This window comes from Arvicanthis niloticus, chromosome 2, assembly GCF_011762505.2.
Source record: "Arvicanthis niloticus isolate mArvNil1 chromosome 2, mArvNil1.pat.X, whole genome shotgun sequence".
NCBI lineage: Eukaryota > Metazoa > Chordata > Mammalia > Rodentia > Muridae > Arvicanthis > Arvicanthis niloticus.
The window spans coordinates 122365335-122478761 of record NC_047659.1 but is presented as its reverse complement, the minus strand read 5'-3'; the positions used below and the strand labels follow the sequence as shown (position 1 = coordinate 122478761).

General features: G+C 47.4%; 4 protein-coding genes across 16 annotated transcripts; 2 read left to right on the top strand and 2 right to left on the bottom strand.

The window, feature by feature from the left end:
* Positions 1-8055: 8055 nt before the first annotated feature.
* Dusp15 (dual specificity phosphatase 15) lies at positions 8056-17263 on the top strand. 2 transcript variants are annotated; one of them, XM_034496793.2, is made up of 7 exons: positions 8056-8417; positions 9083-9116; positions 10611-10693; positions 13656-13705; positions 14487-14561; positions 15666-15837; positions 16682-17263. In XM_034496793.2, exons 1-7 carry the CDS (start codon positions 8397-8399, stop codon positions 16955-16957), a joined length of 711 nt encoding a protein of 236 aa, XP_034352684.1. In that variant the 5' UTR covers positions 8056-8396; the 3' UTR covers positions 16958-17263. The 2 variants fall into 2 exon arrangements, with proteins under 2 accessions (XP_034352684.1, XP_076786113.1); XM_076929998.1 differs by lacking the exon at positions 9083-9116 and having other exon boundaries at positions 8061-8417.
* Positions 17264-30265: 13002 nt separating this feature from the next.
* Positions 30266-31645, top strand: Foxs1 (forkhead box S1). The gene has a single exon (XM_034495469.2). It carries the CDS (start codon positions 30370-30372, stop codon positions 31396-31398), a length of 1029 nt encoding a protein of 342 aa, XP_034351360.1. The 5' UTR covers positions 30266-30369; the 3' UTR covers positions 31399-31645.
* Positions 31646-38923: 7278 nt separating this feature from the next.
* Positions 38924-51799, bottom strand: Mylk2 (myosin light chain kinase 2). 2 transcript variants are annotated; one of them, XM_076929997.1, is made up of 13 exons: positions 51699-51799; positions 51496-51595; positions 50566-51040; positions 49640-49932; positions 48131-48236; positions 47634-47727; positions 45800-45909; positions 45577-45718; positions 43822-43892; positions 43588-43716; positions 42877-43029; positions 42636-42768; positions 38924-41421 (listed from the first exon to the last, which is right to left on the bottom strand). In XM_076929997.1, exons 2-13 carry the CDS (start codon positions 51545-51547, stop codon positions 41341-41343), a joined length of 1839 nt encoding a protein of 612 aa, XP_076786112.1. In that variant the 5' UTR covers positions 51548-51595; positions 51699-51799; the 3' UTR covers positions 38924-41340. The 2 variants fall into 2 exon arrangements, 1 of the variants encoding a protein (XP_076786112.1); XR_013108912.1 differs by lacking the exon at positions 38924-41421 and adding an exon at positions 43143-43236.
* Positions 51800-66875: 15076 nt separating this feature from the next.
* Tpx2 (TPX2 microtubule nucleation factor) lies at positions 66876-108874 on the bottom strand. 11 transcript variants are annotated; one of them, XM_034496961.2, is made up of 18 exons: positions 108742-108874; positions 103010-103118; positions 93915-94088; positions 89708-89830; positions 87424-87550; positions 84697-84828; positions 83687-83812; positions 80920-81041; positions 79975-80126; positions 78408-78576; positions 75803-75941; positions 74396-74612; positions 71626-71721; positions 70581-70757; positions 70180-70326; positions 69301-69412; positions 68540-68727; positions 66876-67304 (listed from the first exon to the last, which is right to left on the bottom strand). In XM_034496961.2, the coding sequence occupies exons 3-18, from the start codon at positions 94018-94020 to the stop codon at positions 67197-67199; spliced, it is 2241 nt and encodes a 746-aa protein (XP_034352852.1). In that variant the 5' UTR covers positions 94021-94088; positions 103010-103118; positions 108742-108874; the 3' UTR covers positions 66876-67196. The 11 variants fall into 11 exon arrangements, with proteins under 11 accessions (XP_034352852.1, XP_076786111.1, XP_034352850.1 ...); XM_076929996.1 differs by having other exon boundaries at positions 68540-68706; XM_034496959.2 differs by having other exon boundaries at positions 103058-103118.
* Positions 108875-113427: the final 4553 nt, after the last annotated feature.

The window sequence follows — 113427 nt, the reverse complement described above, 5'->3', positions numbered from 1 at the left end:
AAAGGTACTCAAACAACTCTCACCCTGGCTTCCACAAAAGAAAAATGTGCAAAAGATAACTCGTTAGTTGTTTTTGCTGCTGTGACTTAGGAAAGGAAGGATTTACTTCCTTTCTGCACTCAGGGCACCATGCTGCACGCTGGAGCAGCGGTGTTGGCAAGAGTGTGAGGTTTCACATGCAGCCCTGGATAACAGTCCATGGAATGGATGGCACCACCTTTTTTTTCAGATGAGTCTTAGTCAATTAACCCAATATAGAAAATTCCTCAAGGGTAACCCTAGTTTGTGTCCCTAGTGGTTCTAGATCCTGTCAAGGAGACAACAGAACACATCAGAGACAGGAACAGGGGATTTCCTACAGAAGAAACTCTAATGTACTGGGGATGGTGCTGTACACTATGGGATCGGATCCTAGCACTTAAGGAGTAGAGACAGGAGGATTATTGCACACTTTAGTACTGCCTGGCTGTACATTGAATTCCAGGCTATCTGGGGCTACATATTGAGACCTGGTCTGGAAAAAAAAATGAGAAAGAGTGGGGAGATAAACAAGAGAGGAGGGAAGGGAGGGCAAAGGAATAGAAGAAGGAAGGAAAGACAAAAAAACTAGAAAATCTAGCTGCAAACGGTCTGGGAATTAACACAATTATGATTTAGGATTTTAAATATATGAGTTACATTTTTAAAAGCAGCTTTGGGTGTTGGCTCCTGAGATAACCCAAACTAAGAAGGAACCACTGTAAACTACTGGTATCGTTTACTGGATCCTGTGCATACTCAAGGTCAAGGCCATTAAGGAAATGTGTCCTTTGGAGATTAACTGAGGCTGCGGTTCTCAGGGACATTTCCGAAGCAAGAGACTTTGGCGCTTTTGTACTGCCAAGTTTTGTGAAGCTGCACTGCATGGCATGCTGCTCACAGGGTGTTCATGAATCTACCTTGTGACGTCCAGAACAACCACATTCCTACCCCAGTTTAGACCTGCTGATGCTGCCCCAACCATCTCCACCACAGCCCACACAAAGAGCTGGATTCTTCTTTTAAAATCTCATTGATTTTTAATTATTCATATATGCAGTGGAAGTATGTGCACAGGTGAATGCAGGTATCCATAAAGTCCAGAAGACGGAGTTGGATCTCCTGGAACTAGAGTTACAAGTGGCAGTGAGGTGCTATGTGGGTGCTGGGGACCAAACCTGGATCCTCTGCAAGATTAGTGAACACTCTTAACTCCTGAGTCATTGCTCCAGCCCCAACAGTTGGATTCTTAAGGACAGAAAAAAAAATCATCTTCTGGGGGAAATTACACATAAAAGATAAAAATAATAAAATCATACCAGTGTCATCGAAAGGCCATGTGTTGGTGAGGCCTGGGGGTGGGAATCTTTGTATGCTGCTGACTGACTTGGACATGTTGAGAGTGACCCAGAAGCTCCCATCAGGAGGGAGATACAATTCATTGGGCTTGGAGAGAAAGGAGCTGAGACAAACTGCCCTTCAAGAGACAGTTTTATTAACAAGGTGGAAGTATGGGGTGTCTTCAGTACCAAACAAAGAGGGTGCCCACACACACTTTAAGGTTTCCAGGGTAAGCAGAAGGTCCCAGGCTGGGAATCAACAGATGTGGTTAGTGAGATGTGGTTAGTAAGTAGTCTATGGTACATGCTTGCCATCAGGTAGCCTGACTGTGCCCCAAGAGCATGGTGGCAGGAGAGACTGTAGGGTCACAGGCCACTCCACCTGCAGCTGTCGTACCTTTGTAGAGAGAGTGAGATAGCAAGGGGGTATGACCTACTTATTCAGGTAAGAAGTGTCTGGAAAATATGGTACTCTAACACCTATGACTTGTCCATGGCTCCATGACAGCGGCCTCAGTGATCTCCTGTGTGCTTTAAATAAGTCATCTCATCTACTCACACTACAAACCTAGAGTCTTTCCCGCCCTCCCATTTGTAGATGAGGAGGATGGAGCTCAGACGTGAAGTAACGTACTCAAGAGCGCAGGAGACGCCACCAGACTGCGGGATGGCTTCTCCTGTTAGCAATAGAGAGTTTCTGATTGCTACTTGTAACTCCCACACACTTGGTAACTTAAAAATCTCAGGGACGTGTTATCTTAAGGTTCTGGGAAGAAGCCTGGAACGGGTCTCACTGGGTGAATTAAGGTGTCCACTTAGCAGATTTCTCTCTGGTAGCTATACATAAAATAATTCTGCTGCCTTAAAGTTTCCACCAGCAACTCCAGAAGTCTCTGGTTTGTGAGCTGAGCAGCCTCCACTCTACGAAAATACATTGAAGAGTGAAACACCTGAGTCCCTCCCAACCACTTCTTCCCTCCTCTTATTAGAGGTTCTCCCTCCCCCACGTGTCACCTTCCAAGCTTAGCTATCTAGACTGGACTATATATCCAAAGACTTCAGCTATCTTTTAAGTGTGTTTTAAATCTTTTGAAAAGATTGAAGGAATCTAGCCCTGACACAGATGCTCTATTGACCACTCACTGTTCCTGTTCACCTTCAAAACTAGAACTCCTATGGCCCCTTACTTCTGTCCTATGTCCCTCTAACTCAGTCACCTTTCATGTCACCTGTGAGAACACTAGACTGGTGATTTCACTGGACACTCAGCATCCTTCCACCTCATGACAGTTGACTAATGCCTTTAATCACCCTACAGCTTTAACCTCCCCCCACATCACCCTACAGCCTTAACACACCCCCCAACCTATGTAACACAACCCACTCAGAGTTGACAGCAATCAGCATGTGGACATCTTTAAAACAAGCATTTTGCTTACCATGGTGAGACATGGACTGGTTTCCAGGGAGACTCGTGTTTTAGCAGAATTTTTGTAAAATAGTCACCTCATAATTTATTTAAGAAAGTTTCGGCCAGGCAGTGGTGGTACATGCCTTTAATCCCAGCACTTGGGAGGCAGAGGCAGATGGATTTCTGAGTTCAAGGCCACCCTGGTCTACAGAGTGAGTTCCAAGACAGCCAGGGCTACACAGAGAAACCCTGTCTCAAAAAACCTGGGCTTTGCGATAGCTAGCCCTTTCGGAGCAAAGAGTTCATAGCTATTAAATGTGTGATGTCTAATTACTTCGTTTTTCTCTTCTGGGCTTTTACCCTGGCAGAGGTCTCTTGCTCCTATGACTTGATCACTCCCTCTAAGTCAGGACACAAAGGGCAACTGGGCTGATTCTTTATAGATGAAATAAGCTAAGAAAATAGGTTCACAGAGTGACTAATTCCTGGGGCTCTGATATGGGACCTTGTCTCCAGGAGACTTTATCAGCTCTCTCACATCCCTGTCCCCTGGGTTGTGTATGGTTGAGACAAGATTTCATATAGTCTAGGCTGGCTCAAGTTCTCAAGGTAGCCAAGACTGAACTTGAACTCCTGATCCTCCTTCATCTGTCTTCTGGATGCTGTGGTTACAGGCGCACACGTTCACACTCCGTTTGATAGCATTTCTTTTCTTTCCCCCATTTATTTGTTTATTCACTTTACAGCAGGATTGAGGCACCTCCTCCCTCCTCTCCTCCCAGTTCTACTCCTAAGCCCCCTCCCCCCACGGGTACCCACCCATCCTGGTACATCAAGTCACAGCAGGACTAAGTGCATCCTGTCCCACTGAGGCCCAACAAGGGAGCCCCACTAAGGGAAAGGGATCCAGAGGCCCATAACAGAGTCAGAGACAGCCCCTGCTCCTATTGTTAGGGGACCCATATGAAGAACAAATTTCATACCTGATGCATATGTGTAAGAGAGCTAGGTCCAGCCCATGCATGCATGCTCTTTGTCTGGTGGCTTAGTCTCTGTGAGCCCCCCCGTGAGCCAGGTTAGTTTACTCTGTAGGTCTTGTGGTGCCTTTGACACTCAGGGTTCCTCATTCCTTCCCCACACTTTTCCACAAGACTCCCTGAGCTCTGCCTTGTTTGGCTGTGGGTCTCTGCATTTGTTTCCATCAGCTGGTGGATGAAGCCTCTCAGAAGGCATTTATACTAGCATAACTGTCTGTAAGCAGAGCAGAGTATCATTAATAGTGTCAGGGGTTGGCCCCCTCCCATGGGATGGGTCTCAATTTTGGCCAGGCATTTGTTGGCCATTCTCTCAATCTCTAACCCATCTTTATCCTTGCACTTCTTGTAGGCAGGACAAATTTTGGGTGGGCGGTTTTGTGGGTAGATTGCTGTTCCCCTCCCTTCACTGGAAGACCCACCTGGCTACAGGAGGTGGACATGGAGCAAGGGAACATTTCTCCATTGCTGGTGGCTATGCAAACTTGTGCAACCACTTTGGAAAGCAACTTGTCAGTTTCTCAGAAAACTGGGAATAGATCTATCTCGAGACCCAGCTATACCACTCCTGGGTATATACACAAATAATGTGGCACGATACTATAAGAACACTTGCTTAACTATGCTCATAGCAGCTTTATTCATAATAGCAGAAACTGGAAACAACCTAGATGTTCCTCAAGAATGGATAAAGAAAACATGGTACATTTACACAGTGGAATACTACTCAGCTATTTAAAAACAGGAACATCATGAAATTTGCAGGCAAATGGATGGAACTAGAAAATATCATTCTGAATGAGGTAACCCAGACTCAGAAAGACACGCATGGTACGTGCTCACTTATAAGTGGATATTAGCCTTAAAGTACAGGGTAACCCTGCTACAATCCACAGACTAAAGCAGCTAAGCAACAAGGAGGGCCTAAGGGAGGATGCTTGAATCTCTCTCAGAGGGGAAATAAAGTAGACATCTGAAGTAGATGGAAGGAGGAAACTGGGTGGGAGGGAGGGCTGAGAAAGAGAACAGAAATCGGTGGCGGGAAGCTCTAAGATGGGAGTGACTCCAGGGAGTCTTTGGAGGTGACCCTAGCTGAGACTCCTAGCAGCAGGCGAAATGGAGCCTGAAGAGAGGATTATTTCTTTTTGCCTTCAGGGACCAGGCCTTCTGAAGACTCAAGTCAACATCAGCGTATCTTTGGTGTAACTTTCCACCTATAACTTGACATCCAATAACCACATGTTGAATTATTGATGTTTTTCTTTCTGAGGCAAAGATAATGATTTTTCAAGTCAGGGAACCTAGGAGTCCGTTCCTTGCCCACCCAGCTCTGTCTGCATAGCCTGCCAGCCGCACTCTTAGATATTCACACACAGCGAGTGCCTCCCCTTCTTTGTCTGCTCCATCCCAAGCTGTCTCCCACCCAACCAGCTGCAGTAGCCTCCTTGATGACTTCAATGGAAGAAGAGAGTGAGGGACTTAAATCCTTAAACCAGATGTCATGGGCCCTTGGTTAAAGTTTCCTTTTGGCTTTCTATCCTATGGAGGAGAAAGCTATGTTAAGCCTGCTTGCGCCATGGAGGGTCCTTTGCACTCTTCAGCCAGTCTCATGCCCCTGCCTCAGCTCCCTGTGCTGCAGCTGTATCTGCTCTGTCCACAGGCCACACTCTCACAGTGCAGGCCTCTGCAGTGCTGGCTTCTGTTCTCCTCCACTCTTACAGTGGCGACCCCAGATCTCAGCTCAACTGTTGCCACGCTGCTCTGTTTTCTTTGTGGCCACCTGTAACCTTTGGTAAATGCCTTGTTTTCCTTGGCCTTCTCGCCCAGATCTGGGATGTGTGTTACGCTAACACTGGGCACTTAAGGCTTCTAGCATCTGACATGTAGATGATCTGAGTTGAGGTGAGTTGGAAGTAGAAGCCAGACAATGTCATAGAAAGATCATAAAACTCATCATTAATAATCTCTAAACACTGACCAAATGCTAAAATGATAGTATCTGAATATTCTGAATTAAATCAAAATATGATCAACAACTAATTTGCATCTCCTGTTTTCATGTGAATACTAGAAAGATTCCATTTAAACAAGCATGCATTCTGTACCTCGTGGGAGGGACTAGGGCAGGGCCTCTTAAATGTCTGTGATCTCCATACTTTTTTGGTTTTGGTTTCTTTGTTTCTGAGACAAGGTTTCTTGTAGCCCAGATTGGCCTCAAGCTTGTTCTTCTGATCCTCCCACCTCTGCCTCCCAAGTGCTAGAGATGACAAGAAGTTACAGAACTGCTGGAGTTCAAACCCCGGGATTCATGCATGTCAGGCAAACACTACCAGCTGAGCTGTATCCAGCCACTCTTCACTTATTTTCAAAATAACCCCTGGATATATATGTGTATAAAATAGATATGCAAATAAGGCATTTACTGATAATAAATCATAAGAGAATTTATTTTAAGATAACTTTTCATCTACATGTAATGTTATCACACCTATAAAGGTTCTAGCAAGTTTGCATCCTAATAAGATGATGTACTTAATTTCTTCATGAAGAACTAAATCTTGGCTGAATATTTGATACCACAGGGCATTTTCAGGGCTGATATTTTAATTTCATAATCATCAGTGCAGAGAATACCACTTTTCTTAGACATATAGCACAAATGTCAGAAGGTGTTGAAAATTCTATCCGAATCCCGACCCCAAGTTTATGTAATAATTTTTAGAAAATTGAACTCAGCAACTCAACAGCATTTAAAACAACAACAGAATACCAAACATTTCAATATAACAAAATTGGAAGATGTTTTACTGAGGAATGAGGGCATGGAAACATTGGCTCTTCCCCACACCCCCATAATTAGAAGTAATTTGTACAGTAAAACACTGCAGTTCGTAACACCAGAGTCTCAAATCTGGGCTAAGGTATCAGGCAGAGTCCATGTGTGGTGTGTACCTGCCAGCATGCTCAGGGCAGAGTGGTGTGCTGGAGATTTAAAGCCAGGAAATGCCCCAGACTCGCTGTGTGTTTAGTTTTGAAATTAGGCATTGCATGTTTAGAGACCTTTTACACACATTTTTGACAACCATCACACAGTCAGTTTGGGCCATGCCCACCGCGGAGGAAGCTGAGTTCCAGCCTGTTAACTAAGGGAGGTAAGAGTCGCCTCTCTCTTACCCTGTGACTGTGTTCCTAGGACCTACTGCTCACTAAATATTTGCTGAATAATTTGGGTTTTGTGAAAACAGAGAGTGTTGAGCCCAACACCCCATATACACTGTGAACTCAAGTAAGGGAGACTTGTGAAGAATGGCTTTCTTTTTCTCCAGTTACAGCTGAAACGGACTCTCTGTCCTGCCTGAGTGGACACTCCCCTGCGATCTCTTGGATAGAAGGATAGGGATGATGGCCACAGGAACAAAGCAGGCCCAGCTGTTTCTATTCAGCTCCCACAGGAGGTGCCTAGGCTCCCTTATTTTAACATGCTTATGCAGACTGTCAGCTGAAGCCACTTGGAGACCTCGGATCATTCAACAAGTCAAATGTGCACATGTGCTTGAACTAGGGACTGTCTTGTTGCAGTTTTCTGAGCCAGGATCCAGGTGCCTGGAACCTTTCTACACCCCACTTTCCCCCACATTTACCCCTGTTTCTTCAGGCTTCTAATGGCAGTTATACCTGGTCCAAGTAGAATTACCCACTTGGTTACATACTCCCTGAGAAGCAGAGTACACGGAAGGATGGATGGGAGGGAGGACGGAGGAGAGATAAGTAGCGTGATGAATGATGGATAGATGAATGGGAGGGAGAGAGGTGAGAGATGGGTGAATGAGTGGACTGACACATAAATGGATTGAAGGAAAGATGGATGGTGGATGGGTGGGAGGTGAACGGATGGGTAAGTGGATAGAACGGGTGAGTAGACACGAATAGTGGGATGAGCTAGGAAGGACGGGATGGCTGCTAGGGTGGTTGCATGGGCTGGGGAGGAGATTTTTCTGTTTTCTTGTTGCAAACAGAAGCCTTTGGCAATGAGTCCAGCTTCTCTCACTAAAGGGACCCAGGCTGGAGAAGCTAGCTGCTTTGCCCCCAGCCTCAGACAGGTGCGAGCATAGCCTCAAGCTGGGTGTCTGCACCCCGCTGGGGGCGACCCACCCGCCCTAAACTCGGCGCCTGACAGTGCCAGGGTGGGGGGAGCGCCCCGCCCCCACCTCCGGAGGTGGCGTCCCACGCGGCCGCAACAAGCTGCCGTTGTCCCGCGGGCCGTGGGCCCCGCACACTGGGGCTTTGTCCGGCCCCCCGCCAGGGCCCACGGGGGAGGGGGCCCCACATGACCGAAGGGGTAGGAGGAGCCTGCGGCGGCGGCGGCGGTGGCGGCGGCAGCGGCTCCCTCCATCACTTCCCTCCGGGGCTGGGGGTCGGCGGGCGGCAGCGGTGGCGACGGCGGCTGGACAGAGCTGAGCAGGGTCGCAGACGCCGGGCCCCTGGTTCCCCATCAGGCTACAGGCTCCGGGCCTGGGCCAGTCCGGCAGCTGTGAACCTAGCGCTTTCCAGGGGCCGAGCTGGGAGTGCGCCTCGCCACCCTCCCTCAGGATCATGGGGAATGGCATGACCAAGGTAAGGGGAACCCCCGCAGTGCCGGACACCGCCCCCCCCCCAGGTCTCTGACCTTCTGCTCCTGCCCCCGAGATACATGCCACTCGCTGTCACTCTGCCCTCCAGACTCTGCATTTGCCTACCTTTCTGTCTCTGCCCGTGCCTGTCCTCTGTGCGGACTCTGACTCTTGCTGCGCCTTTCACTTCTCTCTCTCTCTCTCTCTCTCTCTCTCTCTCTCTCTCTCTCTCTCTCGTGTGTGTGTGTGTGTGTGTGTGTGTGTGTGTGTGTGTGTGTGTCTGTCTGTCTGTCTGTCTGTGTCACTCCTGACTCTGAACCCTCTAGCCCTCCAGCTCTGCTCCCCATGGCCTTCCACCTGTGCCTGCCTCAGTCCACTCAGTCCGGGGGGGGGGGGGGCCCACTCAGTACTCCTCCCTGATCTCTACCTGTGACTTACTACCCATCCCTACTCTTCTTTCCACCTGTCCCCAGGCTGACCTCCCTGGCCCCTCCTGGTCTCGCATCCTTCCCAGAGCCCCAGAGCCCTCACGCAGCACCCAGACCTAACAGGGTGATGTCTTCCTGAGGTCCCAGCACCAATAGAGAAGAGCTGGGAGGGGGCGGGGGCAGCTACCATGGGTGGGAAGGGGTGCAGGCTGCCCCCTGACCCCTACTGTCCTTCCTCCAGGTACTTCCTGGACTCTACCTTGGAAACTTCATTGGTGAGCACTGCCCACTCTGTCCCAAGGCCATGGCATATGTCCCAGGCCTGTGTCCACTATTCATGCGCGGGCCCACACAACTTAGATGCTTTCAAGAATGAAGTGTGGGGGAGGGAGGATGCCAGGCTGGGAGGAGAAAGGATTCTTCATGGAGGATTAGGGGTGCAAGGGTTGGCCATCGGTCCCCAGGCTGGAAAGAGCACTCCCAATCAGCCTTCCTCCTAAGGTTCTCCAACAGGTTAAAGGCCCACACAAAGGAGGGCCTTGGTTCTGAGCTTCACCCACCTCCTCAGCACAAAGCCCAGCAGCCCAGAAGGTTTCTTCCATTAGGTTTTTGTTGAGGTCTACCTAGGGGTATGACTTCCCTCAGTGGGAAGCTGTGGATTCTCTGAAGAGGAGCTGGACCACCAGTTCCTATAAGCAGAATCCTGAGTGGAAGCACCAGGTGGCCTCAAACCAGGGGGTGGCAAGCCTGCAGCTTTCTGCCTTCTCTTTTTTCTCATCTCTTCCTTCCACAGTCTTCCATGGGGGAGGGGGAGCGCCCTCCCATCCCTGCCTGCCCGGGCTTCATGCTGGCGGTAGGGAGCCAGAGTTCAACATAGACCTTTGACTTTGTGGTGGAAAATGTGCTGAGACAGGCTGGCTCAAGGCCTAGGGACCCAAGGTGGAAAAGTCACAGAGAAGACTCAGGTGACTCACCCTACGGCCCCGGCTCCTTCCTCCCTAGGAGCCTCCTCAGCAGCTCCTGCCACATTGATTTCTGAGAGGATCCTGCTAAGTTGTATGTTATTTCCATAAGGACAAGAGCCATGAAGTTGATCCCAGACTCAGAGCCCAGCTGAAGCCTGCACATAGTAGGCACATGTTGGTACATCTCGCTCCCCAGAGATGACCGCTGGCATCCTGAAAAAGTGTTTTCCAGGGTTATGTGTCACATAGTATAGATATGGATGTGATATTTAAAACGAATGGGACCCCACTGTGCATGCTGCTCAGGCAGTGATGTGTCCCGCTTAAAACACACATCAGCTATCTATCGGCTCGTAGCGATCGGTCTCATTGTTGCGCAGGGGTCCAAAGTACAGCTGTACTTATCTCCACCCAGTCCCTTTTTGATGGGCATTAGGTTATCCCAAACATTTAGCCGCTTCTGCATCGAACAGCGCTGCAGAGAACACCAGCCTCCGTGTGCAGCTTTCCATGTGCAGTCACTCTGGCCACATATTCCTAGAAGTACAATTGCTGGGTTGGAGGATGAAGTAGGGATGGGTGTCTGGGATGCGAAGGACAACACAAGGCTGGGGCACACCAGCCTGTGTCTTAAGGGCGCCCCTGAGGTGGGGGGGGGGGGAACACACAAGCCTGCAGAGGGTGGGCCAAGCGGGCAGGGGAGAGGCGAGAATGCAAGCTGGGCACTGGCTTTTGCTGCAGTCGGTCATTAGGAATAAATAAGTCACACCTGCCAACTTGGCTCAAGTGGCCTGTTTCTTTCAGATGCCAAAGACCCGGATCAGCTGGGCCGGAATAAGATCACCCATATCATCTCTATCCACGAGTCACCCCAGCCTCTATTGCAGGTACTCCAAACTCTCCATTCCAGGGCTGGCAGGTGGGAGAGAAGGCTGTTGGTCCAGGACTGTGCTTCACCTCATTCCTACCTCCTAGTACTGGAGGTAGAAGCTAGAGTGTTGAACACCCTAAGCCAATGCTCTATCCCTGAGACACCATCCTTGGACTAGCATCTGGACCCCCAGCTGACGCATCTGTCCTCCTCATTAGGTTGGTTTTTATCACCCCTATTTGGTGACTGAGGCCAAAGAGGTAAATGAACTCACCTAAAGTCATACAGTGAGGAAGCTGGCCAACTGGGATTTGAACATAGGCCATCTAACCCGAGAGGTCTTGTAGCAATCCTTAATATTAGGACTTTAATGCAGGTCTCATATTAATCCTTCTTTGCACCTACGTGGGCATCCTTCCAATTGCCAAGTGTCTGGATGATTGATTCCAAACAGAAGATCCTGGGTTCTGTACAACCTTGGGCTATGACTTCAGCTCTTCGGTGCTTTTGATCCCAACTGCCCCAGAGGGATGTGGGGAGAGTGCAAAGGCCCTGCCAGATGTGGAAGATACTTCTGTATGATGTAAGGCACCGCATAAATAAATGGCTAGTTCTGATTTTGTGGAATCCTAAGAAGAGAAGATGGTTTTAAAACCAAGAGGAAAGAATTAAGAAACTCAAAGCACTAGACAAGAAGACAATTTATTCTCCTTGTGACCTTATGCACAAGACAAGCTGAGCCCCAGTCAGCTATCTACTGAGTGGAAATCTTACAATAGTGCTGACCTCACTGAGTTTCTTTGAGTCATATATAGACGATCAACAAAGATAACTGATAAAAGATAAGTTTTTGTTTTTAAATACTCTTATTCCAGGCAAGGAAGATACCCCAGCATCTAAGAGCAATTTCTACAGATCCCCAATGCCCATGTAAAAGCCAGGCATGCCCATATGTGCCTGTAACCCTGGCGCTGGAGGTAGACAGGGTAGAGGCAGGAGAGAGTCTTTGGGACCAGCTGGCTGCCAACCTGGCTGAAAAACATCTCCAGGTTCTTTGAGAAAGCCTGTCTCAGGGGAATAAGGCAGAGGGTGATGGAGCAAGACACTTGATCTCGGCATGCATGTGCACAAATGTATGTAGGCACCCCTCCTATACATACTGTGCATGTGTAGGCACACACACATACACACACACACACACACACACACACCATTTTCATATATATATGTGTGTGTGTACATACATACATATATATATATATATATATATATATATATATATATATATATATATTTCAATTAAAGAGCCTCATATTAGATTCTGTGTCTGCTACATCTACTGTAGAGGAGGAACAGTAGGTTGAAAAGGCTCAGGAGATCTGAGATTAAAGAAGCAAAACAAATAGGCTCCATGGAGCTGGAGGGATGGCTCAGTGGTTAAGAGCACTTGTTCTTATAAAAGACCCAAACTTGGTTCCCAGGGCCCACTTGGCAGCTCACGCTGTAACTCCAGTTCTAGAGAGACCTGAGGCCCTCTTCTGACCTCCAAGGGCGCCAGGCACACAAATAATGCACACTTACATACCTGCAGGCAGAACACTCATACACTTAAAATCTTTTAAATAAATTTAAAAAAAAAATGACAGAACCCCCCCACACACACACACACACACAGACTTGCTATGATGACCTTGGCAGGTTCCTTCACCCTTTCAGAGTCTTGGGTTTTGTTTTGTTTTGTTTTGTTTTTTGCCTATCAAATTTGATGGTCTCTAAGAGCAGCTGACAATAATCTATGACTTTCATTGTCAATGAAGAAGTTTCCAGGCCAGTGGAGTCTGATTTTGCATTCTAGGGCAGCCTCGTTCTGGAGCACTGGAGTATGTAGTCTGAACAGATTGCACGGGCATGCTTTCCAAGTTATTAATGTGTTTATTAAAGCAATGAGTGCTTAGAGAAACAGCCCTCCCCCAACACCTCCCCGGCAGCCATCCTTCCCATCGGGGAATTCAGCAGGCAGGGTTTTGACGATACCAGGCAAGCCCACATCGAACACACTGCAAAATGAAACTGCAGATCTTGCAAACAACATGGGATTCCATGACCTTGGAAGTGTTAGACAGAGATGGAACAATCCTCCATGGACACAAGAGGACAGGTCCTGTGTCCTTTAAGAGCCACAGCTACAAGCAAGGCACCCGAAAAGGGTTGTGTGGAGTAACAAAGTATTAAGGGGGACACTTGAGAAAGGGCAGTGAGAGGTTTGGGATGTGGGCAAAAATATCTGCGGTACCCTTGTGTGGAGCCTTGGCACAAAGCAAAGCTGCCGGACCAGTTTGTGAAGCTGTTGGTGCTGATGCTGCTGTTGTTACTGATGCTGCTGTTGTTGTTGCTGATGCTGATGCTGTTGTTGCTGGTGCTGATGTTGTTGCTGATGCTGATGTTGTTGCTGATGCTGATGTTGTTGCTGGTGCTGCTGCTGCTGCTGCTGCCGCCACCGCCGGTGGTGGTGATAGTGTGTAGTGTTTATCTGTCTGTCTTTTGAGACAGAGATTTACTATGGTAGCCCAGGTTGGCCTTTAACTCATAATCCCCCTGCCTCAGCCTCCTGAGTGCTAGGATCACAAATGTGATGTGGCTCTGCCTGACTCACACTTTTCTCATAATTTGTACTCTTCAAGACAAATGGGCCCCACCCTTTTCACTGTATAACTTTGCAATCCCTGTTGGAGGAGAGTCCCTTGAAGAAACACCTTCCCAGTGTCCTCCTATCCATGTCACCTGTGGGTGAGGATACCATCTGTACAGACAGAGCTGGCAGGCCCGTACAGCCAGTACCTGCTCTTTGGGGACTGGAAAACACTGGTGATCTAGGGAGGGGAAGGACTGGGCTGGGATCACACTGGCCTTGGCAGTTCAGGCTGGGGGAGGGGTGCAGGCAAGGCCCCACCATCTGAGTGTGCATTTCGTCCTTGCAGGATATCACCTACCTTCGAATCTCAGTGTCTGATGCTCCTGAGGTACCCATGTAAGTTCCCCTGGATGGGCCAACAGCTGACAGAGAGCTGCCCCCTAAGGTGGGAGTGAGGGCAGAGAGTACTGAGGCCAGAAGGCTGTCAGGGAGCAACCTGCATCTGTGCCAACCATGTCCTTGTAGCATGTCCCTAATCAGTTCTCTCCAGAGCCTCAGCCTCCTCCCATATGGCATGGAAAAAAGTGTCCTGTCTCTTGGGACCAGGCGTACAGCAGATTTGAGGGTCAGACTCGACCTGCATCCAGGCTTGTGGTTAAGACACCTGGTTTGCAGCCAGGCGTTGCCATTGACTGCTCTGTGACCTTGGCCAAGTCATTTATCCTCTCTGAGCTTTGGCTACATCAAGACAGGATGTGATGAGTCAAGGATGTTTGCAAAGATGAGGTGACCCGGGTTGAGGATGTGGACAGAACCTGGTGATTGCAGGGACTCTGGAAAACAGGTTTTGTTTGGTTCACTAGCACCGGTACCTGGACTCAGGTTGAAGCCTTGCTCCCAAGCTCCTCTGGTTGCAGACCCCAGAAGAATGGTACCCTCACTCTCCCCACACCCAAATCCTTGGTCCCTGTACCCACTGGAGAGGCATCTACCTAGATGGTGGGACCAGCCTCTCTTCCTGCCTGCTATGGTGCCTGCCCCCTTTCCCAGTAGTGAAACATGCTGGCTGCACTGAGGACCCAGGGTTGTGTATCCCTTGCTGTCTGTAAGTGGGGAGGAGACAACTCCTGAGAGACCTGGCCCCCAGCACTGCCTTCCCTGTTACTTTCTTCTCTAGCAAAAAGCACTTCAAAGAATGCGTCCACTTTATCCACTCTTGCCGCCTCAACGGGGGTAACTGCCTTGTGCACTGGTGAGTCCTCCTGTTGCATGCCTATCCTGTGGGGCAAGTTCCCTCCAGCCTGTCACTGTCACAGGGCTGATGGTCTGTCACTCATCTCAACAGATCACTCAGAGGAGACCCATCACACCTAGCAGCCCAATGGCCATAGCCCAGCAACTGTGTCTCCCTGAAACTCAGTTTCCTTATCTGTAAAGCAGGGGAATAAACATATTGATGGGGCTGTTGAAGGAGCTAGATGAGGTTTCATAGGTAGACCAATCAATCTGGCTTCTGATTTCCTCCCCTGCAGGCCTTCGAGGCATGAGTGCAGGGCTAGGACTGAGTCTTCTCCAGTATTTCTGATCCAAAGATGCCATCCATCCAATGGCATCTCACCAAGGGTTCTGGCTGGGGCCAAAGGAATAGCTCTCTTAAGACTTAGCTCTCCCCATATTTAGCCATCCTAACCTCCCCTTCCTCAAACCCACAGCGTGTCTTTCACCGTGAGATCAGTGTACGTGGTACTTAAGACTATTTTGTCTTGTTTTTCCTGTGGTGTGGGTAACTGAACTCAGATTCATACACAGCAAGCAAGCAAGCAAGCACTCCACAATTTACCTACAGTCCCTGCCCCACAACATTCTGGGTTAAACCTATCTTTCAAAACTCAGCTGGATGTCACTTTCTAGGGATCCTCTCCCTACACCTCCCCCACTCTCACTAAAGAAACCTCTCTACTTATGTGGCCCCAGACTCATCTTGTCTTCGAGCGCTCATCAGTATCTGAAACGGCTACTTTGGTTAGTGGCTGTTTCTCCACATTCTACTGTAAGCTCCCAGGCAGCAGAGACTATGGGTTTTATTCCTTACTCTACCCCAGGACCTGAACAAAAAGATAGTCAGGGGGTGTTTGCTAAATGAGCAAATGACTGTTTCAGCCAGTCCCTTGGTATGGTATTGGTCAGAGGAAAAGGAAATGTCACAAGCCAAATCTTGGAGCTAGGGAGGCAGACTCCCTGTGGTCAGAGCTCAGGGGACAACATGAAGAAGCTCCTGTAAGGCCAGGGCCCTGGCAGGGAGGGGAGATGGAGGGTACTGGGACTTTCCTGAAGCCTGGGGTTGTCCCGGATCTAGCTTTGCAGGTATATCTCGAAGTACCACCATAGTGATCGCCTACGTGATGACAGTGACTGGACTTGGCTGGCAGGAAGTGCTTGACGCCATCAAGGCCTCCCGACCCATCGCCAACCCAAACCCAGGCTTTAGGCAGCAGCTTGAGGAGTTTGGCTGGGCAAACTCCCAGAAGGTAGGGGCTGTGCAGTGCTGGAGCTATGCGAGTCCAGGAAAGCCTGGATCGCTCCTTGATTTTTAGCACCCATTGGATGGGATGTAGCCTGTGCCTCTCCCCTCTCTACACTCTCACTTTGGTAACAAACTCACAGTCGTCCTGCCTCAGACTCCCAAGCACTGGGAATGCACCATAGGTCACACCTGGCCTGGGTTTTCAGGGTTTGTTTTCTTTTTAACCGAGAATTTAGATGATTTTAGACCAGACTGTGGCCAACACAAGTGTCCCTAACACAAGACAATCCTGGGTTAGTCCACTTGCGGTGGGTGGGGGGTGGGGTGTCCTATTCCAACCAGGGTCTTTTTAAGACCAAAGGAGTCCCTTCACTTAGTATTTCTGGGGAGCTGACAATTGAAAATATCAGGTTGAAGCGCTAAAACTGGCAGAGAGAGAGAGAGAGAGAGAGAGAGAGAGAGAGAGAGAGAGAGAGAGAGAGAGAGAGAGACTGGAGGGTTCTCAGAAGGTGGCACAGGGGTTTCCAGGGCTGCTGTAGGTCGGGAGCCGACAAGGAAGAGAGCCGGGGTTTGTGGTGTCTCTGAGTCTAGGGATGGGGACAGAGACTCAAGAAGGCGGTTTAATGCGGTTTGCAGCGGGCCAGTCTGGAAGATGGGAGTGTCATTGGTAGTCGGGTTCCCCAGAGGCTAGGACCTGAGGTGAAGTCGGGCGCCCCCGTGAGGGTTGGAAAGTCTTAGACGGAAGACAGAGGACGCTTAGAGGAGCCAGGTGTGGGGAGAGGACGAGGGGTGGAGGTGGCAAACGAGTGACAGCTAGACGCTCGCCCCGCTCCCCCTCCCCGCCCCAGCTTCGCCGGCAGCTGGAGGAGCGCTTCGGGGAGATCCCGTTCCGCGACGAGGAGGACTTGCGCGCGCTGCTGCCTCTCTGCAGGCGCTGTCGCCAGGGCTCGGCGACGTCGGCAGCGTCGGCCACCACAGCGTCCTCGGCCGCTTCCGAGGGGACCCTGCAGCGCCTGGTGCCGCGATCGCCGCGGGACTCACACCGACCGCTGCCCCTGCTGACGCGCGTCAAGCAGACTTTCTTCTGCCTCCCGCGGTGCCTGTCGCGCAAGGGTGGCAAGTGAGCGCCGCGTCCACCGCTCCGCTGACGCCGCAGCCTCCGGGGGCGGCCGGGGCTTCCCGTGGCTGGGACGCACCCAGAGCCCGTGGGAGCCTCGACCCTGCCCCGTACCCACCACGCTTGTCTGCGTCCGTCCTCAGTGTCCGCTCTGTGAGTCTGTGTTCGGCCGGCCTGCTGCAAGCCACCTGGTGCCTTAGTCCCTGGACTCGGGAGAAGGGTCCTGGGCCTCCACCCCGACAGGCGCGGAGCAGGAGGGAGGGTAAGGTGGGGGCGGACCGGCATGGAGGAGATTAAAGACACACAGAAGTTGCCTGGCCCGGTGCCTCTGGTCATTCCGCAGAGCTTGGGCTCCCGGGAGCCTGCAGGAAACAGAGCAGGGACAACATCCAGGGGCCCTGGGAAGCGCCCTTCTTCACCAGTCTTCAGAGCTGAATTCCAAGACCACTCCCTTCTTTAACACCAGCCCCCCCTCCAGCCCCCATTTCTCCAGAGGCCTGGACTCCTGACACCACCCTTGTGCCCCTTTTCTCTGTACCCTTTACCTCTCCTAAGCCCCTTCCTCTTCGCCAGCTCTCCTTCCTTCTCTGCACAGATAACTAGTTAGTGTGGTCCAATTGGTGGTGTTGCCTTCACATCATCTTTTACTGTCTGAGATGGCTTTATCCTCAGGGAGAACACCCAGGCTCAGAGAGGTCAGGCAGCTGGCCCAAACACACACACACAGCAAGACAGATCATTCCCAGTTGTGACAGTAGGGAGGAAGCAATTCCTAGGGTGGAGGTTTCTGGAGAGAAATACCCAGGAGGTGCAGGGCGTGGCGGGACTCTTTTTTTGTTTAAAGTTACCAAGTCAATAAGACGACAGTAAGTAACCCTATGGGTGAACAGAGGAATGGGTGTCATCAGAGCTGACGACCTGAAAGAGCCCAAGTAGACTCTTGGGGCTCCGTGGCCCATGGGGAGGCAGAGATCTCAGCACTGAGCTGGGCCAATGGTGAAATGACCACACCAGCCTCCAATTCCTCATTCATTCAAGTGTTCACATGGTGTGCCAGGTACTGTGCTGGGCCCTGGGGCTACCATGGTGAGCAAAGCTCTACCTGTATGCTGCTGACATTCTAGTGGAAGACACTAGATAAAAGAAGGGGTAAGAGAGTGGGACCATCTTGCCATCTGGCTGGGACTGGGGGTGGGGGGAGCAGTACATGCAAAGGCCGTGAGTTAGGGCATGATGCAGAGAATGGAGGCTGGACTCTCCCTGAGGGCGGGGAGCCGCCTGCATCCTCCTGATTGGTTGATGGCACCACAGGCCACTGTTTTCTAGTCCTTTGGTAACAAAGGAAACCCTTCGATATATAGTGGTCCAGATCCTCCCAGATGCATCTCTACCCCCATATCACCTCTACACCTTATGGCAACAGTGAGGTCTCTCTATGGAGGACACTGTCACTGGGCTAAACACCGTAGCCCAGATGCTCCTTACTCCACCCTCCCTAAAGCTGCCCCATTTATCAGAGAAGAAAACTGAGGCCTGTGCTTCAGGTTATAAGCAAAAGACAGGACTCAGATGTGAGCTCAGGCAGCCTGGCTGCAGACTCCACTCTTCTTTATTTACCCTTTGTGATCTAGAAATATGAAAGGCTCCTCTGACCCATGGGAGACGGCTGCTTCGAGGGGAAGAACGCCCCAGACTGACTTTCTAAAACCCCTTCCCAGTTGGAGTATAGATGGGAAAGTTATCTACTGACTTTTTTCCTAGTCACTGTTCCCTAAACAATATATCAGGCGCCTGACGTTTGCTTCAGATTCGACTTGAGTATTTTTAGTGGTGGTTCAAGGTATGTAGGCGTATTCTTGCGGGTTCTGTGTAAATAGTCCACCCCTTGGTTTAAAGGATTTGCCATGCATTTCAACATCCAGTGGCGTCCTGGAACCAACCCAACACTAAGGGACAACTAATTATTACTCTTGTTAATCACATGAAATGCTTTGTGCCCGTCTCCCCCTCCTCTACCCTTATCCCCTCCCCCTCCCCTCACCCCCATTTATAGGTCCGAGTGGACTCTGTCTGCAAGACTATCACGGGACAGCTGCTGGCATATGGGACCAAGAGGAGGAATAAGAATGCTCTCCCATGGTTGCTTGTGTCCATGCTGGCTGAACAGCCACTGCACTAGGGGATTTTTTTTTTCTTTCAGAGCCTCAGTTCCATCACATACGCAGCAAGGGCTGGGGCAGCCTGAACTACTCAACATATTTCATAGTGCAAATATTTCTTTATAATAAAAAACACAGACTCTAAAAACAGGTGTGGTGGTGCATGTCTACAATTAACACTCGAGAGGCTATGGCAGAAGGATTTTGATTCAAGACTAGCCTGGGCTAAATACTGAGACCCTGTCTCAACTTCGGTGCTTCCAAAACATACCCACCTCCAAAATTACATCAAAGTGAAAATGTTCAGTAATCTCAGTGGATTATGGACCTCACCAGGAACCTGTAAATGTCACAGTTCTCAGCAAGGGCCACAGACATACAACTTTGAATCCTAGCTGTCCCTGGGGATGCCATAGAGCAGCAATGTAAGTCATTAAAGGTCCTGAGACCCGATGGGGAAGGAGTCGGCCAAGCCAGCACAATGATGAGCAGCTGCACAGTAGGCAATCGCAAATCAGGAGGGCCAAGTGCAGTCCATGGAGTGCCTGCATGGGAGAGAGTGGGGAGCTGGCTAGCATTTCAGTCCCTGGGCTTCTCTGAGGTCAGGCATGGAGGTCACCTGTGTGCTTTTGAAGCCACTCACCATCTCCTGATTATGACAGGAATAGGTTTGAGAAGCACTTTGACTTTCCAAGGTCCACAGTCCAGGTCCTGAGAAAAGTCCACCTGTGTTAGAGTCCCACTATGTAGTGGGTGCTGGGGCTGGAAGATGCTGGAGTCCAGGAATCAGAGGCCAATGTATAACATAGCAGGATAGTCTCAGAAAAGAAAGAAAGGAAGAGAGAAAGAAAGAAAAGAAGAGAAAAGAAAAGAAAAAAAACCTAAACAAAAATAGGCCATTTCCAGGTAGGCTAGGAGAAGCAGAGGATAGATTCCCGGTGGTGCTGCTTGCTGAAGACTTCCTCCTCCCACAAAACCCTGGGCAGAGCACCACCGCTGCCTGGGAGTTCATCCTTGAGAGCTGGCCACCTAGAGCAGTGAAAGGAAAGGGCCTTGGGGTGGAGGAACTGGATAGAAAGTGAAAGTTGACCCATTTTCATCGTGTCTGAGCTCCATGCAGGCACCTGGTGATTCCCTGACCCACAGGTCCTGTGCACTCTCCCTAGCTTGTCACCTAAGGAAGATCATGACCATGAGAACTCTATGGCAGGAACTGGAGATCCTCTGTGTCTCTGGGACTGGTCGGTGGCACAGTTAGAGAGTAGAAGCTAGGAAGGATAGTGCTGGGAGATGGGGCAAGGTCCTTTTCAGCATCTCCTGGGTTAACAACATGACACAGCAGGACGGATCCGGTTTGCTGTAAGGTGCAGCAGAGTCCTAAAAAAGACCGGGCAGAGCAGGGTGTGAGCTCACAAAGACTCAGTGTCCTGCTGCAGCGTAGGCCCATGAGCTGTGATCTTGAGCCATCCATATGGCCTCAAGGCTGAGTGTAGTGTTCCCTGATCTATGTAAGGGCCCTTTCCACACATTCTTAACGTTAGCTAGCATTAGCCTGTGACCTCTCCATCCTCGGGGGGCCCTCTCTTCTCACCTCACAGAGAAACTAGAAAGCACCCCTTCTTGTAATTCTCACCCCCAAACTGGCCAACCTCAGCATCTTGGGAGCCTTCTTTCCGGGGACCTCCTACTGAGGCACTGCTCCCTTGCCCAGGCACCACAAACTTTCTGAATTAGCTGAATGGGGCCTTTAAATTCTCCCCTGAGCAACAAGCAGCCAGCTGCATGTCTGGCCTTTCCCACGGCCAAGACCATCTTCAGCTCCCCTCTTCTGACTCAGTGTCCCCGTTAGCTCCTCCCTCCTAGCCTCTTTAGTTTCCATGTCATCTGACTTCTGTCCCTCTTGGGAATGATGTCACTAGCTGGCAAGTTCAAAGGGCACCCTAGCCTTCACCAGTATGGTCCAGCATGTGGTGAGTCCATCTTACAAATGTTCACAGGCTCTCCAGAGGGTCCTCCCTAGTGATGAGGCGGTCATAACCTGCCTGTCTTCAGAGTCCTCCATGGCTGCCCCAGTGCTGTGGCCCCCTTCGCACCCCGGCCAGAGAGGCCACAGGAATTGCCCTCTCCTACACCTTATTGCTGGCCCTCTCTCCTCTCCAACTTTATTTCTTCCGCTTCTAAATGCTTCCTCTCTCTCATCTCACCATTAGAGTTTCCCACAGGATGTTCCCTCTGCCTGTATTGCTTCCTCCTTCCACCTTCCCCTCCCATCATCCTCTACTTAGTCATCTCCCCTGGAGACGCTTTCCTTGGTGTGCCCATTGACTTAATTCACTTACTAACTTTTATTATTATTATTATTATTATTATTATTATTATTATTCCAAACACTGCCCACTTCCCCATACACACACCCACAGTCTCTACCCCCTCTCCTTCTCCTCTGAGAGGGTGGACCCTTCCTGGGTATCCCAAAGGACCTGAAGGGGATAGGAATCCCACAGGAAAACCAACAGAGTCAACTTACTAACTTCTAACTCACTGCTTTCCCCATGATCCTACAGTGAGTCTGTCATCTCTTCCTGCCCCACTGTGGTCTGCCACTGGGTGACAACACTGAGCTCGGTGCCTTCCCTGCAGCTGGCATTTAGTAAGTGTTGAATGGGTGGTTGCAGAGCCTGTCCCTTAAACTTTGCACACTGCTGTTCACAGCAGTGTTCTGGAAGCATCCTAGGTGTCACCTTGCCCCATCCACCAGGACACACATGACCTTGACTTCAACCTCACTCCCACCCACCACTGCCCCAGCACCCAAGGATAAAGCTTGACTTTGAAGGACACTCAGGATCTGCCTCTACCTCTTCTTAATCTCTCTTCTCCTCTCCCCACCACATGGATTCCATAACTGCACATTTCCCTGCTTCCTATAATGTATCTGTAACCCCAAAACCAACACATGCATTGCAAGCAGAAGGCACAGATATCAGATGGGACCAGGACTGGAGGAGTTGGGAAGGAATTAATGAAGAGAATAGTGTCTAGTGCTGCTGTGGGGGATCAGGGTGATGACAGGCCTACAGAGTGAGTTCCAGGACAACCAGGCTACACAGAGAAGCCCTATTTCAGAAAGAAAGAAAGAAAGAAAGAAAGAAAGAAAGAAAGAAAGAAAGAAAGAAAGAAAGAAAGAAAGAGAAAGAGAGAAAGAAAGAAAGGAGACCTTACTTTAGCTCTCATAGTACAAAGAAGCATGTATTGTAAGGCCACATTTTAAATCAACCTTTCTCTCTCTCTCTCTCTCTCTCTCTCTCTCTCTCTCTCTCTCTCTCTCGGGTGTGTGTGTGTGTGTGTGTGTGTGTGTGTGTGTGTGTGTGTAGTGCTGGCTATAGTTTCTGATACAGGAAAACATATCATACCTCACTGGAAGAATGTCTACTAATTGGCTTTTGCAGGAGTTAACACCAGTTAATGAAGCCACCGTTTATCTGCAGCAGTGTTCTAGAGAGAACAGAGATGGAGTGAATGATGGGGTTGGTGAAAACGGTGTGACCAGAACTCCGAGCTCCACAGGAACCTGACAGACTCTGTACAACCAAATAACCCTGTTAAGAGAACCAGCTATGCACACACCCTCAGACTCACATGCCCAGGTATGCACACACCCTCAGACTCACATGCCCAGCTGGTCCAGGCCCAGGCTGCTTACTGTTCCCTGAATGCACCTCATCCTTCCACAACCAGCAGGACTCTGTCAGGGCTGGTCCAGGAACATCACTGTACCTCACAACCTTCCACACACTCTTGAAGTACAGCTTGGTTTGCCTAACAGATGCTGGCTGAGCACCCTCTGTGTGCCAGGCACTGCCCCATCACTGGGGCCACAGCTGTGGATAACACAAGGGTTACTCTCGTCACCCACCAGCACCCTCTGCCCTGAACCCACAGTGCCTTTGAGACGGGCTGTCCTCCCTACAATGGATGCATATGACAAGCAGGCTGTAGCTCTGTGCCCGTATCTGTGCTGGGTGCTTTATGCATATATGGGGCCCGCTTAAGAAAATTCCCAGCGCTATCGTCTGTGATGATTGGAGCTGGGAGCATCACCTCTGTCCATCCTGGCAATCAGGAGAGATGAAGCCTCGTGGTTCTATATACAACAAAACTCCACCATTTTATATCCCATCATCTTTTTTTAAAGTCAAGAAGTCTTTATTCTCATCCAGAATGGATATGCAAAGCACTGAACAGGACGATCTAGGGATTAGCAGTCACCTGTCTTCAGTTCATCTACACTCAACACCTCATTATTTACTGTTGCACAAGGGGCCCCTTGAGAATAAGGATTGGAGAGATGGCTCAGGGGTTAAGAGCACTGGCTGCTCTTCCAGAGGTCCTGAGTTCGATTCCCAGCAACCACATGGTGGCTCACAACCATCTGTAATGGGATCTGATGTCCTCTTCTGGTGTGTCTGAAGACAGCGACAGTGTACTCATATAAATAAAATAAATAAATAAATCTTGAGAGAAGAGAGAGAGAGAGAGAGAGAGAGAGAGAGAGAGAGAGAGAGAGAGAATGAATATAAGGATTGTTCCATTGTGGGCCGAATCTAATTCCCAGCTCCCAGCTCTGGTTAGAATACAATAAGGGCTGAAAGAATACAGGATGTCAGAAGGGATGGAAGAGAGAAAGGGGAGAGATAGGACATATGATGTCACAGCCCCAGCTCCATTCAGGCCATTCCCCTGAGAGTCTCCTACTCACCTTCAGGCCCTGGCTGTACACGAGGGCAAGCACCTGGAAGTCTAGAGGAACCCTCCATCTGGAAGACCCGGCTCCTCTGTGCCCTCAACCAGAGTATGGACTTCCTGACATTCGCGAGTACAGCCACCCAGACATCACTCAGGTACCCACAGCCCTGCCTTGAACTCGCAATGGGTAAACATTTGAAAAGAAGGAAACTAGGTTTGTCTGAGGACAGGCTGTGGACTGTGGTCACTCTCTCTGGCGTCATATCTTCTCTTGGGACCCATCCTTGCTTGATACAGTTACCGAGCTTCAGGCTCTCTGTGATGAGGAGAGCATTTGCGAGGAGCCCCTGAGGGAAGTGAGCGGGCCAGCCTACAGGACAGACCAGGTCAGCCTGGCCAGCTCAGGCACATCTCAGTCCCGCCTAAGATCAGCCCCGCCCTCTCTAGCATCACCTCACCCCCACCTGCCTCTTGTGCCCTGTGTTCCCGATCTCCTGCCCTGGCCACTTTCATCCTTCCCCCCCCCCCCATCAGCCTCACTCTGTCTGCCTCCATTACCTGTCCTGCCTTCAGTGCCATCATTCTGTCTGCCCCAAGACTCTCATCTCCACACCCACACCTCCCCTGTTGCTCACAGCCCATCCCTCTGCCCCACTTGCCCTTCCATATCTAGCTCTTTCACTGGTCCCCTCCATGCCTGCTTGCCTCCCCTTTCCTGTCTACTTACCTGTTGTCCCTGTGAACGGCTCTCCATCATCTGTGGCTCACTGCCAAGTCCTCATCTCCCATGCCCCTGGTGCTCTCTCAGCATCCAGTCTACCTGTGACCCCAGCTCTGCCATCCTCCAGACCCTTCCCTCCAGTGCTCCTCTCCCCAGCATCGGAATCTATGCCCGCCAACGCCCTCATTGACTCTTACAGGTTCCATTAGCCCTAGCTGGCCCTCCGATTCCCCAGTGCTCTCTCTGCTCAGGTGGAAAGAGCCTGGCAGCTCCTCCTGACCTTGGTCTCCTCTTCCATCTTCATAGTTGGCCCTCTCTGATGCTCAAAATAGCTTGAGATTAGCCACAAAAGAAAAGGGCAAGGAGTGGCCCATCAGGCCAGAAATCTCCTGTATCCCAAGCCCTTTGCCTGACCACCATACGGGCTGGATCTCTTCACCCATTCCTCTCTCCTCTCTGGCCTAGATCTAAGATTTGATGTGCCCAGATGAAGTGGGTTCTGACTGTTTACCCTTCATCCCAGGGAGCAGACACAAAACTCCAGATACTCTTAGAGCCCAGTGACCTCATAGGACTTTAGAAACCCTGGTAAGGACTCTAAAGGCCCTCCCATCTGACCAGCTGTGGAACTGGAGGAGACCCAGGGGTGGGAACAGCTACCCTGCACCTCTTAGCAAAAGCACCCAGTCCTGGAGGCAAAAAGTCACAAAGCTTATGTCGGAGGCCCTGACTGACGGCAAGTGCCCACCTAAGCCTTCTCACAGCTCCTCATGTAAGACACAACGTTATCTCACTTTGCAATCAGACACCTCACACAGTGGTAATCTGTGCTCCTCACCTTGCCTGAGCTCAGCAGCTTGTTACTAGCAGGTGGCCGCTGTCCAGAAGCTGAGGAGGACAGGTTCTGTGAGCCTGGTGCAGGAGCCCAGACCTTAACCTGAACTTTCAGCGCCATTCCTGATAGAAGAGAGCTGCCGAGCTGTTGGCCTTGTGACGGTGTCTGCTACCATTAAAACCTCTGCTGGTGGGGCTGCAGAGATGGCTCCGCCATAGAGAGCACTTTTGGCTCTTCCAAAGGATGGGAGCTTGGTTTCTAACATCCATGTCTGGGGGCTGACTCACACTCACTTGTGACTTTAGTTCCAGGGCATCTAATGGGCTCTTCTGGCCTCCATGGGTACCTGCACAGATTCGACACACACATATGCACTTAAATGAACATAAATCTTTTTTTAAAAACAGCTCTACCTGAAGAAGCAGCTCCCAGACCCAGACCCCAAATCATACACCCCAATGTCCTTGGTACTAAACTAGAGGAGTTTCTTTGGTTTGGTTTTTTTTTTTTTTTTTTTTTAATTTGTTTTGTTTTGGGATAGAGTCTGCTACAGCCCATTCTGGCCTGAACTGGCTATGTAGCAGAATCTTGAACTTCTGATCCTCTTGCCTCTACTCCCCCCACCCCCGCCCCAACCCCCCATGTACTGGAATTACAACTACACACTGTCATGCCTGGTTTTTGTGAAGCTTACTTTGTTGTTTTTAATGATTTTATAGATGTTATAATTACATCATTTCCTCCTTCCCTTTCCTCCCCCCACACCCTCCCCTGTACCCTGCCTCTTACTCTCTCTCTCTCTCAAATTCACGGCCTCTTCCTTCTTTGTTGTTGTTGATGGTGGTGGTAGCGGTGATGGTGTGTGTGTGTTCCTAAACACGTAAGGACAGCCTGTCCAGTCTGTACAGTGTACACTTGTATATATACATTTTCAGGACTTACCATTTGCTGTTGCATAATTACTTTGTGTGATCTTTCCTGAGAAGACTATTTATCCAGCCATCCGTATTCTTTAGCTGCCTGCAGCTTTTGTTAGGAGTTGAAGCCTCACCTGGTTGTATCCGGTGCTGTGGATGGAACCCAGATCCTCATACACACAAGAGGAGCGCTCACACTAGAGTACTGAGTGAGTCCTCAGACTACCAGAGTTTCTACAATGGGATCTATTATTCCTACTACCAGACTTATTTATCAGTGTTGATGATTGAGAGGAGAAAATGGCAAAAAAAATTCCCATGGTGGGACTCAGAGGACCTCTGTGTGCGTGCCACATTGCGTTGAGGGCAAAGGAGAGTGCTGGCATTGTGGATATCGGGAGGGCCTGGGGGGCTGGGGGGCGGAAGGTGCTCCTCCTTCCCCTGTCTCTCCTTCCCTGCAGACTGCTGGCGGCTTGTGCAGCTCCTGCACAGCGCTACGGTGATGCCGTGATGCGTGAAGCCACCTTGTGCTGGGCAGAAAGCTGCAGCGTGAACCTGGGGATGTGCAGGAGCCTCCACTGGTGGCCTGAGCAGCGTGACACCTGCTGTGTGCGCTATCTGGAGCCCAGCTTGCTGCTCTGGGTGGCGCCCAAGGGCGTGTTCACAAAGTGTCTGAGCTGAGTGTCCTGTTGGCACCCAACTGGAGAGCAAGCATACCTGCCAGCTGCTGGACATGCACTGCTTCTTCCAGGATAAGAGCCCACAGTGTGTCCCAGGGGACATGGGTACATCAGCCTGGGTGGGGGAGAGTACACACTTGTGATTGTGAGCCCAGGAGGGTAGCCTCAAAAATGAGCATCTCTTGGAAAGAAGATACCACACACAGGCACCAAAGATGAGAGAGAAAACAAAACAAACATGGTTATCAGGACTGGTGGTAGATTCCTTTTAGGCCCATGGGGGTATAGACAAGAACATCTTTGGTCCTTGGAGGTGAGACAAAAAAAAAAAAAAAAAAAAAAAAAAAAGGCACAGGACTTGGGCACATGTTTAAAGTGGGCCATCAGGGACAGTGGGCACAAGACAAGCATTAATGAATAGCAATGGGCAAGGGATGGGCACAAAGTCACAGAGTGATCACAGGGGGTAGGAGAGAAGGGACATAGGGACATACACACTGGAGCGTGGAGTAGACAGGCCTGGAGTACGCAGGGATAAAGACATGGAAATGGGCGTAGGGCACACTGGATGTGAGCACAAAATGGACACAAGGTGGGATGCAAAGCTCTTGGCCCTTCTCTGTCTCTGTGCCAGTGGAACTGCAGGCTGGCCTAAGAATGGCCACCCTGAGCCCGAGTATCAGTCTGTGCTGTGGTGAGGTGTATCCAGGTCCTCTAGACCAGCCAGAGAAGAGGTTCGCATGGCTCATGTCAATCACTCCCTCTTCTCCAACCCCTTCCAAATGGCCTTTCTCTGATCCTTCCTAGTCCCAGCTCCCCCTAGTCCCAGTTCCCCTCTTTCACAACTATCTGGTCTATGTGGTTCGAAGACAAGCATGTCTCCCACCCAGAATGTGGGAAGAGGGTTGCCTCATTGCCCGATGCTGCCTCAGGTGGAGCCAGTCTTTGCTCACCAGCTCCTCCTGCACTGGGAACTCCTGTACCTTGAGGCCTCACAAGATTCCCAGCCCAGCACCGCCAGCAGCATCCTCACCTTCCGACACAGCAGAATGAGCACCAAGATGGATGCTTCCTCTCTCACATCTACTAAAAGCAGTCCGCCATAGGGTTTAAACTTTATCCTCAACTCTGCCCTCCCTGAGCCACTGGAGATATCTAACCAGGTCACTAACGGGTGAAATCCAGAACAGCCCTGAGGACAGAGCCTTAGAATGCAGGAAGTACTGGAAGCAGGGCTTGGGAGTCAGCTGGAGCTTGACTTGGAGGCCCCTTAAATTTGAGGCAGATATAGGATAAAATCACTTGTCAGTGGGCCAACATGAGGACAGTTCATTCCTCAGAGCCAGCCTTACCTTGTCATAAAGCACTTCCAGTTGGCTTGGAAGCACTGCGTCCCAGTGATTAGACCCTAAGACCTGTTTAGAGGGGAGCCAACCTACAGCTGGGAGCCCTACCACCTGGGTGCTCTGGGTTTCAGGCCCTTTGTCCTACTTCTCACCTCTATTTCAGGGAACCTGGAGGGGGACCCAAAACAGAATCCTGGGCTTTGGGTACCAGCACCAATACCTGGAGGACTCTATCTTTGGAGAAACAAAGACTGCTCTAAGCCAGAGTGCAAGACCAGAGGCTACCTTCTCCCCATGGCCCACTGACCATCACCCACTTCTGAGGACAGAGAGGAGAACCTTCAACAAGCAGCCCATTGTCTCTGTCCTCCCCTTGCCTTGTGAGGAAGGTAACTTTTTTTTTTTCCTTTTCTGGACTTATTTATAGGATTCTTAAAATGCACATCCCTTCCTTCCTTCCTTCCTTCCTTCCTTCCTTCCTTCCTTCCTTCCTTCCTTCCTTCTTTTTTGTGCTGGGAATTAACCTCTCTCTGGGCCTTGTGCATGTTACTACTGAACCCCACCCCCAGCCAACAGACCACTCTATGGGGAGAAAACGGTATAATTTGACAAAGGACTGAATTCCTCCCCCCCCCCCCCCAGTCATTTCTGGAACGTTTATTGGTTTATTGAGTTGCTGCTATGTTCTAGTGCCCAGTGCTGGATATGGGGGACAAAGCAAAACATCGTGGTCTTTATGCTCTTGGGGTTCACAGCTTGTTTCCAGCTGGGGTCCTATGACTGCCCCCACTCCTGGCCCTCACAAATGAAGTGATGTTAAGGAGTTAAAAAATACCCGATTTTAAGACCAGGTTTATCATTCATTAACTGCTCGACCTTGGGAAGTTGTTTAACCTCCCTGAGGCTCAGAACCCTCCTCTGTTCAGAAGAAGCTGTGAAGATCTCTGCGGCAGTCTGGGTCTGAGGTGTGAGTGTGGATGGGGTGCGTGAGCTGGATAAGCCCACAACAGTAGACCACAGACTTGTGGGGGAGGGGCATGGAGAAAACACTTGATCCATTAACGTGGCTGACTTTGTCCTGGCCTCTGCTGTACCCCAGCCCCAGGCTGAGGTTGAGGGAGCATGAGTTCACAGGACTTCCAGCACCACCTCTGTGCTAGGCACAGGGCACCGGCTTCTAAGGGATTCTGTGGCGTCCTCACACCATGATTTCACGATCTTCTGGACATTGACATCTTAGTTCCATTTCAGAGAGGGAAGCTGAGGTCTATGTCCAGTTGGCCGTCCTCCCCACTTCGGTCACTAGAGGGCGCCAGGGTTCAGGGGAACTGGGTGGAACAACATCCTTATCGTACTGGTAGCCCTCCAAAGTCTACAGGCCAGTGCCCAGAGCTGAATGGTGTGTGGCCGGGAGGGCTCCATAGTGCGGGAAGGAGACAGCAGAGGAGGAGAGAAAAAGGCCAAAACCAGAATACTCGGAGAAGCCCCTGTGACTTTTCTCACTCCATAGGGACTCTGCTTAGATTCTCCCCTTCTCTCCCCTGCTCTAACTTGGGTCCTATCTAACTTGGGTCTCCAGTTCCTTCTGTCTGCAGGTTTCTTCATTTTTCCTTTGCTGTGGCTTGCACTCTGTCTGTATGCTAACTGTCTCTACATATCTGGTTCTAGCGTGCGTGTGTGTGTGTGTGTGTGTGTGTGTGTGTGTGTGTCTGTGTCTGTGTCTGTGTCTGTGTCTGTGTCTGTGTCTGTCTGTCTGTCTGCCTGCCTGCCGGCCTGCCTGCTTGCCTGCCCCAGTCTCACTCAGTTTCAGGGCCCATCCCTGCCCTTCCACCTCTTCACCCTGCAGCTGCTCACTGCTGGACTTTCTTACCCGCCTCCTTAGACTTGACAAGGGCGGTGAGAGAGGAGGGAAGGGCAGCGTGGTGGGCCCACCTCTTTTTGCCTTTCTAGGCTGGGAGGCTGGGCCAGTGGGTCCTTTAACAGCCTGGGCAGCCTGTGGAGATCGCCAGCTCTGAATGCTGGCTGGCTGTGCAGTCTCAGCAACAACAGCCAGCATGCAGCAGCAACCATCACCAGAACCCTTGGCTCCTTCTGCAGAGCCGACCAAGCCCCCTTACAGCTACATAGCCCTGATTGCCATGGCTATCCAGAGTTCACCGGGTCAGCGGGCCACCCTCAGTGGCATCTACCGCTACATCATGGGACGCTTTGCCTTTTACCGGCATAACCGGCCGGGCTGGCAAAACAGCATCCGCCATAACCTGTCTCTCAACGAGTGCTTCGTCAAGGTGCCTCGTGATGACCGCAAGCCAGGCAAGGGAAGCTACTGGACCCTGGATCCCGACTGCCACGACATGTTCCAGCATGGTAGCTTCCTCCGTCGCCGCAGACGCTTCACCAAGCGCACAGGTGCCCAGGGCACCAAGGGTCTTGTCAAGGCAGACCACAGACCCCTCAGAGCCACCAGCCCGGACCCAGGAGCCTCTAATACCACAACTGGCAGACTGTGCCCATTCCCACCAGAGGTGCCAAACCCCAAGGGCTTAAGCTTTGGGGGTCTTATGGGGTCTTTGCCAGCCAACATGTGTCAAACAACCAGTGATGGCAGGCCCCAGCTGCCCACTGGACCCAAAGAGATGTGCTCGGCAAAGTCTGGAGACCCAAAGGAGCTCTCTGAAGCCACCTCGCCCTCACCGTGCCCAGCATTTGGCTTTTCGTCTGCCTTTTCTGATGCTGAGAGTCTCGGCAAGGCCCCCACACCCGGTGTGGCTCCTGAGAGCATCGGGAACAGCTACCAGTGCCGGATGCAGACGATGAATTTCTGCATGGGAACTGACCCAGGCCTTGAACACCTCTTGGCCTCTGCAGTCCCCACCCCTGGACCCTCGACTCCTTCAGCCTCTCACCGGGCCCCATTGCCCCTGCCAGCTGACTCCAAGGAACCCTGGGTGGCTGCGAGCTTCCCTGTCCAGGGAGGTTCTGGCTATCCACTGGGATTACCCCCTTGTCTTTACCGGACACCGGGAATGTTCTTCTTCGAGTGATTGCTGGCAGCAGCCCCTTTGTAGGGCTTCTGTCACCTATTCCCTGGAGAGTCCAACTGGCTATACGACCTAGGCTACTCTGCAAGAACCCAGCCCTAGCAGGCCAAGGACTGTGAGGACCGGAAGGCAGAAGTGAGCAGTCAGCCAGGTCCCTGGGGGCCTCCTGACAAACTTGGGATGTGGGGAAATGGAACCCTCAAGATTTTCTCTGTGGTTCTCAAGGCTAATAAAGCCGGTGTGGTGATAAGTGTCTGCTTGCTGAATGGCTGGGGCTAAGGGCCAGGATGTTGGGTTCCGTGTGGGGCACTGTGGTGGAGTAGAGGTATGGGGGTGCAGCAGGAGTGGGGGACCCACCTGGAAAGATCCTGGTTGAGGCTTTCTCCTGCTGGGGACTTTCTTGGGGAGTTTCCCAGAAAGAGAAAGTAGGGCATGAGGGCAGGCAGAGGGAAATGCAGCCAAGATCCAGAGTATGGGAAAGCTGGGCTGGCCTGTGGGGTTGCTTTCCATCCTTAGTTGTAACTGGACACTGTATGGAACCTCAACATGTCCACTGCCATCCCCTCCGGGACTTTGTTTCTGTCATCTTGCCTGGGTTCTATAGAGTATCCACACTATTTACAGTGGTGGGAACTGAGGCTCAGAGGTCACCCAAGCTCCAGGGGTAAAGGAGGGGCAGAGAGTAAACGGTACCCAGGTCTATAAGGCTCTGATGAAAACAGAGAGGAGGCACAAAGTGGAGAGCTGGCCAAGGACAGCGTAGGACGGCCCCAGAGAAAGGAGGGCCTTTCCGATTACCAGAACTGGCAGGACACCCTTCACTCTCATGCAGACAAGGGATCCAAGGTTTAAAGGCAGCACTGGTCTTTATTTGAACTCACCACAGAAACAGGACCTCTCCTGGGTTCCTTGTGCCTGGGTTTCTGTGTCCCTGGGTCCCTGCGATCTCCTGGTGACTTTCTCTAGAATTGTATTACATTCATTTATGAGTGGGGGGGGGGGGGTCAGAGCCACCTTGTGGGAGTTCATGCTTTCCTTCCACCATGAGGGCTCTAGGGGTTGAACTCGGGGGCCTTTACTCATTAAGCTATCTCACCACCCCGCCTGTGACTCTTAAAGAACACATTTCTTTGAGGTTAGGGATAGGACTCATGGCTGCCTTGGGTACTGAGAAGAGACAACTGAGACTTCTCTTGGGTAGAATAGGATGCGTGGCAGTTTGCATAATACCCACCAGAGGAACAGACAGGAACCAGAGACCTCATTGTCGCCCCAGCACTGCAAGGAACAAAAGGAAAAGGCTTCCTGGATCTTAGTCTCATCTTCTGGGTTGTGGGTATGGGATGAGGCAGAGGAATCAGAGTGCTGGTGGACCCCCATTTTAGTCTTCTATCGAGAACCCAGAAGGCCTTATGTCTCATGAGGTGGCACCCAGTGGCTGTCCTTCTTTGGGCAGGTGGCTTAGTCTCCTCCATAAACCCTGGACAGCTTCTCTGACTTCAGCCTCTGTGACTCCCTCCTCCCTTCATAGGTCCCCTGAGGCTTTAGAGGAAGCATGCTGGCTGGCCTGACTGAACTGTCTGGTTCCCACAGACTTCAGAATCGAGGTGGAGGGGGACCTGAGAGCCCAAGCTTGCTGTGGCCAGAAGGCGGTGGGAAAATGCCTGGCCAGCTGGAGGAGGTGGACTCTCCCTCCTCCCCTTACACTTCCCTCTCCTCCTCTCTCATTTCCCCCTTCTTATCCTGCCTGCTGCACCCCAAGCAGCAAAACAGGGAGCTGCTGGGAGGGAATACAGCAGGGTCCTATGTTGTGAGGGATGCAGGTACACAGAGAAAGGGGGACCCTCATGTGATGTGGGGTCAGTATTTGGGTGTAGGAGTATGCTGGGGACAGTTGAGAACAGGACAAGGTCCCTAGTGAGGATTCTTTCTTAGCTGGGTCAGGGAAAGAGGCCTCTCTCTGTTGGGCACTGTTCCTTGCTTTGCATTCCTCTGGAGCCTTGATGACCCCAAGTCTCTTCTCAGCCTGTATCCTAGCTGGTAGGAATATGGGAAACTAGCAGGACTGGGGAAAGCACCCAGCCTCCCAAGGATGTTCAGCTTCTGAGCCCTGTGTCTGTGTCCCAGAAGAAGAACCCGAGGCTCTGCAAGAAAGCCTCTGTTCCTTCTTGTGCTTGGGCTGGGTGGCAAGACTCAGGTTCCTCCATGTCTTTAGTGGGAATTGCCTGGACCACTGCCACTGATTTTCAACCAAGAGAGAGCAGCTAGCTCATAGAGAGATTGTGGTCAGCCAGGTTGAGACCTTGCTTGCTTTGGGCCTTGGGACGCATGAGAAAGAAAGAAAGAACGAAAGAAAGAAAGAAAGAAAGAAAGAAAGAAAGAAAGAAAGAGAGAAAGAGAGAAAGAGAGGAAGAGAGAGAGAAAAAAGAGAGAGAGAGAGAAAGGGAGAAAAAAGGCAGGACGGGAGAGAGAGAGAGAGAGAGAGAGAGAGAGAGAGAGAGAGAGAGCAGTTCCCCTGCCCTCAACCTCCAAGACTTCTTGTTTGTCAAGAAGTGGCAATGGCCCCAGGTAGGATCTTGGTCTAGGCCTACCCCAGATACATTATTCAATCTTGGACCAGGGCACCTGCTCTGGTTTCAGTCTCTTTGTCCAGTGAATAGGAAGTGGGCAATTTGATTCTGTATCTGAGTCTCAGGGGAGTATCTGGCCTGGGGGACAGCCTTAAGGACATCCCATCTCTGGAGGTTCTTGGCCAGGAAGCCTAGACATCATAATCTCATGCCACCCTCTGCTCCGTACCCAGTGGCAGCCTTCCCAGTGGGCATCCTGCCCTCACATTCTCTCTATGGCCAACAGATACTTCCACATGTTGCCTGATTGCCCCTATTGGGGTGTGGGGTGTCGGGCCAATAAGTGCCCTTCATCAGTTCAGACTAGACAGAACATCTTGATACAGATGTCAAGGACAAGGTCACACAGCAAGGACAACAGAACTGTCTCCTCCATCCCCCCATACAATGCTTAGGTCAGGGATGTGGTATCAGACAGCCTCAGGGACGCCTTCAGTGGAGACTCGTCTTTCTCTGGCCCCAGTTCCAGAGACCATTTACTCCTCTTCAGAAAATTAGAGCAGAAAGGGTTCTGAGACGAAATCAAATCCTAAAATGGTAGGCTCAGTATTTAAGAATATTCCAGAGTTCTTAATCACAGCAGCTCAAATTCTTGGAATGCACAGTTGACAGAGTGTCTTCTGACCCTCTTACATTATGTGCGTTCCAGGAAGTAGGAAGGGCGTGCTCTAACAAAGTGCAGTGACCCTGTTAGGCTGTCTTTACCTGCTGGTATCTGGTCTGCCTGCCCAAGGTCAAAGTGCCCACCTGCCATCAGAAGGGCATAGATGGGGTCCCCACCACACCCCAAGGGCCCACCACACAGACTCTTGCACGGGGCTTCTCTCAGGCCTGCCTCCCACCCACTACTTCCTTCCCTGAGGAAGGCATTCCCTTGCCTAAGTTGCATGTTACTCAAGGCTTCCCACACCCCCAGAAAGCATTTGGCTGGGGAGAGACCCTCTCCCCCGGAGGGCGGAGGGCGGCTTCCTGAGGCTGCCACAATGATGAGAAAGCAGGGGGAGTTTATGTAGGCCTGGCACATCTGCCTGTGGGGAGTGCAGCAGTGCAGGAATCCAGGCCTCAGCCCAGCATCCTCCCCTGTCCAAGCTCCCATCACCCATAACCCAGGCTGCCAGAGGCAAGGTTGCCTTCAGTGTTGTCTTAGCTGTGCGGCCTGGGAAAAGTCACTTCCTCTCCCCGTTTTCTTCAGGATGATACTGAAGCGGTGTTTACCCCCATGGGATTGTGTGAGGAATCTCTAAGTTAGCATTTGCAAAGTGCTTCAAGCAGAGCCTAGCATTCAGGATTGCAGTATAAATGACAGTGAAGTGAGGTAAATCCGTACTGGGGGCTGCTACCTCCCTTTACCATGATCGATCCCCTACCAAGGCAGTGCCTAGCTGCTGTGGACAAAGGGGACAGGATGTAGAGAAAGGACTAAGCGATTCTGTGGGCTTAAATTCTATCCTTTCCACTTCCTTTCAGTGTGGATTCACCCATCTGAACCTCAGTTTCCTCCTCCGTAATGGGGATGCTGTTTTTGATGCCCAGGACTGGCATGTGGGAACCCCATCTGCATCCTCATGCATAATTTGGTCAACAGAGATGAAGTTAGATTAAAAACTATCCCCACTGGAAGTCCCCACACTTGGTCCACTTCTCTCTGCCCCATCCTTTAAGCACGTGCAGTGCACACACACACACACACTCACTCATGTGCACACGTGCGCGTGTACACACACAAGGCAAAACCATAAACAAGAGACTCCTCTAAGGTCCCTGATCCTTGGTTCCTACCCTGCTGGTAAATGGTGGGTGACTCAGGAGACAGTCAGTGGGCAGAAGGAAGTGGCTCTGTGGCTAAAAACAGACCAGAAGCTCACTCCGTTAGCCGGGAAGGCTGGGGCTGCCCCAGATCACTGTCCTCCAGGCCAGTACCAAGGTTGCCCAGTGTCACTTAGGTACAAGTCCTTCCTCCCTGCTCAGATGAGCTTCTCTACTTTCAGGGCTCTGTGCTTGCAGCTTGCTCACCCAGGAGTGTCCCCTCTCCACAGGATGGCTTTCTACATATAGTCCCTGTCACTGGCCACCGCCACCCCAAAAGAGCCCCCAAAGCCCGACTCCAGTTAACTGTGCTGCACACTGTCTCCTGCAGCTTCATGCTGGCTTCCCGAGGCCCCATTGTGAGGCGTTCACAGTTGTAGAGCCCATATAACTAAGTATCTTCACCTTAGGACACGGATTTGGGGGAAGGGTCTTGCCCTGTGTTTGCCCTGTTCACTCTTCCTCTTCGTTACCTCAGTAGGGCTGTGGTGAATGCTTACAAGTGAGTCATCCATCATTCACAATGAGCTGTCTCAAAGATCCCCAGGGACGCCCTGCCTCACTCAGCACCATCTAGGGTTTGTGGGTAAGAGCACGCGTTCGAAGTCTCTCCACTCACTGACTCAAAGCAGCTTTTATGCTCACCCTTTCCTCTGTCTGGATAGCCCTTCGCCACTACCCACAGGGCTCTCTTCCTTCTCGCTCCACCTCTGTCAAGCGTCTCGGATGAGTGTTTCCTGACCTCTGCTCCCTTCTCTCCCTGACAGCGCAGGCTAAGGTCACTGTGTTTTGCCCACTAGAAGAAGATCCCTGAGACCAGGGGCTTTGTCTATTCACTGCTGTCCCCTGCAACTGGAACTGTATGTGGAACACAGCAGAGGATCCTGAAATCGCCAAATATGGGCTCAGGAGCCTGCATCAGGCTCTGCCTGGGCATCTCATGTGACTTTGGCACTGATCTTGGGAAGCAGGTGTTGTCATTATCCCATTTTACAGACAGGATCGTGAGAGCAAGTAGGTAGGTTTGCACCTGGAGTCCTGAGACTATTACTTCCCTGTACACTTGAGGTATCTGAGTCCTTCTGATTTGCTGCTCTGTCTCTGCTAAAGCTGCTGGGTACAGCCTCCTCTGCTATCCCTGCCTCCGGTCTCTCCCATTGACTCAGCTGCCAAGCAGCAGTTACCAATCTACAGCCATCCTGTACCATCCTCTTCTGAGTTCAAGACTCTCTGTGGTTCCCTACTACCTTGAGATCCCTTGATTTTTCCCCCAAATTGTCTCCATCAGCATATTCAAAATCTTACTAGAATGGACTCAGGCAAGCTTGCTTTCAGGCCCTGTGTGGTGGTAGTGGTGTGTGTGCATGTTTGTTCTCTCTCTCTCTCTCTCTCTCTCTCTCTCTCTCTCTCTCTCTCTCTCCCACCACACTTTTCCCACTAGCCCAGAATGGCCTGCTCCTTTCGTGCCCTCACCTAAAGTGTTGTCACTCCTAGGAAGACGAGACTTCAAGATGATGAGTCCTTCCTGGTCCTGTGGTTTCCTGAGTTTTCTTCCAGCTTCTCCCAGCCTCCGCCCTACCTCTGGAGTCCCAGAGGCTATGGGCCTCCCCAGACACTGGCCCAGGAAGACTTCCCCCATGCTGCTCATGACACACATCCTAAGTTCACTGGGAAAGCCTGCGCCTCAGTTTCCTTACAATGAAATGCTAGATGGTTAACATGTGGACTTTCTCAAAACAGTGCTGGGGTTCAAGAAGTGCTTCCTCTCAGAGTGGGGAGGAGAAGCAGGTGCAGAGCAGCCCCCCTCCCCCCACCTCCCAGAACAACCCTGGCCTTGCTCCCTCTGGGCAGCCAAGCATGGGCTGCGTCTTTTCCCACCACTGCCTAGTTGGGTTCAAGGTGGCCAGAGGAATTCAAGGCCACTAGACTCAGACAGGAAAAGGCAACGTCACCAGTGCTGGTGTAATCCAAACCAGATGTGGCCTCGGTGGCTTCCAGACCCAGGGGGTGGTCACTGCGGGCCTGGCCCAGGCCCAGAGGCAGGAAATGGCCTTGGAGGAACACTCTCTGGGTTAGGCCCAGCTAGGAGGAGGGTCCACTGGAAGCTCTTAACCCTTCTCGGACCAAAGGGGTGCCCAAGCCCGGCTCCAGGAAGGTGCACATGCTGATAACCAGGAGGCACCCAATGCACCGTTGCTGAGACACACACTGTGCAGGACCAGTCATGCCCCTGAACTGGAAGAAGCAGGATCTACAATTCCTGGAGCCTGGGAAGCTCATAGCCTAGCATCCTGGGGATGGCGGGGTCCCAGGCCCAGCGCTCTGGCCTCAGACTACACTCAGGTCTGGCTCCAACTTGGCAGTCCTCGCTCAGCTGTAGACTGCTGCCTCCCTTAACCTAGATCTAGAGTACAGACTCCTTTCACCCAGCGACTGTCAGGGATAGAACTCTACTGAGAGCCATGGAGCTTGGGTCCCAGTGTCCAGAGAGGCAGATGCAGCTATGCAACAGGGCAAGGGCTTCAGCTCTGAGAGCACGCTGGGCAGGCTTTGAGAGATCAAAATGTCCTTATGAAGCAGGGCAAAGTGGCTCATGCCTTCAGTCTCAGCACTTGGGAGGGAGAGGCAGTCAGATCTCTTTGAGTTCAAAGCCAACCTGGTGAGTTCCAGGATAGCCAGGGCTACATAGTGAACCCCTGTCTTGGAGGGGGTAGAGAGGGGGACATCCCTATAAACCCTCATTCTCCAATCTATATTTCAGGTCTGTATTCTCTGCCCCCAGGGACCTGGGAAGCTCATGCCGACATGTTTCTGGGAGGAGAAGGGCAGCAGGGTAGATCTGGGGTTGCAGGGTGATTATCCCTGCCTATGGTTCTTGAGGGGCTTCTTGCCCAGGACATATTAACTAGCTGTGTGGCCTTGAACCTGTTCCCTCACCAGTGGAGTATGGTAGGTGGGCCTCAACTACCATGATGGCTACAGGAGTTGCAGAAGAAGGAAGAGCTAAAACTGTGATCAAGTTAGAGAGGAGGAAACGAGAGGTGTGGTGGCGCACGCCTTTAATCCCAGCACTCAGGAAGCAGAGGCAGGTAGAGCTCTGAGTTCTATAGAGTGAATTCCAGGACAGCTACGACTACACAGAGAAACCCTGTCTCTAAAAACTAAAAAGAAAAATTAATAAAATATAAAAAGGAAACGAAACGAGCTTGTTCTTGGAGTCAGGGTTCTAGTGCCAACTGTTGAAGTCTTTGGTTGGGAGGGGGTCTTCCCTATTGTGGCCTCAGTTTTCCCAGTTGGATCTGAGCCTTTGAGCCTTGGATCTCTGCTCAGGCTGAATCTCATCTCTTCCCTCTCCTCTCAGGGTGACTCACCCTCATCATCGTGCTGTGTGGCCAGATGCTCAGCCAGGGTGGGGTCAGTGAGGCAGAGAGGACCACTCAGTAGGAACCTAGGTCTGGCTGCTGGAGGTAGCAGTGTGTGACCCGGAGGCCTGCTGCCATTCACAGCCCAAACCCTGTTTTCAGGACTTTCCATTCCCAGTGCTGAGGTCATGCTTAGACACACTCAAGTCCCAAATCCCACACCCCATGTGGTACCTGCTGCTGGCAAGAGCAGAGCAGCAGGCAGGGCTGAGGAGTGAGGTGCCTGGCTCTGCAGTCATGGAGAGCAGGAGAAAGATGCACGTCACTGAGGTCTGAATCTGTGGACACACCTAAGGGTAGCAGGGCGGCAGCCACCACAGAAACAGCCTGATCAGTCTGAGTACTGATCCTGGTTCCCTGCAGCCTCTCAAACCTTCCTGAAATCAGCTTTTCCACCAGACAAAGGGTGCAGGCTGAGGACCTGGTGCTCACCACCTGTCACCGCTTCTGTCTGCCACTCTGGCAGCCCCACGCACGCACCAAGCTGTGTCACTTGGGGCTCAGTCACCTCTCAGTTAGAAAGTCTGCACACTGGTATGACTCGGCTCTACTCTGCTCACCAGGCTGCCCCTCGAGCAGATGGCCCCCGCCTGCATGGGAGGCCTAGATAAGGCCAGTGGGGAGCAGAAAACGGGGCTTATTGTAGCAGGCATCACTGGCCGTGTGATCTTTAGCCTTTCCTGGATGTCCTGTGTTCTGCTCCGACCTTATTCAATATTGAACTCACGGAGAGACTTTCTGAGCCGGTTTCAAGTTCCTTCCTTGCTCTGAGCCTACAGAATGTGGACAAGGACACCCCCAGCCCCATTTCTGCCATCTTACCCCCCCTTATCTCAATCTTACTGATGGTACAGCATCATCCTCTCCTCTCTGTGAAGTAGGTCTCATTCCTGTCTCACCACCTGACTCAGTTTCCCTCTGTGAGATACAAATCATATTCACCTCCTCATGATCCTCCAAAGAATAAGGAGTTAATCCATGTTGAGCCCACGACTAGGGTTCAGCATGGGCCACCCTGCACACTTCTCTTGTGACATCATCCCTCTCCTAGGAGAGGAAACTGAGGGACAGTGAGGAAGCCACTTGAACACAACTCATGTTTGGAAGTCTGGCTCCCAAGCCTACATCTGTGAACACCACACTATGCGTAGATGTGAAAACTCGGTGCCTGGCACATAGTAGGTGCACAATTAATGCAGTAATTTGTGATCTCACACGAGTGTGTGCACGTGCAGAGGGAAGGAGGCTGCCTCCAACCTGTGTATTTATTTACAAGGCAAGCTGAGAGAACAGGTTGAGGTCTGCCCCAATGGCTTCACACTCCTCATGGGCCAGTTCATCCTGTTATTTGGGGGTTGTGAATGCCCCTGGGATGGGCACAGAGTAGCCAGGCTGGGAAGACTCAGTCCTCAAGTAAACTTGGGGGGTGGGGGTTAGTCTCATGCCTCCCAGGCCTCTCCCCACTACCACCACCATCACCACTCCATGCCTGGGCCGGCTTTCTCTCACAGAGTTCCTGTGTGTTGGTGGTCACAAAAACAGAAGGTGGGGGCCAGGAGACCAGATGGCGTGTGCGAGGCTCTATCTGTTGGGAGTGTGAGGCAGGGCACAGAGGTCCTCTCACACAAAGCCTTCTCTGTCTCCCCCGGCAGCTGGACTGCATTCTTATCCTGCTAGAAGCTTCCATCCACCACCACAACCCACCCGCTGGACCCCCAGCTCCCGCTCCAGGCAAGGGCGCCTCAGGTGGGGCAAAGAAGAGGCTACAGGGCAGCAGTTCAAAGCGGGAAGCTAGGGAGAGACTAGGGAATGGCCTGGCTGTCCTTGGAGTCTGGGTGGGGCTGACAGGCCACAGCCCTGCTGAGGAGGCGGTAGCGAGACAAGACGGATTCCAGGCCACACTCCGTGTTCACAGAGGGGAAGCGGTATCTCCTAGACCTGCGGAGCCTCAAGCCTCTGGGCCTGGTGCAGCTTTGTCCTGACCAGCCTGCTCTAGAGATCTGGCCGGCTCTCTCTGGCCTTCTGAGCTGTGTGGTTGCGGCCTTGACCACTGTGCAGCTGCATCCAGGCTTAGTTGCTCCTGGGGTTCAGACCCCCAGAGCCATCAGTGCCCCGGAGCTACTGATCTTCTTGAAGCGGTTGGCTGCGCTGACAGCAATGAAGTTTTTCTGGGGGACAAGAGAGGAATCACGGTCAGTACTCTGGTAGGAGGGAACCTGGGGGATGGTCAAGCGTCCTTCTGAGTTTCCCCTTCTGGCCTGAGAGAAGGCTTAGCAGACAACAGTGCTTATAGCCAAGCCAGAGCCCAGTCCCTGGGAGCCAGAAGGACAGAGTGGATGCTTATGGTTGTCCTCTGACCTCTAGGCCATGGCCTGAGTTTGTCTTCTGTACCTTCCGTATACATACATACAATAAATAAATAAAATAAGTAAACAGTAAACAAATGTAAGATAAAAAATTTAGAAGACTTTTTAAAAGATCTCCCCATCATTATAGGAGGGCCAGAGACCAGGAGAAACAGAGAACCTACCCAACTATAAAAAGTGCCATGACACTGGTCCAAACAAAAGAAGCCCCTCATCCCAACTCATGAGTCCCTCCCTCTACAGCAGCCATTCTCAGCCCTTTGGGGGGGGTCACACGATCCTTTCACAGGGGTCACCTAAGACCATTCTGGATATTAGACATTTACATTATGATTCATGGCATAGCAAAACTACAGCCGTGAAGTAGCAGCAAAAGTAATTTTAAGGTTGGAGGTCACTACAACATGAGGAAGTGAGGTAAAGGGGCGCAGCCTCAGGAAGGCTGAGAGCCAGGTGACCTCTCTTCTATTCCAGACATAAAGCCTGCTGCCTGAGGCTCACGCTCACCATCCAGGTTCTGTGCCGAGGCTTCACACTCCCCCTCTCCCCCCTCTCTCCTTGAGGTTTTGATTCACCTGTTTATCCTCACTGGGTCCCCCCAACACCCTGTTTGAAGGTGTGACCCCTCCCTGGCACTCTGACCATCCCCTTAAGAACTCTCCATCTTCACTGAAAGCTAAGTCCACAAGACCCCGACTCCTGCCTCCTGTCTCCACCGTAGCGGAGGAGCATTTAGGAGTAACAGCTGTTCCTTAACTATTTGGGAAATGAGAGAGGAGACTTGCGATTGGGTCACAGATGCTTTCCTGAGCCCGAGCTCTAGATTAACGATCCTCCCCTGGCAGGCAGGATGGGTGAACAACTCCAGTTTAGAGTGGGAGCTAGCCCAGGATCCAGGGGAAAGCCCATGTTTCCCAGACAAGGCCAGGCCCTGTCAACAGAGACTGGCAAGACTGGAGTTGGCAATGAAGCTCTCCCACCTCTCAGCCGCCCTCCTTCTGCTCCAGGTCTCATACCTTCCAACGCCTCTTCATGAGGTATTTCTTAAGCAGGATCTGGGACTTGAGGCGGCGGTTGCAGCGTTTGGCTTTTTCTGCCAGGTTGTTGAGCCAGGGGTGGGCGAGGCATTGCTCGGCACTCATTCTGGCGCTGTGGAGAGGGCAGTGTGGTGAGGCCAGGCCCGTGCTAGGCCCACTTGGCCCCGGGCATGAACTCTGTCCTAGAACGTACAGGGACCCCAGCCTGGGCGAGTCTTACCTCTGGTCCTTCATGATAAGATTGGAAACGAAGTCTTTGGCCTCGGCTGACACAGCTTCAAAGGTCTCCTCATCAAAGTACCAGTTGGCAGACAGGACATTGTTTAGAGTCTCCGTGTCATTGTCTCCCAGGAAGGGAGAGAGGCCACTCAGTCTGGAGGGAAGGAGAGCAGAGCAAGAGAGTGAGGCAGCAGCTGCTAAGGATGGGCCAGAGCCTAGAAGGCAGCTCGCGTTGGAAAGACCCGGGGCTTCCAGAGAGGGACAGACCTGGGTTTGAATCTGGCTGGGTGACTTTGGGCAAGTCACTTCCCCTCTCTGAGCCTCACTCTTCTCATCTGTAAAATGGGCATAATCACCCCAGCTTCCCAGGGTTACAGTGAAGATGAGGAACAGTAAGTGTGAAACAAAGTGAGCACCCACAAAGAAGATATCCACTGTCCCTCTGTGCCCACCCAGGACATGGGGAATCTGCTATCCAGAATCTGCCTCAGGGTGGGATGTTGTACTTTTAGGTGATCTTAGTATTTTCATATATAAAACAGGTATAAAGTCCCCCTTTCTGGTTCTCCCTAGCATTCACCAAAAAAATAGACCCAGGCTGAAGGATCAGGAAGGTAGGACCACCTCAGCAGAACCCCAAGGCCAGTTTTGTCCTCTTCTACCCATCCCTGCGCCCTTGCTGACTGTGGCCACCACCTTCCCCAGGGCTCACAGCATGTAGGTGATCACCCCAAGGCTCCACATGTCTGTCTTGTCAGAGATCTGGTCATAGTTCACCACCTCGGGTGACAGGAACTCCGGGGTCCCAAAATTCACCTTCAGCTTCTCATTGGGGTTATACCTGGGGGTGAGGTTGAGAGTTCAAGGCCCCAGCGGCCAGCAGAGACATCCCGCCCCTTCTCCATCCCACCTCTAGGCCCTGCCCTCCTACACACCCATCTGGTACCTCCTTGCCAGGCCAAAGTCAATTATCTTCACCAAGTGCCCAGTGGTATTCACACACAGGATATTCTCTGGCTGAGGAGACAGGGATGGCCTGGGTTGGCCTCTGACGCAGCTCACCCTCCTCCCTGACCCCGCCCAGCTCCACCATGGCCCCTTGCTGGGGCCCCACACATCCGAGTGGGTCCTTAGGTAGTACTCAGGGGCCCATCACGCCTGCCCTGTGAGGAACCTGTCTCAAAGCACAGGGCTACCCAGTATGCTCAGGTGGAATCTGAGGGTGGAGAAACTGAGGCCAGCAGATAGGCCATGTGCCCTGGCTGGAGGCCAGGCAGGACTGCTCTCGGGAACTGGAGAGCCAGGGCCTGAGTGGGTAAGGTAACAAGGAGGCCTCTAGACAACACTGTTTCTGCCGATCTCAGCAGGGCAGTGCCTGCCTCCCACGGGCAAACCCTTCTTTGAAAGCCACACACTTGAAGGCAGAGTCCTTTTTCCCAGGACCTTGCGTTTCAATTAGGGACCCTACTCTATTCCCCCACCTCAAAAAAATCAGCTTTCACAAGGAACCTCTGATGTCTCCCCATGGAGCCTTCCAGCCAGCCTAATTCCTCAGGGACCCCCGTGTCCCTGTAACTCAGGAGTCACCTCTGACTTTTTTCTAGCCCACTCCCCGGGCATCTTCAGTCCGGCACTCATTTTCCAAAGCACACGCCTCTCGGTCCCACAAGCTCTCGCCCAGCTTCTCCCTACCTCGGCTTCCTGAGGTCCCTGCTCCACTCAGGTCCCCCTGAAAACTATCTCTCTCCTGTGTTTGTCCTCATAGCGACCTGCAGGAGCCACTGGGAGACTGTCATGCCCTCTCGGAACATGACACTGAGCAAAGCCAGAAGCTGTTGGATGCCCCACCCACTGCCCTAACTCCACCGGACAAGTGTCCGTTTTCCCATCTTCTCCCTCTGCGCATCCTGGATACTCTCTTGTACCTTTCACAGCCTTTTTAAAAATGGGTTTCATTTATTTGGACACTGTAGGATGGACAGGGGACATGTTCATCCTAGTCCCACACAAGTCCTGAAGCAGGGACTTGGTAACTGTGTGTTAGGTGAACGAATGAACGAACGAATGCAGGTACCCACTCTGTGCTGATAGAGCTTATTAACATTCCAGCTCAATGTTCACTAACATCCACCACGGGGACAGAAGATACCTGGTGTCCCCTCTTCCCATTCTACGCCCTAGGAAGGTTTCTAAGCTCCCAGCAGCCACTAGTACTGACGGAAGTAAGTATACTGTGTAAAATCTACTGACTGTACTTAGCCAGCTGTGTGCAAGGGATTGTGTCAGCTCAGGACGTAAAAGTCCCCTTGCAGAATTCATCACTAGTGCCTGTCTCCTGTGCATGGCATTGAGGCTTCTCAGTGAGCTCCATGGCAGTGTCCCAGAACACCGGCTGCTATGAAGTGGACCCTCAACAACACCAGGTTCTCATTTTGAGTAATGCCCACCGGCAGTACCTGTCTCAGGCCAACCTGGAGGTCGGTGCTGTATGACACCAGCAGCTGGAGTGCAGCAAACACCGGACTGTAAGCTCCAAGGAAGCTGAGACTGAGGGACTCCTCTCTCCACCCCACCCTCCCCTCTCTGTCCCTTGCACTTGGCCAGCACTCAGGATACACTGAATAGGCTGAGAGTGGGGAATGAGAGAAGCTAGAGAACGATGAGCCTGTGACAACGGCCATTCCAGAAGGCCTCAGCCCACCTTGAGGTCCAGGTGCAGGACCCTCATCTTGTGCATGAAGAGTATTCCGTCGCAGATCTGCCTGACGAACACCATGGTGTCCACTTCGGTCAGTTGGTAGTCCTCATCCACGATCCTCTCAAAGAGCTCGCCGCCCTCGATGCTGTGTGCACAGACCCCTCTGCAGCCTGGCTCTGGGCTGCTGGCCCTGCCGCCCAGCCCCAACTCCCTGGTGGACACTTACTACTCCATGAACAGGATGATCTCGTGAGAGGTCTCGATGGCTGAGTACAGCTGGATCAGATTGCGGTGGTTGAGCTGGTTCATGACCTCAATCTCCAGCAACACCATTTCCTGAGGAGCAGGGAAGTCAGGAGGACCCACTGGGCACTGACACCACCTCCAACCTCCTCCCCGCTGCCTCCTTGCTTTTGTCGCTCTCTCCCTGTAACCTCACCCTGAGTACCTGCTGCAGAACTATGACTGTGCTGTAGTTAGGTGGGATCAGTTCTCAAAGCCAAATGTGGTAGTACATGCTTGTATTCCCAGAACCCAGGAGGCAGAGGCAGGAGGGTCAAGAGTTCAAGACCCGCCTAGATCACACTATAAGACCCTGTTCAACCCCACCCCTAAAGTGGGATTGGTTCTCAAATACAGAGCAGCCATCTTTGCCGTTTCCCTTTGGGGGAATCTAAGAAAGCCCCAAATTTATCATATGCTGAGTAAGTCCTTGGTACAATCCTTCTCTGTGATTGACTCACCTAGAGCCATCAGAGAGGGAGAGAGAGAGAGAGAGAGAGAGAGAGAGAGAGAGAGAGAGAGAGGCCTTCACCCAAACATTAGGGACAAAGAGCTAGGAGCAATCATCTGTCTGCCATCAGTCTAGCAGTCTGTCATTAAGGCCTTTGTCACAGTTCCACCCTAAGCTAGATTAGAAACCCAGCCAACCCATTACCCCCTCTTTCTATGCTAAACAACTGTCACTTGTAACTTTCAGCAAGTGTGCAGATCAGAAGTCTCATTGGTGGGCTGATATAAGCTATGGTAGGAATATTTACACCATGAAATTGGCACGTGATATTCATCGGGCCTCTCCTGTGCCCGCTTCCCGGGGCAGCCGTTAAACTCCAGGCATCAGTGCGAGACCATCCAGCCGCATCTCTGCCCTTCATCCCACTCAGCTCACGCTTTGCCTACCACATCTAACATGGTCCCTCTGACCAAACTCCCCGCCGCTGTCCTGCTTCTCTTTCTTCCTGTCACCTCTCAGAACTGGTGTCATGCTCTTCATTTTGCTCCATCCTTTGGTCATCTATCTGTCCCTATACCCTGATGCGCTGGTCCCATGAGGTTGGGGGTGGGGGATTTTTTCAGTCCTGTGACATCCCTCTGGCACCTGGTACGGTGGGAGGCAAAGAAGAACTGCTCAGTGATCAATGAACCAGCAGCTGGCTCCAATTAGCTCACACAGCACACGGTTGTGTGAGTTATCACAGGACACTGAGCAGTCATGCTGAACCAGGGAAGAACAGTCAAAATACAGATCTGAGGCTGGGGGTGTAGCTCAGTTGGTAGGGTGCTTTGCCTAGCATGCAGAAGGTCCTGAGTTCAATTCCCAGAAGTGGATATAGTGGCCAACACTGCAACCCCAACACTCGGGAAGCAGAAGCAGGAGAATCTGGCGTTCAGGGTCATCGTCTGCTTCAAAGTGAGCTCAAGGTCACTCTGGAATACAGGAGCCCTTTCTCAATCAATCAGTCAAGTAAATAAGTAAAAGATCTACGCAGAAGAGCAAGATAGAGCCACACAGAAAACGCAGCCCTTCCAGCTGGGCTCGGAGCTAGCAGCCATGTTCCCCAGTGCTCCTGAGCTGCACAGAGGGCCCAGAAGGGAGAGTCCCAGGGAAGTGGGATGTGTGGTTTATAGCTACAGACACCAGGCTCCTGTAACAGGCTGTTTGTCCATCCTTCTCTCTGTGTGACACAAGCTTTTCACACCAGGGTCCCAGCCTAGCACTGTAGGTAGCTGGAGATAAGAGATGTCTATTCCGAGAACGTCTCTCGGCATTACCCCTCTACCTTGTCCTTGGGAGTCTGTTTCTTGATGACCTTGGCAGCCAGCTTGAGGCCTGTGGCTCTCTCTGTGCAGGTGCACACAGCTCCAAACTTGCCACTAGAATGGTAAGAAGTTGGAAGTGAGGGTACTTCCCAGACCCAGGGGTCAGCAAAGACCTATGCTCCCTTCTCCTCCTGACACAGGCCTGATGGTGACTCTGGCTGCTTCTCTGAAAGATGTGACCACTCACCCCACCAGCCCCTACTCCCTCCTGATGCAAAGGCTGCTCTACCAAGATGATGGCTGGACAGCATGGAGCAAAGAGGAACAGGCTAGAAATAGCCAAAGGGTCATCTAGAAACTGACCATAGTCACTGCACTTTGGGAGACCGAATGGATAGCATGTGTGACCACACAGAAGCAAGTGCAAGCATGTAGGCCATGTCCTAGGGGGTGTGTCTGGGCCAAGGGGGCTCGATGCTCCCCCATACATGGTTCCAAGCTTGGCTCACTGTCTCACCCTCCCAATGCCTCCTTTGAGTTCATGCTGAATTCACTGTTGACATTTCCGGTCCTCAGCTCCACGATCCTGTGTGGGAAGGGGGCTGGGGGTGGCGGACAATCATCTAAGAAGACAGAGTTGAGCTGTTAGTTAAGGGTGAGGACTTCTGGGAAATGTCTTTAACATCACTGCCTCCTGCCTTATCTGCCCCACCCTCCAAGAAAAATTGAGTTCACCGAGTGATGCCCGGGGAACATCTGGTCAACAGAACTATCAGACCCACCCACTTCTAGTTCTGCTGTGTACACCCAAAATGGCCTTAGACATCTGTCTCCAACAATGGAGAGTCAGGTTCTCTGCAGAATGATAAGACAATGATACAAGCTATAGGGGGAGTGGGGTTGTTTTCATTAAAAACAGCCAAACACCCGAACAAGCCCACACAGCAGCTGTGAAGTGCAATCCCAGACAGTGGGACTGCTGTGTCTGAATGACGGTGTGGGTGGAGACACTTGCTGGCCACCTGATTACACACCACGGTGGGGGTGCCCAGGGACACAGCAGTTCGATGGTGAGACACCGCCACCTAGTGGGAATTGTGAGAATAGCGGGCTCCGAAGGCCAGCGGGCTGACTCATCGGAATGGAAACCTTTAAAAATAGTCAGAAGCGGCAGGGAAGCCACTCTGGTGATAAATCAGACGGCCCTTGGAGGTGGTTCAGGTCCTGTCATGCCAAGGATGTGATCTCTGGGCGGGCCGGAGGTCTCTGGAGCCGCGGGGGCAGGAGGCAGGGCCCCTGGCCACCGCCCAGCCGCCAGGTCCTCCCACCCTGTCTGAGTGGCACTCTGCCGCGAGCCAGGCAGACTGGCCGGTCTCCCAGGGCACCTCAGCCTGGAGGAGGGGGTGTCAGGACACTCTGGGCTCTCCTGACCCTATGTCACCCTACCCCCAGCCCAACTGCACCCCTGCTGGGATCCCCTCACTCCTCCTACCGCTCAAGCTTGCTCTCCCACCGCCCCAAGCCTTTCTTTCAGTACCAGTGAAATGTTGTCTCAGCTTCTCTGGCCACTGGTCCCTCGCACAAACACCTGTACAGCTGTGGCTTCCTGACACTCTGCCCTCCACCAATCCTTTTCAAAGCAACTGAATGGAACCTTTCCTCAGACAGAGCCCAGACTCCACTTAGCAGCAAGTTTGTGTTGTTACACTTATCTGTGTGGTTTTCTTTTTCTTTTTCTTTTTCTTTTTCTTTTTCTTTTTAATCCCATGTTAACCAAAGTAGAAGAAAATCAAAAGTGGGGTTATGAGTCAAACGGTCTTCACCACCTTTAAACATTTTGTTTCCCTTTCTCATGTCTATCAGAGAGAAATACTACCTAGTGCCCTGTGACATTTGGATCAAGGAGCCTGGAGGAGGCATGGATCAGGGTAATTTAGCCCCCTGTATAAGAAAGGATACCCGGGACTACTTTATCCCTTCCCTCCCCCATCCCAGGACACTCTAACCACAGTCTGCCCCTACCTACCCAGAATTTGGAAGCAGTCTTCCTCCCTGGCAGTGGGACAGAGGGCCTGCCCCACCTCTGCTCTCTCTGAGGGAACAGCCTGGAACTCGATCCTCTGGGAGGTGTCCCCTTGCACCTTAGCCTGCCCAGCCTGGCCTGGGGCTTTCTCTGTCTCTTCTTTCTCTGCCAGGGTGCTCTTCCCTCCTTCTGCCTTGGCTGGACCAGGATCTTGGGGGTCAGGGGTTACAGACACCCCTGCAAAGATGAGGTCTGTTGTCTCGCTTAGGGGCTTCACAGCCTGTGTCTTCTCAGAGCTGGAAGGCAAGAAGTGAGACACCTCAGGCAGGTTCGAGGCTTCCAGACCAAACTTGACAGTTATTTTGTCCACATCAAGGACCAACTCTCAACACAGGGAAGAACCTCTGACAGAACCTGGCTGTTATGATGTGGTTAATCACACGGGGCTGACAGGAAGCTATAAGGCTCTCGAGTCATTTAAAAAGAAATGTTGCCATGTAACTGCCGGTAATGTGTTGCTGTGACTGGTGTGAGAAGTGTCACTGTTGTATCTGCAATCGTGTGTGTTCAGTTGTGCATAACCGATTGCATCAGCTTATGAATGAATTGTTAGTCTTTTTATATTAAATTAAGAAGGCTACACTCCAGTTCACCACTGCACACTCGTGAAACAAACACCCAGAAGCCTAGTGGAAACAAACAAACAAACATGTAGCCTGGCTGGTCTTTGGCGACATCCCCTGTCTGACATTCTGTTCTTTGAATGAAGGTAATATCATTTCTTCTGGGATAGGGTGGTAGAGTGGGCACCTGGGCCAGAACTACCAACCCCAGCACGAGATCTGGTAATATCCAGTACTCAAGCCAGGGCCGATAAGTCTGGAAAAAGGAGCCACGGGGCCTCTCCCTCCCCAAGCAGGGCCATTCACCAGGAGATGATGGCAGGGCAGCTAGGGCTGTGCAGGAAGGCAGGGGAGCCCCTTCTTCCAGCTTCGCGGCATTCTGCTGCCTTCTTGCCTGCCTTGGCCTCTCCAGATTCCTGGTCTCCCGAGGGTGTTTGCTTGGCATCCAGCTTCTGGATGCTGGCATCGGCTGTGGTAGTGGGCTGGGGCAAGGCTGCAGGGGGCCCTGCACTGCCTTCAGCAGGCCCCCCACCTCCATCCCCCTCTCCTGAAGGGCCCTGGCTGCTGGCTGAAGCTAAGGCCGTGTCAACTGTTTTCTCTGGGCCAGGGGCTTCGGTGGAATCTTTGTTCAGGGAGGGTGGATCTGGATTTTTCTTTGGATCCGGTGCACCAGGATCTTTCTTCGTGTTAGGGGGAGCCAGGTCTTTCTCTGTGACTGGGGGGATGGGTTCTTTCTCTGAAGCTGGAGGTCCATCGCCTGAAGCACCTTTAGGTGTCTGTTCTGCAAAGGAGGGGGGACATCCATCAGCATCCCCTCCTTTCTTCCACAGGACAAGCGGGGCAGACACCTGCTCTGGGTCCCTATCCAATGCCTGTCCCTCCAAGTCTCTGAAGCCGCTTGGTGACAAACTTGTCAGGAGCTTCGGGGCTCTGAACCAGCTTCTCCCCCTCTGGACGGGCTTTGCTGCCCTCCCCTCAGTCCGTGCATACTAGCTCTAAAGTGAACCCCCAACAGCCATTGATGGAGCCGTCCCATCTCCCCTCCAGCAAAGGCTTCATGCAGGCGCTGGACCCAGCCCAACTCCACCCACAGATTATCCCCATTCCCAAATCCCTCATGCACCTAAGCAGAGAGCCTTGGGCACAGACTTCCCTGTGAGAAGCCTGCCCAATTCCTGGCTTCAAAAACATCCCTTCTGAAGCTCCTCCCTCCAGTCTCCTGCCCCGGGTTGGCACCTGTTGACAGGCTCTGGATTCCCAGCTCAACTGCTCCGTTTTCTGTAGCCATGAGGTAGGTAGGCGTGTGCTTCTGCTTGTCTAACTCAAGTCTTTCTAGCTGCAGAAAGAGGAGTGAAGTGTATCAGGTTGTCAGATTGCCCCCTCTTTTCCAGCTGTGGAGAGAGTAGGCCAAGGCCAGTCAACTGAGAGGAGAGATGTACCTGGATAGAGAGGGGCAACCTGGTGGCCGGCAGTCTGCTGCAGCTACTCAGGCTCAATCCTGGGGTGGTTGTAAGGGATTGGGCCCGGTGGGCAGAGGCGGAGGCAGGGGCGTGGGCAGCGGAGGCGGAGACTAAGAGGAGGATCTTTGACACCAGGGGCCATGCAGTGCGGGTTGCCACCACCTGTCACTCTTGGCCCCTGTTCAGAGGACACGGCATTCTTCCCACGGCCTGACATGGGGTAGAATGGCGTTGGAACCATTAGGAAGAAAAAGGGAGGGGGCATTTGGGCCCTGGGGAGCAGGCTGTGGCCAGGATAAAGAAAGGGGCTTCAAGAAGAGGGGCCTTTGGGCAGGGCTGAAGGGTAAAACTATGCCCAGGCTCAGGAATGGCTCTGCCCACCACTATGACACACCTCTCTGGGTTCCTAGGAACTTGGGGAGAGCCGCTGTGACCCCAGTGCCCAGCCCTGTGCCCCAGGTATCCGGATCTACTCAGACCATCTCTGGGTAAGAAATCATGCCAGGACTGTTTGCTTCACTGTCCACAGGTCCGATTCTCCCCCGCTGGGGAAAACTTTCTTTTCTTGGGTTCTTTGGGGGCCACGGAGGCTTGGCTGAGCAGCAGAGGGAGGACAGTGAAAAGAAAAGATTATCCTCCTCCAGAAGGGATTGATGGGAAGTCCCTTTAGGGATGGGGACCCGAGCTCAAGGCTGAGATGGGGTAGGAAGGACCATGCTGTAGGGTCCTCTCCACTGTCCAGTGGCTGTCTGCCCACACTTTTTCTGAGAGGAGGCCTGAGCACTGGCCAAAGCTGTGTTGGAAGAGGTCATGGGGTAGCTGTCTGGGTTCAAATCCCAACTGAGGCAAAGCTTCCAGTGGCTCACCACTCCTGGTCATTGCCCTGCAGAGGCAGGATGGAGGCAGGCAGGAGCCTCTGATGTGGGGGAACATGGAGCTGTGAAATGGGTCAGGAAGCTGCTAAGGGGCTAATACGAAGTAGCTTTCCAAGGGGGGAATCAGGTGGGAATAGCACGGAGGGTCTGTGACTCTCCAGTAGCCTAGGCTCTCCATCCTCCTGCATCAGCCTCCAGAGCGCCTAGATGACAGACACATGTCACTCACATCTTCAGCTCTCTTACTGTTTCCTTTGAGCCGTGCGAACGTATTGAATTTTGGAATGCACGATTTCGCTGAAAGACGGCAAACGTGAAAAGCGCTTGACACAAGCTAACAGAAACAAAACTCTGAATCCCTCCCCCATCCCCAGCTCCGTCTCCTCTCTGGGCTGCTCCTGTTCACGGTTCCTCTTCTTCAGGGTTCAGCAGGCAACATTCCTCTCCCAGGAAGCAAAAATAAGCAATGTCTGTGAAGCCCTCACCCATGAGGGGCTGCCCTGGGTGTGAACCTAACCTCACCTAAGGTAAGGAAGAGAGTCTAGGCCACTGAGAACCTCCTATTGCCTTGTCTAACTTCTCTGCTGCACATTGTCATTGGTGGTAACTGTGGGCCAGACTCACCCCATTTTCTGGATGAAGGTAAGAAGGGCTGAAGGGTGGCTTGTCTAAAGCCCTCAATGGTGAAGCTAGATATATGGGTTAGCAGCTCCATACACTTCACACCCTCCTGCCATGTAGACCCCCGAGGCTTTCAGAAGGTTGAAATGTCTCCTGTCCTCACCTGTGACAGGGACACCCCTGGCTCTACATTTGGCCTTTTCCTCGGCATAATTTGGCTTACCAAGGTTAGATATCTCTACATCCCCAGTGCCCCTGGTGGCTCCCATGGTGAGCTCACAGCCTAGGCAGGACTCCATGGTACCCATCATGTGCCTACCACAATAGTCCAGTGACTAACTAACAAGGCTGGCTGAGAGTCTGGATTGCTTTACTGTGGTGGCCCGTGATGACATCCCCTAGTTACCTCTGTGGTTATCAATATGTCACCTATCAGGCACTCAGTGAGGCCCACTAAGGGCCAGGTCTGATGATGCTAAGAGGTTTCTTTACCCAGCTCCCAGGACCCACACAAGAGTCCCTAGAGGCTAAGTGCATCACATGCTAAAGATACAGAGACTGGTGCTGGGGGAGGCAGGAGGCAGGAGATAGATGGCTTTTCCCAAACCCCCTCAGCCTGGTGAGCGGCATCAAAATGATCAAACTCAGAGCCAGCTCTTGTCACAACAGACTTTTATTCTAGTCTGCTGTTCTCATTAGGATTCAAAAAAAAAAAAAAAAAAAAAAACCTAACAGGAAGTCTCACCAACACCGGCTGGTTGCTTGAGGAGCCTTGGGGTCAGAGGTTGACACAGAGGTCACTGTGTCTTCTTCAGTTGCTCTACCTATGTGGGTTTTGTTTGTTTATCAACTTCATGCAAGCTAGGGTCATCTTAGAAGGGGAACCTAGATTGAGAAAATGCCTAGATTAGCCTATAGGCAAGTCTATAAGGCATTTTCTTGATTAGTGATTGGTGTGGAAGCCCAGTGTGGCTGGTGTCATCCCTGAGCGAGTGGTCCTGGGTTGTATAAGAAAGCAGGCTGAACAAGTAAGAAGGAGCGAGCCAGTCAGCAGCACCCCATGGCCATAGCTTCGGTCCTGCCTCCTGGTTCCTGCCTCAAGTTTCTTCCTTGCTTTCCCTTCCTGATGGACTGTAAACTATGATAAGCAGAAATAAACCTTTCCTCCCCAAGTTGCTTTTGGTCATGGTGTTTTATCACAGCAATAGAAAGCAAGGGTCTGTCACTGGACCTAGAACCCACCAGTTCAGCTGGGCTGGCCAGATGGATCCCTAGGGTCTACCTCTTTGCCTCTCTAGTGCTGGGGTTTCAAGTGCTGCCACACACAGCTTTTATAGGAGTGCCCAGGATGGAACTCTGGCCCTCAAGCCTATGGGACCAGTAGTGTACAGTGCCCACCAGAAGACCATCTGCCTCACAGCTGACCCTCTCTAGGGCAGTGCTTTCTGATGAGTGGGTCTCCCCAGCCCCAGGACATGTGCTTTTAATCTTGAAGCAGCCCTACTGGGTGGAGTCAGGAGTGCTACAGTCGAGTCTACCAGCTATGAGGATGACATGTGTCCCAGCGGTCTCTTCTGCTGGAGGACTACCTGCTCCCAGAAGGAAGCTCATTAAGTGTTTAGAGACCCATGGGCACCCAGGATGCCTGAGAATTTGTACCCAGCCTGTGTACGTAGAGCGCTTGGCACTGAGCAAAAGGGCCTAGGACTTGATAATGTGGTGACCACCGCAGATCGAGAGCAGCTATTTTGCCTGTTCTACCAACAGTACCTTCTGCTGGGATGGGAGGCTGGAGTGGTTCTGATCTGTGTGAGATGACCTGGTCCTGTCAGCTGCTCTGCAGGGAGTCCCCAGGCTTCTCAGCACTCTCTTGGAGGCACGGGGGAGGGGCATGGGGAAACTTCCTCAACCCTGCAAGAGGTTGCCAGAACCCCTGCCCACCTAACTCCTGAAGGGGTTTCCCCGCCCCGTGCCAGCTGCAGACGCCCTTTGCCTCTGTGGGGCCAAGGCAGGAAGTGGGACGGTGCCAGGCCCAATTAAACCCGCCAGGGGAATTAAGGTCAGCAGGATGCAATTATGCCTGTTGGATTTAACAAGGCCAGAGAGAAGGCTTCCCTAGCCAGAGTTCACAGCTCTTCGGCCACTTGCCCTGGGCAGCTCTGCCTTCCAGGAGTGCGGGTTCCCGGTCCTGCCCATCTCTGGGAAATCTCACCGGTAATGCAACGGTTAACTCTACCCAGCACTGCTTCTTGGCTCCTCAAAGGAAACCAGTGAGGCCAAGAGGCTTTACAAGGACCTGCTTGAGGAGACATTCCCCGCCTGACCCTTCCCCGCTTCACTGTGATGGAAAATCCAGGGAGTTGAGCAACAGGCCTTTCCTCGGCTTCCACTCCAAGCCTTCTTTGAGAGTCACTGGGGCTGTCATCAGCACATTGTTTCCTTGCCCTCACCCCCTTCAGACCTTCCCCAGGCCTCTGAGAAAGTTCTCTCCCTGCCACTGCCCCCATCGGTGCTGCTGAGATTGGTTGGTAAGGAGACAACAGGGGACATTTTAAGTCTCTTGTTTGGGTTTTCTGGCTCCTTATAGGATCCGTTATAGCTACGACTGGATAGATCAATAAGTGAACCATGTCAGTACAGACACACACGGAGCATGGTAAGGGTGACGCTGAGATCTGAAACACGCAGAAAGCCGAGTCTTGACAGTGTCAAGGGCTAGCCATTCTCAGCAGCTTTCTTAGCATTAGGATTTGTTTCAGATGAGTGCTGCTTGGGATGGAGCGCCAGGAATTTTATCATTTTGAGCAGCACTTCAAATGGTTCATATGCAAACACAAGCTGGAAGGTTGCCAAGCCAGAGATCCACCCACAGGAGAGCATTGCCAGAGTCCGCAGAGAGGGATAGTTGGGAGGCAGGCAGTCTCCTGGCAAGTCTCGTTGGTACAGCCAAAGGAAAGGTCTGGGATGAACATCCTTGCTTCTTAGCCCAGAAGCTGGGCTAAGGTTCACACAAAAGCATGTGTGTGTGTGTGGGGGGGGGGGGGGTGTTTCCGAACCCGTGATATCTCAGCCCCTCTTGAATCCAGGCCAGTTAGATCATAGCCTGAGGAAGGGGCAACTCCCCAGAAGAATCTGAGGTGCACTCAGGGGCTTTCCTGGGGCAGGAATCCCTTCTCCCTTGCCTTGAAAGCCCTCCAGGGTTAGGATAAAGTGATGTGCATGGCAGGTGTTCCTTTTGATTTGTGAGGCTGTATGCCCATCCCGGATCCCGCAAGCCCAGGTGTTTAGAACCACGTTGCCATCAACCCTGCATCCCAAGTGGCACATGGTGCTGGTGGTTGATGGTGACAGATTCTGATATTCATGCTGCGCTGACTCTGTGCCAGAACCAGTTGTTAGCTCCTCTCACCATCCCAAGTAGATGCCAAAGTCATTCCCTTTTCTAAGAGGAAACTGAGGCAGAGGAGAAAGAGACCCAAGGCTGCAGAGGCACAACCAGAACTTTAACTCAAACCAGACCCCACAGGCTTCATTTCTACTGTGTGCCAGAAGCAATGGCCACTGGAAAGTAAAGTCCTGTGTGAAGAAAACAAGAACCAGACATGATGGTACAAGCCTTTAATCCCAGCACTAAGGAGGTAGAAGAGACAGGTGGAATATGAGGTGAGACCTTCCTTATCTTAAAAAAAGGAAAAAAAAAAAAAAAAGAATATTGAGACACTGTCATCAACTTGGTTGCCCCAGTAGGAGTTCTATTAATATGGAAGAATAAATACTCCTTCTTTGGCATGGCTCTGGGACAAGGGAAACCAGCCCAGCCCCTCCCCTGCTCCTTCCCCCACCCCAGCCCAACTTCTGCAGCATAAACAGCAAAGCTAAAAATAGCTACCTAGTGACGTCAGAGGAACAAGGTCATCTGAAAATTGCCCACAGCCACTGGACACCTCCCTATAGGATCAAGTGGCAGGAGGGTACCCCAGACCGGTGCAGCTGTTCCAAGAACAGGAAATGTCCCAGGAGCAGGCTTGAGCACAGTGCATGGGATTGCAAAGCGACAGGGTGAAGTGCAGATGGGTCCCAGATTGGTGCACCAGGCAGAGTTCAGACCCAGGGTCAGTAACCTGTTCTGGGAGTTATTCTCAACACATGATCCCAGGAAATGGCTCAAGAAGTGGGGAATGCGTGTTCTGTCCTGTTGTGTGGACAGGCGGCTCCTGGCCTGGCTTGCCTCTGTGCTATTTTTAAAGCTCCAGGTCTCTTGGCTATCTAAGCTGGGTGACCATAAGAACGAGGGGATGCCTGGCGAGCTCCAAATGGCTGCTAGGTGGACGGGCCCTGCCTGGGACGATGAAGCGTGTCCACGCCAACAGTGAGGCAGGGACTGAGGAGGCGCCTCCTGGAGATAGCTCACCTGTATCCTGGGCCACTCTGGCAACCATTCAGGGCTGTTGAAGATTGTGGCTTTGATGACTGGCAGCTGCCACAACCCAGACAGGAGCCTGTACATCTGGCAGGCCGTGGCCCACATCGAGGGGATGCCTGTTCTGCTGGCAACAAAGGGCGAGTATCTGTCCCATTGTCTGTGAGAGGCTTAGCTGGAGCCCCCCCCCCAAATGTTGAGTTCAGTGAGGCCCTACTCACAAGCAGAGAACTAGGTATCACCCTCCAGGAGCCCCTAAAGACATCCACACCCATGCACAGGCTCTCCACAAGAAACTTTGGGGAATACAAAGACCTTGTCACTGCCAGCAGCATTAAAAAATTAATACTAATCCTTTGGTCTGTCGCATGACTTATTGGAAGGATCTATGGAAAGGCATCTGCCCCCATCTTCTTCCTAGTCTCACAGTCTTACCGAAGAGATAAACACCCACTCAAGGAACTCAGGAGCGGGAACAGCTGGAGAGGAAAATTCCCCAGGGCACTGGGTGGGAAGGAAAGCACGCTCGACCTGGGCGATTCTGATTAGCCTGAGCACTTAGGGTCACATGAGAGAGTCGCTGCCAACTCCATGGGAACCTGAGTCGGGATCAGCAGGTCCTTTCCCTGGCACAGTGGTCCCCACACTTGGCCATGCGACACTCTCCCTTGGAGGGCCTATGAAAACACACAAGCCTGGGCCCATACCAAGGGTGTCTGATTCACTGGGCCCATAGCGAGGGTGGTGAGTTTGCACTTCTAGCTCTGGGTGGTGTGTACTCTGGGGCTTTGTGGAGAAAGTTCTCAGGCCAAGATGCTAAGCCTCCCTCCCTTGGCCTGGACGCTCATGGCAGTAGACAACAATGTCTGTATGGAAGGAAACACAGACACTCACCTTACTATCCTGCCAAGCTGATGGCTTCCTGCACTGGTCTCTCATCACCTCACTACAAACTTCAAGAACAGAAAGGCCTAGGTGCAAAGGTAAGGAAGCAGAGAACAGTCCAAACCAAACTCAGGGAGCCAATCACCAAGACAGCAGCCAGTGGCCAGCAGGACAGATTGCCACCCGTTCAGCTCAAGCCCATCCCTAGCTCCTCTCACTTTTGTGACGTCCGTCCCATGAGCCTCCTCCTTTGCAAAGAAAGTGCCCAGGTTTCTTTTCACTGGCTGCTAACTAGGGACCACTGAGCCTGTCCTGTCAGTCTTAGTGGACAAAAGGTAAGCAGCAGGGGCTTCTGGTCACCGCTAGTGACACATGCCCACTGACAACTAATACTGAATGTGACTCAAGTGTGGTCACGTGGTCGTGATCACCCGTGCCCGGGTCATTTTAGAGCTGGGGAAACCTCCCCTTCACCAAGCTGGAGGAAAGGCCTATTCGGGATGCACTGTTCCAATCACCTTTTCCTCAACTTCTCTATTGGAGAGAGAGTCTTTAGTCCTGATCCCCAGTGCTGGGATTAGAGGCATTTGCTATCCTGGCTGGTTCAACACAGAGGCTGGGAATTGAACCCAGGGCTCTGGGAGTCACAGGTCAGCACTCTACCCCCTGAGCTACCTCTCTACCCCTACGTCTGCGACTAAAATGAGCCAAAGTCCAGAGAATTCAAATGTCATGCACAAGGCCATGAAGCCAGAGGAGCAACTCCCAACTCCCTGATATCAGGTTTACTTAGCTATCCCATGTTCCTCCTGAACTTTGGACAAAGATACAAAGCAACCAGGCCCCTTAGCCACAAATGTCATAAAAGTGCAATGGGAAGAAATAAAAGGGAGAAAGATGAGGTGTCAATCTTATTGTAATATCCTAAACCACCTCCAATGACAGAGGGACCATTTCTAAGGGAGGAAAAACCATCTTGGATGGGGCCAGGGGCGGCTCTAAGGAGTCTGTTAGTAATTGAACATTCTGTGCAGTCTTTAACCAGTTCCAAGGTCAAGAGAAACATCAGAAAATATGTGTGTGTCAGAGGACAACATTATTCAGGGATTAGTCCCCTGGAGTGATCTGGGCTAGATTTCCGCTTCCAGAACAACCCTTGGAAAGTCTTCAACAAGATAGCACACTGGCCTCCGACATGCTTTATTGAAGTGCATGTGGGAAAACCAGGCTGGGAGCTAGGGGGACTCTCCCAGGGCAGAGGGGCAGGCTTTAGAAGAACACACGCATGAAAGCGGACAGTGCTGTCTAAAGAAAGCAGCTAGGGAAAACTCTGAAGGTATTCAAGATGAAAGGAGCCTTGAGCATTGTTCAGGCTCAACCTTCCTCACAGGAGGAAACTGAGACTCTGAAAAGAGGAATAAAGTGTTAAAGATCGTGGATTGTCACTAACAGGGGTGAGATTCTAATCTCCACTCCGGGATTTCACTCACAGGCCCCAGAGTATGAAAGACCAAGGGCTTTCTCCTTTCAAATCTGACCTGAAAGCTTGATGACAAGAGGCCCACTGTGGATACCAACTTGAAAATGTAGTTGCAAGTTTGGGTTTTAAACAACATAGCTAGAATTATTTCCAGGAAGGCTTGGCTAGGCGCCAATACGTTTTTAGGTTTTGTTTTTGCTGGGCATGGGTGTCAGTAACACGGACACCACGTTAGCTCAGAGCGGCTTTCCATTCTGCAAGTATGAATAATGTGCAAATAAATAGGCATGCCAGGGTAATGCCTGTGCTTTTTATGGGGCAGGGAGTGTCAGGTGGTGTGATGCATGCACTTGTCTGTATCAGTTACGTGCAGAGGTGCATCTGTGTGAGAAAGCCAGAAGTCACTGTCAGACACTCCCTCAGTCTCCACCTTAGAAACAGGATGTCTCCCTGAGCTCCACAGAGCTGCTCCCGTCTTCCTGTGTATGGCTCTCTCCATAGGTTGGGGTGCAGATTCAGGTCTCCATGCTTAGAGAGCAAGCACTTTACCAACTCCATCTTCCCTTAGCCCTGACTGTAGTTTTTTAGGGAAACTCGTGTTTCTGTGTATGTGCACATTTGTGTGTGTTTGGGAGCATGGGTGTGCACGTGACTACTGGAGGACAACCTTGGTGGTGTTCCCAGGAGCACTCTTTACCTCACTATTTTTTTAAAGAATTTTTTAGTCTCATTTTTTCTTCCTTTTAGAAATACTATTACATCTATTTATTTATTGTGCATGTGTGCCATCGCTCACCTGTGGAGGTCAGAGAATAACTTGGGGACATCCATTCTCTCTACCATATGGGTCTCCAGAATTGAACTCAGGTCATAGGGCTTAGTGGCAAGCACCTTTACCCACTCATCCCCACACTATTTGTTTGTTTGTTTGTTTGTTTATTTATTTATGAGACAGGCACTCTCACTAACCTAGAACTCACCAGTTAGACTGGTTAGCAAGCCGCAGAAATCTGCCTGCCTACACCTCAACACCAGGATGACAAGGGCTCACAATTGCACTTGGCTCATAGCACATGGGTTCTGGGGATTGAACTCAGGTTCCCAGGCTTGCAAGTGGGCCATCCTCCCAGCCATTTACTTTTGAGGATTTCTTTTTTTTAAAAGTTTATATTTCACTAATGAGATGGACTGGCAAGCGGTTAGAAGATATTAAAGTTGATACAGACCTGACCCATTAAAGAGGCAAATGAGGACAATACTGTCTGTAAATAGAACAACCCTTCACAAAGCAAACATAGAGCAGTACACTGCAGTTAAAATTGGTGTTTAAGATATGATCGTGGTATGAGTGTGGTATTATAAAGGAGGAAGGAGAGGAGGAGGAAGGGAAGGAGAGAGACTGACTACACATAAACAGGCTCCAGTTTCACCTAGGAACACAGCAGCTCCTCTGTGCCATGTGGCTGTCAGGAAGTCAGCAGGAGTCTGGCGGCTCATCTCCCCTCACCACCGAACACTGTTAAACAGTGTGGCCCCAACTCTTTCTCACGCTTATTGTTTAATAGTCTGACGTGCTGAGATCTTCTTCTCTGACCTTTGCTCCTGAAAGAAGACCCGAGAACACTGTCGAAGCCCGAACAAGCTGGGCAACAGCCCTTGGCCAAGGTTCTTGGCGAGTTCAGCCACTTGCCCACAGTGCTGGGACAGGAAGGGCAAGTATTCTCTGTCCAGTTTGTTTTTTTTTTCCCCCCACTAAAGAGAGGAGGGTAATTGACGTCTGTAAGCTGGCATCTTTCCTGATAAAACTAAATCTCCTCCAGTCTGTCTGACTCTGTAACCACACTTTCTCCAAGTGAGCGGCAGTATTTGAACACTGTTTTCAGGGAGCCTAGGATCACAGCACACAAGTCATGGCTTGGCCTGAGCTCAGCTTCTGTCATACAACACAGTAAAGAGCAAAACCCATCAGCACAATTGGGATGTCAGCAGTGCTCACCACCCCCTTCCCCTGACAGCATCAAGACAGTGGGTTTATCAGAAGGCAGAGCAGAAGGCAGAGGAAGCACACCGCCCACGCCTCTGCCCACCTTTTCTGTTGGCTTTAACCTAGTAACAAATTGTCCTGGAATTCTTGGCCTTGAAGCAAACATGTCGGCTCCCTGGTTACACCTTCGTCACTGCTCAAAGCACCACACACTTTAACCTTCCTGCTCTTTCCATAGGCCTGGGTTTGTCCTGCCTCCAGGAAACTTTATATGTTGCCTAAAATGAGCATCCCAGCAGGCTGAGGGGCAGACGGCAGCTCAGGCTTCAGAATGTTGACCAGCTCCTAGGGATCCACACCACCACACTGAAACTCAGCCTCTGCAGAAATAGGAGCCCAGCCACGTGGCCCACAGCTTTTTTAACTGCTACTGTCAGCATTGAGAAACTTCCCCAGAGACTTCTACGAAATTGAAAAGAATGATGCTAGAGGCGAGCCAGGGGCACAGACATGGAATCCTAGCACTTGGGAGGCTAAGGCAGGAGGATCATGAGTTCAAGGCCAGCCTGAGCTACACAGTGAGCTGATAGCAGGGAGCGCTGTGTAAGTAAATTTCTCTTAACAGTAAACAGAGGTTCAAGCAGGCCCTCCAGCTAATAAACAGCAGTGCCCCCTCACACCTCAACATAGCCATTCCAATACCAGCTGCTGATCTGCCCCTGGGCTTCAGGACTGCCACCTTGCTAGACTCCCATGAGGCTTCATGCTCAGGAAGCCAGGACATACTCAAGGTAGTCCAGGAGTTCTGTTATTCAAAGCCACAAAACACTGAAAAGAACAAGAGGGATGTGATGTGTATACCAAAATAAAGGCAGAGCTTTGAACCGTAAGCATGCCATGTACAAACTTTATAAAATTAATTAATTAATTAATTAATTAATTATAAAATTAATGCAGTAAGCCTGGAAACAGTGGTCCACACCTTTATTTCCAACACTCAAGAGGCAGAGGCAGGTGAATCTTTGAGGCCAGCCTGGTCTACAGAGAGAGTTCCAGGACAGCCAGGGCTACACAGAGAAAACCGGTCTTGAAAAATAAAAACCAAAACCAATGCAGTATGCTATAACTTAATTTTTTTCCTGCCATGTGCCTCCAAGAGCATGAACTTGTTTTTTAGGAGAGCTGAGGACATAGCTCAGTGGTAGAGCGCTTGCCTAGTATCTACAAGGGCCTGAGTTCGATTCCTAGACCTCCCAGCTAAATGTATGTGGGCAATGCTTGATAATCCCACACACAGACAAAAACATTTCAAGGAAACAGTAGAGATAGATAATGGGTTACTAAAGAGCAGGAGAGAAGAAAGGGCAGCTACATGGCATGTTATTTTAGTGACAAAGAGTAGTACGGTATACTTACTGTTGCACTTATTATATAAACAGTGTTGGAAAAAAACCTGCAGCTTAACAGTCCAGCAAGTGCTGTGCCCCCATGGTACTGAGCTTTGAGGTGAGTCAAGCCCAACTTTTTTTTTTTTTTTTTTTTAAGATTTTTTTAAATTTATATGAGTGCACTGTTCCTGTCTTCAGACACACCAGAAGAGGGCATCAGATCCCATTACAGATGGTTGTGAGCCACCATGTGGTTGCTGGGAATTGAACTTAGGACCTCTGGAAGAGCAGTCGGTGCTCTTAACCACTGAGCCATCTCTCCAGCCCAAGTCAAGCCCATCTTGCTGAACAACTGTTTGTACTCAGGTTTCTCTGAAATGCTATATAGCAAGCAATACCAACCACAGTCGCCAACCACTCAGCTCTACTTTCCAGGGGCAGAAACTCCATGGAAAGGAACCTAAAAGTAATGAAACAGCAACCAACATGGTAGCCCGACCAGAGAACAAGGGCAAACTGTGGGCCAAAGGAAGTCTGACAATGCCCTCACGTGAGTTAGTACACAAATAGGCAACGGGAAGCCACACGAGTCAAAACCATCTTGAAATGTGCTCTAAATTGTGGGAATTTCAGCAATCTGCATGTCAAATGTTGGGGATTTTACAAAATTGCCTGGCAAAATGTTAGCCAGATTTCTTAGTAAAATCCAGGAAACTGTTTCTTTTCAAATTTATATTAGGAATGTCGGTTTAATGGAAACTAATGAAAAGATAAAAGGCATGAAGATCAAACTAAAGATGAAAGCGGGGCTCTGGCTCAGTCTAGGGCTGGTGGAGGCTGATCTGGCGGAGGGGCTGAGTCATCACCCACCTGTAGCTCCAGTTCCCACAGGATCCGACACCTCTGGCCTACACAGGCACCTGCACTCATATATGTGACAACTAAAATGACCATGTCTTTTACAAAAATTAAAATTCTGTGGAAAATAGTTACATGTATAAAATGTTCAAATGTATCGATTCATTCATCATCTGTTCCTGTGTTTATTGTCTTGAAAATGATCTCACTTTGGTCTTAAACTCAGTGATCCACCTGCCTCTGTCCCCAAGTGCTGAGATTAAAGGTGTGCACCACCAAGCCCAGCTTAAAATGTACAAAGTTTTATCTCAGGGCATGTTCTCTGTTCAGAAAAATGTCCAAGTTACCTGAGTGTGGAAAGAGGACACAGCCTGAAGGGATAAGAAGACAAGATGGCCGCGGTCTCTCCACCTTCCTTTCAGGATCACGGGAACATGTCTGATATGCTTAAGTATCACCAGCACCAATGGTGGTGAGCAGCTGGCACAGCAGCGAAGAGACACAGAGGACAGGCCTGGAAAAGGGACCCAGACAAGTGGAGGGAAGACACCAAGTGCCTAGAAAAAAATGAAAGCTCCAAGAACGGATGACCAAATCCCAAGGACCGTGTTGCTTTGGTTACTCTCCATATCCAAACTCTTGGCAAGAAAGTACATTCAGAGGGGCTGAGTGACGGCTCTGGTGAGAGGCACTAATCTGGCAACAGACCCATGCCAGGGAAGCCTAACTGCAACTCCAGCTCAGGGGATCTTTTCGTCTCTCAGGGTCCCACACTGAACACTAAAACAAAAGCACTCAGAATGCAGCTCTGCTTACTACCTCCTCGGCAAACTCAAGCCAAGCTACAGTCAGTCCCTTCCTGGACAGCTTCTCTTCAGAATCCCCAGGCCCACAGCTTCATCAGAAATGTGACAGGAAGCACAGACATGCGTTGTGGATATGGTCCAACACTTGTATTATGTTAGTTGGTTTCCAACTGCACAAGAATCTGCATGTAAGATGCTGAGGGTCCCTGCCCCAGTTGGTTTTGATTGGTAAATAAAGGTGCCAGCGGCCAATAGCTGAGCAGGGAGAAAGAGGCGGGACTTTAGGATTCTGTAGCAGGGGGAAAGGTGAAAGACCAGGCCTGAGAAGCACAGGACAGAGAGACAGCCCACATGTAAGAGCTGGGAAAGAGCAGACCCAGGGGGCCCCATGACTGGGTCTAGGGCAGCCAAGATGGAATATAGATTTCAGTGATGATGAATAGGAAACCAGGGGGAAAAGCATGTTAGCCGTGTGGAGGTTTGGGAGTGGTCCAGCCACTGAGCTGTTTAAGACATATTAAAATAGAAGGGGTGTGTGTGGTGTGTGTGTGTGTGTGTGTGTGTGTGTGTGTGTGTGTGTGTGTGCCTTCCATTTGGGAACCAAGAACATTGGAGTGGCCAGTGAGGAACACCAGCTGCTGCAGCCGGGTTGATTTAAGCAGTATTAATTGGCAACTCCAACAGTCCATTGTCTGCCTCCCTGCCTAAAGTACAAACAAGTGTTTTCTGTTGCTTTTGTTTCACTGGATCTTCAGAGGGTGGAACATGTGTACAGCACTGTGTTTCTGTGAAATAAACAGATGATAGACTACGACACTGTACACAAATATCTAAAGTTGACAGGTAGGGGAAGTGCTCTTTGGACTGCTGTGTGGGCCTCCAGGAGGACCACGATCACACATCATACTGTAAGAAACAATGTCTGGCTTCATCACCCCTGCTGAATATACAAAGGCTTGTATAAAATAAAAGGGAGCCCACCATTTTGCTCCAAGCTCAGTCAGGGATTTCTAGTAATGTCAGAAGGGCTAGCAGCAGGGTTTCCCAGCACAACCTGTGGTAACTCCAATGCCAGGGCATCTGACAGACTCCACAGACATCCAAGGGCACAGAGTAGGCAAGAATTCCACGAGCACACATTCCGGTAAAAAAAAAAAAAAAAAAAAATCATTCAAGGCCAGCCCTGTTCTAGGTCTAGAATCAAGTTCTAGGACAGCAAGAGCTACAGAGAAACTGTGTCTCAAAACACCAAATAAATAAAATAAAATCTCAAAAAGAAAAAGACTACAGATACTTTTTAAGTTGAAATACCATGATCCTATAGCGCCCACAGGTGAAAGGCTATCCTTTCAGTATAACATGCCCGCCACGGGCTTATATGTTTCTTGGTTCTTAGGCTGGCACTGCTTAGGCAGTTGCAGAACTTTGGCCTGCAAGGCCCAGCTGGGGTAAATAAACCAACTGGGACAGGCCTTTGAAGGTGCCAGACCAATCTTAACTTCCAGCCTGAGTTGTGCTTTCTGTCACACAGACAGAACCTTATCGCCTCACCATCCCCTCCGAGATGGGCTGCACTGCAGAAAACAGCAAGCCAAAATAAATCCTTGCGACCTTAAAAAAATGTTATCCAAGTCAGGTTGGAAACTGTAGGCTGTCACTCACTGTCAGCACCAACAATAAAGAACTGCCTCAACAGCGCTTTGTAAGGACTCCTGGAGTTGACGCAGTCTTCCTTGGTGCCATGCCCGCAGCACAGCAAAGGGCTCCTTTATCAACTCATTCTGAACAGAGAAGGAGTCCAACAGTCTGGCTGCTTCTCATACTGACTGAAACCACAGCCCAGGACTTGACTGCCTTTATTTTATGCTTAAAATACAGACATAAAGGGGGAGTAGGGGAGATCAGGTGAAAAGCAGACTATGCCAAAACGAATACTTGAAATTCCAGCCAGAGTTAAGACCAGCAGGAAAGGGCCAACTAACGTCTGAAGGAAATAACTACAAAACGTCTGATAAAAGTCTAAATGAGTGGTATCTCATTAGCTTCAAAGTTTCTGTGTAATCTTCAAAACACCTGGCTTCCATGTTGTCAGGTATGTTTCCACATACAGTGGGTGAGTCTGAAGATGTGTCCTCCATGCCTGTGAAGGAGATGCAGCTTCTACTGGAACCGAGTGGAGAACTTAGGTGACACCGGCACAGTCAGAGGCAGCTCGCTGGACTTCACCTCCACTGCCGCGTACTTGCGTATTGGATTTGCCTTGTGCACCTGCAGAGTGAGGAAGCGGTGCTGCTGAGGTGGACACCACACAACTATGTGCATTTGTTCCGTCAGTTAGGGGAGAAAGCTTGGACAGGTTTATAGATCCAATTCAAGGTGTCTACTGTTACGTGCATGCACGCACACATACATATATGCACGCACAGACTTTGAATAGCAGACAAAAGCTATGTTAAACATTTGTGACAGAAGCTGGAGAGATGGCTCAATGGTTAGGGGCACGGATTGCTTTTCCAGGGGATCCATGTTCAAGTTCCAGCATCCACATGACTGTTCACAACTAGGTAACTCCAGCTCCAGGGCATCTGACAACCTCTTCTGACCTGAGGGCACTGGGCTACATGCTAGCAAACATTCATATGCATAAAATAATAAATAAGGGGGCTGGAGAGATGGCTCAGCAGTTAAGAGCACTATCTATCTTCTAGAGGTCCTGAGTTCAATTCCCAGCAACCACATGGTGCTCACAACCATCTGTAATGAAATCCAATGCTCTCTTCTGGTGTCTGAAGACAGCTGCAGTGTACTCACATACATAAAATAAATATATTAATTTAAAAAACTGCTAGACTTGCTGAGCAGTGGTGTGCACACCTTCAAATCCCAGCCCTCAGATCTCTGAGTTTGAAGCCAACATAGTCTACAGAGTCAGTTCCAGGGCAGTTAAGACTACATAGAGAAATCCTGTCTCCAGGTGGGACAAACTGCCAGAGTAAAATTTTAAGCTTCTTTGAGTGACTCTTAGTATTCAACAAAATAACAAACAAAAACAAAAGGCAGGAGAGAACTAATCAAAAAGGGCATCGCAGTTGGGGAGGCAGGGTGCCACCATCCTTGTGAAGAGCTCAGGGTGCCACCATCCTTGTAAAGAGCTCAGGGTGCCACCCATCCTTGTGAAGAGCTCAAGATCAACCCTGGAGTGAGCCAACATAACACAGTGATAAGCAGCACTGATTAACAGGATGTTGCCACTGCCCTACACTGACAATTGCTGAAGAAAAAATGTATACTGGGAACAAAGTCAACAGGCAGGTACCTGCGGGGAAAATAAGTGCAAAGAAGTGGGGGCTGGTTTTCAAGATGGCCCAGGAGAGACTGTACTGTTTGCTTGTTTGCACTCGCTATCAGTGTGGATGCTGACTAGTTTGTCCCGGCTCCACCAGAAAACAGAACAACAGAGACAGACTAGGGCTCGTGAGTGCCTATACCACCCAGTAGATTACCAGCTCTTTCCGGAGCCTGGCTAGCTCCTCCTTCTGCTGCTCCTCTTCCTGCTGCCTGATTTCCTCCAGCTGCTGCAGTTTCCAGGCCTCCATTTCAGCCATTTTCTTCTCCAGCTCCTGCCGCTCTTTGGCTCTCTTCTCTGTAGCCAGCTGAAAAGGTTCCTGAGCTAGAGAACCAGAAGGGTTCTCTGAGCACAGAAACAAAGACAATACTGATACACATGCAGCATTCATGAAGCTAGTTCCCACCCAGGACTAGGCCAGGAGGACAGGGAAACACCGAATGAAGCTACACTCCCATCAGTGAGACAGGCGAGGGGAGGTCGCTTGTTCAGCCCTGCAGGCTGCTCTCCTACACAGCTATTGTAGGACAGAAGAAAACGAATCCCAACTTCCTGCTTTGTTGTCCAATGCCTAAGAAACCAATCTTTGTGTACAGAAAGAAATCCCAACCCCCTTCCTTCATCCACTTGCTCCATTCTTGGGTGTGGACAGCCTGTGACTGTCACCACAAGGACAGCTGTGTCTGCCAAGACTCCTGTTCTATCAGTCTGCCCCAGCATACTTGACAATGCTCACAGGCAGCTACTGACTCCACAAGCCAAAGGCTGGCTCTAAGGGAACAAAGTGACCATCCCTCAGACAAAGCATTTCTTGTTGACATAGCATTATTCTGATACAACTGAGTCCTAGCAACCCCTTTGCAAAGTTTGACATTTTGTGTCAACCCCCAAAAGAGTACATTAAAAAAAAAATACTACCAGCAACTGATTTTTTCTCTTTCTTGGGAACAAAGGGCTCTTGGAAGATGACGGTGTTTGGACGAGCCTTGAAGCAAGCTGCTTCCTTCTGCTGCTTCTGTTCTTCCTCCAGCTGTTAGAAGGAAAGTCTGTCAGACATTGGCATCCAATGTTGCCTGACTACTGCAACAGTAACACACATCCGGGAGGTTCTGAACTCTGTGACTACAAAGATATCCCTTTATTTCTTTGAAGTGAGTAATTAGACCCAGAGGCTCGATTAAACCCTGGTTAGTGTTTGTTCTGAGGTGAGACAGAACGCCAATTATATTAATCTATAACTAATCACTTGTCTTTTATCACCTGTTATGATAAATAAAAAGCAATTATATATACTATGTTGAAAAAACAGCCTGTTTTATTAAGAACCAATTCTACCAACCAATTTCTTACCAAAAGCACTAACTTAATTGATGAGATCTCACAGAAACTCCTGACTGAGAAGGAGTCTCACATTCCCCAGACTACTAAAGGAGAGATGAGCAAAATTCAGCCTGCTGGCCAAATGCAACTTGAACTAAGAATAGTCTTTACATGTTCCAAGGATCAAATATACATACAGGGGCAAGGGAAGGCAGGGAGAAAATACCTGACAGAAGTCAGATGTAACCTATAAAACCTAAAATAAATATTGCCTGGCCTTTTACAAGAAAACTTGATATGACTCCTGGTTTACATAGAATATATCAAAATAATCAAATTTGACACCCCAGATGATTTCAGTATAGTGAATCTACCAGTCCAATCTATAGGCCTGCAACCTATATATAGGTTTGCTCACCCACCTACCTACCCATCAACCAACCTACATCCAGCATTTCAGCTGCTCCCCATTCCTACCTGGTGCTTCCGTATCTCAGCCTTGTAGGCGCCTCTCTTGTCTGTCTCCAGGGAGAAAGGCTCAGCCTGAGTCACACTCTTCACTTTTTTCTCTGGCAGGTTAACGGTGTCAAAATGGGGCACAGGAAGTGCCTTGAACTTGGGCACCTAATGATAAAGAAAAAAATATAAGAGCAATATAAGGAACTTTCATCAATGGGAAGGACAAGAAACCCTATCCTGCTTATAATCCCAGCACATGGAAGGCAGAGCAAGGGAACAACCACAGATCCAAAGCCAGTCTGGTCTACACAGCAAAACCAACTGCTCAAATCAACCAACTAAACAAACAAATGGGGGAAGGATTCCCTCTGAGGGATCAAAGACCAGTGTTCTACAAATTACAGAAGTGAAACACCTACCTCCCCTTTCTGCATTTCTTTTATTTTTTTCTCCTTCTGCAGCTGGCGTTCTTTATCCCGGGTATCAAATGAGAAAGGGCACAGCTCCACACTTCTTGCCTCTGGGATATGGGGCTTATAAGGCACCCCATAATGTGGCACAGGTTGGGCTTTTATCACTACTGGTTTTTCCTCTTCCTAGAAGAGAAAGCACAGCTTAGAAGCAGACTCCTCATCCTTCCCTGCTCACCCAGCTTAGAATGAGGGCTTGGAGAGCACCGTATGGTATAAGGCACTGACAGTACATATCACTTAGCACCAGATGGCTTTACTTTCAAAAATAGACAATGCCCATTCAGTGACCATATCATGGGTCAAAGCAATGTAAGAGTATTGGGTAAACGACTAACACAGTAACTCTTTAAGCATCTCAAGTTCCTCACAGGAATGTTGGAATAACTAAATGACATCAGACAGGTAAAATGAAGACTTGAAAGGTTCTGAGTAAGCACACTTACACCTCAGACTCTGACTCAGACTCCACTAAAACATGTGACAGATATTAATGGTTGCCAAACCCAGAGTAGGACCAAGTAAGTTGTTTGGGTTCAAGCTAGTAACATAAGATTACCAAGTATTTTAGTTTCAGCTGATCCTATAAAAAGGTTTATGCTGAGATCTGCTATAAAATTACCCCAAGTCTGGATATTTATAGATAAAATAGGAGATGTAATAAGAAGCTAGCATGATCAATGATGACAATTCACATCTTACAGTCCCATAACTCATCACCCTCAGTCACCTTTGTGACCCTGAGGTATCAAGGACAATACAATGTAATTGCTTCTTCAGACTCTATCCCATTATCACTGAAAGTTGAGTCACCTTAGCCAGTTTCAGGGCTCAGAGGAACAAAACAAATAGATGGTCAAACATTCATATCATTCTTACAGACAATTCCAGACGAGAGCTGATTGCCTTTGAGCCCCATTAAATATAAAGAGTGATAAAGACTCAGACTGGTCATGAAAGAGGAAAAGAAGACTCCCTCTTCCCAGGAAGTCACCTCATCTGCTTTGATGGGCACTCGGATCCTGCTCTTCAATGCAAAAACTGGTGATTTAGGGACAGTGGCTGGAATTACTTTCTTTTCAGGAACACCCTGGAAGAAGTGTACAACTCAATTAGACATCCCAGAACAATTTCTAGTATGCTACATAAAATACTAAAAACCAGGCCAGGAAGATAAAATGCAGATGAGGGGCCATTTGCTAAACAAGCCTGACTTGTATTTGATCCCATAACCCATGGTAGAAGGAAAGAACTAAACCTCCCCCTCCACCCCTGCGCGCGCGCACGCACGCACACGCACGCGCACACACACGCGCACACACACACACACACACACTTAAAAGATCACATGCCAAAACAGTAGCCTCCATGGTTGATGTCCACAGGCCTTTACAAGTCCCACTCTCGGAAACCCACACTGACAGATGTAGTATTTATTTACACATTAACCTATGTGTATCTTTCCAGACCCCCATGCTCAAGACTTTCATCATTTCTCATCTCTGCCTCATGCTCTTGGCTACTCAAGCCCATCTCTCACTGTCTTTACCCCCTGTCAATCTCAGTGTGAAACAAAGAAAAGGAAATCCCTTTCTCTAACATCTTACATAACAACTTTTCCTTCCACAAATCATGAGGATTGATTCCCACTGCAAACTGTCTGCATGGCTGCTTCTTAGGGGCTTTGACTGCTCCTCTTTGTACCACAAGCAACCACATCACACTCACTGCATCTCCTGCACACTGTAAGGGTGGACCTTTGCCAAGAGGGGAGGCTAGGAGAGAGCAGCAGATCCCCTGTAGCAAGCTCCAGAGGCAGGCCCTCAGCTATGCTTTGAGATTCTAGGGCTGAAAGTTAAGAAACTTCATCTTGGTTCTGAAAACAATGTTTTTTTATGGGCAAGCCACATACCCTCTTTTTAATGCCAAGTTTTCTAAAAAAAAGAAGACAGAAAAGAATACATCTAAGCTAGCACATGCCTTTAATCACAGCATGTGGGAGGCAGAGGCAGGTGGATTTCTGTGACTTCTGGGCTAGCCTGGTCTATACAAGGAGTTCCAGGACAGCCAAAGTTACATAAAAATTTAAAAAGAACAAAAGGAAGGAAAAGGAGGAGGGAGGAAAGGGAGAAGGGGAGGGAGGGAAGAAGGGAGGGAGGGAGGGAGGGAGGGAGGGAAGAAAGGAAAAATACATCTAATGTCTGTTTTATTCATTGCTTCTCTAGAAACTAAGAATGAATTGAAATTAGTGAAACTGATGAAAGCTACAAATAGCTTGTGTCAATAACCTCAGACATTAACATGAATTGTGATAACAATGAGATATATGGGACAGAACCATATAGTGTTTAAAGAAGTGACAGGCTCATAGCCCAGTTACATATATTATATACCCTGGTGGTCCCTTGTTTTTAAAACAGAAATTAAGAGCAGAGTCTCTTAGAGTTGTTATGAGAAGTAAAATGTAAAACTCAGGACAAGGCAGGCATGGCTGTGCATGAGAGGACAGGCAGGGCTCTCTGAGTGTGAGGCCAACCAGGGCTACATGAGAAGAGCCTGACTCAAAACAAAACCCCAAACACGCTAGCACAACACACACACTCAAAGGTATAGTATTACTATCAATAGTGCAACTGCTTACTGTGTCAGGACCCTAAGCTCTTCACCTGAGCCCTCACTGTCCTCAATTCAACAAATCAAAATACCAAGACTGGGAATCTATGTATGACTTGTTCCAAAGGATTCTGAAAAGCAGCTGACCAGACAACACTCTCCTTCAACAACCCACTGTTTCAGTAACACCTTCCCTACACACACACACACACACACACACACACACACACACACACACACAGAGAGAGAGAGAGAGAGAGAGAGAGAGAGAGAGAAACAGAGAGAGAGAGAGAGAGAGAGAAACAGAGAGAGAGAAACAGAGAGAGAGAAACAGAGAGAGAGAAACAGAAAGAGATGAAGCTAGACACAGAGAAAGGTATATGAAAAAGCTTTCAGTTAAAGAAAAAAATGATCATTTTATTTCTAGGCACAATCACCACACACACACACACACAGAGTTTTGAAAGTATACTATGAGTTAATATATCACAGCTTCACTCATGGATGACTCTGAAACAAGCAAAGGGAAAGATGACAAGCCATAAGTCAGGCACAGTGGCATCAATCTGTAGTACCAACTACTAGGAGGCTGATGTAAAGACAGCTCTTCAGTCTAGATGTTTAAGACAAGCCTGAGAAACAAAGCAAGGCCCCATCTCAAAGGAAAACTTAACTATTTAAATAGTGTATGGTGTGCTAGTTTATATTTTATGAGACTTGAACATGTAGAGATCTTGGTTATCTATGCAAGGTTCTGAAACCAATCTTGCAGAAACTGAGGGGTGACTGAACATGAAAAGAGGGACAAGTGCCAGCCATCACAGCAACACAATGACAGCAAGAGGAAGTCAGCTGTACTGCACATGCTCAAAGGCTGCCTCCTCCTCCTCTGGGTGCTCACAGCTTCCTTCTTCTGCAGCCCTTTAAGCCCCATCTCTGTGGAGCACATGTCTCAATCAGTCTATTAAACTCATGCTGCCTCTCTCACTAGACTTGAAGTTCTAAGACCAAAATCCAATTCTGCTGCATCTCTTTGTCATCTCCAGTGATATGCTGGTGTCCGGCTCACAGGATCAACTTGAACATTTCTGGGTGATATTCAGTCACAGGCACGTCACCTCTGCCAGCCCCAACCCCTCAAGTATTCTTACCACAACATCTTCCAAGATCTTAGTAGGGCAAGGTCGGGAATGAAATTCAAATTGTTCATCTTCTGTTTTTTTCTTTGACTCTCGCTCATGAATTCGTTTCTCAATTTCCAAATCAAAGCCAACAGGCTGAGTAGGAGGCTTAACTGGTGGTCTCTTGGGCAAGATGGGGCCACCTTCAAAAATCCTGGGATCAAGTTCCCGTGCTTTGAATTTGTATCTGCAACAAGGAAATTTAGGTAATAAACACAAAAGGCTTTTTAAATTAAATAAAAACTACACAAAGTATAACAAAACCTACAAATAAGCACTAAGATGATCTACCATAGACACAATCTCTCCTCTCCAGAGCCATATTCTCACCTCCTGAGAAAAGAGTAAATGATACAACCTGAGATCCTACTGGGGCTCAGGGCTCTATGAGTGCAAGCACCTGTAATTCTAACACTTGAGACAGAGACAGGAGGACCAGAAATTCAAGTTCCCAAACTTTGCGGGGCTGGAAAGATGGCTCAGGGGTTAAAAGCACTGGCTGCTACTCCCAAAAAATTCCCAGGACCCACACGACAGCTAACAACTATCTGTCTGTAACTCCAGTTCCAGAGGCTCCAAAGTCCTCTCTGGCCTCCATGAGCACCAAGCATACCAACAGTACATAGACATTATATGCAAGCAAAACTCCCACAAATAAAATAAAATTTAAAAAAATATATCAAAGTCATCCTTGGCTAATAGCAATTTTGAAGCCAGTTAGAGATACATGAAACCTTGTCTTCAAAAACAAAACAAACAAAAGAGCCAACAGATAAGGCTAAGACTGGTGATGGCATGGTCTGTAATTCCAGCAACTGAGGCAGAGGCAAGAGATTAGGTTAATTAACACACACCTGAACTACACAGCCAGCCCAGTCAAGTTAGTCAAGTTAGTTGACTAACTTAGTGAGACTACCTGAAAACTCAAGTTTTAGTAACTAAAAAGGACTGCAGTTTAGCTCAACAGCATTGTTTGTCTTACATGCACAAGGGCCCTGGATTCACCCTACAAAGATCTGGGAAAGTCTAGGGAGACAAGTTTCAATGCTGACTACAGTAAGTTCCAGGTTCTTCCAAGAGTAAAGATGCAGATCCTTGGACAGTCAGGAAGAGATGAGTCTACCTACACTAGCCTTATCCTTAATTAGAATCCAAAGGTAAGCTCTGCCACCACCATTCATTTGGGTATTTATCAGATTCTGCTCCAGGGCACCTACATAGTCCCACTTTCAGTCACAGAGACAGGAGCATAGCCAACAGAGCCACTAAATGGCTTGCATTTTTCATGAAAAGGAAACAACCACCACCACCCCACAGGACTGAAATCGAGCAAGCAAGCACTGCCAGCCTTCCTCAGACACTGCCCGTGGGACTTACTGCTGCAGCTTCTCAAGCTCCTCGGCCTCCTGCTCGGCTGCACTTTTGCAGGTCACAACCCTTGCACGATATTTGGTCTGCAGTATGGGTGTCTGGGGGTCTCGTGCAATCTTGTTCACAGGCTTGGAGGATAACAAACCTGTAAAAAATTAAAAAAACAAAATCACAGACATCTGCTTAGCTCCCCCATGATCTAGGTCATCTGTAAGTGTTAACCCAACTGAATAGAAATGGACAAACCAAACAACCTGTTTATCTATGCTCAACTCAGCTTATGCCACTCAACCTGACAACGTTCCCTCCCTTCCTCCTATCATCCTTATTGAAGGATAGTATCTGGGTGAATTTTTCTACCATCTCTGCACTTAAAATCCAGCCATGTCTGACGGGGTCCTTGCCACTGTATAGGCCTTTCTATGGAGAACACCAACTATTTTGCTTGTTGTTAACAATGTTTTTCTTACAATTTTAAGACACCAGAACTTTGCAAACTATGAGTAATGAATTTCACAAAAACATTTGTATCAGCATCTGTATCCACATCTAGGCCACTACTCATAGCAAATCAAATGGTGAAGTCAGGCATGGCAGTACATACCTGTAATCCTGGCATTTAGGAAGCTAAGCAGAAGGGTCAATAGTTTATGGCTACTACATTTTAACTTTCAAATCAACCTCACGAGGAGGAAACGGGGTTATTCAGATAGTCATTGGGGAAAGTTACAGAGAGTTAGAGGCAAAGTGGGGGAGAACAACTCTGCCAACACAGCATTATTTAGAGCAGTGGTTCCCTGTATAGGGTTACATTTAGAAAATGCCACAGCTTGGGCCAGCTCTCTAATCAGTGGGGCGGCTCTGCTTAGCTCTGGCCACCATGTTCCACACTAGAAGTGGCCAGAAGCCATGCATGCCACAGAGGCCAATCGTGCTACAACTAGACCCATGAGACACTAACATGGGGGATGGCTCTGCCAATCCACCACGATGCATCCACAGAGCTCAGCTGAACCCCAGACGATATCTGCCATCCTCACAGTACAAGGTAGAATGAAGACTCTTAATGCATAAAGACTATCCAATGAATTTATGTATTTGGAAATATTCAAATAACAAGATGCCCACACAATTAGAATTGTTACCCAGTATCTAACCTTTTGATAGAAGTTGCTACCCAGGACTGCTTTTGACCCATCCATCTTCCTCCATGGTCAATAGCCTCCTTCTCCTCTTCCTCTTCTCTCTCTCCCCTCCCCCTCCTCTCCGGTTGTCCTCCCAACACTTCCTCTCCAGCCGTCCTCCTCCCTCTCTTCTCTCCCTCAAACCTTTTTTGCTCCACCTCCCCTTCTACTTCCCAATCACCAAGCTCCACTGTGAATACAATGTAGCAGAATAAATATCCTGCTACAGTTCCCTACCTTCTTAATGCTGTGACCTTCTAACACAGTTCCTCCTGTCATTGTGACCCCAACCATAAAATTACTTGTTGTTACATCATAACTATAATTTTGCAATTGTTATGAATTGTAATGTAAATATCTGTGTTTTCTGATGGCCTCAACTCACTGGCTGAGGACACTGATTCAGAGCATTATGAACACTTACAGAAGGCATGGTTTCCCTGGTCAGTAACAAGCCTGTAGATTTTCATGAGGAATTCTCCTATCTAGACCTTACATAACAGTGAGAAAAATTATTATCTAATTCATTTATTGGCTTCTCTTTTGAAAAAGAGTCTATGAAGCCTTGGCTAGGTGGCAACAATTCTATGAGGATAAAAAAATTCACTCCTTATACTATAAAATATTAGACTACATTAACAATACTGGGAAATATTGTATTTAAGGTTGAGAACGTAGCACATTGGAAAAGTGCTTGCTAGCATGCACAAGGTCTTAGGCTGAGTCTCCAGCACTGCCAAAAGAGAAATATTACATTTAAAGCAACTCATGTGGCCACCTAAAGCAAAGTGCTAAACAATAGGAAACAGGAGAGATATGTACATACCTCAAAACACATCCTGTTTTACTCAAAATACTAGCCACATTTGGTTTTGTTTTGAGACCAGTCCTGTGCAGCCCAGGCGCCCTGGAAATCACTATTTAGACAGAGCTGGACTTGAGCTTCTACCTCCTTCTGGGGTTAGAAGCATTTATCACCCACCCAGCTTTGTCATATTTTTCTGATAACATATTTTACATTATTTTCCATCTTTAGGCTTTCTTAATCTTCTTGTAGAAATTATTTTCATAAAGACAGAAACAATTAAAATCCTTTCATCTGTTCACTACCAAATCTGTATAAACTTATCAGCATCTGCACCTGTTCACCTCACACTACTACTCTGCCTCTGAAGAATTATTTATGTATTATGAGTTTACTGTAGTTTTCTTCAGACACACCAGAAGAGGGCATCAGATCCCATTACAGATGGTTGTGAGTCCCCATGTGGTTGCTGGGAATTGAACTTAGGTCCTCTGGAAGAGCATTCAGTGCTCTTAACTGCTGAGCCATCTCTCCAGCCCCCTACTCTGCCTTTAAACAATCATCCCTGCTGTGCCAACGACTAGAGAACTTCTGGCCAGCAAGGCATGGAGAGGAAACTTACTCTCATCCTTCTTGTTCCTCAGATGGTATCTATTAGGGGTTCGTTTGTGGAAAGCTTCAACCTGCTGTGCAATGGGCACATATGTAGAAGCTGCTTCGTCAAATGTTCTTTTCTTTCCTTTGGACAGATTGAAAGGCTTAATGATAGTACATCCTCTGGTTCCTCGGGCCTGTTAAGAGAAAAGTTGTTCAGCAAATGAAATGAGAGCTCCTGTGAACCCATACGCAGCACAGGTGCTCAGCCAGAGCCCTTACACTAGTTTATCAGACCTTCATCATGTTCCTTCTTCTGAAAAATCTGGTACTTAGAAAACTGTTTTATGGGCTGGAGAGATGGCTCAGTGGTTAAGAGCACTGACTGTTCTTCCAGAGGTCCTGAGTTCAATTCCCAGCAACCACATGGTGGCTCACAACCACCTGTAATGGAATCTGATGCCCTCTTCTGGTGTGTCTGAAGGCCAACAACAGTGTATTCATAGGAATAAAATAAATAAATCTTAAAAAAAAAAAAAAAAAAAAAAAAAAGAATAGTGAACATGGGGCTGGACAGATGGTTCAGCCGGTAAGAGCACTATTTGATTTAAAAAAAAGAAAATTGTTTTACAATAGTATACATGCAGTTTTCCCAAGTATATAAATGTTTTGAGCAAGTTTTCTTAAAATTCAAAGGGAAAGGAAAGAAAAAAACAAACATACAAAACTGGCATGGGCTGCCGGGACTGCATCAGGTCAGACAGAAGCCTAACTCAGCATCTCTCCACATTTGCCCTCACATTGACTGTAGCAAGCCCACCACACTGTGCATCATCAATTTTTTTTAAATGTATTTTTGGTGAGTTTTTTTAGATGGGTCTCTCTGTGTAGCCCTGGCTCGCCTGGAACTCACTATATAGACCAGGCACACTTCAACTCAAACCCTCTAACTCCACTGGTCGGGACGGGATCCCACTCCTTCTTCTGACCTCCACTATCACCTACACCGACATGGCACGTACTCACAAGACACAGTAAAGAAAAATAAAACAGTGCTGAAGTCAGCACTGGTAGTGCACACCCACACCACCAACTATAGAGAGGTGAAGGCAGAAGGCTCAGGAGTTCAAGGTCATCCTCAGGTACACATCGAGTTAGAGGCAAGCCTAGACTAATTGGGACCCCATCTTAAAAACAAAAAACAGAGGCTGGAGAGATGGCTTTACCCTTAAAAAGAGTACCTACTACTCTTTAACATTACAAAAATAATAATAATAAAGCCAGATGGTGGTGGTGCATGCCTTTGAGATGAGGTCGTACTTTCCACACCTGAGTCTACACCTGAGCCTGAGGGGTGGGAGAAGACCTCTACAAATTTGCCACACATAATTTTATGTGCTTCATGTCCCATCTAAATTTTTACACCAACTTGGTAACATGCTTTCCCTAAAGAGTGATCTGTTGACAGTCAGAGTTCACAGGGAATTTTTATCTATACTGATTCAAGAGTAAGCTTCCCTCAATCACACAATCACAAATAATGACCAAAGACGTTACAAGTTGAGTCCTACTGGATCAGTACTAAGAATGCTCACAGGCGTGGAAGGGTGCTTCCGAAGTTCAGATATGAAGTTCACTTCCTTATACTCTTCCTGGTTCTTGGGATGCTGTTTGACTCGCTCATCTGTGAGGAAGTGGAAGTCAACTGTTTTGGTTACCTGACTGGTGGATTTCTTCACAGGTTGCCCTGAGAAGCAGAGGAAAACAGAGTTAACGTTAAGAAGAGAAATCATTAATAAGTCCCTTTACAACTCTAACCCTTTCTGTATTTCTGTTACTGTGGCTCTAGGTTTATGTCTGACTTTTATTGGGTTTGAAGGCCTTTGTTCAGATGCAAACTAGGTAAGGAGAGGAGCCCACTGCTAGGATGTAGTCATGGTTTTGATAAAGTCATGACATCACAACTTTTAAAAATAGTGTTGGAGACTGGAACCCAGGGCGTTACAAATTCTAATTCAACACTCCATACCACTGAAAATCCAACCCCTAGAGAGTGACTATAAAAGCAAAATTTAACTTAGAATTTCTAAGAGGGGAGCCTATAAATGCCAGGATACTTTTCTACCCAGTAAGCAGCATTGGTATCACCAATATCACGATGCCAGATCAAGCAAGTCTATGAGCTCTTCAGTTATGTTTTTCCTTCTAAAGGCAACTGAATTTGACAGACCTGTCTTATCCTGTCATTAGTATGAAGAAGGAAATGACAAACTGGCCAGACTGATTGTCATCTGTCTCAATCCTTTTGCTAACACACAAGAGAAGAACAGCATAATCTGAGAAAGTGCTAGTTTGGGTAGTCCACAGTCTAGATGGTGCAGATGAACTTACAGCCACCATTTTAAGTAAACACATTATCTTATGCTGAATACTCAAACTGATTATTTTTTATTTTGTTCTTGCTGTAGAGATCTCAAAAAAATGCTACCAAAATTCAAAGAAGCATCCTCATAGTTAAGACTCAGTGAGGCCCAGCTGACCTGGCCCTGCGAGAGCGAGCTTCTTGAACTCTTCATTCTTCCTCCGCATCTCCATCACTTCTTGCTGCATTCTCAGCCTTTTCTCTATCTCCTGCTCTTCAGTACTCTTTAGAACCTTCTCCCTAGAAACAAGAATCAGGAAAGAGAGATGAAAGGAAGAAAGGCTTCAGTAATTCAAAGAACTCTAAGCTGAGTAGACTATGTTTATAACCTATGATATCTATCAAACCAAAAAGTTTATCCACCAGAAACAGATATTGGCTTAATTAGGTAACATGAAAAGAAAGAAGGATACATTACACTAAGATATTATAAAATTTTCGGAGAACAATTGCTAAAACTAACTACACAAGACAGTAAGACACCACAAAAGACTCACATATTTGACCACACCAGTGACCAACTTTTATGCCACAGGAAAAGCTAAATTAAAAAACCAGAAAAGCCACATTTAAAATCGCAGCACTTGGGAGGCTGAAGCCAGAGGACTGTGAATCAGAGGCCACCCTGGGTTATCTAGCTAGTTCCAGGCCCATCAATTGTCAGGAGCCATCTAGGAAAGGATAAAGGCACACAAGTGACATTCTAGAGCTGACACATCATGGTCTGCATGGTCTGCAATGGATCATTCTTAATTGCAAGGCTTTCAGAAATCTCATCTCAGGATTGATTCTTGCAGCTGATATGCCTTTCCTGTCATTATTAAATTAATAATCCCTGGACATTAGCCCACCCTATTAAGCAGATTTCCTGCAGATCAATGAAGATGTGCTGTAGTGATGTTATGTAGACAAAGATGATTTCTTAATTCCTAATAATTATTCTATAAAATTCCTAAATTTATACTAGTAATTTTTGGGCCCTTTATAAAATGGGCTTCAATCAGGGCCCTGCAAGCAAGCCTTCATGTGTCACGAGTTATTGCACTAAGATAGAAGGCAAGCATGAAACAGATTTATGATTAAGGAAAACATTCCTCTTAGGCTCGTTGTAAAACTATTATCTGATAAATAAAGACTATAAAATGAACAATTTATTATATATTAATAGGTGCAATAAAAGAAGATAAAATATTGACTGGGTTTATCTATACAAAACTTCAATACTAATGAGACACTAGGCAAATGATTTCCTTTTTTTTTTTTGATGATTTCCTTTTTGATGTACTGTGTTAACTTAGACATAAGAATTATAGTTTTAACTAATTTTTTAAGGTTTATTTTATGTATGTGAGTATACTGTCCCTGTTCTCAGACACCCTAGAAGAGGGCATCAGATTCCATTAGATGGTTGTAAGCCACCATGTGGTTGCTGGGAATTGAACTCAGAACCTCTGCAAGAGCAGTCAGTGCTCTAAACTGATGAGCCATCTCTCCAGCCCCTAGTCTTTAACTTTTATGAATCTGTGGAGCTAGTGATAGACAATGAATGCTTAGTTAGATAACTAGTCTAAATGGAAGCACATGTAAACATCTCTGTTGTAACTACTTATTCAATTTATGATTTGAATTTCTGTTTGAACTTGTTGTGAACTTTTGAAAAAAGATGATTGGAATACCAAGTGATCTATTCTCCTAAAGACAGTACAAAACTTGGAATGATGACATTGCTATAACAGAGCTGAGAAGAGAGGCAAGAAGAGAGAGAAGCTGAACAGAGAGCAGAGAGAGCAGGCAGGCTACTTCTTACTGACAAGGATGAGGCTTTTTTCTTATACACTTGGGTTTCTTTCACTTAGCAATAAAAGGGAAGAAGCTTTTTCTTTCTCTATGCAATATTTTTCATCCAGAATGAATGAGCTCTTTCTGCACTGGGTCTTGGGCTTTCACTCCATCCACCATATATATGTAAGTATAGGTATGTGTGTGTAAGTATGCACTGATAGGCCCAAGAGAAAGATGAATGTGTTAATGTGTGAGAATGTGAATAAAATTATAAATGTGTGTATGAATGTACATGTGTCTATGTATATTTGCTTGTGTAAAAGTATTTCTTACTGCAAGCATGACTTTGTTTTTCTGATTCAATAAAGGTTAATTGCTCCAAGCCTCCCTCTCACCTCACCAGTGAGAGGTGAGGTTTCTGAGCAAGAGAGAAAGGAGCCTTATTTAACCCCCTCCCCCACCACCACCACCACTACTGTTTAATAATTGAATGTTAATTGCCAGAGGCCTCAGCTTCTGGCCTCAGAATAATTTAAAGTCAAGACAGGTAAATGTTATTATATTAAGCAATCTTTACTCTCACAAAACCATATTCAAAGTTTAATCTCCAGTGTGACACACACCAACTGTGGTGCTGTATTGCCACACTCCCAGTACTGGGGAGGTAGAGGCAAAAAGAACAGAAGAAGTTCAAGGTTATCCTTGGCTATTGCAAGGTCAGCCTGTGCTACAAAAACAACGAAAAGGTGATGGCACTGCAAATCTTTTTGATTTTTAATTTCAGAATAAAATTGGCAATAAATATCAACACTCATACAACCATTATCCATTAAAACATAAACAGATTTTCCAGAAAAACTGAAATGATCTCTTGGCAAAGGAATAAAACTAAATCCCAAAGTTGATTCCTGACTAAAATCAGGTACATTTTCTGAGGTAGTGAGAGCGTGTACTAATCTTGTCCTGTGTATGTCTTAAAACAGCATCTGTGTTGCTTACCATCTCAGTATTCTTTAGGTCACAGACAGCTTTTAAGAGTTTCCCAAATGGCAGGTGTGCCAATTACATTCTTCCCCTAAAGTTTACTCTGGAAAGAAATGTACCTTGCAGGTGTCACACCAGACACAGTGTGTTTGCCCTTGGCTTTCTCCAGGGTTTCTCTTTCATCCTTTCTTGAAGTAGCTGAAGCACTGCCTTCCTCCTCTTCCTTCGGTTTCTTTTTATGAGAACTTGATTCAAAATGAACAAAAAATAAAGAAATAAATTTCAATTTCCTAAAGAGCACCCCATTTGGGGATTAACAACATGACTGAACACAGGCCCTTCAATCACATCATCAGCAAGAGCTGTAAAAGAGAAAGCCCTCAGAGGTCAGGTGAGGCAGTCAGCAGTGCTGTAGGATACAAGGGTTCTGTGTCATCAAGTCAACAAACACAAGACAGTGGACAAGGTTCCTGACCCTGACAATCTGTGTCTTAGGAAATTCTAGAGCAGCAGCAGTGAGCCAGCCATAACTAAGTGTTGTTACTGCCTCTGAGGCAACTGGGAGATCGAGGTGACAATCTGAAGAACTAAGAACTAAGATAAAATGTAGATAGATATAATCTCTAAGGAAGGCCTCACTTTCCTGAATGGATGTCAGACTGCTTCCTTTACAATATACTCTCTTGAACATGGATATGTCTAAAGATAAAGCAGTTACTTTCTAATAATGAAGCTCAAGCAAAATGAAAAAAACTAAGAAGCAACAGATAATAATTGACCAAAGCCAGTGGCAATCTAGTTTTGACTTCTGTGAAGTACATAAATTATAGACACTTTTGGAGTGTTGATGCAGTGAAACACATTCCCAGTAATAAAAATAATAATACTAAGCATGAGCACTATATATTCTGGTCAGTCCCTACCACAGAAGAACGCTGAAGATAAACCTTCTAGAAGGGACACAGGTAATAGCTCCCCTGACCATGGCATAGCTTTGGAGTTTCCAAGTCTAAAGGGACACCAAGCAGATGAACCCATTGTTAATTTTACTTTGTAAATTCACAATTCTCAACTCAGCACCCAGGCGTGGGGGATCTCACAATGACAGTTAGAAGTCTCAGGTACTCACACTTTCATTCTTTTGTTGGGGGGACAATCAGTGGCAGGAGCAGTGCATCTCTTGGCTTTCATGTCAACAGAGGCAACATGGTTTTTTTCTTTCTGCTCCAAATCCTTCTGAGCAGAGAGTCTAACAGATCTCCTATGGTAAAAATGACACATTATCTTATGATAAATACAATTACTACAGATATGCAAATGTTATTCAGGAAGTCAAAGTATGTCAACTGAAAGGCCAATAAAATCTTTATTATCCATTCTCTATTAATCTAATGTTTCTGAAAACTTATTTCTAACCCTAAAAATCCTGCTATTTAAATATGCTGGTGGTTTATAAGTTAGATTTTTAAAAACACCAACCAAACAGACTAAATAGGGTCATTCTATTATAATCTCAGCACTCAGGAAATGTAAAGAACCCTCGTGTGAAATGGTACATGCCTTTAATCCTAGTATTCAAGGCCAGCCAGGTCTAGAGAATGAGTTCCAAAAACCCCATGTCTATACAGATACCCATCTCAAAAAACAAACAAGCAGCCGGGCAGTGGTGGTGCACGCCTTTAATCCCAGCACTTGGGAGGCAGAGGCAGGTAGATTTCTGAGTTCAAGGCCAGCCTGATCTACAGAGTGATTTCCAGGACAGCCAGGGCTACACAGAGAAACCCTGTCTGGAAAAACAAAACAAAACAAAACAAACAAACAAATGAACAACAAAAAGATGTAAAGGGGGCAGGGTTTGAGTCTATACATTGAGTTCCAGGCCAGTCATAGCTACACAATGAGAACTTGTCTCAAATTTTAAAACAGTTAAAATAAAATACGAAACATATCTTAATGAGTACTGGGATATAGATCAGTGTAGAAGACTGGCCTAGAAGGACAGGGAGCAAAGAGCTGGGCTTACGTCCCCAGGGGAGATGAGGAAAAACAGAGAAAGTGGGAGGGTTAAGATTATTAAATAAAATGTAAACACCGGAAAAGGGAAATACAATAAAAACAAGACACATAACCAGGAAACAAAGCAGTGACAGATCTAACCAAATTAGTAGTTATAGTAATATATAGTCAACATTTCAAGTAAAGTAAAAAAAACTAATCTGACCTGTTTTGTTTTGTTTTGTTTTGAAACCAAGATCCCACTAAGCACCATGTACAAAACTAAACTTTCTGCGATTGCTTGGTTACTTTAAAAGCTGTCCATTAACGTGAAAGGCAAGGATGGGTTAGGGCTCAGATAACTCAGGAGACAGAAAGCTTATGTCCAGGCCTGACATATGACCTGATTTCTGTCCCCAGGAACCACAGGGTAAAAGGAGAGAAATGACTTCTCTGTGGGGGATATGGAGGTAACACTGGTAGAGGAAGTGGGAGGGAGAGTGAGGCTCCACAGGCTCCTGCCACTCCTGAGGAGTCCTGACCCACTGCACACAGTGTATGATCTGAGACGGCTCCCGGCTCCCAGCATACAGGTGAGACTACAAAAATGAGCCAAGGCCAGGACAGTAGTTGCTTTCCTTGTCTTCATGGATCTCCATAGGAGATTGGACCCTCTCCCACAGGCCCGTGGACAGGTTCCTAGACATGTGAGTCAGATCCTGCTAAACAATACCTGTTGCACCCCAATTTGCCCTTGAATACATAAACATACCCTAATTGGTTAAAAAGCTAAATACAAGCTTGTGTAATAAACAATAAAGTTAGACCTGCACTCTGATGCCCGTCTCCGGAGTCTGAATCCTGGGCAGCATCATGGACTCTGTTTCCATCTACAACACCCCCCCCCCCCCCCACACACACACACACACCTCTCCCCTAGCTCTTTCCAGGCCCTGTTCCCATACTTCAACAATGTCATACACACACAAAATAAAAATATATATACATGCCGGGCAGTGGTGGCGCACGCCTTTGATCCCAGCACTTGAAAGGCAGAGGCAGACGGATTTCTGAGTTCAAGGCCAGCCTGGTCTACAGAGTGAGTTTCAGGACAGCCAGGGCTACACAGAGAAACCCTGTCTCAAAAAAAAAACAAAAAACAAACAAAACAAACAAACAAACAACAACAATATATATATATATGTAATTTTAGAATTTTAAATAAAAACTGGTATTTAATTCCATAGTAGAAAATGTGCTTTGCTTAGCACACCTGAGATTGGTTTAAACTCTTACACCACAAAATATGAAGCATGAAAAATAAAAGATGAAAATAGAATAAAAGTAAAATAGAAGATACATACAAACAACCACAAGAAAGCTTCTGTAATACTAAGAAACAAAGAAAGGCATTTGAGGGCTGGAGCACTAACTCAGTGGCTCAACCACAGCATCCGTAAGCCTCAGAACTACCTGCAACTCCAGTTTCAGGAGGTCTGACACCCTTCTGACCTCCACAGGCACCAGGAATAAACATAACACACATAAATAAATGCAAGCAAAATACCCATACACATAAAATAAAAATGAAAATTTAATAAGAGATAGAGAATTGACATCAGAAAAACAATTTTATCCGTACACAGCTTTTAAAATCAGACTGATAAGTTTGAATCCTGTCTTGGAAATGAATGTGCCTTGACCAAGCACTTGACCAAGTGTCTATAAGCACTTACCTATAAATTAAGTGCATAAGCACTGCAGGACCATCAGGAGCCCAACTGTATTGACACAGACGACCTGTGGAGTTACTGTACTGAGTGAGCAGAAGCAACAATACCCACTGTGTGCCCACTCTTACCTCTGAGGCTGGACAGGAGTATTCCCTGATATGGCTCTCTTAGCATTCAGGGAAGGACAATCATTTGATGGAATAGATTGTTTCTGAAGATTTTCCTTTTCTATCTCTTTGTAGTAAATGTTGTCAACTACGAGAGACCAAACACCTAGTCAGACTGCTGCAGAAGTATCCTAACATAGACACAATGGTAGTTATTTAACTGTTGAGATAGCTCCACAGCAACCTCTGCCAGAGGACCGGAGCTTAAATTCCCAGCATCCACATAATAGCTCACAACTGTCTGTAACTTCAGTTCCAAGGAATCTCACATTTTCTTCTGGTCTTTGGAGGCAAGATGTGCAGACATATATGCAAAACACCCATAAAATAAAACTTTAAAAATTGAAAAGTTTAAATGGAGTTACCCTGTAAGAGGGGGCAATGCCTCTCTCAGATACTATAAGCTATCAAATTAACAGCACAGAGCCACACGCATGTTACGCCACACATGTTACTTCTTTACAGGTTTTCGTCAGTGGGTTCCCCACAGAGATGACCCACACCATAGTCCAGGCTATTACCATTGTTCTTGGCCTCCTTCTAGAACTTGACACTAAGACACCACACACTTTAGTCATAGAACATGGAGAAAATCAAGTTGCTATCAACCTAGAAGCCCCAGTTCTATAGCTGGCTTTCAGAGTGCTGAAAGTGTATGTATACTATTGGAGAACTAGTCAATAGTCTTTCTGAGAAGTGAGCCCTGTCAGCTACAGTAATAATTGCCCTGGCAAGACATGCACACCATTTCAATAGTAACAGAAATGTTCTGAGAGTAACCAGCCACTTTCTGATTGGATTTAAAGTCCACCCAGAACATGGAAGTCACACCTGGCACCATTAGTAGGTTCAAGAACTTGTGGCTAGGAAGGCCATGAGTCCTTGGGATAACCTACCACTATACTACTTACTATTCTGCTAAATGGGCACCAGATTCAACTGCCCTCTATTGGTCTTTACATCAGTAGGTTACTGCCTGACTGAAAACTCAGTGAGCTGGTTTTTGCAGTAGACAATTAACACAGAGAATCAAAACTGGTCACTGTGTAGAGCATAAGAGATTATAGATTGTTCAGACCTAAATAGGGCATCACACCACTTTCTCTAAGGCTCAGGGATCATCACAGAATAAGGGAGTAGAGAGCCAGAGGTAGTGAAAAGACTACATTCAATCAGTATTTATGCAGATATGACAGAGCAGTTACACACCTGAACTTCTAATAGCTAGGACTTAATGCACCAGGCTGAGACAAAGATCAAGCCAGACAAAATCCCAACATGGACCAAAAAGTGGGTCATGAAGTAGCTTCCCTGACTAAGGAACCAGTGGCTGCTGGGAGAGTGAAAGTCAGTTTTCGTCAGAGATGTTCTAGCAGATGGTCCTACACATATGTCTTTAATCCCAGCACTTGGGAGGCAGAGGCACGTGGATTTCTGAGTTCAAGGACAGCCAGGGCTACACGGAGAAACCCTGTCTTGAAAAACCAGGGTAAAACACACACACACACACACACACACACACACACACACACACACACACACACAAATATACAATGGCGATAAAGATGGGAGGGATAGAGAAGAAGTCAGAAGGGAAAGGACAGAAGATAGATTTGATTAAATCATGTATGGGCTGAAGAGATGGCTCAGTGGTTCAGGGTGCGGCAGGTTTGTTGTTCTTTGGGAGGATCTGAGTTCAATTCCCAGCACCCACACTGTGGTTCACAGTCATCTGTAACTCTTCTGAATTCCAGAGGTGTATATACATACATGCAGGCAAAAAATTCTGGCATTAAAGAAAAGAATAAATCTAATTTTTTTCTTTTTGGTTTTTCAAGGCAGGGTTTCTCTGTGTAACCCTGGCTGTCCTGGAACTCACTCTGTAAAAACGCAGTGCTCAGGATAGTGCTATAACTCCGGTAGAGCACTTGTTAAGCAAGCATGAACTCCTAGCTTTAATCCCCAGCACTGGAATAATTAGCAAATGAATCCTAAAGGCATATTAAAAAGAAAAGTATGGTTAGGTAGGGTGGTGCCTACAATCTTAGCATGTGAGAAGTAGCAGCAAGAAGTCTGAGGGCAGGCTGAGCTCCCCACAGACCCTGTCTCAGCAGAGTGCATTTACCATGAATTGAATTCACACGTTTCACTAACCAACCAAAAGTCTCTGGTGACTCCCTCAGGTCCACAGCTCTAGTTACCTCCCGCTTCCCTCAAGGCTCCTGTCTAAGCCGGTTCTCCTTACCTGCCTTCAAGGGTGTGACACAACCTTGTTGAAGTTTGGCTTTTCTCAAAGAAGCCTTCCCCTGAAAAGGTTCTCCTATTCCACTCTGCCAAAGATACTTGTTCTCCAAATTGGCCTTCTCATCTGTGAAATAATCAGAAAGGAAGAAAACCGGAGAAGAGTCAGACATTAAGATGGGGAGGAAAGTCCATTTCCAGCACTGTGAGCAAACAATTCTATCCCCAAAGCATTTGCAACACCCAGGGAAGGAAGGCTGCAGATTCTGTACTTCCTGACTCCTACCTCTGTTAAGATACAGTTAGAGCCACACCAACATTGTCTGGCCTTATCTACCATTCAAATACAGCATGGTGCCCTTGAAGAAACTTTGGCCACCAGAACTGTAAGATTACAAGGGACAGTTTATATTCCAGAGCGTGGGGTGTGTGAGAGTAGAGCAGAAGAAAGTTTTTCTGAAGTTTTATCTTAGGCTCTGCTGTGACTAAAACTGGCACAAAAACAATCTGTCCCAGCAATAGGACGCTGTGCCAGGCTGCAGGAGTGCAGCAAGCCCCTGAATAAACTACACCATGCATGGACACTCTGATTATAACCATGTGAAAAGACATGACAAGCTGAAAGAAAAATACTATAGCTAAGATGGTTTTTAAAATAAGTACAGAATTATTTTTTTTCTTCCAGACCCTGTATTCATTAAAATTGCTATGCAAATATCTCCTTTCTGTGGATATTGGGAGCATAGAGAAAACTTGTAAAAAGAAATCTTCAGGCAGCCTGGGTGTTAGCTGAATTGCAGTGCTATGGGGCAGTAGACCCTCTCAACTGTCCTTCCTTCAAAAGGGCCCTGCACTTCGGGAACCACTGAATTCCCTCCCTAGAGAATACCAGACACCATCTCGTTTGGACTCTGTATTGTAAGTGCTAAGTGCAGCTGCAATAGTCATTTTTGTTCCTATCACATACTGACATTAATGCCTCTTAATGAGGAAGAGGGAGACAAGACAAAGGACTAAATGAAGAGGCCTCATCAACAACTGGACTCACTTATCAAGTTTATATCTAAATAACACCTACAAGTTGAGAACTGAAAAGATAGCTCAATGGTTAAGAGCACTTGCTGCTCTTAAAAAAACCCAAGTTCAGCTCATAGCACCCATGTCAGGCAGCCCACAAGTACCTGTGAATTAAGCTCTATGATCTCAGGCCCCTCACCTGGCCTTCATAAGAACTGTACTCATTCACACACAGATATGTACATATAAATAAAAATTTAAATGTTTAAAAAATATTTGAGGGGGTGGTGTTTGGTTTGCTTTAGGTTTGCACCACATATCACAGAACTCAAATCAGACTTATCTGTTTGTGGGTTGGGTTGTTAATACCATAATGTCTCTATTTAAAAGTTATTGTGGGAAGGCTGGAGTGGTGGTTCAGTGGTTAGGAGTGTGTAATCCTCTTCAGAAGACATGACCTTGGTTGTTGTCTTAGTCAGGATTTGGATTCCTGGACAAAACATCAAGACCAAGAAGCGCTTACATTTCTACACTGGTATTCATCACCAAAGGAGGTCAGGACTGGAACTCAAGCAGGACAGGATACAGGAGCTGATGCAGAGGCCATGGAGGGATGTTACTTACTGGCTTACTTCCCCTGGTTTGCTCAGCTTGCTTTCTTATAGGACAAAAGACTACCAGCCCAGGGATGTCATCACCCACAAAGAGCCCTCCCACCTTGATCACTAATTGAGAAAATGGCTTACAGCTGGATCTCATGGAGGCATTGTTCTCAACTGAGGCTCCTTTCTCTGTGATAACTCCACCTTGTGTGAAGTTGACACAAAAACATGCAAGCACACTCACAAGCACACATACTCAAAACAGATACCCATGCTCAGGTTGGTGGAGTGCTTGCCTACCATGCACAAGTAATTTAATGCAGCCCTAAGCACTGCAGAACTTGGAGTGGTAGTGTACTTCAATAACCTCAGCACTACGAGGATTGAAATAGGATGAAGTTTAAAATCATCCTCAGATACATAACGAGTTCAAGGCCAACCTGAGATACATGAGACCCTGCTCAAAAAAAAAAAAATTTTTTTTTTAATTAAAAAATGAACTGAGACTCAGTTTCCAGCATGAGGGAGGTAAAGGTTGGAGGCTGGAGAGCTTCAGGCCAGATTTGACTCTGTCTCCAACACTTAAACAGCCTGAGGCTGGAGAGATGTCAGCAGCAGGCCAGGCATGATCCAGTCAGAAGATGAAGCTTTAAGAGCCTCAGAAACAGACACAGCAAACCCATCTCAAATGTAAGCAAATACGTAAGAGTAGCACAGAGTACAGAGGCAGCAAAGGGTCCTGGTGATCTCAGAGTCATTCGACATCTTGACTGAGGTGTAAGCTTCATGAGCCTACGTGGTGATTGACAGAAACGACACACACACACAAACACACACACTTATGTGATCAGCACATGACAGACATGCTTAAAACTCTTTTTCATGTGGATGGCCCTTATGTACCTACAGCCTGAGTATTTGCCATTCTTAATTGTAAAATTCTATTAATTTCTATTTATAGTTCATTCCTAAAAGTGTCAACATAAGCTGACACTTGAGCTCAAGGGTTAGAGTATTGACTCTCACACAGTCAAAGTCAAAAGCCCAAGTGGAACTTCTGGCTCCTACAGCAGAAGAAAGCTGCACGATTCTTACAGCAGCATATGTTATACTACAGCTAACTTTATGCTTTATGATTTCATACTGCTTTTAACAATGCACATAGACCTTTCTATTAATGCCATACGCAGTGTGTATGTTTCAATAAATTCTTACAATTTATAAAATATTTGTAAATGTCTTATTATAGTAAATAAAAGATTATGTACATGTATATATTCATGACATGTTTTTTTTTTTCTATTTTCCTGATATTTCTAAGCTTTAAGTTCATCTGTAAGTTTTTTTCAATAATCCAAGCTTTGGGGAGCTGGAGGACAGAAGATTTTTAGTTCCAAGGACATTCTGGAATATACAGCAAGTTCAAGTCCATATTAGGCTATGCAGTGAAATAGCCTCATAATTTTTTTTTTAATTTAAAAAAACAAAACAAAAAAAAACAGAAGGAAGGAACTAAGTAGCATGGCCCTCTCAACAAACATGACAGGAAAATTCGGGAAGTATACCACAGTTTTTGGTATTGACTTTTTTTTTTTTTGTTTCTGCGGAAATGTATTGTAATCAGAAATTAATAAAAAAGATATTGTTTCCATTTTATAAAAAAAAGAAAGAAAGAAAGAAAGAAAGAAAGAAAGAAAGAAAGAAAGAAGTATCAGGGCAGTGGTGGCACATGCCTTTAATCCCAGCACTCAGGAGGCAGAAGCCAGCCTGATCTACAGAGTGAGTTTCAAGGCAGCCAGGGCTACACAAAGAAACCCTGTCTCAAAAAAACAAAAAAGAAAAAGAGAGAGAGAAGCTTGGCATGGTGGTTTCCACCTCTAATACCAGCATTTCAGAGGCTGAGGCAGGAAGACTGCCCAGAGTGCTAAGTTAGTCTGGGATACAGTCTAAAACTTTGTCTCAAAAAAACTAATTTCACTGACTACACAGAGAAACCCTGCCTCGAAAAACAAAAAAAGAAAAAAAAAAAAAAAAAAAAAACTAATTTCACATATAAATAGAGAGACGTCTGTAGTTCAAATGTGAATTGTTTTTTCTACTGAATCATGGGAGAATGTACAGTCTACTTACTTTTTTGCAGCCTCATTTTTCAATTTGTTTAATTTTATTAATTTATTTTTATGTGTCTGGGTGTCTTGTCCACATATACATCTGTGCACCACATGCACGTGAATGCTCGGTGCTGCAGAGGCCTGAGGAAGACACTGAATCCTGAGACTGGAGCCATAGACACCTGAGAGCTGCCATAGTGAGTGTGGGAAGAGCAGCCAGTGTTCCTACTGCCAAGCCATCTCTCCAGCCTTTATGCTCTTGAAATGACCTGAGCAAGCAGGACACTAACCTTAAAATGGCAGGGAACCAGCAGCTTGGTGTCACACATCTTTAATGCCTGTACTCAGGAGGCATAAGCAGGGGATCTCTGAATTCAAAGCCAGCCTGGTCTAAAGAGCAAGTTCCAGGATGGCCAGAGTTACATACACAGTGAAATCAGGTCTTGAAAACAAAACAAAAACAAGCAAAAGTGTCACTTACCAAACCATGAGTCTATATTTTCAGTATCTTCTTCAGCATCCAAAGATGAAAAATTGATAAAGTCGGTGGGGGCATCAAAAGAGTAAGTGGTCTGGACTTGTGACATTGCCCCCACTTAGTGCAGAAGAACAAGCTTTTTTCAGGATTCTAATACTCTACTCAATAGATCGTCTTCTGAGGAAAGAAATGATTACAAAAAAAAATGGTTGCACATCATTATTAGGTATTGATTCCTACACAGTACTTTGGTTTTTACATTTCAAATTTAGAAAATCATCCAAGGGCTGGCATGGCAATTGCATGTTTTTAATCCCAGCACTTAGTAAGCAGAGGCAGACAGATCTTGAGTTCAAGACCAGCCTGGTCTACATAATAAATTCCAGATCAGCAAGGGCTACATAGTAAAACCCTGTCTCAAAGAGTCAAAACACAGGGCTGGAGAGATGGCTCAGAGGTTAAGAGCACTGACTGCTCTTCCAGAGGTCCTGAGTTCAATTCAATTCCCAGCAACCACATGATGGCTCACAACCATCTGTAATGAGGACCCGATGCCCACCTCAAAATTAATTGCCTGGGAGACTGCTTTAGTTTTTGGAATTAGAAAGAAGCCAGTTTGGGGCTGGTGAGATGGCTCAGTGGGTAAAGAAGGCACCTGCCACCAAGCCTGATAACCTAGTTTGATCCCCAAAACCCACATAGTAGCAAGAGAGAAAACTGACTCCTGCAAGCTGTCCACTGAGCTCCATACGTGTTGTAGCATGCAAGCAACCCACACAGATAAATAATTGTACAAAATTTTTTCTTGTTTTTCTTTTTGTAAGAAAAAGACAAGTTTGATGAGTACCTACAATATGCCAATCACTACTGGGTGTTGCACTCATTATTAATTTTCCCTCAATCTGTCATTTCTGATTTCTAAGCCTTCCTCCATCTATGTGTTCACTCTCTGCCCCATAACCTAACTTCTAAATCACATTAACTTTTACACCTAACAATCTTTACCCAACTCCAACTAACACTCTTATGCAAGTATCCACCTGTTACATATGAATATCTCCAAAGCCACAGTGTTGGCTTTCCCTCCTCTAGAACAATGAGCATCCAACTTTGTTTCAGTTAACTCCATAAGTGGTCATCCTGGCAGACTGTGCATTCTGAAGACAAAAGCTCATCTTAGCTGTGTATATGAGGGTGCTTAGGAGACTGCCTTATGCACAGAAGAGTGAGACATAGTTTTCCCTTGAAAATATTTTAAGAAAACTCTATTCCCCAATTGAAGGTATAGCTCAGGTGGAAAGCAACCTTAGCATGTATGAGGATTTGAGTTTTATCTTACACTGAGGGGGAGAAACAAAACTTCCCTAGACATGAAGAAAATGACTTCATACACATCCAAGCCACAACATGCGGAATAAGTAAGGACTGCATTCCCTGCGTGCAGGAAACAACAATTCAACCCTCCCACTCCACTTCCACCTAGGTAACAGAATAGCTGTAGTAGTCTGAAAAATAGCATGTTCACTGGCAAAGAATTGACTACCCAGTGAGCCATTTGTCCTAGAAAGTATTCTGAGATAGGCATCAGGGCATAATCCCTGGGATTCCCAGCACTTAGAAGGTAGAAACAGGAAAACTCAAGATTCAGAGCAAGGCCCAATCTCAATAAGAAGAAAAGGGATTCTGTATCTTGTAAGAGATGTAGATGCTGATAATATTTGCATAAAATTTATCCTCTCTTGGGATCGGTGAGATGGTCAAACTTGACAACCTTATATGCCATTCCTGGTATCCATATGAAAAGAGACATTTGAAACCTGCAAGCTATTTTTCTGCCTTCAATATGTATGTGTCATGGCAAATACACACACACACACACACACACACACACACACACACAAAAATAAATATATATATATATATATATATAACCCCAAGACAGGGTTATTCGGTGTAGCTCTGTCCTGGAACTCACTCTGTAGACCCGGCTGGCCTTGAACTTATAGAGAGATCTGCCTGTCGCTGCTTCCCAACTGCTGGGATTAAAGGAGTATGCCACCATGCCTGGATGGTAACATCAGTTTTTTGCAGCTTATAGATAATGACTAACAAACTAGGGTTTACCAAAAACCACATAACAAAACTAAAATTGTGGTTAAAACCAAACATAGGAAGAAAAACAGCTCCCAGAGATGTCAGGCTGTATTAAATCCTAACTCTCTGTTGACTCTAATGGTCATCTGCAACCTTGTAAAGGTCAGTTACTGTCTTCATCCTAGAGGAGAAAGCTAAAGACCAGAGACTAAATAACAGCTCAACATCCAGTTGTGTAGAGAGCTGTTTCCTAGCTGGAGCACACCCTGACACGCCTCACCCCACTTTAGGAATGAGCAGCGTTAGGAGGGTCAGGTCTCCATTCGTGTACAGGACAGCAGGGCACTTGCTCTGCAGTCTCTTGACCTGACGAAGACTCTCTATTCCACCCATGCTAACATTCATTCTTCTCCATTTCTATTCATTATTCACAGGATTTTTGTTTGTTCTGCTTATTTGTTTAAACTTGGGGTTTTTTTTTCGTTTTTCTTTTGTTTTTGGTTTTGGTTGCTGAGTTATTATTTGCTCCTTTGTTTGGTTTTGTCCTTGTGTTTTGTTTTGTTTTTTTAACACAGGGTCTCACTATGTCATCCTGTGTCACCCTGGCTTGCCTGGAACTTGATCTCTACAACAAGCTGCCCTCAAAAACTCAGTCATTTAGCCTCTGCCTCCAGAGTGCTAGGATTAAAGGTATGAAACAGGACACCCTGCTTTTTTGTTGTTGTTGCTGGCGGGGGTGGGGGTAAAGACAGGGACAGATAGCACGGACTGGCCTAGAACTTGTTATGTAGTCAGACACACATACACAACATACAAATTCATACCATATAAATAACATATGCAAAGCTTTTTTGAAAAAAAAAAAAGGACAATTCGTGAAGGATTGCTCTGGTAATAGTTAAAGTCTCTGCTTAAAAAACAAAACAACAAAAAAAAGATTTTTTTTTTCTCTTCTTTTGAACAACTATGCTGGAAGACATGGGAAAATCTTGGATTCCCATGATCTCAATGGCTAACTGAGGTCACTGGGAACACTTCCCAGCCAGGACTATAATGAAGACAAGCAGAGCTGGGGAGGAAGCGGCAGGAACACAACACACCACAACCACACAAAGCCCTCTAAAAACTACAATTCCAGCAATTCTCTGGAGAAGCTGGCCATCACCCTAGGATATGCACTCTTTTGACCTTTCTTTACTTAAATCTCCTTCATTTTCTTTGTCTTTTTTTATTTTATTTATTTATCTTGAAATTCTTATTTGTTTTTATTTTATATGTATGGGTGTTTTGTCCACTTGTATGTCTGGGTATGAAGTGTCTGCAGAGGCCAGAAGAGGTGGTAAGATTCATCTGGAACTTAGCTGCCATTATGAATGTTAAGAATTTGAACTCAGGTCCTCTGAAAAAGTAGCCATGTTAACTGCTGAGCCATCTTTCAAGCCCCTTTCCTATTCTTAATACCATGCTTAAATCTGTATTAAACCCCTTTCTTGATAAACCCTAACTCAAGCTAGGTGTGGCACTCAAAAGGCCAAGGCAGAAAGATCTAAGGCTACCCTGTTCTTTTTTTTTTTTTTTTTTTTTTTTTTTTTTTTTTTTGAGACAGGGCTTCTCTGTGTAGCCCTGGCTGTCCTGCTGGAACTCACTCTGTAGACCAGGCTGGCCTCAAACTCAGAAATCCGCCTGTCTCAGCCTCCCAAGTGCTGGGATTAAAGGCGTGCGCCACCACTGCACGGCCTCTGATTTCAAAGAAACAAAAAAGAGGAAAAAGCAACATATTCACATATCCAAATATATGGATGAAGAAGTAGTGAGTGTTAGTAGCTGAGTCTGTGAGGGTCTTGGGAGTCCTGCAGTAGGAGAGACCACCCTATAAAGCTTTGGTGTTCTTTGAGAATATGCTTTATTATTACATAATTGTTTACCTAACTAGCTGAGCATTTATTTTTCTTTAAGTTTACACTTAGAAAAGATTGGAATTCCTGTAGCTTTTGTTAAATATTTTTGATAATCTGACAATAATTCCAAATCAATTGCTTTTTGGAAATGCTGCTTTGCATTTTTGTGGTTCATAAATTGACCACTATCTTGACTTATCCAAACGTTACATATTCTTTCTGGTATTTATGAATATTTTTAAATATTTATCTATGCATTTTATGTATATTAATATTCTGTTTTCATGTATTCCAGAAGAGGGCATCAGATTCCATTACAGATGGTTGTGAGCCTCCATGTGGTTGCTGGGAATTGAACTCAGGACCTCTGGAAAGGCAGCCAGTGCTCTTAACTGCTAAGGCAATGTCTCCAGCCTCATCTTTTTTTTTTTTTTTAAACTTGCACAAGTGATTTTTGCTTGCATGTGTGTATGTGCACCACATATATGCCTGGTGCCTGCAGAGGTCAGAAGAGGGCATCAGATGCTCTGAAACTGGAGTTACAGATGGTTATGAAGTACCATGTGGCTGTTGAGATTTAAACCTGAGTCCTCTGTAAAAGCAGCAACCATTTTTAACCACTGAGCCATCTCTTCAGCTCAATGGCCTATTTTTTAAAAATGCTTCTTTGGCCAACTCAGAAGGCCACCCTGCCACTCTAGCAGAGCATGATGTCTCACATCTGTAATTCTAGCACTTGAAAACCTATAGCAAGAGAACTGACTCAAATTTGAAGTCATCCTGGGCCTATGTACTGAGATCCAGGCTAGCCTAGGCTACAAAGTGAGATTTTGTCTCAACAAAGAAAAACATAAGAATGATTAAAAATATCCTGTTTCTCCTCAAAGTGGAATCAAATTAACAACTATGAATCAGTTATCCCTTGAGAACTCTCATCCTCTTGTTAAAGGCTGACAAAGCATATGAAGATAACCAAAAGTAGGGTTGGGGTCTGAGCTTGGTGAGGAAGTAAACAGGAGGAGTTGGGTGGGGGCAGGAACCAGGACACAGAGCAAAGTAACTGCTAAATCAAGACAGTTTTACAACACTGCCTCACCACAAACAATAAATATTAGGATGTCAAAACAGCAAAAATTAAAGTCTGCTGGGGCCTAGTGGGATACCACACAGGTCAAAGCTAAAGGCAGCTGTTTAAATGAGAGCCCCACGAATGGTGGGAACTGGATCCTTCCTGCATCCCTTAATCAAGATTGAATTTCTGTCAACAGGTCTCACTGAAGGGGGAAATAAAAAGGCGGATGCGTCAACCACATCCCCTTAAACAAATCAAGCTGCCAAGCAAGAGAATTAACTTTATATTTCAAAATTATCTGAAATTGTCACAGTGTAGATTCCTAAAAAGACTACAAATATTCTCAGGAGAAAAATAGTGTTAATGGGCTTAATGGCACTTTAATCCCAGCACTGGGGAAAAAAAAAAAAAAAAAAAAAACATACAAAGGATCTGAGTTCAAGGCCAGCCCTGACTACAGAGCAAATTCCAGGTCACCAAGAGCTACAGTGAGTCTCTGCCTCAACAAAATAAGAAAATAAAAATTAAATAAAGAAAAAGAAAAAAACAGCTTTTAATAAAAATAGGCTTTTTTTTTTTTTTGCTTCCTCAGTGATGCAAATATAAGCCAGATCAGACCAGATTAAAAGTAGATAAAGGCAATTTTATTGGGAGGCAGTCCTTGGGTGGGTTCACCTAATCTTACAAGTAGAGGTCAGTGAATTGACATATCCAAGATAAAGCAAGGGCATTTTATAGAATTGAAGAGAGGAGTGATGATGTTGTCAGCTAGGAGTTGGGATGGTGTCCATACATGGTCAAAAACTGAGCCCTTGGGCGGGCACTCTTGGGACAGAAACTTCTCTGAGGATAGGGTTGGGAGAAGGAGGACAGCCGGGTGTTTCCCATCTTGTCCTGAGAATTAGCAGATTCCAGCCTAACAAAATAATCCTACAGGAAATCTGAGGGGGGAAAAAGGGCTGAAGAGATGCCTCAGTGGTTAAGAGTACTCTCTCTGTTCTTTCAGAACAGGGGTTTGAGTCCTAGCATCCACATAGTGGCTCATATTCGTCTCTGACTCTAGCTCCTGGAGATCTGTTGCCTTCTTCAAACTTATGGGCACCTAGCTTGCACATGGTACACATACATACATGCAGGCAAAAATATCCACACAAAATAAAATTAAGTAGAAATATTCTTTAAATAAAAAAGCCTACCCAGTATGCTATGCATGAATCAATTGCTACATATGAACTAGTTCTTTATAAGATTGTGTGTTAAACACCACCTATCAAATCACATAGCCCATCTGGTCCCCAAAATAAACACTGAAATGATTCACATATGTGCAATCCTTTTCCTGAAGAAATAGACAATTGAGGTGGACAGAGGTGGTGCACGCCTTTAATCCCAGCACTGGAGAGGCAGAAGTAGGAGGATCTCTGAGTTTGAGGCCGGACTGGTCTACAGAATGAGTTCCTGGATTGCCCCTGTCTGAGAAAAAAACAAAAACAAAAATGACTAACTTGTTCTGAGGAAGAAACAGATGAAGGGGGAAGAAAATTGGAGACAAATACACATGAAGAAGATTGTAGAAGCAACGTAACCTTTCTCTACATTCACCTGAAATTTACCTCTTGTCTCTTGTCTCTCTTTACTCACCCTCCAACCAAAAATAACTAGCCTTGACAAGCTCTATAAATCAAAAGGTGCAGCTTCAGAAGGGGTGGGGGAGCTACACAGAGCGTATTCTAAGCGAGCCTGAAACTGCAGGCTGGCGCTCCTAGCAAAGCAGCCAGACAGTAAGAGAAGCCCCAGCACTCAGCACCGGCCTGTGAGACAGAGGAAACACTAGCTAACCTGGTGGTAATAAAGAGAGTGAACAGAAGTCAAGGCTTCATTAGAAGCAGTCGGTTAAACTAATTTCATCCAGGCAAGGCCATTTTCTCACAAACACTCTCTCCCACCTTCACTGGGTAAGTGACCTCACTACATAACACATATTTTCTCTTACCCAGAGAGAAAACATCTTCATTTTTTTCCCTGTACATAAGGAACTAGAAAGAGTCAGCAATGGCAACATATCTTGCATCCAGTTTTGACTATAAATCAAACTTACAAACTAAATCTGAAGAAAGTATAATGGACTTTGTTTCCACATTTGCTAACTTCTATGTTGAAATCAGATCTGTTTACAGAAACAGATCGACGAAGCTTCCAAAATTGGGCCAGTTTAAAATCCCCTCACCACCCAACACTCAGAAGTCAGCACAGGACACACTGGACACTTGTTCTAGTTCACTACTGCCCAGAACTCCAAGCAAATGTGTTCTCAGTTCTTTCTCGAGCTTACCAATCCCAGTCATTATGAATGGAACCACAGCACTTGGGTTGCTGAAGCAGCAGGACAGCCATCAGTTGTTGGATAACCTGGGCTACCTAGAGAATTTGAGGCCAGCCTATAAGACTTTATCTCAAAAAAAAAAAACAAGCAAGGATAATGGAGATGGCTCGGTGGGTAAAGAAGCTGTGGTCAGACCTGACAACCTGAGTTAATCCCTGTCTGTGGTGGAAGAAGAACCAATTCCTAAAATTATCCTCTGGCCTCTACACACACCACTGTACTCATGTCCCTGCATCACACACACAGACAGGAGGCAGACAGGAGGGAGGCAGGCAGGCAGGCAGGCAGACACATGCACACACACAGACACACTCACACTCTCACACACACACACACACACACACACACCAAAAACCTTATGAGTATCATATTGTACTGAGTTTGTCTTGAGACAGGGTCTATCTATGTAGTCCTGGCTGTTCTGGAAATCTCTATGAAGACCAAGCTGGCCTTGAACCTACATAGATTTGCCTACCTCTGCCTCTTAAGTGATGAAATAAAAGGTGTGACTACCACATCTGTCTTGTATTTGTTTATTTGTGTGGTCATATTAATAACACATTCACTCAGGGCCTCACCCCTCCCCACACCTCCCTTGACATCTATCTGCCCAGTCAGACAATGACCTTCAACTCCTAATGCTTCTGCCGCCGCCTCTATGGAACTATGTCTGGAACTATAGGATGTGCCATCAAACACAGCTTGTTCTTAGTTCTTGTTTTGTTCTAGTTTTTTGAGACAGGATCTCAAAAAAAGAAAGGTCTTGAAGTGAATATGTGGGCAAAGCTAGCCTGGAACTTCTGATTCTCTTGCCTCAACCTCCTAAGTCTGAGATTACAAGTCTGAGATTACTCCACCCTCATACCTAGCTAGAGTAACATTTTTTACTTGAAATATGGACTTAGACAAAAACCTCTGTCAATCAAGCTAGGCCTGGTAGCAGGTAGACCTGTAACTAACTGCTCAGGGAGAGAAAACAGGAGGACTACAGGTTCAAAGTCAGTCTAGGTGACAGTGTGAGACCCTGAGTCAAGACAGAAAGTATAAAAAGGGCCAGGTGTGGGGGCACTCACCCTTAATCCCTGAGCTCTGGAGGCAGGCAGATCTCTGTGAGTTCCAAGCCAGCCAGAGCTACATAGTAAGACACTCTCTCAAAACACCAAAAGAAAGTCCCAAAGAGGGAGCTGGAGAGTTGAGTCAGTAATTATGAGTATGAGCTTCTCTTGCAGAAGACCTGAGTAGGGTTCCCATCGAGCACATGGTAGTTCTCAACTGTCTGTAACTGCAGTTCCAAGGGAACCAGACAGACAAGGGATACAGACACACATATAGGCAAAATACTATATGCATAAAATAAGACTAAAATTATGTACAAAATAAAATAATCATAAAAATTAAAAGTACAAAAAGGGTTAAGACTAGCTCAGTGACAGGATTTGTGAAGTTCTGGCTTCAGTCCAACGCAGCAGCACAAGGCAGCCATAATTTCTCTAAAAGGTATGATCATGGGTAGTTTTACTTTTTCAAGTTTAAGGAATTTCTTTCTAAGATATGTATTAGCTTAAAAGACACATTTATTTAAAACATTTATGAAGCTGATATGCTAATGTTTCTCTTATTCCTTTGAGCATAACTCACCATGGATACATACCTGACCTATAGTAAATTTGTCTCTTGAGTCTAGCTCTTATAAGCTCACCTCAAAGCCAAAATCAAGTTCTCAAGCCTCTTGAATCTGCCAGACACTTCTCATGAAGAACCTGGAAACAGTTGAAAGGTATTTTTAAAAAATTAAGAATACACTTTTTAAAAAATTGTGTATGGCTAGGCAGTAGTGGTACACACCTTTAATCCAAGCACTTGGGAGGCAGAGGCAGGTAGGTGTGTATGATTTCAAGACCAGCCTCAACAGAGTAAATTCCAGGACAGTCAGAGCTACAGAAAAACTGTCTGGAAAAACAAGAAAGATAAGAAACAAAGAACTCAATCAAGCATTGAGTCATTTGTGGCTGCTATACCAGATGTGGTATCATTTGAGCAGATTAACACATCTTCTGGTACCTGATATGCAACTACTGATCTAGCAAATGCCTTTTTCTCAGTACCTATCCATAAGGACCACCAGAAGCAATTTGCTTTCAGCTGGCAATGCCAGCAGTATATCTTTACAGTTTTACCTCAAGGATATAGTAAGTCTGCAGACTTACATCATAACAAATAACCATTTCTCTGTTCCACAAAATATCACATTTGTCCACTATATTGATAACATTATGCTGATTGACTAAGTAAGCAAGAATTAGCAACTAATTTAGACTTGTTGGTAACATATGTACATCAGAGGATGGGAAATAAATACAACCAAATTTAAGGGCCTTCTACCTCAGTGAAATTCTTAAGAGTCCAGTGGTGTGGGGCATGCAGAGATATTTCTTCTAAAGTGAAGGGTAAGTTATTGTACCTGGTCCCTCCCACCACCAAAAGGGAAGTATAATACTTTAGTGGGCCCATTTGGATTCTGGAGATCTTCACTTTGGAGTGTTATTTTGGCCCTTATACAAAGTTTTGCTGGCTTTGAATAGGTCCTGTGATAGAAGGCTCATCAACGTGCCCAGGCTGCTGTACAGGCTGCTCTACCACTTGACAATATGACCTAGCAAATAGTACTTAAGGTGTCGGTGGCAGATGGAGATGCTGTTTGGAGCCTTTGGCAGACCTCTACAAGATGAATCAGAAGATACATTTGGGATTTTGGAGCAAGATTCTACCATCATCTGCAAACAACTATTCTCCCTTTGAGAGATAGCTCTTTGCCTGTTATTGGTCCTTAATAGAAACTGAATGAATGTTTGATGATGGGCCATCATGTAACCTGGTCTAGTCATCATGAGCTGGGTATTATCTTACTCACTAAGTTATAAAGCAGGACATGCACAACAGCAATCTATTATCAAATAAATATAAGTAATATGCATGTGATCAGGTCCTGAAGGCATAAGCAAGTTACATAGGAAGTTGCTCAAATGCCTATGGTTTCTACTTCCATTACAAATACCATCTGTTACCAATAGCTTCAAGATTGGTTGATAGTAGAGAAAACTATGAGCTGGTTTACTGATGGTTCTGTATGTTATGAAGTCACCACCCAGAAGTGGATAACCATAGCATTAAAATCCCTTTCTGAATGATGATAGCAAAGGAAAATCTTCACAATGGGCAGAACTTCAGGCATATCTGGGGCTCAGTATTGGTCTCTGCTATTGGCAGATCTGGCATTCAGTAGCAGCTGTCCCCATGTCAGCCTTGGTGAGTAGAAATCCATGCTGTTAGCCTGTGCATAACCTCCATTTCTACCATCCTGGACACTTTTCATGGGTCCACTGGGCAAAAACAGGGATAGCTAGAGAAAGGCTGATCGGGCTCATTTCAGAGCCAGAGACTTATGGCAGTGGGCCCACAATCATGGAATTCATGATTCCCTTACCATGTTCCCCACCATCCTGAAGCAGCTGGCCTGACAGAAATATATAGGATGACCCTCCAGCACCAGTTAGTTGGCAGCAGTCTGGAGGGCTGGGACAAAGTTCTCCAGAATGCATGATGTGAATCAGCATCCAGTGTATGATACAGTTTCTGCCATAGCCAAAATCCATGCATGGGTGTACTGTCATCACTAGTAACCCACTAGGAAAATTCTTGCCTCCAGTTCTTGACCCTAAGTTCTGCTGGCCTAGAAGTTTTGGTTCCAGAGCCACTCCTCTATGGCCAGGAGCCATAACAAACATAACAACTGAATTGGAAGATTTTCCCTTTGCCCCTTTGGGTTTCTGATGCTTTTAAGCCAATAGGAGAGGAAAAGAATAACAGTGTTAGGAAGGGTGATTGATCCAGATTAGCAATGGAAAGTTGAATTGCTTCTCCACAGAGGAGGTAAGAAAGATTAGGTCTGGAGTACAGAAGATTTTTTAGGGTGTCTCTTGGTACTACCACATCCTATGGTTAAAGCCTATGGGAAACTACAACAGTCTAATCCAGGCAGGATGACAAAGGGCACAGACCCTTCAAAAATCAAGGTATGAGTCACACCTGGATAGGGTAAGAAGGGACCAAAGGCTTGTTAAGGGTGGAGGAGGAAATACAAAATGGGTAGTAGAGGAAGCTAGTTATAAATACCTGCTAAGGAGGCTGGAGAGATGATGGCTCAACAGTGAAGAACCATGACTGCTCTTCCAGAGGTCCTGAGTTCAAGTCCCAGCAACCACATGGTGGCTCACAACCATCTGTAAAGGTGTGTCTACATCTAGAATTAACTAAAATCCAAACAGCTGGGTACACCTGTGACGGTTTTTTTCCCCCCTTAATTAAATCATTTGAGGTGGGAAGACCTGCTTTTAATAGGAATCTCTTGAGATAGAAAAATACATCTTTAATTCAGATCTTTAAAGTTGGAAGATCCACCTATTAATCTGGACCATACCTTCTGTTAACAGCCTATATAAAGGACATGAAAGAAAGCTTGCTCTCTTTGCCTGCTTGCTCTCAATGGCAAGTCCATTCCTTCACTGGCATTAGAGCCCAGCTGAGGCATCCAGCCTGAACAACTACTGGATCCTTGAGCCTTCTATTGGTAGACACCCATTACTGGACTAGCTGGGCTACAGCCTGTAAATCTTTTTAATAAATCATGTGTGTGTGTGTGTGTGTGTGTGTGTGTGTAATAACATATAATAAATCAGAGTATATATATATAACTCAAGCTAGTCAATCACACCATTATCAGTTCTGCTTCCTAACTGCTACCATGGCAAAAACAAAAAAAAAAATTAAAAAAAAAAAAAAAAAAAAAAAAAAAAACCCACCACCTTTGTGAAATGATACATAAATTCTCCTCTCTGTTCTTCTCCCAAAAGTTAAAATAATTTTTTTTGAAAAGGGAAGAGCCGGGCACTGGTGGCGCACACCTTTAATCCCAGCACTTGGGAGGCAGAGGCAGGCAGATTTCTGAGTTGGAGGCCAGCCTGGTCTACAGAGTGAGTTCCAGGACAGCCAGGGCTACACAGAGAAACCCTGTCTCAAAAAGCAAAAAAAAAAAAAAGAAGAAGAAGAAGAAAAGGGAAAAAGCTAGGTGTGTAGGCTCATATTGTAGAGAATTTATAAAAATATAAAGGGAAAGTAGAATTCAGTCTCTCCTGATACAAAAACAAGAAACAAAGGACTTTTCCACATAACTTTTCCTTGACCAAACTTAACTGGATCTGCAAGATAATCTGATGAGAATTTGGTTCTAATGAGCACAGTAGCATAAACCAGCCAGAGGAATGTTTTCACTTGCATGCTAGCAAACTTCACATTACTATGATCTAGTTTTCCACACTTGCTATTTTGCTGCCAACTTAGACAGGGCCTTCCTAGACATCCAATTCAACATATATGCGGCCTGGGTTGTTCTTGTCCCTGTTTAGCCAAACCCTGCTCTCTGAGAGACAGTTTGTATCCCAGACACTTCAGAAATCCAACCTTCCCTCTTCTAAGTCTCATCCATCTCTACTTCTAAATTGCCTGAATAATTGTAAACCAAAACAAATGCATTCATCTACATAATAATAACTTACACAGATTCTGTCTTACTCATAGAAATTGGTAGAGTTCTTGCTTAGTTTAAGCCCTAGGCACAATCTCTAGCACTGGGTATAGTGGTACACACCCATAAACCCAACACTCTGACAGTGAAGGAAAGAGGATTAGGAGTTCAAGAACAGCCTATGCAGGCTGGAGAGATGCCCAGTGGTTAGGAGCACTGGCTGCTCTTCCAAAGGACCCAGGTTCAATTCCCAGCACCCACATGGCAGTTCTCAACTGCCTGTAACTCTAGTTCCAGGGAATCCAACACCATCAGACAGACGTATATGTAGGCAAAACACATAAAATAAATAAACTATTAAAAAAAAAGAACAGCCTTTCAGGCCCACAGGGGCTACACAAGACCCTATCTCAACAGTAATCATTATCACACACACACACACACACACACACACACACACACAACAAAGCATCCCAGGCACCCTCCTCTACCATGTGCAAAATATTGGGTTCAAACCCCTACCCCCCACCCCCCCACACACACACACAAAGAATCAACCATTTTGATTTCAAGTATATCAGAAAAAACTTGAATACATTATGTATCTGTATACATATAGAATCTAAAAATCACATAAGCACATAATATACTCTCAAAGGTCAATCAGTTGGTCCAATTAGCTGTAGACCACAAAAATTTTGAACTAAAAATGACAACATGACACTACTGAAGAGACACAAACCAACCAAGAAAAGAACAGTATAATCTGGTGCAACTTGACAGGTGTTAAAATACACTGAGGCCACACACAAGAATATTCTTACTAACTAGGCATGGTGACACACACCTTTAATCGCAGAACCTGGGAGGCAAGGGCAGGCAGATCTCTGTGAGTTTGATACCAGCCTGGTCAACATAGTGAGTTCTAGGACAGCCAGGGATATATGTAAAGGGATCCTGTCTCAAAACAACAGCAAAACCAATATTTTTACTATATTACCAAATAGTTCTTTAATTGTTTTATAATAGGAGAAAAGGGCAAATAAAGACAAAGGATGTGAAGATACAAGGTAAGGATGAGACAGAAATATATACACACATACACACACGTACATAAAGAGGAAATTGGTAGGAGTCCTTGCTACTACTGAGAAAATTAAATGTGATTACATATCAGGAAAATAGGGTGTAAGCCCAACCCACAATATTATAGATCTGGGCCACAGCTTTTCTTCCCCTCCAATCTATAAATGTCCCAAGAAAGGACGATAAAAAGACAGAAACACCTAGTGTTTGATACAAAGAGAGCGGGCAATAAGAATAACATAAAATGAATCTCATTTTCCAAACAGAAGACAATCAAAATGGAATTAAACTCTACCTCAATTGTGTTGGCACGACACCAAATGTACTTTGCTATCCCAGACAAACGCAGTTGGTGGTGATCACATCCGTTTTTCTCCACCAAAGCTATTTAATGGCAGGGCTATTTCCACCCACTAGACCTCGACTTCCTTTCCTAAAGTAATGCTAGGAGCGCTCAATAAATAAGCTTGGTGCGGACACTGAGAACAGTGCTTATACCAACAGTCGTTACCGTCTAGTGGCTGACAGCCTGGAGCAGCCTCTGATCCGGGGTTCCCAGGAATACCGACGCCGATTCTGAGACTTCACCCCGAAGTCCGGTCACCGGCGCCCAAAGCCCGCGCGCTGTCTAGGCTGTCCGGGCCCGCCCCGAGGACTTCCCTGCCTTCTCAGAAACCTGGAGGAATGGCCCCCGGTGCACCGCTGCCTCCTCTCACCTTCACGTTATTTTCCCGACTTCAGTTTGCACCAACTCTAAGAGTCCGGCGCCTCACGACCGACCGCTCCTGGACTCAACTGGTACGGTTGAAAATTTGAACTCAGACACCCGATCGAATGCACCAATCAGAGAGCCGGAAGCTAACAAACCCGGCCCGCTGACTGGCCTCTGAAAATTCAGCGACGCCGGAAGTTAGGAGGCGGGACAAGATGAACACTGGCCCGAGCGCCTTGAGAGAAATGTAGTCTCCTGCTCGGATGGTGGCGCATTGAAACGACTAGACTACAAAACCCAGAATCCTCTGCTCCTATTTGGTTTTGATTAGGGATTGTTAGAGTAGTGAGTTTTTGTTTGTTTTGGTTTGTGACAGGGCCACTTGGAGTCCAAGCTTACCTGAATCCTCAGTGTAACTGAAGATGACTTTAAACTTTTGATCCTTCTGCCTCCCCACGTCCCAAGTGCAGGGATTTCAGATGTGTCTCATCATGCTAGGCTTGTTCCTACTTAATTCAAAGAATTGGTACTAGAGTCTAGAAACTAGATGAAATGAAAAGAACCATTTAAGTATATAAAAGCAGTAGACTGCGTCCTAGGCGTCATGGAAGTCATGGAAGGAAATGTTTTAGTTTTTAAAGATTGTTCTCTCTATGTCTATGAATGTGTTTCCTACAATAAACCCAGTGTGGTAGCCCAGGTCTTTGATCCCATCATTCAGGAGGCAGAAACAGAATGAATCTATGCATTCTAAGCCCTAGGTCAGGCTGGTCTGCACGGAAAGTTCCAAGCCTGTCAGGGCTCCATAGGAAGGCCTTTTTTTTTGTCTCAGAAAAAGCTGTATCAAAATAAATAAAAATAAATAAATAAATAAATAAATAAATAAAAATAAAAAAGGCGGGGTAAGCTGAAGAGATGGCTCAGTGGTTAAGAGCAATAACTACTCTTCCAGAGGTCTTGAATTCAATTCCCAGCACCCACATGGTGGCTCACAACCATCTGTAATGGGATCTGATGCTCTCTTCTGGTGTGTCTGAAGACAGCTACAGTGTACTCATATACATAAAAAAATAATTTTTTAAAAAAAGGTGGAGGTGCTGGCACATGCCTTTAATCCCAGCACTCAGGAGGCAGATGCAAGTGTATCTCTGTGATTTAGAGGCCAACCTGGTCTACAGAGCCAGTTCTATGACAACCAGGGCAACACAGAGAAACCTTGTCTGAGAAAAACCAAAAAGGTGGGTAATAGAAAAGAGGGGAACATGAGTTAGGTACAATGATATATGTTGCATTTCATACAAGTATAAAAGGCACAATAAAACAGTTTAAATACTAACTAAAAATTAGAAGTTTGGATAAACTTTCTAAAATAACTTTAATTTTAGACTGTAACTTTAATTTTTTCAAAACCTAGTTTTTAATGATGGTTTTTAAATGCTTCAACCTCCCTTGTAGCCCACCACCCACCAGAGGTAGTAGGAAAGAAAGGATATGGGAGAGGGAGGATTGGAGGGGATTGGACCTGTTTAGAAAGGTTCTTTGGAGGAATTCCTGTTTGTGTTGTCTGGAAATCGGCAGCTCAGGTCACAGGTCAGCAGCAGCAGCTCGATCCACTCACAAACACTTCATGGATACACCAGCAGTCCAGTCCCATAGAGTCGGGTTAGCAACAGCAGTGACACAATCTAACACAGACAGCCAGGCCTCAGCCTCGGCTCAGTCAACAGGAGGGAGACCCAGAAGGGATGTACAGCTAGCTCTATAAGTAAGCCTAGCTCAGCCTCCATCACTGTCCACTGAGTCCTATTTATACCCTCCAGACATCATGTGTCCTCCACAGGGTCTTGCCTTAAGCAATCGCATCTAACTTAGCTGACATCACTCTGCCAAACAGCCGTGTCCAAGGAAGCAGCAAGTAACTGCAGCACACTACCAGAAGTCTTTTGGTGCATTTCTCTCTATGGAGTCCCAAATGCAGCTCAACTATGCAGTTGTAAGTCAGACCAGTGAGTGTGTGTCGTTAGCAAAGAATCCTTCATCATGTGCCCTTTTGTGTGCTTGCTTTAGCAGAACATCCCTTTCTAGTGTCTGCTTCAGCGAAATGTTTCTTCACGAGTCTGCCTTTGCCTTTCACACCTGTGTCCACTTTAATGAAACATTTCTTCACGTGTTTGCCCCAGCAAAACACCATCCAAATGACCCTTAAGTTTCCACTTCATGAGATAGTTAACAGGTTTTCTATGTCAAAGAAATAAGCCAATTTGAGCCGAGTTAAAAAGGGAAGGGGGAAAAAAAGGCAGGTTTATTGGATGGGTTCCTGAGCAAGTTCACCAGCCTCAGGGGACAAGACCTGAAAATACTGAGGGCAGATATGATGGTGAAGTTTTTTTAATGGACTGTAGGCAAAAGAAAATGATCTGTCACATGCTTGGCTTATGCTGGGGTGGGGGCTGGTGACTTCAGGTGAGAGGGTTTGGGACAGATGTCAGGAGTGTGGGACGAGGCTTTTTGGAGACTTTGTTTTCTCTCCCCCTCCCCTCCCATCCCCCATCCATCTCCCTCTATCCATCTCTCTCTCTCTCCCCGCCTACACATCAGGATGTAGCTCTCAGTTGCCCCTCCATTGCTATGAGCACCAATGCTACCTGCTGTGCAGATAATAGATTAAACCTCTGAAACTGTAAGAAAACCCCCAATTGACACTTTCTTCTCTAAGTGTTGCCTTGGTCATTGTCCTTCTTCACAGCAATAGAAGAATGACTAAGACATGGAGAGAATGCTCCAACTAACATAGACACCTTAGGCCACCAATAAAACCTCCAGTGTCAGAAACGGTCACGGGTCACATCTTGTTCTTGCCAGTGAGGTCTCCTGGCCCTTCTAAGCAGGGTGGGACATGGCAATGGGTCCCAAGATGGCAAACAGATCAAGTTCTTTCCTTTCTTAAGACTGTTTGCTTGTTTTGTTTTTTCAGAACAGGGTTTCTCTGTGTAAAGCTGGCTGTCCTGGAACTCACTCTGACAGGCCTCGAACTCACAGAGATCCACCTGTTTCTGCCTTCCAAGAGCTGGAATTAAAGGCATGTACCACCAGCAGCCAGCTTTAAGATTAATGTTTAATTAGGTACATTGGGTAGATGTATACCTCTAAGTGCAGGTACCTGCAGAGTCTCTGGAGCTGGAGCTACAGGTGATTGTGAGCACACAACAGGGGTGCTAAAAACCAAACTTGGGTGTTGCAGGATATTTGATCATGCTGTGAACCCAGAAATTGTGTTATTTACTTAGAAAACTGTTTTTAGTTGAGGTGTGGCTCAGCCTCAGCACATACCTTGAATCCGTCTGCTTAAACGTTGTAAACAGTTAAAGGATTAAATAAAGTCAACCATAGGTTGAGAGCTGGAACAAGCAACCAGTTGACAGGAAGTGAACATAGGATTATTAAGAAAAAAGCCATGGAGAGTAAGTGGGAGTCAAGAGGAAGGACAGGAAGTAGAAGTGAGGAACATAGCTGAGTGCTTTCTCTGTCCCTCTGAGCTAGCAGGCTTTCCCTCCAGCATTTGGCTCCCAAGTCTTCATTGGTAAAACTGAATAATTGAGATTTTGTCTAAAAACTACCGTTGGATCCTTTCTGCAGGAGCAGTACGAGCTCTAAACCACTGTGGTCATTTGGATAAGAATGCCCTCTACTACAGCTTCCTCGATTTGAATGCTTGGTCGGTATGTGCTACTTGACAAGGATTAGGAGGTGTGCCCTTATTAGAGTAGGTATGACTTCATTGGAGAAAGTGTGTCACTGGGGGTGGACTTTGGCCTTTCAAAAGCTCAAGCCATGTCCAGTGTCTCTCTCTTCCTCAGCCTGCAAATCTCAGCTACCTGTTCCTCACCATCTCTGTCTACATCCACCAGGCTTCTTGCTATGACACTAGTGGACGAAATGCATGAAACTGTAAGTCAGACCCAATTAAATGCTTTCCTTTATAAGAGTTCCCCATGGTCGGGCAGGGCGGTGGTGGCGCATGCCTTTAATCCCAGCACTTGGGAGGCAGAGGCAGGCGGATTTCTGAGTTCGAGGCCAGCCTGGTCTACAGAGTGAGTTCCAAGACAGCCAGGGCTACACAGAGAAACCCTGTCTCGGAAAAAAAAAAAAAAAAAAAAAAAAAAGAGTTCTCATGGTCAGTTAGGCATGGTGGCTTGTGCCTTTAATCCCAGCACTCAGGAGGCAGAGGCCATCAGATCTTTGTAGACCAGGCTGGCTTTGAACTCAGAGATCTGCCTCCTAAGAACTTAACTTAAAAGTGTGAGCCACCATGCCTGGCCCTTCATTGAGTGCTTATTGTGAGCATTCCCCATGTCTGTTTTCCTATAAATAAGCAGAAGATAGTTGCTACTTTGACTTCCTAAACTGCTGGCAACCTGGCAACCACTGGACTCTTCCCTGATACCCTTGCTTCCGTGAGTAAAAGGACTGTCAGTCAAACGACGAGAATATCCCCATGCCAGCACCAGCAGTGCTGAATGCTACACAGATGCCATCAGGAGATTATAGGACTGTGGTCACAGCTGCTTACTCTGCTTCCTGAAGGCACAGTTCCTTCCAGGACTGTTTCCGTTTGTACCAAACATCTTGCTATCACAAGCCTCAGTGAACTTGAGGTGACCCTGTATCCATTTGTACCTAAGCTAGAAGA

Excerpts from the sequence above, each read along its gene's own strand:
- Dusp15 (XM_034496793.2), top strand. The coding sequence starts at position 8,397 with ATGGGGAATGGCATGACCAAG. Across the intron at positions 9,117-10,610 it reads CTACCTTGGAAACTTCATTG|ATGCCAAAGACCCGGATCAG; the intron begins GTGAGCACTGCC and ends TGTTTCTTTCAG. Across the intron at positions 13,706-14,486 it reads GATGCTCCTGAGGTACCCAT|CAAAAAGCACTTCAAAGAAT; the intron begins GTAAGTTCCCCT and ends TTTCTTCTCTAG.
- Foxs1 (XM_034495469.2), top strand. The coding sequence starts at position 30,370 with ATGCTGGCTGGCTGTGCAGTCTCAGCAACAACAGCCAGCATGCAGCAG.
- Mylk2 (XM_076929997.1), bottom strand. The coding sequence starts at position 51,547 with ATGGCTACAGAAAACGGAGCAGTTGAGCTGGGAATCCAGAGCCTGTCA. Across the intron at positions 45,719-45,799 it reads ATCATCCTGTTCATGGAGTA|CATCGAGGGCGGCGAGCTCT; the intron begins GTAAGTGTCCAC and ends CTGTGCACACAG. Across the intron at positions 42,769-42,876 it reads CTTATCATGAAGGACCAGAG|CGCCAGAATGAGTGCCGAGC; the intron begins GTAAGACTCGCC and ends CCCTCTCCACAG.
- Tpx2 (XM_034496961.2), bottom strand. The coding sequence starts at position 94,020 with ATGTCACAAGTCCAGACCACTTACTCTTTTGATGCCCCCACCGACTTT. Across the intron at positions 80,127-80,919 it reads GCTCGCTCTCGCAGGGCCAG|GGCAACCTGTGAAGAAATCC; the intron begins GTCAGCTGGGCC and ends TCTGCTTCTCAG. Across the intron at positions 74,613-75,802 it reads GAGCTTGAGAAGCTGCAGCA|ATACAAATTCAAAGCACGGG; the intron begins GTAAGTCCCACG and ends TCCTTGTTGCAG.